The sequence below is a fragment of the Oryx dammah genome, unplaced genomic scaffold, assembly GCF_014754425.2.
Source record: "Oryx dammah isolate SB20612 unplaced genomic scaffold, SCBI_Odam_1.1 HiC_scaffold_29, whole genome shotgun sequence".
NCBI lineage: Eukaryota > Metazoa > Chordata > Mammalia > Artiodactyla > Bovidae > Oryx > Oryx dammah.
The window spans coordinates 52,099,363-52,243,541 of record NW_024070213.1 but is presented as its reverse complement, the minus strand read 5'-3'; the positions used below and the strand labels follow the sequence as shown (position 1 = coordinate 52,243,541).

At 40.9% G+C, this 144,179-nt stretch overlaps 1 protein-coding gene and 1 pseudogene across 8 annotated transcripts; both read right to left on the bottom strand.

The window, feature by feature from the left end:
- Positions 1-5,148: 5,148 nt before the first annotated feature.
- LOC120858660 lies at positions 5,149-6,763 on the bottom strand (annotated as a pseudogene).
- A 51,348-nt stretch (positions 6,764-58,111) lies between these two features.
- On the bottom strand, positions 58,112-135,470 carry IGF1 (insulin like growth factor 1). 8 transcript variants are annotated; one of them, XM_040234856.1, is made up of 4 exons: positions 135,154-135,466; positions 130,509-130,665; positions 77,640-77,821; positions 58,112-62,290 (listed from the first exon to the last, which is right to left on the bottom strand). In XM_040234856.1, the coding sequence occupies exons 1-4, from the start codon at positions 135,214-135,216 to the stop codon at positions 62,231-62,233; spliced, it is 462 nt and encodes a 153-aa protein (XP_040090790.1). In that variant the 5' UTR covers positions 135,217-135,466; the 3' UTR covers positions 58,112-62,230. The 8 variants fall into 8 exon arrangements, with proteins under 8 accessions (XP_040090790.1, XP_040090789.1, XP_040090791.1 ...); XM_040234855.1 differs by having other exon boundaries at positions 130,509-130,668; positions 135,154-135,464; XM_040234857.1 differs by lacking the exon at positions 135,154-135,466 and adding an exon at positions 133,328-133,393 and having other exon boundaries at positions 130,509-130,668.
- Between the last annotated feature and the right edge of the window lie 8,709 nt (positions 135,471-144,179).

Genomic DNA, 144,179 nt, shown 5'->3' with positions numbered 1-144,179 from the left:
GACATGCTACATTCTCTCCTCTCGTGGTTGACCCAACACACACAGCCGTGATGCAACAGTAAATGCCGCCACTTTCTACACGGAACTCACTCAGTAAAAGTAGCCTGTGGCCAAGTGAGTACCTTGTGACACACATGTGCAATGTTATAAGTGATCTCAGCTGTTACATAATCATTATTTATAAATCATAGGGCAAGAACAAGGGGCTGTGGGGTGAGAGAGCCTGACCATGCCATCTTGGCTAATTTGCTCTTTCCCTACACCTGAACACTGCAACAACGATCCAGCACAGCCATAAATATTAATGCATAAATAAAAATTTTTTAAAGGTAGAGAAGGACATGACAGAGGATGAGATGGTTGGATGGCATCACCGATTCAATGGACATGAGTTTGAGAAAGCTGTGGGAGATGATGAAAGATGGGGGAGCCTGGTGAGCTGCAGTCCATGGGGTCACAAAGAGTTGGACATGACTGAGTGGCTGAACACAACAAATTTTTTTTTTTTTTAAAGCAGTGACTTTTAAGCTTGAGCAGGTTTGAGAATCATCAGGGTTTGATGATTTGAGAATCATCTGGGTCTGTTAAGACTCAGACTTCTGGCCCCACCTCCAGAATTTCTGTGTCAGGAGGTCTGGGTTAGGATTCTGGAAGTTGCATTTCTAACTGGTTTCCAAAAAGTGCAGATGCTGTAGGTCCAGGACAAGCTGATCTAAAGTAAGCCCTGACACTTACTTTCTACCGAATTTTATTCTCCCATTCTCTTGAATAACCCCACAGAGTGATTCCATTTGTATGGTTTTGTTAGGGTGGCCTTGATCTGAGGTTAAAAAAAAAAAAACACAACAATTTGGTTTATTTTGTAGCCATGTGCTAGTGATTGACCAGATTTTTCACATTGGTGCTTTTCCTTTAGCCACTAGCCCATGGAGTTATAGGCTGCATCGCCTAGCATTAGTTCAGAATAAGAATAACTGTGTGGATCACAATAAACTGTGGAAAATTCTGAAAGAGATGGGAATACCAGACCACCTGACCTGCCTCTTGAGAAACCTATATGCAGGTCAGGAAGCAACAATTAGAATTGGACATGGAACAACAGACTAGTTCCAAATAGGAAAAGGAGTACGTCAAGGCTGTATATTGTCATCCTTCTTATTTAACTTCTATGCAGAGTACATCATGAGAAACGCTGGGCTGGAAGAAGCACAAGCTGGAATCAAGATTGCCAGGAGAAATATCAATAACCTCAGATATGCAGATGACACCACCCTTATGGCAGAAAGTGAAGAGCTCTTGATGAAAGTGAAAGAGGAGAGTGAAAAAGTTGGCTTAAAGCTCAACATTCAGAAAACGAAGATCATGGCGTCTTCATGGGAAATAGATGGGGAAACAGTGGAAATACTGTCAGACTTTATTTTGGGGGCTCCAAAATCACTGTAGATGGTGACTGCAGCCATGAAATTAAAAGACGCTTACTCCTTGGAAGAAAAGTTATGACCAACCTAGATAGCATATTCAAAAGCAGAGACATTACTTTGCCGTCTAGTCAAGGCTATGGTTTTTCCAGTGGTCATGTATGGATGTGAGAGTTGGACTGTGAAGAAAGCTGAGTGCCGAAGAATTGATGCTTTTGAACTGTGGTGCTGGAGAAGACTCTTGAGAGTCCCTTGGACTGCAAGGAGATCCAACCAGTCCATTCTGAAGGAGATCAGCCCTGGGATTTCTTTGGAAAGAATGATGCTAAAGCTGAAACTCCAGTACTTTGGGTACCTCATGAGAAGAGCTGACTCATTAGAAAAGACTCTGATGCTGGGAGGGATTGGGGGCAGGAGGAGAAGGGGATGACAGAGGATGAGATGTCTGGATGGCATCACTGACTCAATGGACGTGAGTCTGAGTGAACTCTGGGAGTTGATGATGGACAGGGAGTCCTGGTGTGCTGTGATTCATGGGGTCACAAAGAGTAGGACATGACTGAGTGACTGAACTGAATTGAACTGAACTGAATATGAATAAAAACAACACTTAGATAATTTGCTAACAGAGGGAAGTGTACATGTAAAGTATTTCACTCATGCCATTGGCCTTGTGTGAAAAACTCTGTGAAATGATGAATTTAACATTGTCCCTTGGATTCCTGCTTCTTCCCCTCACCTACTTTGACTAGGAAAATAATTGTAACTTTAGTCTGAATGGGGATTTATCAGCCAGGTCTTTCTGACTTTTAGATGGCTTCTGCAGCCTGGCCAAGCTATCTGGCTTTCTGATTACACAGTTTTTATGAAGAGGGAAAAAATATTTTCATAGGAATCCTTTTTAAATTATTTTCTCCTCTAAAAGAGGAGATCTAAAGATCTAAAAGCTGGCACTTCATTCAGGACTGTTTCCTACTCTTTTGTCATTCCCCATTCTTCCCTGATGCCACCTACCCCTTAGACAGTCAGAGATTTAAAAGTATGTTGGAAGATTTTGATGGTGTCTGCAGAGTTGAATTACATTCTTCTATGTAACATTCGGACACCAAGCAGAAAGATGGCACAGTCTGTCTAGCTCTTTGTAATTAGTTTCACGATATTGTTTTAATTGTGGCACAGCTTAATCACTGGCTGTGCACAGATTATGCCACATGGTTAAAATAATTATAGGAATTTGATAAGATAATGCTTTGAATTCATATAATGCTTCTTTTCCAAAAAGCTCTACACTTTAAAAGGAGAGGGACAGAGCAAAGAAGGACAGCCATTCAATTCTAGCTTTGGTTGTTTTTCGCACCTTGTCAGGGCTAGTTGGTAATTATGTATATATATCTGTATATATATACATAATTATTTCAGGTCATAGTCTACTTGTCTAAGGAAGTATTTTATCCAGTACTCAAAGATTCTGAAGATAGTATGAAATGATTCATACTTGATTTGCTGCTGCTGCTAAGTCACTTCAGTCGTGTCCGACTCTGTGTGACCCCATAGACGGCAGCCCACCAGGCTCCCCCGTCCCTGGGATTCTCCAGGCAAGAACACTGGAGTGGGCTGTCATTTCCTTCTCCAACGCACAAAAGTGAAAAGTGAAAGGGAAGTTGCTCAGTCATGTCCGACTCTCCTCAGACTTGATTTGCTAGCTAATACTTAATACAGACTATACAACTGGTAGCCTAGGCAAGCCTGTATGGATGCATTAGTTCTAAATCTAAACGTTTGCTTACAAAGCTGATGGCTACTGGCTCTGTGAGCAGTTCTTTACTTTCAGAAGAGTGCAGTCTGGTCATAAACCTTTCTTAGAACTACCATACAATTTGTATGGTTTATTGAACATTCATTAATTCATTCCAAGTAGTATGCCTACTATGTACTAGTCAATAAGTTCAGTCATTCAGTCATACCCAACTGTGTGTGACCCCATGGACTGGAGCATGCCTGGCTTCCTTGTCCGTCACCAACTCCCAGAGCTTGCTCAGACTCATGTCCATCGAGTCAGTGATGCCATCCAATCATCTCATCCTCTGTTATCCCCTTCTCCTCCCACCTTCAATCTTTCCCAACATCAGGGTCTTTTCCAATGAATCGGTTCTTTGTATCAGGTGGCCTAAGTATTGGAGTTTCAGCCTCAGCATCAGTCCTTCCAAAGAATATTCAAGGTTGATTTCCTTTAGGATTGACTGGTTTGATCTCCTTTCTGTCCAAGGGACTCTCAAGAGTCTTCTCCAAGACCACAGTTCAAAAGCATCAATTCTTCAGCACTTGACTTTCTTTATGGGCTCAGTCAGTAAAGAGTCTGCCTGCAATGCGAGAGACCTGGGTTCGATTCCTGGGTCAGGAAGATCTCCTGGAGAAAGAAATGGCAACCCACTCCAGTGTTCTTGCCTGGAGAATTCCAAGGACAGAGGACAGGGCTACAGTCAATGGGGTCACAAAGAGTCAGACACGACTAAGTGACTTTCACTTCACACTTTTCTTTATGGTTCAACTCTCACATCCATACATGACCACTGGAAAAAACATAGCTTTGACTAGACAGACCTTTATGGTTAAACTAATGTCTCTGCTTTTTAATATGCTGTCTAGGTTTTCCATAGCTTTTCTTCTAAGGATCAAGTGTCTTTTAATTTCATGACTGAAGTCACCATCTGCAGTGATTTTGGAGCCCAAGAAAATAAAGTCTGTCACTGTTTCCATTGTTTCCCTATGTATTTTCCATAAAGTGATGGGACCGGATGCCATGATCTTTGTTTTTTAAATGTTGAGTTTTAAGCCAGCTTTTTCACTCTCCTCTTTCACTTTCATCAAAAGGCTCCTTAGTTCTTCTTCACTTTCTGCCATAAAGGTGGTGTCGTCTGCATATCTGAGGTTATTGATATTTCTGCCTGCAATCTTGATTCCAGCATGTGCTTCATCCAGCCTGGCATTTCTCATGGTGTACTCTGCATATAAGTTAAATAAGCAGGGTGACAATATACAGCCTTGACGTACTCCTTTCCCAGTTTGGAATTAGTCTGTTGTTGCATATGCCATTCTAACTGTTGCTTCTTTCTTTTTTTGTCAGTATTTAAATAAATTTAATAGGACCAAGCCGATATTCCTCAACATTAAAGCAAATCTTGAGAACAAACTGAACATTTAAAGCTGTTAAAAACAGGTTCTACATCTTATTAAAAAAAAATCACCTCAAACCCCTTCAGTTAAGGCATTTGATGAATGTTAGTGAATGTTTGTTAACTTGAGCAGAATATAAAGGTTATTTGAAGTGTTCCCTTTAATGCAACCAATACAAAACTTTGTGAGATCATACCTCTATAATTTCATGTCTTTGAACAAGTGAAACTATGGTTACCAAATAGCTACTGTTGTCACAGTGTCTGATACAGGGTAACAATAAATAGCTGTTTATGCAGCACAAGACACCCATTTATTTAGTCACAGTAGTGGGACACGTACTGAGCGACTTCACTCTCACTTTTCACTTTCGTGTATTGGAGAAGGAAATGACAACCCACTCCAGTGTTCTTGCCTGGAGAATCCCAGGGATGGGGGAGCCTGGTGGGCTGCCGTCTATGGGGTCGCAGAGTCGGACACGACTGAAGTGACGCAGCAGCAGCAGCAGCAGCAGCAGCAGTGGATCTTACTCCTTATTTTATTCTAACTTCTGTCTTTACTGTTCAGATTCTCCAGGCTTATGGATGTTGTCAGTCTTCAAAGTCATTCTAACCATTTGTGTTACAAGAGAGATCTGCTGCTTTTTGCTGATCAAGGTTTCTACAACATGTTGATGTTTCATATTATTGGTTCCCTTGTGCAGACAGCCAGTCCCGGAGGGCAGGGTTCACCTTCTTCACATTTCTGGCCCGAATCTCAGTCATGGTCTGGATGGGGTTCATGCCTCTGTTCTCTGCGAGCTCCATAGGGATGACCACCAGTCCCTTGGCAAAGGCATGCATGGCCTACTGCTCCAGGGCCAGGCACTGGTCGACCTCCTGGCTGACCACCAGGGCGCAAGCGATCTCGGTAGCGCCCCTGCAATATACCGTGCGGTTGTCCCGGATGAGGTTGTGGATGACACACAGAGTGTCGTGACAGGAACGCTTGGCCTCCTTGATGATCATCTGATTTCCTCTGATGAAAATGATGATGGCTTTGTAGTTCTTACACTGCTTGATGACCAGCATCTTGTCTTTTGTGGTCCCAAATGAGATCTCTTTCACAAGACCTGCAAAGCCTAGCTTCTCAGCTATGAGCTCTGAAAACCTAGGTATGATGTGGCCACCTGTGGAGATGGCGATCAACTCAATTTCAGATCCTCCAACCTAGTGAACCACCAACAGGTTATTCTGGAGAAGTAAATGATTAGCTTCATCATCAAAGCCCCACTGGCAAATAGCTAGGTTAGCACCAGTTTCTGTAATGTGCTGGATCATCTCTTCAAACTTCTCCTTTACAGAAGTACTCCTTCAGTACTTCTGAAGGGCTTTAAAATCTTCCACAGCTGTCACATCCACCTTATACTTCATCTTTGGTTTCAGTGGCTCAAATAAACTTATGAGGATTGCAGCCTTAGCATCTTCCACTTGCTTGGGCATCTGCAGGTGACTGAAGTCCTTGTCCACGATCAAGCCCTTGATCAGCTTGGTGTCCTTCAGCCACTCACCCACCTTGCCTTCTACCTTGATGAGCTGGAAGTCAATGTCCCTGCGCTGCATGTCGGCCACGGTGAGGACAGCATTCACGGTGATCTAGGTCATTTGTCAGTGACAACTGTTAATTACTTTGGAGCCCAGCATGGTCTTTGCTGTCTGGATCAGGGGCTCAGTGTTCTTCATGTTGTCAAGGACACTGTTGCTGATCTTGTCCAGGTGCTCAGTAGTGATGCAGGTGACCTGCTCTTGGCCATTGGTGATCCTGATTGGGTGAATGTGGAGGTCCAGCAGCTGCTCAGCCTTTTCCAACAGGACAACCACTCCTGTGGTTCCATCTCCAATCTCATCATCCTGTGATTTGGACAGTTCAGCCATCAGCTTGATGATCTGATGGTCAACATCCGTCATGCTCAAGAGGGTGGCACTATCATTGGTCATAGTCACGTCGCCATACTTACTCACCATCATCTTATCAAGCCCATTTGGTCCAAGTGATGTTTTCATTGTATTTGCTACAGCCTTTGCTGCCATTATATGAGATTTGAGGGCCTCAAGTACAGTAAGATGAGACTTGCAGTCCTGATCCTTGATGATGAGGAAAGGACCGCCATATTTGTTGAAGTCAAGGGTCCCCACGGACCCCAAGATGCAGTAGCAAGAGTTACTCTCCCTCAACTGGCGGAGACCATGCCAGAACCCAGAGCCCACCTTCCTCTTCAGGGCTATCTGTTGCTTCTTGATCTGCATACAGGTTTCTCAGGAGGCAGATAAGGTGGTCTGGTATTCTCATCTCAAGAATTTTCCACAGTTTGTTGTGATCCACACAGTCAAAGGCTATGTGCCAAGTGCTGTTCTGAACTCTTACAGTAAACAAGTTAAGCAAAATTTATACTCTCATGTCCCTGACATTCTAGATGTAGGGGAATTGACAATAAACAAACAATAAAGTAATGATTTCAGATATGATTAGTCCTATGAATAAAATAAAACAGTTGGGGATCAGAGTGACTTGAGTAGGGGACTTTTAGATAGATTAGAATGTATCTTTTTCAGAAGATGACACTGAACAGGGTCCTGATGGTGAGAAGGAATCTGACATGTGAAGGTATGGGAAGGGAATTTTAGGCATAAGGAAGAGAAAGTGTAAGGGGCTGAGTCAATGATGAGCTTAGTGGTTCTAGGAGAAGCAGGTGGGGCAGAGGGGTTGGAGGAGAGTGAGTAAAGGGTAGACTTATTGGCGCTGAGATGACACAGAGGCTAGGTCAGAGGACTGTACCCCATGGCACGAAGATTTCAATTTTAAGGTGATGGTAGGTCATGGAGGGTTCACATGGGCTGGTTCACATTTTTGAAAGGTCATGCTAGTTGAGGAGATTAGACTAATAGGCAAAAACAGATAGGAAATACTAAGGAATGCAAGCCTTTTTTTTTTTTTTAAGACATGTTGAGTTTGACATAGGTATGATACATAGAAGTGTGGGGTCTAATTGGAGAAAGAAATGGCAACCCACTCCAGTATTCTTGCCTGGAGAATCCCATGGACAGAGGAGCCTGACAGGCTACAGTCCATGGGGTCACAAAGAGTCAGACACAACTGAAGCGACTTAGCACACACGTCGTTGAAAGTGTAAATCTTAGAGCTTAGGAGATAGATCAGAGTTGGAGATGTCTGTGTGGGAGTCCTTACTGTATACATATAATCATTATGCTGTGCTTAGTTGCTCAGTTGTGTCCAAGTCTTTGAGACCCATTGGACTATAACCCACTAGGCTCCTCTGTCCAAGGGATTTTTCAGGCAAGAATACTGAAGTGGTTGCCATTTCCTTTTCCAGAGGATCTTCCCAACCTAGGGATCGAATTTGCATCTCCTGCATTGCAGGTGGATTCTTTACTGATGAGCCACTGGGGAAGCCCTACCCAGAAAGAGATTTTTAAAATACTATCTTTTTTTCTGATGTGCATAATGAATAACAGAAGTTAACAGAGTGTGACTTGAATACAATTTTTATTTTCTCATTTGTTTGTTTAATAGCAACTAGATCAAAATTTAGGTCTTAAATAAGTCATCTTTCAAAGGAGCCATGTGGGAGGGCTAGCCAATTGGGCCAACAAAGCCACCATTGCTTAGAACTTTCTTGGAGTGATTGGGGCTCCCTTGTAGATTTGCTTTTGCCTCACAAGAAAGTCAGCCTAACTTTTTCATAGAATTATGTCTCATTTTTTATTGAAAAATAGAACCAACTTGGAAATTCATCTGCTGTTGTACTTATAACAAAGTTAAAAAAAAACCCCAAAAAACTGAATATTTCACCAGAGGGAGATGACTTGATTCCACTGATGATTTTAAAATGACTTTGTCATTTGCTTTGGCAATTCTCAGAATGGTGTCTAAATGTGTCTGGGTCAATAAGGAGATGATCGGAATAAGTACACAGTTTTCCAGGTGAAAACTTTGAAGGAAATACTATTTATTTGGATTTGAAGTTTTAGCTTTATTCATTCATTCACTTATTCATTCATGAAAAAATTTATTATCTGCCACATTCCAGGTGGTTTTTTAGGCAGTGAAAAGGCAGTTACAAACAATGAAAGGCATAAAACAATGCTAGCTTTTAGTACTTCATCTTTGAACTGAAGGATACCTTAACCATCAAAAATCCCATTTTTGCAAATGGCTCAATTAATCAATTTATTGAAACAAAAACATTCAAGTGAAAGAATAAAATTTAATGTTTCTTGCTTTTGCCTTCCTCATCTGTTTTCTTCTTCCTGTCTTATTTCCAGAAACCTGCCTCTCAACCTCTGATTTTTAAGTCTAAAGTGATCTGTTCCTTATGCTATAAATTTCCCCTCAGACACGGAGCATCCTTTTATTTTTCTTCTCCCATTTTGTTACTAGAAGGTGTTGATGAATCTTTGGGATAAGATTCTAATACATGAGTTAATTCATAAGAAGGTATAAATGATTTGATGCTAATTTATTACAGTCTGAATTTTTTTTAACAAAAGAACAAAACAGATTGAAGAAATGCATCTGTAATAATGGAAATTAAAGAATTTGCAAGTAATAAAGTAATATATTTCTTGGTTGAGAGCCTTCTCCATGTTTCTGATACCACAACTATATAGCTTATATTGCCAATCAGTATCTCTGGGAACAAGAAATTTTCAGTTTCCCCTGATGCTACTATCTTTTTTTTTTTTTCTTTTTGAGGGATATTCTGCAGCCCTCATGTGCCTTGTAATATAGTAGCAAGATATCATAATAGTTTTGCTAGAGTAAAGGGCCAAATTTTGCCTGGCCTTTGTTTAGCTGGAAGGTGCCTACCCCTGAGCTGGGGCTCTCCACCGCCATAGCGCCTTCAGCCTCCTGCAACATATTATTACAATCAGCTTTACTTGTTCCCAGGGCTTTCAGCATCTGTAGTGGCAGCTGGCACATCTCCCACTTCATCAGGAAGTGCATTCAAGGGTATCCGGCTAAAAAGTTCCCCCAGCAAGCACTTCTTCACATTGCAAAATGAAGAAGCAAGGTTTCAGTTGGAGGTATTCATATCTGGGGTCAAGTAAGGTAGAGGAAAGTTGGGGAGCTCTTCCATCACCAGAGTGTCTTCTTCATGGGTGAGAGCAGTAAAAAAAAAATCCACTCTTTTTCTTCTAGTAGACTGGCATTCCTTTGACCCTGGGTTTAATCAGAAAAAGGATGAGCAGAATTATGCGATTGGCACTGCCCTTGTTTGTTTTCCAAATTCTCAGAGAGAATTGCTCTCATACCACGGGTTTCCCTCAAGATCTACATTTCTGATTTCCATGGTTCAGTTTTATGCAGAGTTTTCTGTTTTGCCTGTGAACACCCATATTTCTCTTTCCAGCAGTTAATAGGAAAATTCCATTGTGCCGAGTATACTTTGCTCTTCTTTCCTGTGAAAATAACCTCTATTGTCCTCCACCTGCTTTTACCTCCAGCCATCTGCACTAATATGTAATTGCATGTCAAAGAGGGTGGTGATGATGACCAGCATATGTCAGAAACATTTGAAAACTGTTTTGGATAATTAGAAAGAGCTATGGTTTAGGAAATTGAGCTCAAGTGAAAATAATGTGGCCCAGAGATCTAACTCCTCTTCAACATTTTCTCCCTTTGAGAATAAGAACTTTGGGACAACATTGCTCAACATCATTCATTTTTATCTTTTAATTATTAGTATGCCCAGTGTCTAGTCTGGAGTAGGAAATGGCAACCCATTTCAGTATTCTTGCCTGTAAATCCCATGGACAGAGGAGCTTAGAGGGCTATAGTTCATGGGGTTGCAAAGAGTTGGACATGACTGAGTGACTGAGGATAGTATTGGTGTCTGGTAATCAGCATTAGAGCCAGAGCATTGAGCCTTCAGGAGTCTTTGGTGGATACTGAAATAGATGTATCTCCTGAAGAAAAATTAATTGAAGTCTGATATGTTTAAGGAAGCTAACAATCATTGAGTACTTGTTTTGTGCCAGGCAATATGTTTAGAATTTTTGCACATATTATCTCATGTCATAAATTATCAAATTTTCTGTTTATTCCAGTCATTCTTTGGTGTCTGTGAGAGATGGTTTCAGGACCCCCACTTTCCCCACTAAAATCTGCAGATGCTCAAGTCCCTTGTATAAAATGGCTAGTATTTGCATACAATCTACATATAATCCTCATACACTTTAAATCATCTCTAGATTACTTATAATATCTAATAAAATATAAATACAATATAAATAGTTATAAATTCAATTTAAACTGCTATGTAAATAGTTGCCTATGTGTGGCAAATTCAAGTTTTGCTCTTTGGAAATTTCTGGAATTTGGGGGGGATGTTTTTGATCTGCAGTTGATTTAATCCATGGATGTGGAACCTACAGATATGGAGGATGATTATAATTGGAATATAGATTTTATTTGGTTTTATTCAAATCTTATTTTTATTATTCTGGTATGAAATGTTACCTATGTAGTTTTGTGCTTGAGGGAAAATATAGTTAATGTTCTAGAAGAGCTGTGGTAGTTGTCTGTAATTTGGAATTAAACTTGTTCATGACATACACAAATAAATTCAAAGTACACCAACAAATTTAAATGACAGAATCAAGACTGGTGAACACAATAAGAGTGAAGTAAGTTCACAAGACAGTTTCATGAATTTGGCACTATGGTAGTCATTAGGACTATGCCTCAATATTTCCAGGCAGTGCTCTTGTGTCATATAAGAACAAGCAACCCTTATAGTTAGACTGCGTTAATCCACATCTTCAAAATTATATGTGGCCATGTAACTTGCTTCAGCCAAAGAAATGTGAGCAGAATTGATGAACATTGTGTGTGGGTGCTCAGCTGCTCAGTTGTGTCTATAACCCACCAGCTTCCCCTGTCCATGGGATTATCCAGGTAAGAATATTGGAGTTGGGTTGACATTTCCTCCTCCAGGGGATCTTCCCCACCCAGGAATTGAATCCATGTCTCCTGCATCCCCTGCTTTGCAGGCAGATTCTTTTACATGGAGCCATCATCTTCAGATAAAAGCTTATAAGGCCAGTCATGAGTCACCATCTTCCCATTCTCCAGCCATAATGACCAACACTATTTCAGATGGTGAGGGTCTGCCAGTCTGAGTCCTGTGTGAGGATCGTGTGATGCCAAATTCATTGTGTGTGTGTGTGTGTGTGTGTTAGACGCTCAGTCATGTCCAATTCTATGTGATCCCATGGACTGTAGCCTGCCAGGCTCCTGTGTCCCTGAAATTCTCCAGGCAAGAATACTGGAGTGGGCAGTCCTTCCCCTCTCCAGGGGATCTTCCTGATTCAGGGATCAAACCTGGGTCTCCCACATTTTGGGCAGATTCTTTTACCACCTGAGTCACTAGAGAAGCCCCACCAAATTCATTACTGACTTCATATAGCGTGAGTGAGAAATTAAATTTTGCTATAAGACATTGAGACTTGGGGATTGTTTGTTACAGTAGCACAACCTATTTGAACTAATGTAGGCACCATTCATCCAGAAAGTAGAGACCCCAAAAGTCCTTCCTAAATGTACCTTTTTTCATTATCTGTGTAGTTTAACCAGAGGTTTGAATTGACCAGACCCTTGGAATGATTAAATGGCATAGACATTAAGAGGTCTGTGCCATCAAGCTGCTTCTGTTCAAATACTGGCCCTGCTGCTTTCTTCCTGGAAAGATTTAAATGAGTTACTTAATCTCTTTGAGTGTCAATTTCCTTGTTTGGAAAATGTAACTAATAGTAATACCTACCTTATAGAATTATTGTGAGATGAAGTAAAATAATGTACAGAAAACACCTGGCTTTTCAGGTGGCTCAGTGGTAAAGAATCTGCCTGCCAGTGTACGAGATGCAGGGGACTTGGTTTTGAAGCCTGGGTCAGGAAGATCCCCTGGTGCAGGAAATGGCAACCCACTCCAGTACTTTTGCCTAGAAAATTCCATGGGCAGAAGAGCCTGGCAGGCTACAATTCATGGGGTCGTAAAGAGTCAGACACAACTGAGCACGCACACACACACACACACACATGCACACACACACACACACACATACACACACAAAACTTCACATGGGAATAATGCTTTGTCAGGTCTTGAGAGAAGGGGGATGTGGAGAGTTCCTAATTAACAGGCATAAACTTTCAGTCGACCAGATGAATGACCTGCTGTACAACACTGCACCTAATAATACATTGTACACAGAGACATTTACTAGGAGGGTAGATCTCATGTTAAGTATTCTTTCTCCAATAATAATTAAAGAATGAATGTTAGGTAGCATTCTATTATTATCGACAACGACTTTATGGAGCCTATCTTTTTCAGTCTAATTGTCTGGATAACTGATTGTGAAAGCCCCTTCCAGCTCTAAAACATGCTTATGGTCCCTGCCTTTCCTTAGAGTAGCTTTAGTTGTGGTTTGAGTTTTGTGGTGCCTAAGTGAACTGATGGTATCAGAGTTCCTCTGGCTTAGTGAGAACTCTACAAAAAAATCTACAAAAAATCAATTTATTGTGCTGCAGCTTTCTCTTCCTTCTTCTGCTCCATCTCTCTTAAAGTTGTCCCAGAATTCTGTTTGACTTTGTAGTTTTCTGCTTCTTTCTCATTCTGAAGTATATTTTTCTTTTTGGCTTTTGACACTGGACAACATAAATTTTTCTTTTAATCGATTTGCCCATGTATATAGTAAATAAGATCAGGACTATATCAGGGACGTTTCCCCAAGAGATCAGGCCAGTTTTTGATGGTGAGGAAAAACCTGTTATTCACTTACACACCTAAAATGTGTCAAAACATTTTATATACACACATTTGCAATAGTATTTCTGATTTACTATGTTTATTTCCCAGTGTTCTCTCTAGGAAAGAATAGATTATCCCCTGAAAAACTAGTCATCATTAGCTAAAACTGTTTTGTCAAATATAAAAGTACAGTCTTAACTATTGTATTAGTGTGGTTGGGATCAATGACTATTGCTTTGAAATGCAGATGGGTGGTGAAGCGGGAATGTGCAAGGAAAATGGCACTGTCTAGGTGAGGGAAAAGCCTAGACCAGAGTCACATGGAGTTGCAGGTAATGCCAACATTATTTGTAGAAAAGATAATGGTGGGAGGGTGGCTGAATTCCTGGGACAATAGCCTGAGAAGTCAGGGCCTGGAAAGAGTAGAGGCAGGAAAAGTGAGCCTGAGGATGGAGGAGGGGGAGAATCCGAGGCAGGAAGAGGGACGAGATCAGAGAGGATGCATAATAAAGGCAGGGCAGCAGACAAAGCCCTCAGGAGCAAATGCCAGAGAGAATCCCAGTTTGTTTAGTGAAGAGACAGGAAAAAGGACATCCTCTCAAAGGACCTAGGTTATGGGACTGGATGGGCGAGATAGATAACAGGAAAGAACCAGGCTGCTCTAGGGACCCAAAGAGCAAGGCCTGTCCCTGCTTCTCCCCGCCACCCCCCACCCACTGCTTCATCCCTGCCCAAACCCTTCGTGTGTGTGTGTGTGTGTGTGTGTGTGTTAGTTGTTCAGTCATGTCTGACTCTTTGCAACCCCTGGACTGTAGCCTGCCAGGCTCTTTTGTCCATGGGGTTCTCCAGGCAAGAATACTGGAGAAGGTAGCCATTTTCTTCTCCAGGGGATCTTCCTGACCCAGGGATTGAACCGGGGTCTCTTACATTATAGGCAGATTCATTATCATCTGAGTCACCAGGGAAGCCCAACCTTTCTCATAGGATAATATAATAGCTTGACTTGAGACAAATGGGACAGACTATCTGAAAGGAGATAGAACCAAGTCCTCATGGCATGTGCTACACAGTATCCATTTCATTTCATTTATTTATTTATTTATTTTGTGGTGGGGGAGGAAGGAGGAAAGGAGGGTGAAAAGGAAGGAGAGGGAGAAAGGAAAAAAAGAGAGGAAGCTCTATGGTGGGTCTTTTTAAAAAAAGTTTATTTGATTAGATAATATATGGCAGTGTCTGTAAACATTTATATATTATTAGAATTAAGAGTGCTGTTTAAACTTTTTATTTTGTGTTGAGGTATAACTGATTAACAATGTTGTGGTAGTTTCAGGCATACAGTGAAGGGACTCAGCCATACATATACATGTATCCTATCTCTCCCATGCTCCTCTCCCATCCAGGATGCCACATAACATTGAGCAGAGTTCCATGTGCTATACAATAGGTATTTGTTTGTGCTTACTCGCTCGGTTGTGTCTGACTCTTTGTGACCTCAGACTGGGACTGTAGCCCACCAGGCTCCTCTGTCCAAGGGGATTCTCCAGGCAAGAATACTGGAGTGGGTTGCCATGCCCTTCTCCAGGGAATCTTTGAAACCCAGAGATCAAACCCAGGTCTTCCGCATTACAGGCAGATTCTTTACTGACTGAGCCACCAGGAGAGGTTATCTATTTTAAATATAGCAGTGTGTACATATCTATCCCAAACTCCTTAACTAACCTTTTCTCCCATTCATCCCCCTTGGCAAAGCATTCTTTTATCAAATAAATGAATGTGTGGAGTGGGAAGTGGTGAACTTGAGCTGGGCTAACCAGCTGCATGACGTTCAACTTCAACTCTTAAAAGCTGAGATCCTTCTTTGGAGAAATGTCTATTTAGTTCTTTGGCCCATTTTTTGATTGGGTCGTTTATTTTTCTGGAATTGAGCTGCATAAGTTGCTTGTATATTTTTGAGATTAGTTGTTTGTCAGTTGCTTCATTTGCTATTATTTTCTCCCATTCTGAAGGCTGTCTTTTCACCTTGCTTATATTTTCCTTAGTTGTGCAGAAGCTTTTAATTTTAATTAGGTCCCATTTGTTTATTTTTGCTTTTATTTCCAGAATTCTGGGAGGTGGATCATAGAGGATCCTGCTGTGGTTTATGTCGGAGAGTGTTTTGCCTATGTTCTCCTCTAGGAGTTTTATATTTTCTGGTCTTACATTTAGATCTTTTATCCATTTTGAGTTTATCTTTGTGTGCGGTGTTAGAAAGTGATCTAGTTTCATTCTTTTACAAGTGGTTGACCAGTTTTCCCAGCACCACTTGTTCAAGAGATTGTCTTTACTCCATTGTATATTCTTGCCTCCTTTGTCAAAGATAAGGTGTCCATAGGTGTGTGGATTTATCTCTGGGCTTTCTATTTTTTTCCATTGATCTATATTTCTGTCTTTGTGCCAATACCATACTGTCTTGATGACTATGGCTTTGTAGTAGAGCCTGAAGTCAGGTAAGTTGATTCCTCCAGTTCCATTCTTCTTTCTCAAGATTGCTTTGGCTATTTGTGGTTTTTTGTATTTCCATACAAATCTTGAAATTATTTTTTCTAGTTCTGTGAAAAATATCGCTGGTAGCTTGATAGGGATTGCATTGAATTTGTAAATTGCTTTGGGTAGTATACTCATTTTCACTATATTGATTCTTCCGATCCTATGAACATGCAAAGAAGACATACGGATGGCTAACAAACACATGAAAAGATGCTCAACATCACTCATTATTAGAGAAATGCAAATCAAAACCAAAATGAGGTACCACTTCACACCAGTCAGAATGTCTGCGATCCAAAAATCTGCAAGCAATAAATGCTGGAGAGGGTGTGGAGAAAAGGGAACCCTCCTACACTGTTGGTGGGAATGCAAACTAGTACAGCCACTATGGAGAACAGTGTGGAGATTCCTTAAAAAATTGCAAATAGAACTGCCTTATGACCCAGCAATCCCACTGCTGGGCATACACACCAAGGAAACCAGAATTGAAAGAGACACATGTACTCCAATGTTCATCGCAGCACTGTTTATAATAGCCAGGACATGGAAGCAACCTAGATGTCCATCAGCAGATGAATGGATAAGAAAGCTGTGGTACATATACACAATGGAGTATTACTCAGCCGTTAAAAAGAATACATTTGAATTAGTTCTGACGAGATGGGTGAAACTGGAGCCGATTATACAGAGTGAAGTAAGCCAGAAAGAAAAACACCAATACAGTATACTAACACATATATATGGAATTTAGAAAGATGGCAATGATGACCCTGTATGCAAGACAGCAAAAAAGACACAGATGTGTATAGCGGACTTTTGGACTCAGAGGGAGAGGGAGAGGGTGAGATGATTTGGGAGAATGGCATTGAAACATGTATAATATTATTTAAGAATCGAATTGCCAGTCTATGTCTGATGCAGGATACGGCATGCTTGGGGCTGGTACACGGGGATGACCCAGAGAGATGTTGTGGGGAGGGTGTTGGGAGGGGGGTTCATGTTTGGGAATGCATGTACACCCGTGGTGGATTCATGTCAATGTATGGCAAAACCAATACAGAATTGTAAAGTAAAAAAAAAAAAAAAAAAAAAGCTGAGATCCTGAAATTCCCTCCCAGGTGGTAAAATGCCTTGTCTGGATTTGGTGCCCATCAGACACTGAGGGAGACAACACTGAAGCTGAGTCAGATGTGAGCGCAGCTGCAGAGAAGGGGCAGAAGAAGTATGGTATCCTGGCTGGAAAGTGAGTGCAAACGAGGGAGTTCCCTCTTTTTCTTTCCTGCCTCTCTTAGATCAGGTGAGTAATGTGGAACCCTGGTGAATCCATCACACTAAGTAAGTTGTGTTGTGTAATTCACTGAAACATTTAAATTGTTTAGTCTACATTAGGGGGTCACTGATAATCCAAAGCAGATACAGGAAGCATTTTGAAAACAACCAATGCTAGACAAGGTTCCAGGATCCTGTCAATTCAGTGTCATGAATGCCGACCTACTTTTCCCTTGCAATCTCTATGAATCCCAAGCAAATCACTCGTGAGTTAGTCTTAGGGAATTTGGTGCCCCCACTTTGGGTAACTAGACCCCGAGTGTCCCTTGCCTCACCTCACTCCTCCTGAGGGAGCTTCTCAAATGTCTTCTGGGAGGATGACCTTGGTTCTCCACTCATTAGTTTTATGTCTTTAGGAGTCTGCCTTGCTTACCTGAGCTTCAGTTTCCTCATCTATGAATTGGAGAACCACCACTACCACATGCTGCTGCTGCTGCTAAGTCACTTCAGTCGTGTCCGACTCTGTGTGACCCCATAGACGGCAGCCCACCAGGCTCCTCTATCCCTGAGATTCTCCAGGCAAGAACACTGGGGTGGGTTTCCAGTTCCTTCTCCAATGCATGCATGCATGCTAAGTCGCTTTAGTCGTATCTGACTGTGCGACCCTATGGACAGCAGCCCACCACACTCCTCTGTTCATGGGATTCTCTAGGCAAGAATACTAGAGTGGGTTGCCATTTCCTTCTCCACCACTACCACATAGGGGGTTGTATAAACCAATGACATGGTACATTGGAAAGGTTCCAAGGCTGGATGTGGGCTTTCACTGTAGCTCAGATGGTAAAGAATCTGCCTGCAATGCAGGAGACCTGGGTTCGATTCTTGGGTTGGGAAGATCCCTTGGAGAAGGGAAATGGCAACCTACTCCAGTATTCTTGCCTGGAAAATCCCATGGACAGAGGAGTCTGGTGGGCTACATCCATGGGGTCTCAAGAGTTGGACACAACTTAGTGACTAAACCACCATGAAGGCTGGATGTGGTGTACAGAAGTTCTCCAATAGATGCTTTCCCTTTTTTTCTCTCAAAATGCCAGGCATCTAGTACATCATCTTTGCCCAAGTAATCTTGAGGGATCTTGCCCCAGAAAAAAGCAAGCCAGATTTGTGTGAGAATCTTAAAGACTGCTTCAAGAAGATGAGTTTTCTCTTAGCCAAATGGGCTTGAGCAACAGACAATCCACTGTTACTTTCATCCCCGAGCTGTAGACCTGTTCTTGTAACACTGGCTGCCTGAAGGGTGGAGCCACTAACTCCTCCTTAAATCCATCAGAGAACAGGTTTGAGAACTGGTAAAAATGAGCACCAGTACATGTACATGTAGCTCAAGCAGTAAAGAATCTGCCTGCAGTGCAGGAGACCTGGGTTTGATCCCTGGGTTGGGAAGATCTCCTGGAGAAGGGAATGGCAACCCACTCCAGTATTCTTGTCTAGAGAATCACATGGACAGAGGAGCCTGGAGGGCTACAGTCCATAGGGTTACAAAGAGTTGGACTCGACTGAGTGACTAACAGTTTCACTTTTCATTTCATGCATACATGTTATGTGAGTTCTACTTTGCTGAAGGTCAACTTGCAGGGAACAGGTCTCAGCAAGCCTAAGGATGGTATCAGACAGGAGTATTTGCCTGGTATAGCTTCTCAGAAACTCACACATCCTAATGAAAGACACTTTTATCTACCTTCCTGACCCTCAACCACATCAACCCAAAACTCAGTATGGTTAACTTCATGGTTGCAGTAGCATTACACTGCTGTTTTAGCCATGGCTATAAAATAATCATTAGGAGTCACATGAGTGCATCTATAATAATACCTCACATTCCAGCCATAAAGCCTAGAAGAGACTGAACACGTCCTGCCTGGCTGTGACCTTCCCAGGCCTGCAGTGTTAGTACTGCCAGAGCCTGGAGCTCAGGGGTTTGCATGTGTGAACTCCTGTTCCTTCGGGTGGGATGCCTGAAGAGCTTATGCCATCTGCATTGCAGGCAACTACATTTCCCACATTCCCTTGACAACTGGCTTTCAAGTAGATTTGACCAATGGTGGAAGACTGGAGGGCAGGACAAACCAGAGTATTTCTCCTCGTTTTTGCTTCCAAAGAGGCTTTCAGCACTGGCTGCTGTGTTTGCTTGCTTGTTTATGCAGTTTCAAGCCCATTCTCTGGGTTCCCAGCTCCTGCAGAACAGCCTCTGCCACACTGCTAACTCTCACCCAATGGCTTCAGGTTCTGGCTCTAGTAATATATATCCTTCCAGTGTCCCTTCAGCCCTAGGGATGGTGGCAGCTTTCTGCTATTGCTAATATCTGAGTTGTTTCACCATCCTCCCTTTGGCTTTTTAGCTCTCTCATTACCTATGTTACCAGTTCCCTATGTTAAGTTGATTCTATTTAAAATGCCATGGGTAGAGTCTGTTTTCCTGATGAGTTTCTCATTGCTCTATCTCCTTCAGTCAGCACTATTTTACCTTCATGTTGAACCTAAGTCTCTCATGTAAGGTCTCTCCTCTAGCAGGCCATCCACTGGGAAACTGGGCAATGGTTTCTTCAGCTCTCATGTTTCCCCGAACATATCCTAGATTTCACTTACTTCTGTGGGCTTTTGAACTCATGAAGGGGACAGAGTATTTTTCATTATTTGGTGACCTATTTGATATAAACACCAGTCAAATTTCTTCAGATTGTCTTTGGCCTCCCACTCACTGGTTAAACTAATTTCTTTTAGAGTCCAAAAATGGCTGTAAGTTTACTATCTCTTCTCCCTCTTTCTTTGGTTTATGATGTAAACTCTATGTTATCCTCCTAGACTTTGCTGTTGGGAGACAAGCCTTTAATAAAACAAACACAAACATAAAACCAAGCTAATAAGCACTGAGGACTCTGTAGATCCATCCATTAAAGTGATTGGCAGCTGCATCCAGTTCCTAGGGGCTGTCAGCAGTGTCTTGTGATGGGAGTATGGGTCTGCTATGACTGCTCGTGGCATGATGTCTTTCCCAACCAGGCTCTGCAGCATAATTTGAACATGATTCCTGAATGGGTAGCTTCTAAACTTGGTTCTCCGACTTTCCTAGAGATTTTGTGAGCTACCCAATATAATTTTTTCCCTCTAAATCCTTAAAAATTTGTTTCTGATGCGTATAACTAAATAAAAGGTATAGACATTGGAACCATGCACAATGTTTTCTGATTCACAAAATCATGCATTTAGCTGTGTTCAGGTGCACTCTAATCTGATATGCTCTCAAAATAGGTCCACAAGGTCTGAGTTTCATGTAAATATTCACAAAAAGTCCTGGAGTACTTAGATGATCAATAAGATCTGCTCTTTGAATGCTAGTAGCTCTTTATCCTCAGCTGAGCTCAGTGGGCTCTGTAGTTAAGTGGCCATGGTGGCAGGAATTGATATAATAGCTCAATTATATGAACTTCTTCACCAAGGCTCTCCCAATATCACCAGCTTGCCAGCTCTAGTGACCAACCGTGACCTTCCCAACTGATAGCACTCCAAGGAGGCTAGTCATTCACCTGATGGTAGGTTCATAGCATTTGAGTCCTTCCTTTGTGGAGAGAGAAACAATATGTCCTTACTAAAAGAGAGAAGATATGGATTTACTTCTCTTCCCTTAATGCTTCTGCCAAAACCATAATCTGTAGGTATTCTGAATGCCTTTTTCACTGTCACAGTATCTTACTCAATGTTGCTTCTCAATAAGAACCTTACCTGTTAGGAGAGGAAGACAATGTGCTGATGCCCATTGAAATTCACGGTCTTATCTTAACCTCTGTTTTGGAAGCAGCTGGCTTTATAAAACAGTGGAAAGACTGAAGTAAGAATCAGTCATGGTGCCAACTGAAACTCAATGTCTTGAAGGATTGGAGTGCTACCTTAAAGCTGGTACTGATATCTACTTGTGTTTGATAGATGGTGCAGGCTCTTGCAGAAAAAGTGGATCCAGAGACCAAGGTGAGAAATGGGAATGTCACTTCTCACAGTTACATTTTATATCATACCTTTGACTTTGGGTGATGCTCATATATGGGCTTTAATACTTGGAGAAGAAATGCTTCCACCAGAGGAAACAACAGAGACTGCTAGCCTGCCACTCCAGGTTCTTTTCAACACCAGGTTGGGCTTTCTTGCTGGCTCAGACAGTAGAGGATCTCCCTGCAACACAGGAGGCCTGGGTTTGATCCTTGGGCCAGAAAGATCCCCTGGATGAAGAAAACAGCTATCCACTCCAGCATTCTTGCCTGGAGAATTCCACGGAAAGAGGAGTCTGGTGGGCTACAATCCATAGTGGACATGACTGAGTGACTAATGCTTTCACTTTTGGGGAAAATATAGGCTATAGTCCATCCTAGTTATCAAAGGTTCTGATACATAGCATAGTCAGAGGGGAATATGATAAAATTCAAAGGAACCTCCTAGGTCTGCTCTATCCAGGCATAAATTAAGGGGGGGGTATCTATAGAAATTCTTTATAACCAGGGACCTCTGAAAGCTCAGATCTCTCTGGAATAAAGTTTTGGGTCACTCCATGGTTGGAACACTGGCTATCTGAAGAGAAATTAAAGCAAACATAGAATAAGTAGTGGAGAGTGGAAATAATAAACCTTCACTGTGGCCTTCAAGTCATGGTTTGAAAATGGACATGAAAAAAGCGGGAAGTATCTACACTTGCAAGAACATAAAGGAAACCTCCAAAGCTTGTAATGTCTGGGATCCTTGATTTTATCTCATGTTTATAGTGTTCCCCAAACAGTAGTTTAATATCTCAGTGTTGGACGCATAGTAAGTATAGTTTTAAAAAACAAAAAGCAATTGATTGACAGATTTTTTGATTGATGCCTGAGGCTTTTACTGAAATTTAGGTGAGTCAGTATGTGTATATGGTTGAATATCTGTACCTCTATTTCAAACTTGCAGTAAAGCTACACTAGTTCTAATCTTTTCTTTGATTGATCCCATGACACTGCAGCGTGGATGAGTGTCTTACAGCTTCACGGAAAATCCACTTTTGATTATGCAACTTTAACTCCATTTCAAAGAAGGCAAAGAGCAGACCCCCTCTTCAGGCCTCTTCTAGCCCAATCTCTGTGGAAGAGGAGGTGCCACCAGAGACCGTTCAATAATGTAGGCAATCAATCAACCAGTTACATCTTTGTAATAACGCTCTAATAAAAACTCTGGACTCCAAGGCTGAGTTCCCCAAGTTGGCAATATTCTGTATTGTCACACTAACATACCAGGGGGAGGGGGTGTTCCTGTATCCTCAGGACAACAGAAGCTTTGCATTTGGAATCCTCCTAAACACTGCCCTTTGTGAATTTTCCTCTTGTTGCTTCTAACCCTTCCCTATAGTAAATCATAACCATATGTATAATAGCTTTCAGTGAGTTCTGTGAATCTTCCCAGTGAATGGTTAAATCTGGGGTGGTTTGAGGAATCCCCTAAACCAGCAGCTAGTGTGAGAAGTAAGGGCAGCTGGGGAGGCTGTGCCTTGATCCTGCAGTTTGGCTGACTCCAGTAATGACACCCCTCATTCCTCCTCTTTCAAGAGCTTGAAACATGATTGGAATCATAGCTTTATATTATCATAGTTTAGGAGAGACAGAGCTGACCTTTGCTTGTGTTCTGATTTATTTTTCTGCCTACTCTGCTGGCTTCATTTCTACAGCCTTTTTCAACTTTTAGTTTCTCTCTTCCTAATGTCCCTCACCATGTACTCAACCTTACCCAACTCCAGGACTTCAGGAAGAAAGGGCTACATGGAGGATTCATGTTGATGTGTAGCAAAACCAATACAATATTGTAAAGTAATAATAATAATAATAATAATAATTTTAAAAAAGAAAAAAAAAGAATATATAAATCACACACACAAAAAAGAAAGGTGGGATAGAGAGGAAGAGCCACTTCTCAGCTGGTGCAGCCCACATTAAGGTCCTCTAAAGGTCTTTGGCCTCCTGGAATCCAGCGATGACCCTTGGCCAGTGCTTTTCAAACTTCAAACTTCCCCTTGTCCACATTAGATATGGACTTTGTGCTACCACAGCAGGTCATTCTGTGTCTGGGGACACTGGCTTTCTTTTGCATTAAAAACTTTTTCTACCCATTTTCAGTACTTCCTAAAGTTGCTTAACCAGGTGTTTCATAAACCCAAGTGATCCTAAGGTTCTTGTTAAATGTTCAGGTTCTCTGTGTATCTCATGGAGATTTCAATTGTAGGTCTGAACTTTGACTCAGATTCTGTGTTCTTTGTCTAAGGATTTTCCAGGCAAGAATACTGGAGTGGGTTGTTATCCCCTTCTCCAGCAGATCTTCCCAACCCAGGGATCAAACCCAGGTCTCCTGCATTGCAGGCGGGTTCTTTACCAGCTGAGCTACTAGGGAAGCCCAATATAAATGATAAGTACCTAGTTATTCTTTATGATCACCAACCTTATCCATGAGGTTGGACTTCTGCTTCATATCTACTATTAACTTTCAAGGACCATCAAAAGCATTTTCCTGTCCCTACTAACATAGGGAAGCAAACCTGAGCCTGTCTGTATGCCCTCTGTGCTGGAGGAGTCCTGCCTTCATCCTGGCCCCAGGGCTGGCATTTCTCCTACCTGGCATTGTTATGGTCGGCTCTCCTCTCTGGCACTAGGATCCTTCCTGTGCCCTATCCCAGTGTCTGTAGTCTTGGCACACATAGATGGATGGATATCTAATATGATGACCAGCTCTACAAACAGCTTCATTTAACTCAATAAACATTTACTGACTTGAGTTATGTCCCAGGCACTGTGCTAGGTCCTGGCAAGATGAAAAAAGGAAAATACTCATAGTTTAAAGGGTGTGACAGACACATAAAGAAACAGCCATAATATCGTGTGATAAATGCTTCAGCAGAAGCATGTACCAAGTGCTATGGAAACTCAGACGGGGGAGTAATTAATTCCTCCTGGGAAGGGTCAGGAAAAGTCACAGGGAAGAGTTTACATTTGGAAGGTGACCGAAAGTTCTCTCAGAGGTCAGGGAGAGGGGAGGGCATTCCAGGCAGAGAGCGAAGCCAAATCAAAGCCAAGGAGAGTGAGACTGCTCGCTGTACTCAGGCAGCTTGGATGAAGTAGTTTCATGGACCAAGAGCAGTGTTTTTTCCAAGTGTGGTTCTCAGGCCATCTGCCGTGTAATTCCCCTACATGCCTATTAAAAATGCACATTCAAGGACCCCACCTCACAGTTAGTGATTTAGAGTCTTAGGGGTGGGGGCCTAAGCAAACTTTATTCTTAACAGCCCCACTAGATGATTTTATTTTTAAAATTTTGGTGCTTGCCAATCAAATAGGTGAAAAGATGCTATTGCACATAGTGTTTCTTTTTTTTTTTTTTTAAGATCCGCTGGATCTTCATTGTGTGTGTTTGGGGGGCCGGAGTGGGTTTTCTCTAGTTGCGATGTGCAGGCTCAGTAGTTGTGGTGTGCCACCTTAGTTGCCTGTGGGATCTCAGTCCCCTGACCAGGGATTGAACCCATGTTCCCTGCATTGGAAGGCAGATACTTAACCATTAGACCACTAGGGAAGTCTCCAAAAGATGATTCTTAAACCAGTAAAAGCAGTGATTCTTTACTTTGGTACACTATAATCACGGGGCAGGGAGGGGAAGCTTTAAAAACTCCTGATGCCTGAGTATCACCCTCAGAGAGTCTCATATAATGGGCCTGGGATGTGGCCTGGGCATCTGAATTTTTAAAGTTCTCTGGTGATTCTAATTGGAGAACTCCTGTACCCAGCTTGAGAACCACAGAACCACAGAACCAGAGCTTCAGACAGTCAAGCAGGCACATGAACAGCTACAAATTATGATGAAGATGCAAAAAGTTTATGAAGGGCTTCCCATGCCAGGCTGAGGAGTTTGGTTTTGATTTTGTAGGAGATGGAGAGAGAATGGGTGTGGTGGCGCCTACAAGCTCATACTTCTATTTAGCTCTTACGAAATGGTAGTTTTCGGAAACAGGACCCAATCTGCTTTGTACTTCCTTTGTGTTCGGGAAGAGATGTTCTCCAGGGAGCTTGTCTGCACAAGTGTCTCAGCTGACCCCTCAGGGAAACTGTTCTTTCCTGATATCTGGGCACTGAGTATTCCTGTTACTTTCTTCAGAGATGCATTAGACACCTATCCTGTGCCTATGGTTGAAAAATGCCCGTCTGTACCACTGGCAAATTCTGAGCCATAACAAATTCGAGGAGGCAAGACTACAGGCAGATTGGTAGTAAGGATTACACATCCACATAGTCTCGGTTAGGCTCAGAAGTTAGAGGTAAAACCTCAACCAAGTCCCTGAATTTCATGAATGGAAAGAAGTATGTTGTGTGGGTTATGGTGCCTTTAGTGTGTAGAGGAGAAGCTTGCAATGGATCGCAATGGCATAGAAGAGGGAGAGGTCCCAGGTGAAAGAAAAAGTCTAGGAGAACAGCCAGTCACCACCCCAGGCTGAGGTCCAGGGACCTTAGTGGACCAATTTGATCAAAATAGAATCAGATATTTTGTGAACAAAGGCATGAAGAAAAAGAAAAGGAGGTCAGAAGTCCAGTCAGGAACCACCTGAGGGTCCTACCTAGCAAGCAGTCATGCAAACACTCAGTGAAAGTCTCTCCCTCTTATAATCTCAATTTTCTTCTCTTTTCTCTTCTTCATCTCTTTCCGCTCTTCTTTAACCCTCTGCATCTTCAGTATTATCAACAGGACTCCTGGGGACAACCACCAAAATTTACAACACTCCAAAGTTTTTTTTTCACGAGCCTGTGAGTCACAGCCCTTGTTGAATCCCAGAGTGAGCCGAGAGAAATGTGGGCAGTTCTTTGGTCCAACCCTTTCAATTTGTAAATGAAGAAACAGAGGCTTGGAGAGGCGAAGTGACTGCCCAGAGAGACGAAGATCACATAGCTAGTCAGTGGTAGAATTATGACAGACTCATGTCCCTGGCTTACTCTCTGAACCTGTGTCTGCTTGACTAAGCTGTTGTCACAGTGGTGAATTCTTGTGCTCTGCATGCTTTGAGTGGTGAAGTTCACGTTCATCATGCTTAGTTCCTACAGCCACTTTGTAAGAAGTCTATAGTGATTAGTTCCTCATGTTTGCTGAATCAAATGAAGGAGAATAGAACTTTGCTTAAAGACACAATTTTTTCAGAAAGGAAGTAGAAAATAGGGAATTTCAGGTTCACATGCTGTTAAGGCATATGATCAGAATTTTCATATAGTAGATTCCAGAATTACAGCTTACCATTATCATGATTTAGAGTCCCAGAAACCCCACCCTGGGATGAGGAGAGACTTTGATAGTTCTGTGGTCAAGTGTGGGAAAGGACATTAAGTGGTTATGTCTTGCTCCCTTTTTTGAGTCTTCTGACTTTGCCTGCTGGTGCTCTCACACTAGGTTGTGGGAAATGAGCTCATTACTTCCCTCACCAAGCAATACAATGACACCTTTGGCTTTATAGAACCAGGGAGCCCAATGTGGTGTCTGACTCAGTACCTGGCACATAGCAGGCACTCAAGGGATATTTGTTGACCTGAGTTGAGATGAAGTCAGAGGAGCTACACTGAATTACTATCAGGGCAACCTTAGGCAAGTCATTTCCATTCTCTAAGCTCATTCTTTTCTCCTATAAAATAACAGACAAGAACCAGACAACCTCTGATGTTCCTTCCCGCTCAGAGATATGTTTTGGCATCCTTTTTTCAAAAAATCCCAGAAATTTGGACCTAGGAGTGACTTTGAAGGTCAATTAGCTCAACCCACAGTTGTTCAAGGCAGAGCCAGACTATTCAAAGAAGTAGAGATTTGGCAACTCTGTGGTTTGTGTAATAGTGAAAGTCAGCCAGGAAGAATAATTCAGATTAAAAATCATTTGAGGGCCAGAATTATTCTCTTTTGCTCAATATCCATCAAGTTAATGAGAAATAGTTAAGTCTCTGCTTTGGTTTTCTTCTTTATTTTTTATTACTGTATAACTTACAGCAAAAAGCACAGATCTTAAATGTACAGCTTAATGAATCTTTTACATAGGTATCCATCAATGCAACTACCTCCCTCATTAAGACATAGGACATTTCAACACCCAGAGAAACTTCCTCATGCCCCCTTTCAGTCATACCCTCTCCTTAGGAATAAAGATCTAGTTTCTACCACCATAGTTTGGTTTTGCCTAGTTTTGAACTTCATATGAACAGAATCACATAATATATAGCTTATTATATCTGACTCTTTCACTTAACATTTTATCTGAGATTTATCCATGTTGTTTCATATGCCAGTAGATGCTTTTTATTTTTAATTGCTGTATGTGAATTGTATGAGTGTATCACACTATATGGGCTTCCCTAGTAGCTCAGCTGGTAAAAAATCTGCCTGCAATGCAGGAGACCCCAGTTCAATTCCTGGTTCAGGAAGTTCCCCTGGATAAGGGATAATCTACCCACTTCAGTATTCTTGGGCTTCCCTGGTGGCTCAGATGGTAAAGAATCCACCAGCAATGTGGGAGACATGAGACGTGGGTTTGATCCCTGGGTTGGGAAGATCCCCTGGAGGAGGGCATGACAACCCACTCCAGTATTCTTGCCTGGAGACTCCCCGTGGACAGAGGAGCCTGGCAGTCTACAGTCCACGGGGTCGCAAAGAGTCAGACATGACTGAGCAACTAAGCACAGCATAGCACATCACACTGTGTAACTATGACAACTTGAGAATTCACCAGTGCAGAACATTAGCTATATCCTAAGAGAAAAAGTCGGGAGAAATATCAATAACCTCAGATATGCAGATGACACCACCCTTATGGCAGAAAGTGAAGAAGAACTAGAGAGCCTCGTGATGAAAGTGAAAGAGGAGAGTGAAAAATTTGACTTAAAGCTCAACATTCAGAAAACGAAGATCATGGCATCTGGTCCCATCATTTCATGGCAAATAGTTGGAGAAACAGTGGCAGACTATTATTTTGGGCTCCAAAGTGACTGCAGATGGTGACTGTAGCCATGAAATTAAAAGATGCTACTTCTTGGAAGGAAAGTTATGACCAACCTAGACAGCATATTAAAAACCAGAGACATTACTTTGCTAACAAATATCCATCTAGTCAAGGCTATGGTTTTTCCAGTAGTCATGTGTAGATGTGAGAGTTGGACTACGAAGAAAGCTGAGTGCTGAAGAATTGATGCTTTTGACCTGTGGTGTTGGAGAAGACTCTTGAGAGTCCCTTGGACTGCAAGGAGATCCAGCCAGTCCATCCTAAAGGAGATCAGTTCTGAATGTTCATTGGAAAGACTGATGTTGAAGCTGAAAACTCCAATACTTTGGCCACCTGATGCAAAGAACTGACTCATTTGAAAAGACCCTGATGCTGGGAAAGATCGAAGGCAGGAGGATGAGGTGATTGGATGGCATCACCGACTCAATGGACATGAGTTTGGGTAAACTCCAGGAGTTGGTGATGGATAGGGAGGCCTGGAGTGCTGCAGTCCATGAGGTCTCAAAGAGTTGGACACTGCTGAAAGACTGAACTGAACTGAACTGAGGAGAAAAAGTCAGAAGACTAGAGTTCTAATCGAGCCACCACTAAGTGGCTAAGTGAATTTTCTGGACCAGTTTTCCTCATTTGTGGATGAAGAAGTTGAACTAAAGCCATTTTTCCAACCTAAAGTTCAACAAATAATGTACTAATCACACACTCAATAAGCAATTGGAAGAGAGTAACAATCTTATATCTGTCAAGGAAGTCATAACAGCAATGTATAAGGATAGGGTGAGAGGTAGGAGGGAGGCAAGGGATATATGTATACCTATGGCTGATCTGTGTTGATGTATGACAGAAACCAATACAATATTGTAATTATCCTTCAATTAAAAATAAATAAATTAAAAGAACATATAAGGGCGTCCTATCAGTAAGCAAAAAAGATAAACAACTCAACTTAGAACAGGAAATATGCTCTGTGTGTGTGTGTGTGTGTGTTACTGTTGTTACAATGGAGGAGAAATTTGTTGAATGGGAAATCTTAAGGTGCTATGATGATGTAAAGATTGTTTAGACACTCAGAAATATTTGTTATCTATATGCTGCAGAGGCTGATTTGTAAAAAAAAAAAAAAATCCTTTTGTATTGTTTTCTGTAAGGGAGACACCGTGTTTAATGTTAAAGAATGCATGAAATGTACATAAAAGGCTTCATAAACTGTACAGCTTTCTGCAAATGAAAGGCATTATTGTTATTCCCAGATATAATATGATTGCAGCTGACATCAACTGCCATTCATCCCAGTTGCAGGTAATGACCAACATGAGTATTTTTCTTTGTTCTTTTGCCATGGCCATGGGAGAATGTCTGAACCCAACACACAAATAACAGCTGTGATTTTAATGGAGACTTCTGAGAGGATAAGCAAGGTGTACATGGAACGCATAGCAACAGATAGATTTTCACTTGGGCAGCCACATTATTATTTCCTCAGACTTTGAAAAGGGAAAGTTTTAACAGACCTCTTGGAAGCGACCCTTGTTTTCCCCCCACCTGTTCACAGTTACTGTCACAGAATGCGTCATCTCTCTCCCACGCACACAGTGGGAAACAACTTTGCCATTCAGAGCAAAGGCAGTGTTTTGCTGTGTCAGGGATCTGGGAGTCTACATATGGTTCATTGTCCATTTCTCGATTAGGCTCCCTCCCTGAGCAATGGAGTTTCCTACCCAGAGCGCCTACCTTGGATCCTTATCTTTTCAGCAGAAATAAGTCAGTGTGAGAGGCGATAGCAAACCAGAATTTTGCCAGAATGCTTGTGGTCTCTGCCTTGCCCTTTTGAAAAATATTTTGCAACTCTGGTTTTGCCTTAGCAGGGCGGGAAATCATCCCAACAACGTAATCAGCCCAGATTGGTCAACCAAAGGGAATGCGGTTATTTGTTCACATGTACTGCCTGTATCTTCTTGGACCAGGTGGTCCCTGAGCTCTGCCCCTCAACTGGGGTGTCTAACTATTGGTACTCTCTTCCCAGCATTATGCACAGATGTGTTTCAGACTTTATTTGCCCATGAACATTTCCCCTGTGATGGATTTAGCAGCTCTGAGGTAACATACACACACACACCCCTAATCTAAATACTGTAGTCATACACACTGCTATACTTAAAATGGGTAATCAACAAGGTCTTACTGTATAAAAAGGGAACTCTGCTCAATGTTATGTGGCAGCTTGGATGGGAGGGGAGTTTGAAGGAAAATGGATACATGCATAAGTATGGCTGAGTCCCTTTGCTGTCCACCTGAAACTATCACAACATTGTTAATTGGCTATACTTAATACAAAATAAAGTTAAAAGATACTATAGTTGTGCGGGTCTTTACTGGTGGATCAGATGGCAAAGGATCCGACTGCAAGGCAGGAGACCTGGGTTTGAACCATGGATCGGGAAGATCCCTTGGAGAAGGGAATGGCTACCCACTCCAGTATTCTTGCCTGGAGGATTCCATGGACAGAGGAGCTTGATGGGCTATGGCCCATGGGGTTGCAAAGAGTCGGACAAAGTTGTAGAGTGTAAAGGATCTCAGAGTCTAGAAAACCTTGGTTTGGATCCTGAACTTCTTATTATACCCGATAATAGGCCTCGGCTGCCTTATCTGTGAAATGGGAATTAAAAATACTTCCCTTGTTTCCAGGATTCTTGTAACATCAAAGGAGGCAATGCATGTACAGCCTCCCAGAGAGGTCTGGTCCATAGTAATTGTCTCATAAACAGTGATTGAGATGAGTTTTTCTGTAAATGTTGCTTCTGAGACTGTCACCCAGGACACAGAAGTGGCCAGCCCAAGTTTTGCAGTAAATTAATGGCAGGCGCAGGACAAAAGCTAAGGCTCTTTTCCACTCCAGAGCAAAGGGAGCCATGTCCAAGAATTGTTTCTGCAGGTTTGGGGAGGAGACAAAACCAAACCAAATGTATTGAAATGCACTTCAATGAGATGAGTTATTAAGCTTTGGTGATTTCTTAAACTTAGTGGCCTGTAGTTGACTGTCTTGAAAGAGAAGTTTTTGGTTTTGTTTTTGAAATACTAATCTCTCTTTAAGTTTCAGTATGTTTTCCCTAATACAGCCAGTAATCTATATTACTTTGAGGAGAGCTAGGATTGTTAGACCAGGAAAGCAAAAAAGGAAGAAACTGGTAGGTTTCTAGTAGGCTGCACAGCTTACAACAGAAGTGTGGATTTCAGTGCCAGAACTTTTGATTTTGAAGAACCAGGTTTTAAGAGAGGAAAGAGTCACTGAGAATCTGAGATAAAGGTTCTTAAGGAAGCAGGATATGGAATCTATGACATAAAATTTGGTGACATAGAGAATAGGGAAAGAACCAGGTTACTGGGCCCTGAGCCCCCTCTCTGAGCTGGCAGGTGGTGGTCTGGTTAGCTGATTAGGAAAGGGAGAAGCGATGTGGTGGGCTGAGGGTTGGGATGAGCCAGCTGTACCTGAGGGGACCAGGTAGAAGGGAGCTGGTGGGCAGACATGGGTGGGGTGTCCTCCAGACTGTGCATAGCCATTTAAGGGAGGGCCATGTTGGCTGTTTCTTTAAGTCTTTTCTGTTAAGGACCTTCTGTATAAATAGCTGTCTGCATGGCACTCATGTATTGTCATCAGAAGTGATACCTCACAATCTCCCAAGATTTTGCTAAACTCCATATGAGCTACCTATTTGGACATGACTCTTTTTAAAGACCAAGGATACTAATAAAAGGCTGTGAAGCACAGGCATAGTCCCTAGAAGATGGATGGAGATGTGGTGGGGGGAACTCCAAGCACTCATCCCCAACCATCTTTGTTAGATTTAATTTATGTCCATGGAATTCTCCAGGCAAGAATACTAGAGTGAGTAGCCATTGCCTTCTCTAGGGGATCTTCTCAACCTAGGGATCAAACCTGGATCTCCTGTATTGCACGTATATCCTTCACCATCTGAGCCACCAGGGAAGCCTCAGTTATTAGGATTGTGGTCTCTGGAGTCAGGCTGATTGCTTTATATCCTGGTTCAATTTCCTGATTAGTTGGGAAATTTTGAAGAAATTTATGCAACTCTTGGCTTCTTCATCTGCTGGAGGACATAGTCACAGTGTCTGCTACATAGATCTGCAGTGATCAAATGAATTAACACACATGGAAGGCTTGATTAGAACAATGCCTTATACATAATAGGTTTCAGTAATTGTCACTGACAGTTGTTCTTACTGTCCGTGTGTAGCCACACCAGGGCAAGTGTGTGTGTGTGTGTGTGTTAAAGAGCTGGCAAACTCTGACAGCATTTTATAATAATCAAGAGAGAAGTTACATTTTAACTCTCTTGACTTTATGGGGTTGTTCACTTGATTTTCTGTGCATTCATTGTATATGCTTCCAAGAAATATTGGGTTGGCCAAAAAGTTCATTTGGGTTTTTCTATACGGTGGTATGGAAAAACTCGAAGGCACTTTTTATCCAATCCAATATTTATTGAGCCCTTTCTATATTCCTGTCAGGCACTATGAAGGTGCTGAGGATAAAATGATGTATCCTTCACATATCCTTGTCCTCCTGTAATTTGTAACCCCAACTGTTCTCTTTCAGTAACCCTTTTCCCTTCATCTGATCTGGGGGCCAGGGCAAGTTTCTTGAGTGCATTCCTTAGTGCTGGCAATCTGGGGTCCTGCAACAGGCCATAAAATGCATGGTATATGGGTTTAATAATGTCAAGGGAAATTTTCAGTTAATCCCTTGGACTGTGGGTACACTCAGGATTCAAAGGCCAGACCAAAACGGCACGAAGAGAAACAGAGAACTGGTAATTATCTGGTGAATTTGGGTCATGTGGAAAGCCAAACCAAATTACTTAAGCCAAGGAAAAAATGATTTTTTTTCTCCTCGCATGAATTAGTCGTTTTGGTAAGATTTTGCTGGGGTCTCCCTTCCCCTTTTTGCTTTATTCCACCAGATATTTCCTAGAAACCAACTCACTGTGGGAAAAATACGAAGACAGGATTTAGAGGGAAATGACCACCATCCATTCATGGGAACCCTGGTTTTATTTCCAGTGCATTTGTAGATAGGAAGATTGAAGCAGGATTCTTGGTTGGACTAAGCTCTAAGTTGGCAGTGCTATCATAAACCCAGTCAACTGTTAGGTGCTCGAATTTTGAACTAAATCTGACAGATTCTCTCAATTTGTGAAACAAATGTTTTGAGTTAGATGCTCTCTTATGTCTCTTTTAGTTCCAAATTATCTTATATTATGAATTTGTGTTTTTAAGGCAAAAGTGAATGATGAGAACATGCTTTAATTTTTATGTTTCAAGTCATTTATTACCCTTTTAATAGAAAGTTTCAATGTAGTCCCCATCCAGGAAATGGTAATGGAAATTGCCTACTTCCAGGTGTAATCTATAAAATCTCATTAAGTAGTATAAAGAGAATTTGTCACTTTGTCACCTAACTGACCTTTTACAATGCTGAGACCCACAGTGATGTGACACCCTCCCCAACTCAGATGAAATGCCCACATATTTTACTGTGTTCTCACCAAGAAAAGCCTTCAGCCAAAATTTCAGCTAGTCCAAGTCAATTTTCAAGCAAAGTGCATAACCAGAAATTGGCACAAACATTTGTGTATCATCCTTTCCATATTCAAAAGCTGTCTGAGACTCATTTGATTAAGCATAAAAATAACTCTGTGAATGTCATTAGAAAGGCTGATGAACATTCCATGTCTGGTCCCTTGAATTTGTATTCTGGAGATGTATTATTAAGTCACCACTAAATAGTTTCTCTTGTAAGAACCTGATCATGCTCTCTAGAGTCTGAAGGAATTATTTTCATCTTGAGTTTAGAAGGTTTAATTTTTCTATTTCCACTCAACAGAAAGGAAACAGCTGGTAAATTAAGGAAGGCTGGTATAATTTATTTGGCTATGTGGCCTCCACTGGCTTCTTCAGTTAACAGAGCATCTTTATTCCAATGAGGGTCCCCTCGCTGCCAAATCTCCTCATTAAACTGAGTTGTGATTAGAAAAGAATAAATGACATTTTATTTCATATGTGATTCCTTCCAAGCTTCCATACTCCTCTTTAAGTTTTCCTCTTACACAACTTTTCCTTTGCCTGGCATTTCTTCTCCCTGGCAGCTCTTCAACACAGAATGTACAAAGTTCTTGTCCAGTCCTGTAGATGGCTACTCAAGGCAGCATCTCCTCAGCCCTTCCTTGGGTTCATTTGTTATCCATTCATTGATTTCTTCCATAAACATTAATTCTTACACACAATATGGCCTTGTGTTCTTTAGACGCAAGCAGTCATCTCTGAGGATCATGTATTGGTTCAGAAATGGAAATCTCATTTCACTTCCTCAGATTTATTTCTCTGTCATGTGGTAGTGGTGTTGGAGTGCGTCTTTCAAAAGTCAGGAAACACCAAAATATACCTTGCACGTGGTAGCGTATGTTCCACATGTGGGCTGATGTTGACTGAAAAAGTGCCACTTGAGGAACTTGTTAAAAATGGGGATTGTAGGATCCTAATTTTCAGAAGTTCTGAAGCAGTTTAGGTAGAGCTCTGAGAATTCTTATGTATAGCTGGCTTTGGTGCCTGTGTAGGGCTAAAGCAATAGAAGTGATTATGGAACAAGAGGACACATTGTGAAAGGATGGCCCTAGAAGGTAGAATGGGAGGGCTTGATGCTTACAGGTGGTGAAGGGAGTGAAAAAGAGAGAAGAGCCTTTATACATATTGTCCTCAGTTCATTTATAAAAACAAAAAGAATGCTTCTCATTTAAGGGATGGAGAAGCTTTCAGAACAGTTTTAATGAAACCGTACCAAGGAGTATTCCCCATGTAAATCTTTGATCTCAAAAGCAAAATACCAGTTAGAATGCATACTTTTTAAGAAGAATTTATTTTTAATTGAAGGATAGAATGCACACTTTCTGACTGACCGTAAGGGGTTTACTGGAGGTTAAAGAAAGTAAAATTTAATGCTGTATTTAACAAAGACTTTGACCTTTTCCTCTTGTATATGCAACTGATAGCCACAGACAAGTGGTCACACTGGTATCGCTATGTATTTGTAATCCTCACCCTCAAATAGACATTGTCTGCTAATGCATTTCTCTCCTGTATGACCTTCTACCCTCTGCAACAGATAGATATCCCCTAATTACCCACCACAATGAATATATTTTTTACCTTTTATTCCCACCTCAGACTTCCACCTCTCCTGCCTCTTCTCGCCATCTCACACTGCCCTCAATTTAAATGATGATCTTGAATCCTACTTCATGGAGAATGTAAACATCATCAGATAGACACACCTTTTTTTTCCTACAAATTTTTAAGCCTACCTGAAGCTCCACTTCTTTTTTTTCTTTTTCCCTGCATTGTTCCCCTGCATTGTTATCATCGAGGAAGCATCCTTTCTCGAGTCAAAGACCATTTTTAAATTTTAATCTGTTGGGGTCTGGAGCTCATCTTCATGTTTCCCCTTTTGTCTCTTTTTCATTTTTAACTTTTACCTTTTTTACTGGGTCATTTCCATATGGCTGCCTCACATTCATATGCTGCTGCTGCTGCTGCTGCTGCTAAGTCGCTTCAGTTGTGTCTGACTCTGTGCAACCCCATAGATGGAAGCCCACCAAACTCCCCCATCCCTGGGATTCTCCAGGCAAAAACACTTGAGTGGCCATTTCCTTCTCCAATGCATGAAAGTGAAAAGTGAAAGGGAAGTCGCTCAGTCATGTCCGACTCTTAGCGACCCCATGGACTACAGCCTACCGGGCTCCTCTATCCATGGGATTTTCCAGGCCAGGGTACTGGAGTGGGGTGCCATTGCCTTCTCCACAAATTCATATGATGAAATCTTAATGCCCCAAATGATGGTATTAGAAACTGGGGCCTTTGGGAAGGGCTTCGGTCATGAAGCCCTCATGGATGGCATTAGTGCTTTTATCAAAAAGACTCCACAAGGCTCCCTACTGTCTTATGCCATGTGAGGACACAACAAGAAATGTGCAGTCTGGAAGAGATCCCTCACTTGACCATGCTGGCACTCTTAACTCAGACTTCCAACTTCCAAGACTGTCAGAAACAAATTTCTGTTGTTTGAAAGCCACTCAGTCTATGGCATTTTTTTATAGCAGCTCAAATGAACTCAGATATCTGTCTGTCTGTCTGTCTGTCTATCTATCTATCTATCTATCTATCTATCAGGTTGGTGCAAAGGTAATTGCAATTTTGCATTGCTGAACTTCACTGTTCAATATTGGAATATATTCTTAAATAAATGTGGTTATATTATACATCAGTTTAATGCACATTTCTTGCTTTCTGTTTTTTGCTGATGACTTATTACTTGCTGTTTGTTCTATATGTAATTTAGACTATGGAAATGATGTTAGACAAAAAACAAATTTGAGTAATATTTTTATTCGAGTTCAAAATGGGTCATAAAGCGGTGGAGACAATTCACAACATACAACGCATTTGGCCCAGGAATTGCTGATGAATGTACAGTGCAGTGGTGGTTCAAGAAGTTTTGCGAAGGAAAGGAGAGCCCTGAAGATGAGGCGTGTAGTCATCAGCCATCAGAAAGTGACAATGACCAACTGAGAGCAGTCATCGAAGCTGATGCTCTTGCAACTACATGAGAAGTTGTTGAAGAACTCAACGTTGATCACTCTTTGGTCATTTGGCATTTGAAGCAAATTGGAAAGGTGAAAAGCTTGATAAATGGGTGCCTCATGAGCTGACCAAAAATCAAAGACATCGTCATTCTGAAGTGTCTTCTTTTATTCTATTCAACAACAATGAACCGTTTCTCTATCAGATTGTGATGTGCAATGAAAAGTGGATTGTATACGACAACCAGTGATGACCAGCTCAGTGACTGGACTCCAAAGCAAAACTTGCACCAAAGAAAGGTCATAATCACTAGTTGGTGGTGTCTGAGCTATGACAGCTTTCTGAATCCCAGCAAAATCATTATACCCGAGAAGTATGCTCAGAAAATTGATGAGATGCACTGAAAACTGCAACGCCTGCAGCCAGCATTGGTCAACAGAAAGGGCCCGATTATTTTCCATGACAATGCACAACTGCACATCGCACAACCAATGCTTCAAAAGCTGAACGAATTGAGCTACGAAGTTTGACTTCTTCTGCCATGGTCACTTGACCTCTCGCCAACTAACTACCACTTCTTCAAGCGTCTCAACAACTTTTTGTAGGGAAAACGCTTCCACAACCAACAGGATGCAGAAAGCGCTTTGCAAGAGTTCATTGAATCTTGAAACATGGATTTTTATGCTATCAGTTCAGTTCAGTTCAGTTCAGTCACACAGTCGTGTCCGACTCTTTGTGACCCCATGAATCGCAGCATGCCAGGCCTCCCTGTCCATCATCAACTCCCGGGGTTCACTCAGACTCACGTCCATCGAGTCAGTGATGCCATCCAGCCATCTCATCCTCTGTCATCCCCTTCTCCTCCTGCCCCCAATCCCTCCCAGCATCAGAGTCTTTTCCAATGAGTCAACTCTTCGCATGAGGTGGCCAAAGTACTGGAGTTTCAGCTTCAGCATCATTCCTTCCAAAGAAATCCCAGGGCTGATCTCCTTCAGAATGGACTGGTTGGATCTCCTTGCAGTCTGAAGGACTCTCAAGAGTCTTCTCCAACACCACAGGTCAAAAGCATCAATTCTTCAGTGCTCAGCTTTCTTCACAGTCCAACTCTCACATCCATACATGACTACTGGAAAAACCATAGCCTTGACTAGATGGACCTTAGTCGGCAAAGTAATGTCTCTGCTTTTGAATATGCTATCTAGGTTGGTCATAACTTTTCTTCCAAGGAGTAAGTGTCTTAATTTCATGGCTGCAATCACCATCTGCAGTGATTTTGGAGCCCCCCAAAATAAAGTCTGACACTGTTTCCACTCTTTCCCCATCTATTTCCCATGAAGTGATGGGACCGGATGCCATGATCTTCGTTTTCTGAATGTTGAGCTTTAAGCCAACTTTTTCACTCTCCTCTTTCACTTTCATCAAGAGGCTTTTTAGTTCCTCTTCACTTTCTGCCATAAGGGTGGTGTCATCTGCATATATCTGAGGTTATTGATATTTCTCCTGGCAATCTTGATTCCAGCATGTGTTTCTTCCAGTCAAGCATTTTTCATGATGTACTCTGCATAGAAGTTAAATAAGCAGGGTGACAATATACAGCCTTGACATACTCCTTTTCCTATTTGGAACCAGTCTGTTGTTCCATGTTCAGTTCTAACTGCTGCTTCCTGACCTGAATATAAGTTTCTCAAGAGGCAGGTCAGGTGGTCTGGTATTCCCATCTCTTTGAGAATTTTCCACAGTTTATTGTGATCCACACAGTCAAAGGCTTTGGCATAGTCAATAAAGCAGAAATAGATGTTTTTCTGGAACTCTCTTGCTTTTTCCATGATCCAGAGGATGTTGGCAATTTGATCTCTGGTTCCTCTGCCTTTTCTAAAACCAGCTTGAACATCAGGAAGGTCACGGTTCATGTATTGCTGAAGCCTGGCTTGGAGAATTTTGAGCATTACTTTACTAGCATGTGAGATGAGTGCAATTGTGTGGTAGTTTGAGCATTCTTTGGCATTGCCTTTCTTTGGGATTGGAATGAAAAGTGACCTTTTCCAGTCCTGTGGCCACTGCTCAGTTTTATGCTATAGGAATAAACAAATTTATTTCTCATTGGTAAAATATGTGTTGATTGTAATGGTTCCTATTTTGATTAATAAAGATGTGTTTGAGCCTAATAATGATTTAAAATTCATGGTATGAAATTGCAATTATGTTTGTACCAACTTTAACATCTAACATCTATCAATCATTTCCATGGAAAATGTATTTTTTGCTATTGTATACATGATATGTTATTATACATATCTTTCTAAATCTTGCTTTTTTATTTAGCATTGTGTCTTGAAAATCTGATCATATATTTCATAGAGATCTACCTTATTATTTTAACTGTTTCATAGTGTTCATTACCATGAATACATTCACTGTTATGTAATTGTTCCTTCTACTGTGGACATTGATATTTACAGATTTTCACCCTAACAGACAACACTTCAGTGAATATCCTTGTTCTTTCCTTCATGTACATATGGGTGAGAGGACTTCTCTAGGACAGAAGTAAAATCGATGGATCACAGGATATGGACATTTAAAATCTTAATTATTATTGCCCACTTGCCTTTCAATGAACCAGCTTATACCATCCATAAGCAGGATACACATGAGAATATCTGTTTTCCCATACTCTAGTCAATACTTGGTATTACCAAACTTAAGAATTTTGTCAGTATGAGTAAAAATTCTATTTCATTGCTTAATTTTTTATTTTCTGCTTACAAGTGAAATTGAGCTCTTTTTTTCCAAACACAGAAAAGACAGCCATTTGTATGTTTATTTCCATGAGTTCTATGTTCATACCTTTTGCCCATTTTTCTACTAGGTTATATGTATTTTTATACTGACTTACAGGAATTTTATATAGCTACTGGATACTTCTACTTTTTTACATTTCATATTTTATTTAATTATTTTTAAAATTAATTTTATTGGAGTGCTGTTGCTTTACAATGTTGTGTTAGTTTCTGTTGCGCAACAAAGTGAATCAGATATACATATAAGAATATATTCTTTTTCAAATTTCCTTCCCATTTATGTCACCACAGAGCACTGAGTAGAGTTCCCTGTGCTATCCCAGGGATGGGGGAGCCTGGTGGGCTTCCGTCTTTGGGGTCGCACAGAGTCGGACATGACTGAAGCGACTTAGCAGCAGCAGCAGCAGCAGCAGCAGCAGTCTCCTAATTTATCCCACCCCCTTTTTCCTCCCTTGGTAACCATAAGTTTGTTCTCTTCATCTGTGACTCTATTTCTCCCTTGTGAATATGTTCATCTGCACCATTTTTCTAGATTCCATACACATATGAGTGATATTATTCAATATTTGTTTTTCTCCTCTGACTTGCTTCATTCTGTATGACAATCTCTAAGTCCACCAACATCATTGCAAATGGCATTATTTCATTCTTTTTTATGGCTGAATAATATTCCACTGTATATATATATCACATCTTTTTATCCATTCCTCTGTTGATGGATATTTAGGTTGCTTCTATGTCCTGACTATTGTAAATAGTGCTGCATGATTGGAGTGCATGCATCCTTTTGAATTCTGGTTTTCTCCAGATATATGCCCAGGACTGGGATTACTGGGCCATATGATGGCTCTACTTTTAGTTTTTAAGGAATCTCCATACTGTTCTCCATAACGGTACCAATTTACATTCCCACAACAGTGTAGGAGGGTTCCCTTTTCTCCACACCTCTCCAGTGTTGATTATTGGATTTTTAGATGATGGCCATTCTGACTGGTGTGAGATGATACTTCTTCATAGTTTTGATTTGCATTTCTCTAATAATTAATGATATTGAGCACATTTTCATGTATTTGTCGGCTATCTATATGTCTTCTTTGGAGAAATGTCTATTTAGGTCTTCTGTCCATTTTTCAACTGGATTGTTTGTTTTTTTGATATTGAGCTGCACAAGCTGTTTTAAATTTTAAAACCTATATAAAGATATATGGGGCTTCCCTGGTGGCTAAGTGGTAGAGAATATACCTGCCAATGAAGGAGACATGGGTTTAATCCCTGGGTCGAGAAGATTCCCTGAAGAAGGAAATGGCAACCCACTCTAATATTTTTCCTCTGGAATCCCATGGACAGAAGAGCCTGGCCAGCTACAGTCCAGGTGTGTATATGTATGTTAGTTGCTCAGTCATGTCCAACTCTTTGAGACCCCATGGACTGTAGCCTGCCAGGCCCCTCTATCCATGGAATCTTCCAGCAAGAATACTGGAATTGGTTGTTATTTTCTTATTTAGGGAATCTTCCTGACCCAGGGATTGAACCCACGTATCCTGCATTGCAGGCAGATTTGTTACCATCTGAGCTACCAGAGAAGCCCAAGAGGCTGCACGAGTTGGACACAACTTAGTGACTAAACAACAACCACAACTAAACATGAGGATATATATATGCTGATAGTGAGAAAGCAAACTTGGGATATATCTGTATTGGAGAGGTAATGGGGTTTGCTGATGAATTTGATTGGAGCATGAGAGAAAGATATCAAAAAGGACTTAAGTTTTTTTACCTGAGCCCCTGCGTGAGTAGTGGTATCATTTTCTGATATGGAGAGAATAGCAAGTTTAGGGGAACAGGATTATGAAGACTTTCCCTATTCACTCTGATAATACAGCATAGAAATTAAGAGCAAGGCCTCTGGGGTCAGATAGGCCTGGGCTCACAACTGGTGTTGTGTTTTGAAGCATTTCCTTCATCTCTCTGGACCTTGGGATCCCTATCTGCAAAATGGGTGTATTAATAATATCTCCCACATAAGGTTGTTGGAATGATTACATGAGACTATACATGTACCGACTCGATGGACATGAGTTTGAGCAAGCTCCAGGTGCTGGTGATGAACAGGGAAGCCTGGTGTGCTGCAGTCCATGGGTTTGCATAGAGTCGGACTTGACTGAGTGACTGAACTGAACTGAATTCACTAATACATGTGAGGTACTTAAGCGTTCATGGCAAATAGGCAGTACTCCCTCTATAACACTTATCTATTCATTATTTTGAAAGGATCCCACAAGGATGCCCAATGTTCCTTCAGTTGCAACATTCTTTGATTCTGTTATCAGTGTGTTAGATTTGGAAAACTGATATAGTATCAACATACAGGTTAGATGGGAATGGGGAGATTTGTTATTGTTTACTTGCTAAGTGTGCCCCATTCTTTGTGACCCCAGGCTCACACCAGGCTCCTCTGTCCTCCAGTATCTCCTAGAGTTTGCTCAAATTTATGTCCATTGAGTCCATGATGCTATGTAACTATCTTATCATCTGCCATCCCCTTCTCCTTTTGCTTTCAATCTTTCCCAGCATCAGGCCTTTTCCAATGAGTCAGACATGGGGAGATATGGAAGTATACTACAGCCACAGCCCTGAGCACACGGCTGTCGCTGTGCACCGTTACTGACCCCCACCCCTGTTACCCGGCAACAGTTACCCAGTACCATTAGTAGTCCTGCTCGGCCATTGGTCCATGCCTGTCAGAAGACCCCTCCCAAAAGCAACCAACTTCAATGAGCAACCATTAGTGATCCTCTTCAGCCACTGATCACTGCCACAGTGGGCCCCTCCCACAAGCAACAAACTGTCCGTGAGCGACCGTTAGTGGTCCCATTTGTTGGTGGAATAGTGGTCCTCAAGCAGAGAGTGAGGTAAGAGGCAGATCCCAACTTTCTCCCCTGGGGCCCCCAGCCCACTGGGCCCTGGGCCAGCAGGTGAACTGGTGTTTCAGGGAGCAGACTGGGGACTGCATGTTCCAGCAGCAGGCAGCCCACTGGCCTTGGCCCAGGTCTTGAGGGAGGGGTGAACCTCTCTTCCATCCCTGTCTCTGTGACCTAAGGGCAGCAGTAGTCTGCCTGGGTCGCAGTCTGTGGGATCTGGCCGTCCCCCACTTCCCCTCCCCGTGGGGTGGCCTGTGGAGTCTGAGGGCCAGTTGGGTCCTGGGCACTGCTACAGTTGGGCAGGGTCTGGGGACCTGGCCCTGAGGAAGCTGCCAACTGAGATCTGCCTTCTCTTAGTTAGGACTGGGCCATTGTGGAGTGAAAGCTGTGCCTTGGAACCTTGCCCTTTCTTGTTACAACAGAATAACATTTGTTTGGTAGAGGTTTAACAGGAACATCGTTACCTGATCATGACCTGACCTCAAGGACAAAGCATCTGACAGGAAGAAGTTTACAACCCATGTGCCTCCCTCACCTTTCCTAGAAAAGGGCTTTGCTGAAAGCTTATGGGGAGTTCAGGGGTTTTTAAGGCATGAGCTACAAACCTCCTTGCAGGGCTTTGTTGTAAACCTTTCTCTGCCCCAAAGTCGGACGTTTTGGTATTGCTTGGCCTTGTTGTTCATTGGGCACACGGACTTGTGTTTCAGTAACATGAGCAGCATGCAAGCTAAATTGCTTCAGTTGTGTCTGACTCTTTATGACCCTATGGACTGTAGCCCACCAGGCTCCTCTGTCCATAGGGTTCTCCAGGAAAAATACTGGAGTGAGTTTCCATGCCCCACTCCAGAGGATCGAACCCACGTCTCCTGCGTCTCCTGCATTGCAGGCAGATTCTTTACTTCTGAGCCACAAGGGAAGCCCAACAGGAGCAGAAATCTTACTAAATTATTCTTCGAGAGACATCAACAACAGTGGTATGAGAACAGAAGGGAGGGAGGAAATAGAGACCGTGCTACAGAGGAAACATGACAAGATTTGGCAAATGATGAGCTGTGAAAAAGAGGATAAAGATACCTGACTTCCTAACTTGGAAAAAGTGGGACAGAATCATTAACAAAGATAGGAAGGCCAACATATCAGCTTCCCAGGTGGCACTAATGGTAAAGAATCCACCTGCCACTGCAGAAGATTCAAGAAATGAGGGTTCGATCTCTGGGTAGGCAAGATCCCATGGAGAAGGAAATGGCGACCCACTCCAGTATTCTTGCCTGGAAAATTCCATGAGCAGAGGAGCCTGGCAGGCTACAGTCCATGGGGCTCCAATACAAAACACATGTAATACACAGGAAAGCCAACAGACAGAGTAGCCTTGGGGAAAGGAAAAGACACCTTCAGTTTGAACTGAAGTACTAGCAATACTAGAAGTTAGGTATCAAGTAGAATCATGCCTAGCATACAGTAAGTGCTCAATATCTATTGAATGTTTCATAGATCTTCTGGGTAAGCACTGTCTGATAGAAATACAATGAGAGACACAAATGTAAGCCATGTGTCATTAAAAAATTTTCTAGCAGTCACATTTAAAAAAGTAAAGAGAAACAGATGAAACTAATTTTGATAATATATTTTACTTAAAGCCAAAATATTGTTGTGCCAACACTTAGTCAATATAAAAATGCCAAAAATACTAATATATTTTCATGCTCTTTGAAACCTAGTACATGTTTTATACCTACAGCATATCCCAATTTCAACCTGCTGTCTAGTGGCTGCTGTACTGGACAGTTCTAGGTGAGGTGACTGTCAGGCAGTGGATTATAATGACTGAATTCCAGAAAAGAGATCAGTCTAGCATCATCTTCATGGTGGAGAAAACCAGATGACAGGATGGACCTTGTTAAGGGAGAGAAGCTAGAGGAAAAGTGAACCCAAGGCAAAACAGGGTAATAATTTATTTTGTAAGAATTTGACTTCTCCATTGGATTGCTTGGCCCCAGAAAAGAGATGAGTTAGTAATACTGATTCAATCCATGTTTTCTTGAATTGCCCTCTTGTTTTCTCTACTATTTGAAAATATCTTGTTCATATATTTGTCTACTGTCCATATTCCTCTTATTATAATGTAAGTCTCTTTTGTCCATTATTATATTCCCAAGATAGTATTGTTCATACATTAAGGCTCAGTAAATACCTGTGGGTTAAAAGCCAAATCTCTGCCTTCAGAGATTTACAATATGATTGATAGACAAGTGTTCCATAGAAGAAGAAATAACATCATGATAGATTATTAGAGAATTAAAGTCCTAATGAATAGTACTGCTAATGTGGGGTCCAAGAGTTCAAAAGAGATAGATCTATAGGGTTTCAAGTAGCCTAGAAAGACAGAAATGAAATATGCACTGTGTCTTTAATGGTGGCTAGCCTTTGGATATTTAGAAAAGAGGGGCATATGCAAAGATGGAGATGAAGAGAAATAGTTTAGTTGTAATAGATTTTGGGAAAATGTAAGATATCAAGTTGGAACAGTAGCCACTGAAGTTTCTGAGAAGGTGTACAAAGCAGAATTTTACAAATGGTATATAAAATGGATCAGAGAAGCAAAAGCTGCTAGGCAGTTATCATAATATCCAGAAGGTGATGAGGTTTGGATTGTGGTGATGCTTCTGGGGATAGGCAGGAGAAGAGATATGAGAGATGTTTAAATAAAGGCCTTAATGAATTTTGTTTTGGACTAAATATGCATTGGATGATCAAATGTGTTGCTAAGGACAGCTCCAAGTTTCTGAACTTGGTTGACTGAGTGATGGTGCCATAAACTGAAAGTGCCAAATGGTAAATTCCTTTCAGGGGTGGGGGCTGAGGGAGGAAAACGGTTGAAGTCAAAATGATGGAAGATATCCAAGTGGAAATTTCCAGTAAGCCTTCAGATGACTAAGGGATTCAGAAAATGTAGGCACTTTCCAAAAAGTCTGTTCTTTTTGCCTATATACAAAGTGTTTACTTTATGTGTTTCCCTGTGGCTCTGTTGATTACATTCTTAAGTGTGGTTTGAAGCTCCTCTGGCTTCAAACTTGTATTTGTTTTGAGCATGGTTGGAGTAGAGTGCTAATGAGCACAAGGTCATAGGTTTGATCCCCAGAAGGGCCAGTTCGTTTCATGGAGAGGAAAATTGTGTTCCATGGTTCACAGACCTTACCCTTAATCCTGTCTGCCTGTCTGTAAACTACGTAGCATGGGTCCCCAGGGGGCCCAGTGAGAAAGTGTGAGTGGTTGTTTGCAAATCATTAAAACTACTGGAAGAATGGCTCCATGTGGGTTTATCTGGGATGCCTCTTCAAAAAGCTTAGTCTTCCTTCCTCCCTCAGCTCATGGGACAGAGGTCAGATTTTCAGAGGCAATAGCCTGACCAAATGCACATGGAACAGTCCTGGTGATGACCACCCACATCTGGTTCCCACATTCATTTACTTCCTAGGTAAAAAGCAGTGTACTGATCCAGGAATATGTGGTACTTCAGTGCAAGAGTTTACTTATGAGTTTTGGAGTTTTATCTGTTTGACTTTTAGAATTGGCTTATTAATACTAAACAAATAAACCCTGGAGGGCTTAAACATGCCCCAGAGCCTCTAAGCAAACCTTTCACTGATTTTCCTTATCTTATCCAGCTGCTTTTAGCTTGCTATGTACTCTTTCTGGGAAATACAACTCTACACTCAGAATTCTTGCAATGGTCATACAAGGATACAGCATAGAATGTGCTGTGTTTAAGAGTGATGGTCTCCACAGACAGCCGCTGGGCAAACCCACAGAAGGCATCTTCCACAGAAGTGTAGAGTTGCCAGCGTTTGCTGGGATAGCATCTGAGGTCTGTTTCTGTGGACACTGCATTTTCAAAAATCAATCCCAGAGATTCTCAAGTTGCTTTTCCAGTGACTGATACACCCCTTGGGTCCTGCAGGAGTAACCCCAAAGAGGATTTGGAATAATGTTACACACACAATGAAAGATAAAAAATAAATTCTTACAGCTTAAGAAGACTTGAAAATATATTCTCTTCTCTTTCAGGGATGTGTTTGCCTCATGAAGGATATTTCTATTATTTGATATTATGGAAAACTGAAAAAACAGAAGTAAGAGACCAGACCATCAAATATCATTTAATAGCAATTGCTAAGAATAATCATGATGACTTAGAATATGGATTGGAACAAATATGACTAAAAGTAAAAGGTGGAATAATTGAAGGTATGTGCTGAAAAAGCCAGTAAAACTGGTTGAGAAATTATTGAAAAATAGAAAGCCAATGGAGATTTTGCATGATGACAAATAACTGACTTATTGGCATTGTTTCTTTGAATTACTTCTATTAAATGTCTTGGTATTATTTAGGAAAGGCCTGAAGATATCATATAAATAGTTAAAAATCATTATATGGAAAATTTGTCACTGTGCTGACTGGGATGGGCTGGGCTAGGGAGAGGAAAGAGAAAGGATTAAAGTGACACGGCAAGAAAATGTTAGACTTGAACTTTTACATTTGCTTTTGTAGTATAAGGATTTTTTTTTTTTTTTTTGCTCAAATATTACTTTCCCCCTGAAATGCTAAGTCAGAGTAAAATTAGGGGAGGAGGTGGTCACTTGTTCAGAATAGTTGGGGCCATGAGTCACAGTGTACATGGAAAAGGGTATGACAAAGCCAGTGGAGAGAATTGTGCCTTGAATATCTTAGATCCTTAACAAGTACTGTCATTCCTAATAATAATAATAGAAGTAGTGACAACAAAAGTATCAACAAGAACTGAGGAGCTGACTAGTGCTGGGCTGTGCCAGTGTTTTCAGCCATAGAAAAACCAAAAAGATGAAATGGAAAAATTGAAATGATGTGATGAATTTACCATAAAGATTAATTTATTAAATTTAAGAGACTGCTCTTTAGTCTGAGATTATATTCATGTCATGTTTTCAAATGATTCCCTTTGAACCACAGGGACGGCAGCTGAGAGGAGCTACCCCACGTCTGAGGTCAGGGCCGACGGCCAAGAGGAGCCACCCCATGTCCAAGGAGCAGTGGCTGCACGAGCGCAGGAGGGCCTAGAGGAACCATCCCACGTTGAAGGTCAGGAAGGGTGGCAGTGAGGAGATACCCCTCATCCAAGGTAAGGAGCAGTGGCTGTGCTTTGCTGGAGCAGCCGTGAAGAGATACCCCACACCCAAGGTAAGAGAAACCCAAGTAAGATGGTAGGTGTTGCAAGAGGGCATCAGAGGGCAGACACACTGAAACCATACTCACAGAAAACTAGTCATTCTAATCACACTAGGACCACAGCCTTGTCTAACTCAGTGAAACCAAGCCATGCCCGCAGGGCAACCCAAGATGGGTGGGTCATGGTGGAGAGGTCTGACAGAATGTGGTCCACTGGAGAAGGGAATGGCAAACCACTTCAGTATTCTTGCCTTGAGAACCCCATGAACAGTATGAAAAGGCACAATGATAGGATACTGAAAGAGGAACTCCCCAGGTCAGTGAAAGTGAAAGTGAAGTCGCTCAGTCATGTCCAACTCTTTGCGACCCCGTGGACTGTAGCCTACAAGGATCCTCTGTCCATGAGATTCTCCAGGCAAGCATACTGGAGTGGGTTGCCATTTCCTTCTCCAGGGGATCTTCCTGACCCAGGGATCGAACCCAGGTCTCCTGCATTGGAGGCAGACGCTTTTAACCTCTGAGCCACCAGGGAAGCCCTAGGTGCCCAATATGCTAGTGGAGATCAGTAGAGAAATAAACTCCAGAAAGAATGAAGGGATGGAGCCAAAGCAAAAGCAATACCCAGCTGTGGATGTGACTGGTGATAGAAGCAAGGTCCGATGCTGTAAAGAGCAATATTGCATAGGAACCTGGAATGTCAGGTCCATGAATCAAGGCAAATTGGAAGTGGTCAAACAAGAGATAGCAAGAGTGGACGTCGACATTCTAGGAATCAGCGAACTAAAATGGACTGGAATGGGTGAATTTAACTCAGATGACCATTATATCTACTACTGCGGGCAGGAATCCCACAGAAGAAATGGAGTAGCTATCATGGTCAACAAAAGAGTCTGAAATGCAGTACTTGGATGCAATCTCAAAAATGACAGAATGATCTCTCTTTGTCTCCAAGGCAAACCATTCAATATCACAGTAATCCAAGTCTATGCCCCAACCAGTAATGCTGAAGAAGCTGAAGTTGAACAGTTCTATGAAGACCTACAAGACCTTTTAGAACTAACACCCAAAAAAGATGTCCTTTTCATTATAGGGGACTGGAATGCAAAAGTAGGAAGTCAAGAAACACCTGGAGTAACAGGCAAATTTGGCCTTGGAATGCGGAATGAAGCAGGGCAAAGACTAATAGAGTTTTGCCAAGAGAACGCACTGGTCATAGCAAACATCCTCTCAACAACACAAGAGAAGACTCTACACATGGACATCACCAGATGGTCAACACCGAAATCAGGTTGATTATATTTTTTGCAGCCAAAGATGGAGAAGCTCTATACAGTCAACAAAAACAAGATCAGGAGCTGACTGTGGTTCAGATCATGAACTCCTTATTACCAAATTCAGACTTAAATTGAAGAAAGTAGGGAAAACCACTAGACCATTCAGGTATGACCTAAATCAAATCCCTTATGATTATACAGTGGAAGTGAGAAATAGATTTAAGGGACTAGATCTGATAGAGTGCCTGATGAACTATGGACAGAATTTTGTGACATTGTACAGGAGACAGGGATCAAGAGCATCCCCATGGAAAAGAAATGCAAAAAAGCCAAATGGCTATCTGGGGAGGCCTTACAAATAGCTGTGAAAGGAAGAGAAGCAAAAAGCAAAGGAGAAAAGGAAAGATATAAGCATCGGAATGCAGAATTCCAAAGAATAGCAAGAAGAGATAAGAAAGCCTTCTTCAGCGATCAATGCAAAGAAATAGAGGAAAAGAACAGAATGGGAAAGACTAGAGATCTCTTCAAGAAAATTAGAGATACCAAGGGAACATTTCATGCAAAGATGGGCTCGATAAAGGACAGAAATGGAAGATATTAAGAAGATATTAAGAAGCAGAAGATATTAAGAAGACGAGGTGAGAATACACAGAATAACTGTACAAAAAAGATCTTCATGACCCAGATAATCACGATGGTGTGGTCACTCATCTAGAGCCAGACATCCTGGAATATGAAGTCAAGTGGGCCTTAGAAAGCATCACTATGAACAAAGCTAGTGGAGGTGATGGAATTCCAGTTGAGCTATTTCAAATACTGGAAGATGATGTTGTCAAAGTGCTGCACCCAATATGCCAGCAAATTTGGAAAACTCAGCAGTGGCCACAGGACTGGAAAAGGTCAGTTTTCATTCCAATCCCAAAGAAAGGCAATGCCAAAGAATGCTCAAACTACCGCACAATTGCACTCATCTCACATGCTATTAAAGTAATGCTCAAAATTCTCCAAGCCAGGCTTCAATAGTATTGAACCATGAACTTCCAGATGTTCAAGCTGGTTTTAGAAAAGGCAGAGGAACCAGAGATCAAATTGCCAACATCTGCTGGATCATCAAACAAGCAAGAGAGTTCCAAGAAAACATCTATTTCTGCTTTATTGACTATGCCAAAGCCTTTGACTGTGTGGATCACAATAAATTGTGGAAAATTCTGAAAGAGATGGGAATACCTGACCACTTGACCTGCCTCTTGAGAAACCTGTATGCAGGTCAGGAAGCAACAATTAAAAATGGACATGGAACAACAGACTGGTTCCAAATAGGAAAGGGTGTATGTCAAGGCTGTATATTGTCACCCTGCTTATTTAACTTATATGCAGAGTACATCATGAGAAATGCTGGGCTGGAGGAAAAACAAGCTGGAATCAAGACTGCTGGGAGAAATATCAATAACCTCAGATATGCAGATGACACCACCCTTATGGCAGAAAGTGAAGAACTAAAGAGCCTCTTGATGAAAGTGAAAGAGGAGAATGAAAAAGTTGGCTTAAAGCTCAACATTCAGAAAACTAAGATCATAGCATACAGTCCCATCACTTCATGGCAGACAGATGGGGAGACAGTGGAAACAGTGAGAGAGTTTATTTTTCTGGGCTACAAAATCACTGCAGATGGTGATTGCAGCCATGAAATTAAAAGATGCTTACTTCTTATAAGGGAAGTTATGACCAACCTAGACAGCATATTAAAAAGCAGAGACATTACTGTGTTCATGAAGGTCCGTCTAGTCAAGGCTATGGTTTTTCCAGTGGTCTTGTATGGATGTGAAAGTTGGACTATAAAGAAAGCTGTGCACCAAAGAATTGATGCTTTTGAACTGTGGTGTTGGAGAAGACTCTTGAGAGTCCCTTGGACTGCAAGGAGATCCAGCCAGTCCATCCTAAAGGAGATCAGTCCTTGGTATTCATTGGTAGGACTGATTTTGAAGCTGAAACTCCAATACTTTGGCCACCTGATGCGAAGAGCTGACTCATTGGAAAAGATCCTGATGCTGGGAAAGATTGAGGGCAGGAGGAGAAGTGGACGACAGAGGATGAGATGGCTGGATGGCATCACCAACTCAATGAACATGGGTTTGGGTGAATTCTGAGAGTTGGTGATGGACAGGAAGGCCTGGCATGCTACGGTTCATGGTGTTGCAAAGAGTCAGACATGACTGAGTGAATGAACTGAACTGAACTGATTAGTTAAGGTCCAGAGAGGGGAGCAGAAATGATTCTAAGTATTTTAATCAGAGGATATTTAATACAGGTGATGGGAGAAATAAGTAGTCAAATAAGAGATGGGAGTCAGTCCGGAGATCAACAACATCAGGAAGTCACTACCATCTCTAGAACTGGGGAGACACAGAGAGGAAGTCATGTTCCCATCTGAGAAAAGCCATGTGGATGGATCTAGGTCAACCTGGGGGACAGTGTGCTGTTCTAAGTGGGAGGCAGAGCCTGCAATTACTGCTGAAGATGCTATTTGAAGCAGAGAAAAAAAGGAGGAAACACCCTGACTTATTCCTTCTTCCTGATCTCTATTGCTGTTAGTGCCTCCTTGTCAGCCAAACCTACCTGGAAATCAGAGAAACAGGAGCTAGAGAATGTAGCTCTTTGTGAAACAGAGCAGATAAACAGAACGTTGGGAAATAGATATGAGAGTAAATAGATGAACATCCAGTACATTCTAGTATAAATATATAGTAAATTATTTCACTGTATCTTTTACTACTGCAGTGAAGACTAGAGACACCAGAAGAGAGTTTTCAATATTAACTAAGAGAATGGCTCAGATGGTAAAGAATCTGCCTGCAAGAGACCCAAGTTCAGTCTCTGGGTCGGGAAGATTCTCTGGAGAAGGAAATGGTTACCCACTTCAGTATTCTTGCCTGGAGAATTCCACGGACAGAGGAGCCTGGTGGGCTACCGTCCAAGGGGTCGCAAAGAGTCAGATCTGACTCAGCAACTACACTTTCACTTTCACTTCAGGAAAGGAATGGAGATGTTTCCATTTCCAAAAGATCTTTAAAGGAGAGAGAGACAGAAAAAAGCAAAGAATAGGGAGAGAATATTGGTCCTGGAGTAACCTTATCTGAATATTTTAGATTCTAGAAGAGTGGCTGAATTAGATCTGGGCCAAATAAGGTGTGAGAGTACAATGCTGAGTATGCTTTCTGCCTCTCTCACTGCTGTCTCCTTCCCTCTCTAGGGGGGCACTTTCTCCATCTCTGTTTGTCTATCACATCCTTTAGACACTTACACTTGAGTTCTGTGTTTGTAGGATGGAATGGAGGATTCAGCCACAGCACTTATGTAGAGAAGTTGCTGTGAATACAGACTACGAATCCCCCAAACTTCCATCTGGAGAGCCTCTCCCCAGTGTTCCCTCAAGTGGAGGAGTTTGGGGACTAGTGGGAACCGCTGACTTCAATAAATGCAGTGGAGTTAGAAAGTCACAGGACAGTTACTTGCTTTTAACTTGCCTGGTAGTGACCATTATAAAGAGAAACCTCCCTTCTAGGCCACATTTCCGACCTTGCTTGAAATCCAAGGTCAAATTTTACTTCTGATGTATTGCTGCTATTGTCTCAAATCTAATTTACATATGTTTCTGTTTTCACTGATTGCTTTATTCTTTTCCAAATCATCTCATCCCATCACAGGGTGAAGGAAAGAACATTTAGAAAACAGATGTTGTATTAACCATAACCATTATCCTTTATTGGATCCCAAAGAGGTTTATCTCTATCCATAAACAGGTGAGGGAGATACAAGCTTTCAGCTCAGCTCTACACTTTAAATGCCTCACTGGGAAGAGGGCAAAGGCTCTGCCATCCATCTGTCATCATGACTCAGGTAGGATCATAATTGTTGTATTCAGCCCTATCATACCCAAAGCTCCCCTTTTTATAGCAAACATTTTATGATATACTCTTTAATATCCCAAAGTGAAATTCATAGATAATACACACACAAGTTCAACAAAAATAAAAGTGATGCCTGAACTGTAATATAAAGTAGAATGAAAACAGTTTGTAGCAAAATAACTTGCATTGCAGAATAGAAATGCTAAAGCTCAACTCTATTAGAAAACATAGTGAAGTGGTCAGATATTCACCCCATGTGGAAAATTATGACCATGACACCTGTAAGAGGACTGATACAGGGAGAGAATGAAGAGATTCAAATAGCACAGTTAGCATTGCCATCAATGATGCTTTTTCTGGAACAGTGGACAATGCTTGATAAAGTTCTAAATGAAATAAGTTACCACCTTCCACTTAGCTTACCATGGTAGCATTCCTGGAAAATTCAATTTATGTTAAAATCATGCTTAGGTAATTATAAATAGGTTTATCATCTGCCTGAAGTGTCTGGAGCTCTAACCTCTGCCCAATAAATATCCATGATACCCCTTAATCATTGTGATTGACAACTCCAAATGTCCCTGCACATTTCCCAAATGCCTTTAGGGCTAGAACTATACCCACTGGGAATCCCTAGAGTGGGATAACTAAGGCCTTTTAGAAGGACAGGGATATAGAAACTAGGAACATGAACTCCGGGAGCCCATATTTTTGTCTGTGGAAGCCTTGCTTCAACCCTGTTTCTTGAGACCTCACTGACTGACAAAACATCACGAGAACGATAGGTGTATTGTTGCCAGAGCTCTTGGCAAGATTCTTCGTGATCCGTTTCTAGTTTTACTTTTTTAGAAACAGTTTATTTCTGAACTATATAAGGACTCAAGACATACCTTTCCTGGCTGAGACTGATTTACCCTTGGGTATTACATGCATGATGGGAAGGGCTATCACAAAATGACACTGGGATGTGGACTGTAGAGGAATGGCCGTAGGTAAGGTTAAAGGCCCAGTTAGATATATTGATTATTGAGCAGAAATGCTGATTTATCTTAAGTTCATATTCAAAAATAGTTTACCCCTCAAACGTCCAATTAGCTCTATTTCTGCCTTGTACAACCAAATATGAACAAGAATGTATCGGTGTATAGAATTGTCTTTGCATCTGGATTGGGGCATGAATGATGAAGTAGTGAAAGCACATGTTTTGATGTCTTCAAACCCAGCTTCCAGGCTGCTCTGCCTGTCTCTGACCTTCAGCAAGTTAAATAATGTCTTTGAACCTCCATTTCCTCATGTGTATAATAGGGCTCATAATAGTGCCAAACTCATAGGGTTTTTATAAAGACTAATGATAAAATATAGGTGAACTACTCAGTGTAGCTGGAGAAGGAAATGGCAATCCACTCCAGTACTATTGCCTGGAAAATCCCATGGACAGAGGAGCCTGATAAGTTACAGTCCATGGGGTTTCAAAGAGTCGGACACGACTGAGCAACTTCACTCACTCAGTGTAGTGACTGATCCATAGTTAGTGCTCAGCAAATATTAACCATTGTTGGGGTGGTGATCATTTATCACTCACACAGATCTTATAGGAAGGAAAAGATAATTTTTAAAAAGAGACTATAATTTGACCTTGATGATCTTGAAAGAAGACAATTCTTTGGGGACAGAATTGCTCTTTTGTTTAGGAAAGAAACAACTTTTGGGCATATGCAATGATAAAAGGTGAGCTGGCCTGCCCCAGTTCCCACTATGGGCAAAGCTGTGGTGAACTGTAGTAGAATTTTCTTGCAAATTCTTTCAAGGGGAGAAGATGAAGGGTTGGATAGGAAGTAATTTCTGGGAGAGTTTGCAGAAGAGAGGAAGGGAACTTACTAAGATGACAGTTATGTTTGACATCTTTCTGCCCTCTTACTTCACCATCCACAAAACTTCTAATGAAAAGGCTGTACCCAGATTAGCCACACGCATGTCACATGCTGTACACAATGCACTTAGAAGCTTATGGTCACAGGAGGCATGATGCTGAGCATAAGCAGAATGAGCAACTTTAGTCCTCACGTTGGTCCTAGGAAGAACTATGGAGACTCTGAGTGAGTGAGATTGGGTGTAATGGTGAGCCCCATGTGGGAAAATGATACGGGAAACTTTAGTAATATTATTAGTTCCTTAAAATCAAGTGCGAAACTTGTGAGCCTTTTTTACATTTAGGTAAATTTCCCAATAATTCACAGAGGGTTTAAGTAAAGGGAAGCAGAATGAGATGCTTTCAAACAACAAGAGGGAAATTATCAATACTAATTTCCACCTGGTACTTCCACAAATGCTACTGTGAGTTTGATATTCACAGTGTCTATTCAGTAAAGAATGAGATTTATTGAAACAAAAATTCAGTGTTGAGAGATCACATTCTTATAACATCTCTCCATATGGGAGTGTGTTAAGTGCTGCTTGTATATTATGTGCCCTGCGTGATAGAAAAGTTTTTCCTAAATGCTTTGTGTCATGAGTTATAACTCACTGTTGGATTACAGTGAGTGGGATGGCTTACTTAAAACTGCTTTATTGTTAATGCATCTATTGTACAATTTATACATCTCTTACATAGTTTGTACAAGTTCTTTGAAACATTTATTTTTAAATATAACCTGTAAATTTTGTAAGATATCTCCATTCTGGTGTATGATTAGTTTTATTTTCTGGGTAAGTTTTCATGTTTTAATTGCTGCAATGATCTTAATAAAAATGCTACATTACAATATAATTCTTAAGGAATGACACATTACACCAACATTGTCCAAAAGAACTAATTAATCAAACATGATTAATTTTAATGTAATTACTAAAGAAAGATATATCATTTTATTATGACGCTCTAGCCATACATTTTCAAAATATGCTTATTAAACAGTAAATGCCAGATAATGATTCAGTTAGTTACATTTTTAGAAGTTATTAGGATCGATATTCCTCTGCCATAAATGAATTGAATAATAATTTCAAATACAGAGTTATTTTAATAAAAAATATGTTTTGAACTAAGACAGATATAGTGAATGACGAATCATTATTTTCTGGTTTCAGAGTAGCAGGGAAGATTAATTCAGTGTCTCTAAGTTTACTTATCACACTTGGCCTATAAATGTGATGAAAACAAACGAAGCATAACACATGAAGTAATCTCAGGTTTCAACTTCATTAGCTCTTTCAGCAAAAAGAGATCTGACATAGTACTTGGGGCCTTTGTATAAACTGAATACAAGCTGCATGATGTTTGAAAGTTTTTGATATTTGAATAGACATTTTAATAATACACAGACACAGATAAGAGATGTGAGTAGGTGGCTTGAGGTTTCAGAGTCCCTCCTGCAGTGTGTTTAGCAGCAGGTACAAGATAAATATCCAAAAAATCAGATTAAGGGATTAACAGTAGTGATTTTGCTATGGGTAAGTGAGTGGGGCCAGCAGGTGGTTTGGAAGGGATTTTTGAGTTCTTCTTTCATTTTGCCTACTTTTACATCAGTGCATTTAGGCCTGGGCAATTAAAAAAAAAAGCATATCCTAAGGAGAGTGAAGGCCATTTGAAGGTGACAGGTGAGATTTAGCAGGGGTTAAATAGGAAAAACTATATCTTAATTTACATTTCAATTGGGCAGTGACATTCAAACTTTTGTGTTCTCTTTTTAAGTGGTTTTTTCTTGAAAGACCTTATCAATGACAGTTGAAGAATGGGGAGAGATGGGGACCATGTTTAAGATCAATGTGGCTTCATAAATTAAGAAAACAGGTGAAATGTATGTTTTAAAAGAGGTCCCTTTCATTTCAGGGTTTCAGTTTGGTCAGTCCTCTACAAAATTTTGAGACAGATACTAAATGAATAAGGACTAAGATGAAAAAAAAAAGAGTTTCAAAACTTCCTTGGGCCTCTGTCTCATCTATGAGAGGTTCTCTACAAAAAGTATTGCTCCAGATAGGATTTGATTATTTAAATTTGTATCTTTATCCTGTACCACACGCACTTAAAGCTCAGACAGTCATCTCATCTCCTTTTTTTTTAAATAGAAATCACACAAAAAAGATATCTATGTATCAATTTCTAATACCTAACAGAAAAGTCTTTTAAAATATTAACATAGCAATAAGCAAATATGTACTACAGGATTAAACACTAGCATCAAAAACAAACAAACAAACCCAAAACAAAGAACCAACAAAATTTTCTCTTGTTTTTTGCCCCTTTCAGATTTTGGACTTTACGAGCATTGCAGGAGAGGGGCATGAAGAATCACACTTATTTTATTTTAAAATTTTAAAATAAATGATGCCATCATGATGCATAAATCAGATTATTCTTTTGAAAACATCAATGGGAAAGCCCAGGTGATTTGAAGGGAAATGCTCTTTCTAATGAAGAGAGCCAAATAGGATCTGTCTCTAATAAATTAGTACAATCTTTTAAGATTAAAAATAGCAAACACGTTTTTAAATAGTCTGATTATAGCTTCAACAAGTCAAACATACATTTCTATCTAGCCTATAGCTTTAAAGAGTCAGTCTATGTGGGTTTAACTTATCATCCCTTATTCCAATATAAAAAAAGAAGAAAAAAAAACAAGTCATATTTGAACATTAAGATATTCATAAAGACTGTATAAAGTAAAAAACAAAAACAAAAAAATCTTCACAGATTGTTAGCCATCTCTTTCAACGATTTCTCATAAAATCTTCTCTGTCCTTATCAGTAGATAACCCCCATCTCAGAAGGAAATACTTTCCAACACTTCCCAATGAGATCAGTGATTGCTTTTATGAGAGCTGCTGCTCTTTGAGATGTTTAGGTGAAGGGAGAATATCTTCTATTGAACCAGCCGACGCCAAAGAACTACTCAAGGGGGATGTGGCAGAAGCTATTTTTAGCAGGTGAATCTATGCCTTTTTCTCTTTGTTTTTATTTTCTCTACTTGCTGAGTATGTTTTAGAGCAAAGCACACACACACACACACACACACACACACACACACAAAGCAATGAGTAACTCAATCATCTTTTCAATTCTGCCATTTGCCTATAAGGTCTTTTTTTTTTCTTTCCCTTTTATACTCCATGCTCCTGAATTAAAGTGTTCAGATCGGATAATATATTGCTAATTTTGTTGAGTTTGAGAGCCAACAAAACAATGGAGCCTTCTAACTTAAAAACAATTTTCATCTTCTGCCTTTGCACCCCCAAACTCACAATTTGGTGAACAGTACACTACTTGCAAGGGATAAAAAGTTGAAAGGTGGTGGTGACTAGACCTAATGCTATTTTCTTATGCCATCTAGCTATAGAATTGTTGTTTTCATACTTTAAAAAAATATGTCTATGCTTTCTTTTTTTTCTTTTTTTCTTTTTTTTAGTCAAGTACTTTCTTAAAGAAACATTAGCACCACATTGGCATAGCTGGCCAAACAATAAATGGGAAAGCAAAATGTGCTACATCTTCCATTTTAAAGCATTCTCCCAAGTGCATAAACTAGTAACAGAAACCCTGAAGCCACAGCGCATGAGATGGTTTCATCTACACAAACATTGACATTCCAAGGAGGGGAAGGATTCTCAAGGGATACCAGGCTTTTTTTTTTTTTTTTTTCTCAAAGATTTTTCAAGGAAGTGATTTCTTCTCAATATTCCACTGGACTCTTAGGATGAGTGTGTGTGTGTGTGTGTATAGGGTGAGTATTGAGAGAGTTTTTCCTTATCTCTAGAAGAGTGGATTCTGATGGAAAGATGCTTTCACTTTTTTAGTGGGTCTTCCTCATTTTAAAATGTTCTAATAATACAATTATACTATTTGAGGAACTGGGAATGGACATTTGACCTAGGTATTCAGTGTTGTCAATTAAACTGGAAATCAATCCATAAATTGAAAGCTCACTCTTACACATATTTATAGTTCTTTTGTAAATATCTTGATATTGCCTCATCTTAAAATTCTAAGGTAAAGCTTACGAATTGAGTTGTAAGATATTATATGCTTCCTTCTGTCAATACTAGGTCATTCTGCTGTACTATACAGTGATCAGCTGGCTTTTGGAGTTGACAGAAATTTGACTTCTAGTTTTAAATAATTTGCAAATAAGATAGCGGGTTAGCATAATTAACTAATTTTTAATTAGCTGATTTATGATACAGTTGAATAGGACTATGTGTTAGAAAAAAATAAGAAAAGTAATACGGCTTTCCATATTTAAGCTTTCCTCACTGGGATATTTTTGGTTATTAATAGAATTATTAGTGAATCAAACAAGTCATAGACACTCTTAGAATTAACATATTCACCTATGTCTGGAAACATTAAGTCTGTAGAAGGTTTCATGTAACATGTTATTGGTAGTCAGTAATTTTAAAAGGTATACACCAGGAATAAAAAATAAAAATCAGAAGTGCCATTTTGGGAAGATGGATCCATTATCTCAATCCACAGAACCCATATGTCTAGAAAACAGATGAAGAGCAAAACCACCTATGGTTTCTTTTACATTGTCCACAGTGATCAGAACATAGCTCAGCATGATGGAGGTGCTGAATTCAAATAACACTGTGGACTGAGGTTAAAATACCAGTTGGCTGAAAGGGACATCCATTAAAGAGGCCTCTTTTTGCATAAGTTTGGAGATACAAGAAATCTGTTGTTCTCTGGCCTCTGAACCTTGAGGTGAGCCAGTGGGATGGAAACTAAAGAGGCTATTTTTGTTTTGCATGTACACTCTCCAAGAATAAAAGGATATAATTTACATGAAATAATCAAGTCTAGTTGCTTTTTACCAAAAAATTCTAAGGCAGATAAAAAGATATGAATGATGAATGATTTGTTGTTTTAGTAAGAAAACCTTGATATATAGACAGGAAATATTTTTCTAGGTCAGCATGGACTCGTTCTGATCATTGGGTTTTCTTGATACCAGTTTTCAATTGAATGGATAAGATACATCCACAGAGGACTAGAAGCCACTCTTCTAAGCAGACATGAGTTATGAGCTAGAAAATTTCTATCTGTGAAAGAAACTTTTGTCTCTCAGTTTGCAACTCTAGTTAAGCATATTTTTGTCAAAAAATTTAAAAATATATGTTTATGGATATACTTCCAAGGATAAGAACAAAATACATTCAGGGAAGTAAATTTGTGACTTTTTATTAGTTATTATTTCAGCATTTGAAATCTTGGTCTTAAAGAGAGGAAATAACTGTGGCTTTCAAAATGAATATTCTCATTTATGATATTAAAATAAGTATTATTATAGTGGGTTTCCCAGGTGGCTCCGTGGTAAAGAATCTGCCTGCCAAGCAGAAGATGTGGGTTCGATCCCTGGGTTGGGAAGATCCCTTGGAGGAGGTAGTGGCAACCCACTCCAGTACTCTTGCCTGGGAAATCCCATGGACAGAGAAGCTTGGTGGGCTATGGTCCATTGGGTTGCAAAAGTGTAGGACTGATTGAGCGACTAAACAACAAGAAATTATTCGATTATTAGTAAATGCCTGGAAGAGTCAGTATGTGCTAACAAAAGGAGTAACCATCCTTTCACTTGTAGAAACCTTTTTTTCTCCTTCTTTCCTTTCTCTGTTTTCACTTTATATTTATAAATCCAAATACAGAATTCAAAATCAAATTGTAGATTCAAATGCTTCTAAGTTATTTTGAGAAGTGTTTTAAAAGAGATTGAACTGTTAGCTTTTAACAGATGATTGGATAGCCTCACTGACAAGAACTGGCATGTCGAGAGCATTCAGCTTATCAATTTTGTAGCTATACTGTGAATGGGTTGTTTATAGAATTCTTTGCATCCTAGCAACTCAAGGGCTCTGATCTTGATGCCCTCATAACAACTCAGGATAAAAATCTGGAGTTTTATCTTTTTAATCCTCATACCACCCCTGTGAGGTAGGTAGATTACATATTGCCCCCATTTTGCAGATGAGGAAACTGAGGCACAGAGAGGTGAAGTGACTTGCCCAAGGTCACACAGTGGTGAGTCCGTGGCAGAGTCGTCAGATGTTTGTTTCTTCAGCAAGAATAAGAAACCAGGATTATTAAATTCCTAGCCTTCTGCTTTTTCTACTCCTCTCTGGACTCGCCAATCAAATTTGTATCAGTGGACTTTGTGTCTTATTTTTCTTGGAAGGCATAACTGGGGAGCTTTTCTTTCCCAAAGGTTTGAGTTTTGAGTACCCTTCCCCTCTGTGTCACCTTTGGCTCCAGGCTTCCTCTTTTAGTTTTGCTTTCACCTTTTACCGTTTTGGCCAGACTCTTTCATATAACAAACTACAAAATAGCACCATTGTACTAAAAAACAGAGTTTTACATACTGTTTGATATATCCTGTATTATTGATATGCTAAATTTACATAGTGCTCTATATGGAAGAAATAAAAAGAGAGAAGTACTGATCAGGTCACACACTAACTCATCTCTTGAAGGAACCATTCAGAGTTTGAGACTTTCTATGCTTAAAACATACACCTAAAATGATTGGCCTCAAAGTTGTAACTACATGCATCTTTTAGCAAGATGTGGAAAAAATAAAGCTTTGTGTCTAAAATAAATGCATCCAACTTATATTTGGTACACATGCCACAGATGGAATCTTGTGGGTTAAAAACTGGTGTGCTACTTAACTGCTTGCTGCTGCTGTTTAGGAGGCCAAATTCAGCAAATATAAAGGTGATGGAGAAGGGAGCAGGATAGAGGAACAAGATTATCAGACACTGTAAAACAAACAGCCTGTGTTGCGTAGAAAGAAGTGCAAATAAAAAAATTAATAAACCACTTAGACAAGCCTGCTGAATGAATGTCACTAGCAGCCAAGATTCAGAGATAAATTTAGTGCAACTGGATCTATACAACACCCATGCATTTGTGGCTCTTGAGAGGCAGGGACTAAGATCTATATATATATATCTTCTCTATAGAACATTATTGATAAAGGATCAACAGCAATCTACCAACTCCAGGGTCATTTTTGCAAGGTGCAAAGCTTTGAACAATCACTCCTAAAGACAATGTTGGAATGTTTACTTATTTCATTGGGGGAAATGCCCATCTTTTGAAATGTTATCAAACTTATTTTTGGTAGGTCTTCTGGTGTTGAACAGGTAACTCGTGCAGAGCGAAGGATCCTGCCGGTGGCATGTCATTCTTCACTCTTTAGGAAGGTCTTCCTACATTCTGTAGTTCTTGTTTCCTGCACTCCCTCTACTTGTGTTCTTCAAATGTACTTCCTAAAATTAAGGGAGAAAAAGTGACATTAATTTGATGAATTTTTATGTATCCAGCCTATCTATTTCTAACACTGGATCTCAACCTTCATACGTTATGTCTCACCAGTCAGTTTAATAGACAACTTGTGCCAGGGTTTTCTGAGAAAGACATAAACAAGTGGATGGCCTTGGGTTTTTAATTTAGACAAACCTCACTAAAGCTACTTATATTTACCCTTGATGGCATGGAGACCACAAATTGCTTTGTAATCATATAAAAATATGTGTTTATTCATCTGCCACTATCACAGGTTCCTTGATAGGAAGGGGATCCTTTAAAATCCAGTCTTCTGGCTTGGAACATCTTTTTCTAATGAGAAAAACAATCACATTCTGGGATCATCCTCCATTGTTTTATTGCTTTTGGTTCTGTTTTAGTTTCTGGAAAAAGGAGATTAACTTTTCATTTTTTTCTTTTTCTCCTCTGGAGAGAGGCAGAGGTTTTGAAGTAGAAGATTGGGAAGTTTTGTAGCTGATTTGGAATCTACAAAATCACAGACATTCTGAGCTGTGCTCAAATCCTGGTTCTTCTATTTTCTAGCTATGTGAACTTGTGTACGTGACAATCTCCCGTATCTCAATTTCATCCATAAACTGGGATAATAATGGTTTCTACCTTTTAGGACTAAGGATTAAAAAATTAGAACATAAAATCACTTATAATAGGCCTGGAACACCATGAACACTACATAAGTATTACCGTTATTTGCTATTATTATTATTATTCAATCTTTATTGGAAAGGAAGTATTCTTGGATTAAACATTCTGGGTTCCTTGTTTTGGTGCTACCATTCACCTATCAACAACCAGTTCTGTTATCCAAGGAATACTGAGTTTTGCTTAGAATAGAAACCCTATGATAATAGGGACATGTCTCTGCTCACTGTTACAGCTCCATGTCTACAGCAGTGCCCAAAACATTTCAGGTGCTCAATAAATACTTATTGAATGAATATAATGTACCCTCTGATAATGTGCAGGATCAAGTCATTATACTTCTTCTGTAATTATTATTTTATCCTTGAACATACTTAAATACAACATTTATTTAGACAAATAAGCTGTAAAATAAAATCCAGAAGGAAATGACATTTACATGCATAAACATCAGGTGCTGCTTCTCTTGATTTTCCTTCTAGTCAGGAGGCCCTTAGAGAAGGATGTAATGGATAATTATTGGTACAGAATGAGGTTTAAGGATTCCTTTTTCCCAGGAACATTTTCCATCCAGACCAAAACCAAGGGTTCTCATCAGGAGCACTGGAATCTCCAAATCCTTCCTTCTGGCTAAGGAAATGATCACTCTCCCAATCATTGTAAGACATTTAAAGATCATTGTGAGGGACTTTGGAGATCACTCAGACCTGAGAACTGGAGAGGGTGAGAAACTGGGGCAGAGTCAACTACTAATCACTGGAAATGATACCTATTGACTCAGACCCATAGGGATTTGATCATTTTTCTTACACATATTTTCAGCTCTACCTGGAACATCAGAGTGATCAACAAGTCCTTTATAAAAGCAAGTTAGTACTTTGTACATTGATGGTGAAAATGTCTTATACCTCCTGAATAGAAGGGGGATGACATCATTGTGTAAAAATGTTTATTAAAATATCTAGCTCAGTGGCCACTGAAAAAAAATCTTTGTGGGAAGAAAATGGGCATTCATGTAGGAGAGCTTGAGATGCTCTCTGTTTACAATCCTGGCACTTTCCCCTCTAATATCATACAACTTTTACCAGGTCCACTTCACATGCACTTGTTGCTCTACAAAGCATCTGCTGTTAAGCTACCGGTAAAGTTTTTATTTCTAACCTTACACCTTATTCTGCTTCCTTAAAGGAGTTCTCTGGAAAATGGAAGAAAGACATATGCAGCTACAGAGTAGACATACTATTGTCCCAAACTCCTTGAAATATTTCTGTTCAGTTCTCAATAGACCCTGCTGATGGTATATGGCTCATCAAACCCCCATAATCACTATTATTAAGGACACTATTGCTCTATCAAACTAATAACCAAATTAATTAACAGGACTAAAAATACCCTAATTTGGGTTTTAACCTCTTTTTTGTTTACCAGGTATGACAGCTTAGAAAAAGGACTTTAAAGACTCTGAATAAAGCCCATTCTAAAGAAATACTCCAGAGTGAAACGGTTACAAGTAAAAAGAAAGCACGTGAGGTATTTAATCTCGAGGTATTTAATCTCCAGTCTTCTTCTCAAGCCAAATTAATCACAGGTTTCCAGATGAAAAAGTTCAGGTATCTTCTATACCTCTCTCTTCACATTCATGATCGCTGTAGCAAAAAGGAATGAGGTTAGTTTGGCCAACCATATAGATCTTATCCCTTTCCCCAGTTCAGAGATTCTTTCTTTTCTCTCAAAGCAGAAGTGTAAGGTGTGAAGTCTGAGTGGAGGGATCTTCTGGACTGTTTCTTCTGGGTCTGTCTCGGCGTCACAGCAAAGTCCTGGGCAGAAACTCACTTGATAAAGCTGACACCACTCCAAGTAGCATGGTTCCCATGCACGCAGGCGTATGATGGAGGCCATTCAGAACCAGCTGGGATGTCGTCTGGTTTGCATTTGGCTCTCTTCCCAGGCTCTCACATGTGACTTCTTTGTTGTAGACAATGACAGTGACAAAACAAAAGCACTCAGGGATTTAGTCTCAGTTGCATCTGTTGCTTTGCTCATTGTTTTAATTTAATGACGCGGGCCACCCTTGACAATGGGTGGCAAGTGGAGGCCTGCTAGAAGCAGCCGTCGGAGCTGGCACCCTCCTTCAGTGCACTTCTTGAAGGGGTTATGAAACTGTCCCACATTCAGCCAAGCAAAATCTTTTCACTTTAACAGTCTGTCCAAGACAAACAAACCAGCTAAAACTGTGTCTAGTATGCAACTAGACAGATTTTTGAAAGAAAAACAGTAGTGAGTAAATACTGTTTCCTATTGACACCAGAGAAGGTAAGATTATTTACAAAAAAAAAAAAAAGTTGGTCCTCAAGCTCACTGGGGTTGGCTGAGGAAACATACCCTCTGAAGGAAGGGTTAACTGACTCATGAGGGAATAGGTTTGATAGGGGTTAATTTGTGATATACATTATTATACAGTGTATGCCATACACAGATATATAGGAAGCTAGAAAATGCCATGAAGGGATCATTCACAACCCCCCATTTTCTCTTGGTGATCCTAGCTCTTAGTTTTCCAATGGAAAACTGTCCACAAACTTTTTAAGTTCCCTGAGAGCTAACGACAATGGCAAGAATAGTTATCTTGATTAAAATTTGCACACATTTTACAGTTCACACAGTAATCTCCGTGAATCCTCCCAACAACTTCAGGAGATGACGTTGTTTGCATTGATATCATTCACAGTCTAAAGCTCCTGAAGACTTAGTGACTTGCTTGAGGTCACATAGGAACAGACTGATAGACCTTGAATTAATAGACCTAGAACTAAAACCACCTATTATTTTCATAAAAGAGTAACAGCTCTACCAGTTGAACATGTGTATGTGCTGGTCACTGTCTTATAAGTGCTGATTGTAGACATTTTCTTATTTAATTCTCATAGTTCTCTCAGAGATGGGTACTAGTGTCTTACCCATTTTACCTTCATGAAATATGAATAAAAAACAATGTGCCTGATTTCTTACAGTGAAGATGTGACCATGTTTGGGATTTGTATCAGTCGCTTCTGATCCCGGAGCTCACCAGATAGATACTCGACCACGGTGCCTCCCAAAGAGGTAGACCAGTATCTGGTGTTGCAAAACCCAAGTCTCTTTCCAGTAACAGTAATTGATAATGTCATGAGGTGCCCATGATCCCAGATGGTGGCAGATGCTGGTTTAGAGGGTAAGGCAAGACTCTAAACTAGGGAAGTGGGTACCCTCCCTTATCCCAGTATGAGCTGAGCCCCATTTGTATGCTATTAATGGAGGTCTAGTAGCACAATATTCATTTAGCAAAAGCTAACCCTGGGAATATGATAAGCCCTTATTTTCCCCCCCGCCTATCTTTGTGAGACATTGCCTGAGAGGCAGAATATAAAAGGATGATAATAGCCCCTTTAAATTTTAGGGAGGAAGCAGTGATGTTTTCAATAGACTATGTTTCCATCTCCACCCACTACAAACAAGTTAAGTATTGTATGACATAAACTCTAAGAAAAGCCTGGAACCCTATAAAAAATGCTGGGAAAATACTGCCCATCATGGAATGTTAATAGTCTATTGTACTGCCTAAAGTTCTAACTCAGCATTGACTTTCTCCTAAAAAGGGCAAAATAGAAAAAAAAAAAAAAAAAGGGGGCAATGGATGATTGAAGAGATGGCCCAGATGTCAACTTGTTGAAAGGGATGTGCCCTGGCTATTTTGCTGGCTTAGCCTGGAGAAATGTGAAATATTGGATGATGATTTAAATGTCTCAATATCAACTTTGATATCTCATTATTTTGGGGGATTACAAGTCCAAATTTCAGGAGAGCGAGGTCAGTCTTTCATCTCTGGGAACCAAGTAGAGTGAGTGTCATGGGATCAACTCAGTGCTCTGGGATGTGACTTCTAAAACCGAAGGACAAGAGATGTATGCTCCTGGTAGAGTAACTGCCTCTTCAGCAAAGAGATAGGTGTAACAGTCTGGGCACAGTGTTGGTCTGCCCAGCCCCCTTTCTATTTATGTTTTTCTGAAAATGACCTCATTCTATCTTTTATGTGGTTAGAGTGGGAAAAGACATTTTTTCCAACATGAGCATCTCCTCTGACCATGCATGGTAGATGGGCCCCACAGCCCCCTCCCATAGCTCAAGAGTGTAGTGGGGACATCAGGGCAGACCCAATTTCGGGGAAACCCAAGACTTCTTTATTGGCCATCTTTGGCTCAAGGACTCCTCAGCGGCTTTGCTGACTTTTCTTTAGACGGTACAGCCATCTAGGATGCTTCTCTCCAGTCATCTCTCCTCCTCGCTTTCACTGAGGTCAGACTTTCACTTGCATTCTGCTGGCTTGCTCAGGCTTCCCTGATTCTCTCCTATTGTTTTTCACATGGGTATTTCCCCTCATCAAACCCTTGCTCCTTTAACCCAGCATCATATATATTTCTCAGAGAACCTGGATTTGTATACCTAGCTTGGATCCCAGCTTCCAACACAGAATTGTGTGACCTTTGACAATTGTTACGTTGTCTTCTCCTTCTCAGTCTCCTGTTCTGTAAAATGAAGGAGGGGAGTAAGAACACCCACCTCATAATGTTGTTATGATTACATGTGATTACCCTTACACATCTACCTACCGTAGTTGTGTGCAAGAGAGCCAGCTGTTTCAAGGGCCCTTGGTTTAGCTCTCGTTTGTGAACTTGATGGCAACAGCTGTCTGTTCTGGCTTCTGTGCTGTCAGAATCCACTCTGGGTCTGCTTTTGTTAGAGCACTGATGTGTTGTGGAATAAATTAGCTAAGTGTTTGCTTTCCCACTAAAAAGTAAACTCCTTGAGGGCAGGTAGCATCGCCCCTTCACCTCTATGTCCTCCTTGGATGTGTGAGCAAAGTGGCGAACCAGGAAATGCTTGTTAAATTGATTTGCATTTCCTGCAGGAGTGGTGGAATAGAGTTCAGGTTAACAGCAAGCCTTACAGGGCTTCCTACTTCTTGCTGAGCACAGAGCCCCTGTCCTGTCTTGGAACTTACAGCTGGCAGATTGCAGTACAGTAAATATCAATGAAGAGATGGAGACGAGAGAGCACAGTGCATAGTTCACACGTGAGTGAGTGAGTGAAGTCGCTCAGTCGTGTCCGACTCTTTGTGACCCCATGGACTGTAGTCTACCACGCTCCTCCCTCCATGGGGTTTTCCAGGCAGTAGTACTGGAGTGGATTGCCAGTTCCTTCTCCAGGGGATCTTCTCGACCCAGGGGTCGAACTCGGGTCTCCAGCATTGTAGACAGATGCTTTACCGTCTGAGCCACCAGGGAAGTTCACATGCTGGAGTCCATCTTGAGTTTGGATTCTGGTCTGACCACTTGTTGGGACAAGACCTTGGCAAGACATTTAGCCCCCTTAGTCCAGGTTTTCTAATCGTACAGTGGAGGAGGGGGCATAATTATAACATTTACCCTTCAGGCTAATGGTGAAGATTAAGGAGGTGATTTGTGACAGCCTTTACTTCAGGGCATGTGCCTAATAAATAACAGCTATTATTATTGCCTTTTTAGAAATAGTTCCTGTTGGGAAAGCACACCCCATACTTGAATACTGCCCTTTCTCTGATTGGGGGGTAATAGTTACTTACTGGGTGCCCTTGACTGATGCACTAGCAGATACATAACGCTTGTTTCTAGTGACAGGTATATCCCTAGGAACCCCCCAGTTTAGGGAATGTGTTTATCCTATAATTATTCACAGATTATCCTGTCTTGGCAATTCCTTACTTTTCAAAGGATACCACCTGACTCTGTTTGAAGTATTTTTGTCTGTGATGTAACAAATCACTACCAAAATGGTTTAAAAGCCTGAAAAAAGAAAAAGGAAAGGGAAAAAAAAGCTGAAGGGTATTTGCCCTTGCTGGCAAGAGTTATTTATGTTGCCTTTAATAGTCTTGAAGGATGTTGTAAAATACTCCAGGGCTGCTTAGGCTGTTGATTTTATGGGCAGCCTGTTTTGTTAGCTGTTTGTGTTACATTTTTAAATTAAAACAAACAAACAAACAACAACAACTACACTTTAAGCACACTATCTTTCCCAGAGGGAGTTGATTTTGGAATTCCTGAAAGGTTCAACCATTGTGGTATTTAAAAAAGTGAAACACCAGATTCTAGCAGTTTCACTGACATGTGCTAAAGATTCAGCATATTTTTACCTAAAAACTGGATTTGATTATTTTTTTCTCTTTAGCCTCCAAAATAGCACTGTTTCATCTGACATAAAACATACGTTGGAGTCCTTAAACTCATGTATGCAGTAATTTATATTCTAATATTCTGGAGAGATGTGAGGCTCAAGGTTGTTACCTTTTGGTATCATTTCAATGCAATAGTGATGAGTTCAGAGATTAGTCGGAAAGGGTGTTACCCTCTTTCACTCATGCTTTGTGTGTGTGACAAATCTGGGCAGAACATTCAAATACTGTGTTCTGAATTTTCTTCCTCTGAATTGAGAGAAATTTTGCAAGTTTGGAAGGCTTTTCTGAACTTTTAGGATGAACAAAATATCACTACAAGTTAAAGTGATTTGCATCTGTTGGAGGTTGACATGAGTCTTCAGCATATAAAAGTAAACATGTATGGTGCCAGCCAGTGCTTTTCCAAGACAGAAAATGGTGCAAGAACAATTCATGTGTTTATACAGTTTAAAAAAAATCAGAATTGTGCCCAAAGTAGTTTTACTTCCATCCTAGTGTTCTTTGAAGAAGGAAACAAGTATCATTATTGACAGAGACAAACCAGAGCATCCAATAGTGGCCTTGGTCAATCAATACTGACAAAATAATCCTATGTATTTATTGATTCCTTTTATATTTTTCATTTTTCTCTAGTCCTCCAATGCCTCATGAATGATTCAAGTTTGCCACACTCAGACTGTGACATAAATATTACATATTCTCAAGTCTACAATAGGATTCCTTATCTAACCCTCAACCTTCCATGGTCTTACTCCTAATCATTTAGAATTTTTGTCTTGCCATAATTGTCATCTACAGCTGTGAAAATACCACATCATATTTTCATGGATGGCAGAGCTGGCTGGTCTTTGATTACATGACCTCTTGGAGCTGGCCAGACAGAAAGCTCCATGTGAATGTTTATGTATTTTACAGAAATTCTGGCATGTGAATCCTACTGTGTACGCGCGCGCACACATACACACACACACACACACACACACACACACACACACAAGTAAAGAGAAAATAATCTTCTTTCTCCCAAAACTATTTGCTGTAGTTAACTACAGATTGTAAGTTACCACCAAGGATATTTGGAATTAAAGTTGGATGGACCTTTAGCATTCTTATTTCTATCAATCCTCCACTTTTTCAAGACTTAGTTTTCTGACCAAATGGATCTTAAAACTATAATCTCATCAGTGAATAAAATAGATGGGAATGTTTGGAAATGTTTTCTAGCTCTTATTACTGATGGAGCAGTAGCCCACTGAGCTATGACTGAGTTCCTAGTGTGGTGAGAAGTTTCTTTGCTGCTCTCTATTAGTACCAGCCATGAGCTCATATACCCATTGTCCCACATCTCTCATAACTTCCTTGCTGTTCTCAATTTCCATTTCTCTCTACTTGAGTTTAAATGTAAGTCTATATTTCTAAACGATCTCTTTTTGTTGCAAGACAAAAACAGGGTAGCCCTAAGGGTATTACAATGTTAGTCGCTCAGTTGTGTCTGACTCTTTGTGACCTCATGGACTGTAGCCCACCAGCTGTTCTGTCCATGGGATTCTCCAGGCAAGAATACTGGAGTGGGTTGTCATGCCCTCCTCCAGGGGATCTTCCTGACCCAGATATCGAACCCAGGTTTCCCGTATTGCAGGCAGATTCTTTACCATCTGAGCCCCTAGGGAAGCCCCCCTTAAGGGGGTTAAAGCAGTCCCATTAAAGAAGGAGTCCTAAATAGATGAGTATCAGGGAATGGTACTCAGATTTCAGTTAGAGCTCTGAGGATGGAAAAACTGATTTTGACCTTGCAGATCTGGAAATTTAATGGCCACTGAAAAACTTTTCCTAACCTTGCCTGGTCCTTCTTTAAAAATGGACTTATCTTGCCTAGGCCAATACATATTGTCACAGATTTTCAAAGGATTCAGAAGCTGGGCTTTTAATCACTGGAGAATTCTATAGTAGATATTTAAAAACTCGTAAAGGCACTCTGCTTCTTTTAAAACAATTTATCTTTATTTTTAATAATTATTTTCTATTGGAGTATAGTTGCTTTATAATGTTGTGTTAGTTTCTACTGTACAGCCAATTGAATCAGCTATATGTATGCACATATCCCCTCTCTTTTAGATTTCCGTCCCATTTAGGTCACCACAGATCACTGTGAATGATTTATGTTTTCATTGTCAGCAAAGGCTTCCACTTTACCTCTAGACTATCAGTTTTGTCCTGGATTAAAAGTCAGCTCTCTGTTGTCTAATAAACATTGCTCAAAGCCCTATTCCCTTCATACAGGCAAGCAAAGAGAACAGACTTCATCTTCCTCCATGGTGTCTAAGTGGACTTGAGAAATGGCAAGCCTTGTTGGGAAAACATTGTTTCCTGTCGGTGAGTGGTGGGAGGGAGAGGGTCAGGAGTTGGAGGGGAGAGGGAGGAGGGGCTCTCCTGGAGCTGCTTTCTCTGCCCCCTTTTCCACCCTTACATCCTAACAGCACGCACATGAGAAGCTGTATGAGGTTTTGTTTGTTTTCAAGAGATGTTTGAAAGAAGATCAAATGCTTGTGAGAGGCACTGAATCGGCAGCCCTAGAAACCGAAATGTCCCGGAAGCTGTGTGAGCCCGGAAATATCCCACATTTTTATTTATTTTGGCAATTTTACTTTAAACTAGTAAGGGCTGGAGTTCATGCTACAATTAAATTTTCCTCAGGCACTGTGAAATGAAAACACATATTACATTTGATTTTAACTGGTTGAGAAAAATGGTGGTTTTCTGAAAGTTCTTTTCTACAACCTCAAAATAAAAGTTAACAGTTCCTCATACAGGACAGTCGAGCTTCCACTGAAGTTGGAATAATTCATAGAACTGGGGTTCTCTGGGTTGGAAGGGGTCTTAGGTCACTGAATTCTCTTTCTCTTATGTGCTTGAAAGACACTACCACATTACTGGAAAGTGTTGGTAAGCTTAAGCTTGAAGTTTTTGGTGACAGGGGACTCACTTCCACTTGATGAGACCTGTTTCTTTTTCAGATGGCTCTAATTTTAAAAACTAAGAAAAATAATATCAACTAAACTTTAATAGTGCTTACTATGTGCCAGGTACCATTTTAAACACTATAATTTATATTTGTACATACACACACAATCTCAATAAAGCCTCACAACTCTTATGAGGTCGATTCAATTATTACTCCCATTTGGCAGATGAGGAATCTGAGGTACAGGTAAATTACATTATTTTCCCAAGAACATAGAGCTATTAAGTGAGATAGCCAGGGTCTGAAACCAGGCAGTCTGAGTCTAGATTCTGTACTCTTAACCACTATGTTTTATTGCCTCTCTTATCTTTATCATTCTCCTTCATGCCTTGTACAGAGGTTTACATATCGTGGGTACTCAGTAAAAATATTTTTCAACAATTTAAGGATCATGAATCCTTACATATTCCCGATAGTTTTACACACAATCATCAATTTGCCCTAAAAGAAACAGTTGAGACAGAGGGCTTTTAAATTATAATGAATACTCTGCCTACTTCAAGAAAGCATTGAGGGGATAAATAGGGAACGTAACATTCACTAAAAAGTACTCAGGTGGTTTCCACCTTTAGCAATAAATCCTTGAATGAATTCAATGTTGGCTTGAGTATAGGAAATTCCAAACACGCAAAACTTGTGCAAGCACAGCTCCTCTGCCTTCCCTCTTTTACTCTGCTCTTGCATCACCGTCTTAGGCAAGGACAAGAGGAATTATTTCATCTCAGCAGTGCTTCCCTGGTGGCTCAGACAGTAAAGAATCCACCTGCAATGCAAGAACCCTAGGTTTCTTCCCTGGGTTGGGAAGATCCCTTGGAGAAGGGAATGGCCACCCACTTCAGTATTCTTGCCTGGAGAATTCCATGGACAGAGGAGCCTGGTGGGCAACAGTCCACGGGTTTGCTAAGAGTCAGACATGACTGCTCATCTAACACATACACAGTGCTACTTAACTTTTATGGTCTATTTCCCTACCACTCTTCCCCTCCCTATCTCACTCATTTGACCATCCATCCTTTCATTCATCATTATATGCCCTGTATCACTAGTGCTTCTTCTAATAGTAGAAGAGATGAAAGACAGCAATAGATTCTTTCTGTTTACTTAGTTTATATTATTTAGAAATCACATGTAGGCATTCAAGATGACTGCTTTAGAGTTAATATAACCCATTGCAAGAAGAAAGAAAGAAAGTGAAGTCGCTCAGTTGTGTCCAACTCTTTGCAGCCCCACGGACTGTAGCCCATCAGACTCCCCCATCCATGGAATTTTCCAGGCAAGAGTACTGGAGTGGGTTGCCATTTCCTTGTCCAGGGGATCTTCCTGACCCAGGGATCAAACCCAGTCTCCCGCAATGCAGGCAGATGTTTTACTGTCTGAGCCACCAGGGAAGCAGGGTTTTAACTAATAGTCTAATGGTGAAGCATTCTTTAGCTGGAAAGTTCTATGCTTTCTTTTCCTTTTAAAGTCTTTGCCTTTTTTCTTGAATGAAGTTCATTATTGGGTATAACTGTCATTTATCCCTATGTTATAATGGCATTGATCCAATCATCAATGAAAAAGGGAAAGGATAATCCTCTAAGAAATCCCACAGGACACTGACTGTTACTTTTCTGCCAAACTGTGGTCCCTTGAAAAGCCATCTCAGTTTGCAGGTTACTCTCAGGTGGTAGAAACAGTAGGTGTTGGCTTATGCTTGAGGCTTATGCCTGAGGCTGGTTCCAAACCATAGATGTATTAACAGGAGAACTGGGAGTCTCCTGAAGAAGGTGGCTGGCCAGATGGGCTCAGGCTCCAGCCTGGCTTTTATCTTTTCTGATAAGCCAGGACCCACTTTGCAACCACAACAGCAATGTTTTGGCTCCCATACGATACTGTGACAAGCTCGTGATCATATTTTTTCCTCCTGGCTTGAGACTTGGGCATATCTATATATCATATATCCTGGGTTTTCAGTGAACCATGGAAAAAGGATGACCCTGAAGTAGAAAGCATGGCTGGGGCATGAAGGACAAGTAGAAAGGATGTTCCTTTATACCATGACATCTTCAAAGTGGGCTATCTGGATGAAATGCTTCACTCTTTGGCTTATCATCTTCTTACCCTGTGTCATCATTTGCTTAGCTGAGCACTTCTCTCTTGCATCCTCCCTTAGCTCTTATAATTCACAATTTGAATGATCTTGAGACTTTTTGCTTTATTATCTATGAAGATACTAACCCTACTGCTTAAATCAAGGAAATTGAAGGAAGAAAAACTTTAAGACTCAAATTCTGTGATTCTACCTGGCGTTTCTTTACCCTCAAGAAAATTGAGTGCTTTTGTTCTCATTCACTCCCATCTTTTCCTTTTGGAATTCTTTCTTAGTCCATGTTGATTTTGTGCTGTTCTCTGCTGGCCAGAAAGAGGGTGTGGTTTAGAAACCAAGCCATTGTCAGCCATTTCAGCCATCCTTCAGCCATTTCTAGATCTCAGTATCCTTATATTTAAAATGAAGGGACTGAAGCAAATGATTTGAGTCCTTTTGCAGCCCTAACATAACATGGCCCTGGTATTTCACGGAACATAAACTCATAGGATTTCAAGTCTAAATACCTAGGGGGAGGGGGGAGGGGGAAGGGGTGCATGTGTGAGAGAGATAAGTTTATAGGTGATGGAATCATAGGGCAGTAGTCAGACATCAGGAGTCTTTGGTTTGGGGCTGACTTGTGTCCCCCCACCCCGCCCCAAATTCACAAGTTGAAGTCCTAACGCCTAGTACCTCAGAATGTTACTGTATTTGGAGATGGGGTCTTTACACAGATAACTTAAGTGAAAATAAGATCATGATGATCATATTTTAATCCAGTATAACTAGTGTCCTTAAAAGAAGAGGAAATCTGGGCACAGAGATTTGTACAGAGGGAAGATGATGTGAAAACACAGGGAAAAGAAGGCCAATTCCAAGTGGAGGAAAGAGACCTGAAACAGATCCTTTGCTCACAGCTCCCAGAAGGAACTGATCCTGCCAATACTCCGACTTTGGACTTCCCGCCTCCGGGAATGTGTGAAAATGAATTTCTGTTGTGTAAGCCACCTAGTCTGTGGTGTGGTACTTTATTCTGGCAGCCCTAGCACATTAATACATCTTTTATATCTGATTCCAAAGTGCACACACAAAAAGTTCAGTGACCTCCTTTCATAGGTAAGCTCTCAGGCTCACGGGCCTTTAGGCAAATACTGGGTGCCCTTTGGCCCGAGCTTGACTAAGAAATGCAGCCTCCAATCACCCTGTAGGGAAGGAAATCTGGGAATGTCTATGACACAATTCAGTCTTGCTGAAAATTTGGGGCTAATATTTAACTCTGGACATTTGTTGACATGGAAATTCTTGTAAAATTCACACAAAAAATTAAAATGCATATAAACACCTTGATTTTTATTTTAATTCTTATTTTTCCGTGGGGAACGGAATATTGCTTTATTTCCCTCTTTTGTAATTTTTGTTCATGTTTTCATTCTTGCCACTGTCTTTGGATTTTCTCAGGCATTATATGTTACTTTTCCATTTCTCCATGTTTATCAGCCACTTCCTACAACAGGTTTCTTCTCCTCCTTCTGTCCCATGCGTTCTCTAGCTCCAGCTGGCCTACTTTTCTTCATTTCCTTTATAGCATCTCCCACTTTTCTCTCTGGCTGTCTGCTTCTCTCTCATCCTCCTCACCTCTGTCTTAGTCTTTCTTTCCTCCGTGTTCCTTTCTTGCCTGTGTTCAGTTTCTAGCTCCAGTCTCTCTCCTCTGCTCTTTCATCTTCCCTTTCGTCTGCTGACTTGCTTCCGTCCCCTCCTTCTGTTCCCCTCCTGGGTGTTTCTTTGGCCCACCTTTCCTTCTCCTCTGAGACTTCATTTTCTTGTTGGTAGATGGGAGCTGATACTGTAAACATCACAAAAATAATTGCATTGAGAACAGGTGGTACCCTTGGTGTCCCAGAAGACCAGAGCCCTTGAATGCCTTGGCTCCATAGATGCAGAAGACAGCACTGGTGCTGGAGAGGTGTCTGGACCTCAGTCACTATCAAACCTGCCATTCCAGAACTTAGGGACTCATCTCCGACACTACCCACCCCTTCCCAAAGTAGAAATTGAAAGGCTTGGGGTCACCTGGAAAGAGAAAGATTTAACCTGCCTCTGCTCACCTTGAGTACACTTCCCAGTCACATTCACCTAAAAGGTATGTGGGCCTTGCTCCATGACACATCGACTGGCTCCTGTGTTCTCTCTGAATCAGACTGTGCCCAGTCTCTTTCCATCACTCAGGGTGGCTCCCTGGGGTCACATCTCTGCTAAGGCCCCTGTTCCAGCCTCAGCTGCAGATGAGGACCAGGAAGCAGCCAAGGTGTCATTATGAGCTTCTTGATCTCTTATCATGTGCCCTCTGCACAATGCTAGTTTTGGCTCCAAAGATTAAAACCACTTGTTGGTTTTTTTTCAAGAGAGTGCACAGGGAAATCTGAGAGCATTTAACTTTCCTTATTCATTCTTCCTCATTTTCTTCACCTTCTCTTTAGTTCTCATTCTTTCTACTTAGTGACGAAAATGTAATCACTTACATACATTTGTTCACCCATTTATTCACTCACTCAACAAAGGTTTACCAAGTGATCATGTGCATCAGATCAGATGATTTACATATTTTTGATGGCATAGACAGTACCTCTAAGGCTTGTTTAAAGTCTCGCTCTTAGTAGAGACACCTGCAGGTTTTGATCATTAGAATTTTCTTGCTGTTCTTAGAGCCAAACTGAAATTTCTATTTTATTCTTTGTGTTTGCCACTAAATGTGAATTTCTGTTAGTTCCAATTTTAGAGTGTTATTTTTCTTTGCATGTTTACAGAATATCAGGACTTGAAAGGTCACATGCTTTGTTCATACAGTTATGACAGAACTTAACACTTGTCTGACAGTTACTTTGTCCAGTGTGGAAAGCATTGCAGGCACATTAATGACCTGATGAGGTAAACGGTACTGCTATCCCATCTTTACCGATAGTTTCATCAGCAAAGGCTTGGAAGGCTGCATTACTTGGCCACAGGCTCTCAGCTGGTGATTGGCGAAGCTAGGATGCCAGTTTTGTCTGATGCCAAAGCCCAGGTTTAGTCATTCTTCTCCACCATCTTCTGGTGATCAGATGGGCCACAGCAGTGGAAGGGAAAATTTATAATGTGGAATGACAGAAAAGATGAACCTCTCAGGGGAGAATGGAGCTCTTTTGACCCTATGAGCCAGAAGTCTATGATGGGATGAATTACTATTCGGATGCTGCTGCTGCTAAGTTGCTACAGGCTTAGCCGCGTAACTCAGATCTCGCGAAGATGGCTGACCCTCACCGCCACCCCTGGTGGGCTTACCTTCTGAGCCTTGGGCATGTCGGTGTGGCGCTGGGCACGGACTGAGCGGGCCGACTTGGCGGGCTTGAGAGGCGCACAGTACATCTCCAGCCTCCTCAGATCACAGCTCCGGAAGCAGCACTCATCCACGATTCCTGTCTGGGGCGCCCTCCGACTGCTCGAGCCATACCCCGTGGGCTTGTCTGTTCAGATCAGAGAGAGGCCTAGTTTTAGAGTGGGATAATACGCTGTGTTCACTGCTACACCCAGCCCCTGAAAACTCCTCTCCCCACACCATGTCAACCCACACCTTCATAAGTTCGTCTTCTTTTGAAGCTCCTCCAACAACTCTTGACCCTCCCAAATTTTTCCAGAATCCAGTATGTCTCCAGCAGTCAGTGCCACTCTCATTGGCAATAGCTCATTCATCATTCATTTATTTGTATTAATTGTCCTCAAATTCTTAGCCACCTGTAGTCGAGGATCTTGTCTATGCCCAATCCTCACCTCTCCTTATATATTGGCTTAATTGAGAGGCTGCTAGGAAAATTAATTAAAAGATCATGTTTTCCATTTTCTTAATCTTTTTAGCAAGTCTGCATGGTTTTTGTGCATAGGATGGCTCCAGTGTTTGTTCTTTGTCTTATCTGCTTCCATTATAACATCAGACTGAAAATCAAAGAGGTTTTAAATCTGGGAAGGTCTCATCACTTAACTGATGTGGAAACCTAGACTCAGAGTTGGGAATGACATAAACAAATGACAAGTCATTTAAGTTTCCTGGGCCTCAGTTTACCCATTTGTAAAGGAGAGTTAATATGTTCTTTCTAATGATCGCTTAAGGATTACATGCCATACTGCCTTAAAAGTACTAAGTGCATGACTTGACACCTACTGGATCCTAAATATATGTTAGCTTGCTTTGAGCATCACTTGCTAGGATCATATAGGGTCTATGAAGAGACAGCATTGCTACTGACCACATCTAGAAGCTTTGGAACTTGAACTGATAACAATACCAGTGTGATAGAACTTCTATCACCTTAGAGGGATCAGAACCATTAGCTCTGTTTTCTTATAGAGTAATCACTAGACTAAGAATGAACTAAATGTCCATCTTTCATTTGATTCTGATTGCCCAGAGGGAACACCATGAATCAAATTTCTTTTGATATTTGCAAATCAATTAGGCCTCTTTACTTGGCAAGTAGGTTTTAGTTTGATTCTATTTTGTTTTGTTTTGACGGACACACTTTCCCTGGCTCTAGAATTAAAAAGAGGGCAAAAGAAGTTATATGAAACTAAATTAAAAAGGTACTTGAATTCTTTGTAAACTTTTTGTCATAGTAGGACTTTTGTTACACCAAATCTTACTTATACATCAGTATACAAAATAGACAAAAGTGAAACTGCCATGGCTTATGCAAGAAAGCCATGGAGCTTGACTTTCTCTGCCTCCCTTTCCTCCCTTGGGAGGTGGAGGGCCTCAGTCTTCTTCACTGATGTCCAGGCTTCATGGAAGAAAATTTGTGAACCATTGACCCAGAAGGATCCAATTAGTCAATGTGATGTATGTTCAATCTCAATTTCTGACACAGAAGACAGCATTATATTTTAAACAGAAATTCTTACATTCATGTAATAATGATGCTGTACTTCAGGATGGAGTTTTGAGAGTCAGAATCCCTATATATATTTTGAACTCCCTAGTTGAAGGAGATCAGAGCCATGGTCATGGCCTGCTACCAAACTAGTTTGGCCGCCTTGCAGCCCGAGGGGCCAGCCATTCACTGAATCTTCTAAGAATCCAAATGTGTTCCTGATGCTTGGCACTGGAACGTGAGGATGCCTCCTCCCTTTAAGGCAGGTTTATTGTCATTCTTAGGGCAACTGGGGATAGAACTCAGCGAGGGTTCAATTGTGGTCTCTCTGGGTGGGGTGTGCTGCTTTTGCTCAGGGCAAACCCTGTGGGCCCTCATGGTTGAGGGATTTGGAAGGGACGGGGCAGCTGTGCCCAGCTGGAACTTCAATGGTGCTTTCACTTGCCATCGGAGGATTGCCCAGTGCAGAAGACTCTCTGCCTCTGCTCGCCAGCCGGGGCAAAGCTGGGTTCATATGGTCCCTTGAGCAATGTAAACAATGCTTTTTTGCTGTTGTTGTTTTTTGTTTGTTTGTTTATATAATATTTTCCTGGAACTATAAATTAAAGACACAAATGGGCTTACATGGCTCTTTGTGACCCACAAAGGACTTCTACATACTTTTAGCTCAGTGGCCATTTCAAGAGGCTGAAGGGGTCAGCCAGTGGAGAGTAGCTGATACACTTTGGTTTTCTCTTGGGGTGGGAGAGAGGGCAAGGTGACTCAGCCTACTTTGAGGTAACTGTCCTCATCATCCACCACAGGTAACAATTGCTTTTTGCTGAAACAATACATTTCTTAATGGGATATAACTGAGATTCACTTGTTGAATTTGGAATGATAATTTGAGGTTTAGAGGTAAAGTGGCAGGAGTGGTTTCAGAAACCTTCAAACTTGGCTAACTTAGAAACGACTAATTTCAAAATTCATCCTTATGGATTGAAGATGGGGAAGGATAACCTCTGTGATCCGAGGACCTACTTAGCACCTCTGTTTTAAGCATCCCTTCTGTTTTCCTCCTGACACTCCATAGGTTCTGGAGTTCTTTGTGTGCCACTGGAGGAAGACTCTAACCTTCATCTGAGAATAACATTAAACATTGTGTATATTGCATATTCCCTTCTTTGTGACTGTTGACAGGCATGAAACTCACCACAGGTCTATTTCCTCTTGTGAGATAGAAGGTAATCATCAGCACAGCAAAAAATAATAGCACACACCAGCCTTCTGGTTTGTCACCTCTTAGATGAGCTCAGAGTTCGACATGGCTCAGTCTATGAAATAGCTGTGCTTTTTAGTCCATAGATCAGTGAATTTAGGAACAGAGAAATGTAGGACTCTTCTGTAATGCTCTAAAAAGAAAGTTTACCTTATGTCTATATCTGTTTTTTAATATTTTGTTGAAATATTACAGACTTGGATTTTGACATAAATGTAACTACCAGTTATCTCTAGCCACCACAATCCTAGAAAGATGCTTTGTCTACTCATAATGTCTACCATGGACTAATTGTACTTCATTGAAAATATATGAATATAACAAGTGTTTACCTTGCCTTTTAAAGTTTAATTGGTCCTTTGAAGTATCTTATAGACTTGATTTCTGGTTCTACATCAAGATATTTAATAACAACAACAGAAAAATTTCTCACCAGCTGAGAGGCCAGAGTTAGAGGGTCAAAGTTTTTCTCTTTACCTTCAGATGCCTCATATTTCTTATTTTTCCAGAACCAAAATAAAGATATTTGTTGCTATGGGCTAGAACTGGGAGCCTGATGCAATGTGGTTTACCAGGAAAGCAGTAAAATAATTTGCAACAGTATCAATTTTGAGAAAAACAGAGATTTCTAATGATCTCAAATTGCACCTATTGTCATTATGGGCAATTTTTAAATGAGATGGAATGAACAGTTTTAAAGGTATCCTTACCTTTAAAAACTCTTCATTAAGCACTTGTTATCAATAATTGTGCTCCAGTGGGCAGAATTGTGGAGAAGGCAATGGCAGCCCACTCCAGTACTCTTGCCTGGAAACTCCCATGGACGGAGGAGCCTGGTAGGCTGCAGTCCATGGGGTCGCTGAGAGTTGGACACAACTCAGTGACTTCACTTTCACTTTCCACTTTCATGCATTGGAAAAGGAAATGGCAACCCACTCCAGTGTTCTTGCCTGGAGAATCCCAGGGACAGGGGAGCCTGGTTAGGCTGCCGTCTATGGGGTCACACAGAATCAGATACGACTGAAGCGACTTAGCAGCAGCAGCAGCAGGGCAGAATTGTTAGGTGAACAATGTTGAATTGATATAAGGAAAAAATGTTTAACAATTTGAACTCAAAAGTGTTAAAAAATGGGACTGACTTCTTTTAAAGTTAATGAATGTCCCATTGCTGGAATCAGTTATGTAAAGGGTGTATGAACACCTGTTAGAGATCCTAGGAGCATATTCCTGTATTGAACAGCGTCTGACTGCTATGGTCCTTTCTATCCAAACATTCGGCAATATGTAAAGAAATGGAGAAAACTCATCAAGGCCAACTAAATGTTCAGTATGATTGGAAGCCACTTACATTGTCTTCAAGAAAGAGGTCCAAATATTTTCTAAGTTAGAAGGTTAAAATTTGTTTTCTATTTGTCACTTGAGTTCCTGAAGATGCTCAAACTATTTTTCTGTACTCAATACTATAACAAAAGACAGGTGACTGGGATAATGAATATTTTCTACAACTATGTATACTCCCAGAGTTCTGTTATGCCAACATTATGAAAGGTCCATATACTTCCTCAACTGTTAGAGTGAACAAGTATGTATAGAATTTCACAGAATTTTCCTTGATGATGAAGTATTGACTTTGGAAATCTATATATTTATGTATTTATTTTTCAGTAGATTTGCTTCAGAGCACGCAGACCAAAGGCTGCCTAGCAGACAAGTTGGCTACCACCTAACTAGGCCTGAATCCTCCATAAGCTGACACAAAGTACCATCATAGCATTCTACTCTATCTTGAAAGTTGGCCAACAGACAGAATTCCAATGATTAAACAGCTGGCTCCTATAATTATAGCACTTCCTTTTAAATAATGCATGGTCAGTGGAGTAATTCAATAATCTTCAGGGCAAACTTGCTAGTTATAAGGGTTTGGGGCAGAATTGCGGCATCATCAAAACCATCCCAATTAGCTGAGTGTCACATTTTGTCATGGATGCAAGATGCTTCCTTCCATCTCTGAAGGAGAAGGGGTAATACTGAGATTAAACTGGGGTCATCACTTCTAGAACAAAGAACTCTGGTCATTCATCATTGGTTAAAAAAAAAAAAAAAACAGTACTGCCTTTATTGATGCTACATAAACTGGTGTTTCTTATAGCTTTCTGAGAATGTAGTTGGGACATCGTACTCAACTTTAATTTCTTTTAAAACTTCCCCTCTTGGTTATTGAGAAAGCTTTCCTTTAATTATTTTAACTATGTCATTAGAAAGAAGAGACATTGATTTGAAAAATCAGTATTTAAATAATGAAAAAAGCAAACATTTTCCGAATAGGGAAATATTCAATTCTGAAGACATACATTTGTTTGGGTTCCAAGGACTAAAACTGTTCTCTAGAAACTGCTAAAAGAAGAGAGTTGAAAAGTTGATTGTATTTTGAAAACAGGAAAAAAGTAAGACAGTTCACACACAGAGTGAAGCAAATCAGAAAATCAAATGTTGTATATTAATGCATATAGGTAGAATCTGAAAAAAATTGACATAGATGATCTTAGTTACAAGGCAGAAATAGAGACACAGACATAAAGGACAAACCTATGTATACCAAGGGAGAAAGTGGGGGTGGGATGAATTAGGAAATTGGAATTAAGATATATACATGATCGATACTATGTATAAAACAGATAACTAATGAGAACCTACTATATAGCACAGAGAACTCTACTCAGTGCTCTGTAATGACCTAAATGGAAAGAAAATCAAAAAAAGAGTGGATTTATGTATAACATATAGCTGATTCACTTTGCTGTACAGCAGAAACTAACACAACATTGTATAGTAACTATACTCCAAAAATTTTTTTAAAGAAAGAAGTAAGATGGCTCAAGTTGTAATTTCAGGGCTATTTCTAGAAAATTAACCTTTATGTGTCTGGTAGAAAACACACATGGATTATTAACTAATATAAAACAAATTTGCATTTAACTTTGATCACACAATCAAACACCACAGTTAATACGTGTAGAAGTCAGACAGTTAGGTTTCCTACGCCAACTATCTATCCAAAACCTCTAGATGTTTTTAAAACTTAGAAAATTCTAAATTTACACAATTTAGGATAACACAGAATGATTAGTTTCTTAGGCAACAATGCTCCATGGAACCACCTTATCTAATAAAAATTCATCCAGTTGACATAATTCTGTGTGGGGTGCTAGTAGGAAAGTTGGGTAAAATGTGAGTAATCTTAAATTTATCTCCAAGTTAGCATTTTAACTGCTATTTGCATGTGTGGAAACGTGAGATTCACTTCTCAGTCTTTCCTGTTTTATGGCTTTATGTGGGAAAACAACTCCTTTCATGAATTCCTAACATAAGGAAAATTGTGATAGGGCCATTACCTAGATCCCAACTGAAATACATTGAATGGTCAGTATTTCCTGAGTTCATAGGATTTGCATTTAAATTAAAGCCTTTTGATGAGTCAATATTTGCCTTTTAAAATTCCACAGAAATTACACTTGAATTGAAACAAATATTGAGATATATGTGGCCATGTACTTAATAAAGGTATGGAAAGATGCCTTCACTGCTGTTAAGATTATACACATCATAATGCATTTAGAATAGCAAGAGTCTATACACACACATACTCAAACATATATTGGGGAATTAAGTACCTGTCAGTATCAAGACTATTGTCAAAATATTTTAAAATTAGGATTGTTTTTGAAGAAAATTTTCAAAACATATACCTATTGCCTGCCTCATATGTTGCTTGTGGACTCTGCACATTTCTGCCTTTTCTGTAGGTCTTTCCAAGTAGGTCTGGCCTTTGGCATTTATAAAAGTGAACACTGAGAAAATGTCCTCTTTTCTATGAACAGCATGTCATAAACTTTTCTTGAAAGCCTATCAAATTTCATCATTGATTTCACTTTGGCCTGTGTTAATTTTTAATTGCCAGTTTGCTGGTCCCACTACTTCTCAATTGGACGAGGTCATCTTTTCTAGGAACTGTGACCCTATTCGACCTGCCACCACCCCCACAACTCAGCAACTCATTCCCAGCTACTAAATCCCCATAACCCCAAAGACCAAAGTCTTCCTATTACCCAATCAAGTCAATGTTTGTGTATCTCTGGGCAGGAAAGGAATGAAGCAGAGCTTGGTGAGGCTGCTCCTTTTTCCAAATCTGCTTTTCTTTTGGAAGCCACAACTCAAGGGCAGGTGTGAAACTAGTGCTGTTCAGTCTGCCTGTGTCCCACAGGCCAGGGAGCTAAAGCGTAAGGCCTACAGGCAAGAAAACTAGAGATTCAAAGAAGAAACATTACTGTTTTAGGGCTCTTTGGAGAAATGGGCCGACAGAGTGGGAAGCAACGTGATGTATTACTTTAGCCTGAGACAATGCCCTGGAGGGCGAGCGTCTTGCCAGGTCAGCAGAATTTACTAGTTTAGGTTTGATTCCAGGGCTTGGAGGAGACAGATGTAGCCAGCAAAATTATACTTTGGCAAGAGAAATGCTATGCTGGACAGAAATGTTGTCCTAGGGGAATGGTTTGGTTTATCAATGTCTAAGGTAGAAGATAATCAAATGCCAGGAGGTCATTTATAAGTTTGAATTATTTCAGTTGGGCCTGCTATATAAATTAGCTACCATTTTCCAGTTACATAGTTTTCATTATTTAGGACATACTGCAGGATTTGAGTATGATCTGCCCGTGACATCTGTCATACCAACGAAGGAGGCAACATGTGGCTAAAAGCACAGGTTTTGGAGTCAGACAAATCTGGAATCTGCCACTTATTCATCATTCACCTTGGGCAAGGCACCAAATATTCTAAGACTTAGATCCTCTTGTGTAAAAAAGACTGTTGTGAAGGTTAAATGAGAATGTATGTAATCTACAATGTCTAGGTAGACCGTTGTGAAGGCTAAATGAGAATGTATGTAAAATGTTTTGTACAATGTCTGGTATGCAATAAACTCCATTAGTTCCTTTTTTTTTTTTTTTAATGAGGAACTGAGCCAGAGCAATTGTTTTTTTAATTTGGGTTTATTTATTTATGGCCACACGACACAGCATGTGAAATCAGGGATTGAACTTGCATGCCTTGCCCTGGAAATGCAGAATCTTAACCACTGGACCACCAGGGAATTCTCATAAATGTTAGCTGTTATAATTACTGTTGTTATGGAGTTGAGTTAGTCAACAGGGCTAGCTGGGAAGGTACACACCTCCTTTCTTCCTCTTAAAAATGTGTCTTTCCAAAGTTTTGTTAAGAGATGGCTTTTCTAGATAAAACAGGACTATTCTCTATTAAAGTGAATAGTTTTAATCTGGAATAGGCACTTTACAAGAACAAATCCTACAACTGAGTCAAACAAGTTATGTGGGCTTATCTTGAACTCTTGTTACCTTTGATGTCTCCCAAGTAATCCACTCACTAAAATAATTGGTTTTTCAGCATTAGTAACTATTTACTTATTTCAAAACAATGCTGCAAGGCATGGGATAGGTGTAGACAAAATACATGGTCAGAAGTAGTTCCCCAAGCACTTTCTTATTTTTTTTTTTACCTTTACAAATTTACTTATTTGGCTGGGCTGGGTCTTAGTTGTGGCATGTGGGATCTAATTCCCTGACCAGAGATTGAATCCAGGCTCCCCTGCACTGGGGAGTCTTAGCTATTGGACCACCAGGGAAGTACCCCCAATCACTGTACACCAGTGTATGTACTCCTCACTTTTTTCTTTCTCTTCTTCCTCTGTATCTTCTCCTCTTCTGCTGTTGACAATCACTGACATTCTTTTTCTCACTGGTGCACTTTAGGGCCAAAGCTCATATTATGCAGGGTAAGAATTAGAGTTTAGTTCCCTTTCTGAAATGACTGAAATCTAAGGCTCCCTTTTCTGCCAACCATGCTTTGGAAATAAGCAGCCACCAAGTATACAATGTCACCAGTCCCACTTAATCACTACTCCACCTTGGACCCATGCCTGAATGAGATGAAAACAGACAAAACAAGAGAAAGAATAAGAAGGGATGTTGAGGAATCACATGTATGGACCTGAGTTATCTCACTTTTTTGAGAAAGACTATGACGGAAATTGTAAGATGAATCCGGCTCCAATGTAGAGATTGTAGCCATGCCACCACCAGCATTATCTCCTATACTTACACTGTTATTGTCAGTTTACTCTTTCAGGTGTGGGAAGAGAGGCCTCGTAGGCAAAACATAAGGCATTCATGAATAGAGGGCAACGCCCCTCTTTCTGGTGCCACAGGAAGATGAATCAGCCAAAGGGGTATTAAAACACGTTCTCTTTATTTTCAGTTTCACTCTAAAGTCTATCATCTCTCTTTTCTTTTCAATTTGGCACCTGCCCTGTGTTCTCAGGGGCCCTACTCCCCATCCGTCTCCTCGCTCAGGCCTCTGTGTTTTGCGCAGGGTCCATCTGGAGATTTTCCCAGGGGTGGGTGTGACACGGTCAGCATGGCAGGTGAAGGGGTGGCGGCTGCCAGGGCAGTCTGGCGTGTCTGAGGGAGAGGGTTGGGAGGTGGAGGCCCTGTAGGGAGAGGCATCCGGGCCTGCATCAGGGAGTGAGCTGTTGGAAAACAGCCTCCACGGCAGCAGAGACAGCCCTTGGCATCACTGCAGAGAAGCAACAGCCAGAGTCAGCGACAGGTTGAACACAGGAGAGAAGCAGGGAGGGAGAGAGGGAGGGAGAGATGGTTAGAGCATTACAGGATATAAATAACTGCAGTGTGTGCACTTCAGTGCCAGTTGGGTTGTATGTGATGTCCCTTTCATGCTGGTGTGTCAACAGCGTCGTTCCTGAATTGAAAAGTCCTGGGGAGTGTTTCTATAGCACCTAGCACTGAGCCATATGCAGAGAGGAAATAAGAAAGCAGGCAATATGGTATACTGAAAACAACATTGGCTTCCAGCCGCAGATTTTTTGTGCAAACTCACAAGTCACACAGATTCTCTGAGATTCAGTTTTCTCATGTAGACAAAGTACTGGGTAACACCAAGCACTCCTCCTAACAACGTGACTCTAAGGATTATTTAGATGGCCCTGGGGCCCACTTTTTAATCAACAATGCATATATGGCACATAAGTGTTTTCCCCTGAAAGTGAAAGTCACTCAGTCATGTCCAACTCTTTATGACCCCATGGACTATACAGTCCCTGGAATTCTCCAGGCCAGAATACTGGAGTGGTAGCCTTTCCCTTCTCCAGGGGATCTTCCCAACCCAGGGATCAAACCCAGGTCTCCCACATTGCAGGAGGATTCTTTACCAGCTGAGCCACAAGGGAAGCCCAAGAAGACTGGAGTGGGTAGCCTATCCCTTTTCCAGTGGATCTTCCCAACCAGGGAATTGAACCAGGGTCACCTGTATTGCAGACAGATTCTTTACCAACTGAGCTGTGAGGGAAACCTGCTTTTCCTTAATGATAGAGAAGAATCTACTGAAGAAAAGTCTAATGAAAGAACTAGGACTTTCCTCTTTGTCAGGTTTAATTTTAGACAAAAACAAGATTGATATTTCAGATTAACTTAAGAAAAGTAGGGATCAGCATTGAGTATGATGGAGGAAAACAGAGGAAATGTTCAATATAGAGGTGGGCTTCAGTAAGGAAAGGGGACAAGACCATGTAGGGAGACTGCAGAAGCCAGATCAAAGGCATGATACAGGTGTGAGTTAGGAGGCTAGGAAAGGTAAGAGAGTCATCTGCTGGAGCTGTTGAAACAGAAACAATTTCCATCTCAAAAACTGAGATCCTAAAGGTTTTGAGGCATGAGGAAGTGGCCTTGCTTGTGTGGGCACTTGGAAATCAGAATGAGTATGAGAAAAGTCTTTCTAGAAATCACCGGACATGGTCTTTTAACATTTCACAAAGCTGTATCTTCTAAAGGTAAGTGATAAGTCCTAGAAGGGTTGTTAATATTGTTGACCAGAGCACTGAACTTCCTAGTATTCAGTATGGGTAACACTTTATTTCACTGGCTTCCTGAGTGTCTGTCTATGGTATATGAATCCTCTGTGTGATATTCAGTTCCTTCCTGGGGGGACAGGTGCAGAGGCCCCAGAAAATTCCATCTACAATTGCATGTTATTTTATCTGATAACATGAATGGGCATCCAGATAGGTCATCATCTCTGTCATTGGTATCCAACATCTGTCCAGAGGACAAAATCAAAAGAGGACCATTATAAACATGGTTTTACAAATGCTGCACTTTTTTTTGATAAAATAAACTAATGCTGAGTTTGTTAAAATTTTGAAACCTGTACAGGGAGTTCTCAAGCAAGTGATAGCATTAATATGATTCATCAGAATATCAAGCAAGTATGCAGACTGAGGCTGAATGTTTCCTTTGGAAAGTGATTATATTATCTAGGGGCTTCCCTAGTAGCTCAGCTGGTAAAGAATCTGCCTGCAAGGCCGGAGACCTGGGTTTGATTCCTGGGTCAGGAAGATCCGCTAGAGAAGGGATGGACTACCCACTCCAGTATTTTTGGGCTTCCTTGATGACTCAGCTGGTAATGAACCCGTGTGCAGTGCGGGAGACTTGAGTTAGATCCCTCAGTTGGGAAGATCTCCTGGAGAAGGGAAAGGCTACCCACTGCAGTATTCTGTCCTGGAGAACTCCATGGGTTCACAAAGAGTTGGACATGACTGAGTGATTTTCACTTCCACTTTCTTTCTTTCTATATTATCTCAGAAACTTTCAGCTAAAATCTGGACTTATCCTATCAGTCTGTATTTCTTTTTTTTTCTATAGAATTTTGCTATTATAATTTTCTTCCCTCCTTCTTAATGTTTACTTGCTTAAACATGACTAAGATGTCAACAGTTTTCGTCAAATTATTGTATTTTAGAAGTTCATATATCTTTGGATATGATAGCTGTCCTTGACGTTGACTTCAAGGTCAACTAAGAAGTATCTTAGTCATCTGACAATCAAAGAACTCAGTTTTAGCCACCCTACTCCTCCAAACCTCCTTCCCTACCCCCAAATATTATTTTTCTGAATTAAACAAGTTAAGTATGAATAAAGAGAGAGATGCGGCTAGGTTGCAGGTCATCTCCAAGCTAAATCCTGTTTTCTTCTTTACTTCTTCTGGGATCAATATCATGTCTGTTATCTCCAAACCTCATTCAATGCTTTTAGCAAATATTATTATCAATCAGGAAAAATCTCTGCTTCTCTTATTTATTTTACTAACAGAAAACATTTTCAGCTTGTAATTTTGGCTGGAGAAACCAAACTTTTTCATTTTTATTTTTTCTAACATACTCAAACACACTTGTGAATGACCACATTACTCTACTCTGGGACCCCACTCAGAGGCAATGGCCTCTTGGCCTTTGAGCCAGTCACTCACTTCTGTGAATTTTCTTTCTGAGAACTGGAGACAATTGCCCCAGAAGTCATTTCCCAATTTATCACAAAACCTGTCCATGGCTGCAGAATTAGTTGGCCTCATTAGAAGCAAGCAACGTGAGGCCTGATGTGTCCTACAGCTGCAGAGGCTCCTTTGTGCAGGGACACTGGGCCAGGATAACTGCTTGTGGGATATTTTATTTCCCTCAACACTTGCCTTCTGTCTGCTCGCTTTGGCTCAGGTCTGGATTTGGGAAGCCTGCATGAAGGCACTGCTGATGCTAATATTTGGCATGATTGTTGTTGTTTAGTTGCTAAGTCATATCAGACTTTTTTGCAACCCCATGGACTGTAGTCTGCCAAGCTCCTCTGGCCATGGGATCTCCCAGGAAAGAATACTAGAGTGGGGGTGCCATTTGCTTCTCTAGGCAATCTTCTCAACCCAAGGATCAAACCTGTGTCTCCTGCATTGGCGGGCAGATTCTTTACCACTGAATTGCCATGATTAGCTCTGACCTAACTCTATTGAAAAGTCAGGGCCCAAGTTCAGGAGCAAAATGCATATCTGTCAAACAGAGCAGCCTCTATTCTCTCTTTCCAGACTTCAAGCAAGTACCTGCTTCCTTATAATCCTATAACTAGCCTCTCACATATCTGAGAAAGGAGAATATAAAATCCAGTGACCTCTTAATGGGTATGGTCTCCATAATCACCACAATGTCAATTAAATACCTATTTGTATAACATTATTTCTATAATATTTGTATAACTGCATGCATAAACCTTTACGATGATGAGAAGAAATGATTGTCAAGTTCTTGCAGCACCTTCTGTGTAATAGGGATGGGAGGAGAAGTGAAGCATTTTGACTCTGAGTAGCAGGAATTCTGATAAGAAAATGTAGAGAGAGTTACAAACATTCTCATTGTTGAGATATCAGTTCAAGTCTTTGATAATGATTTTCACAAGAAAGAGTGGCAGGAAAAAGAGGGCTGTTGCTTTAGAAATATTTTAATCTACTTCTAAAGACTTGCTAAATTTATTAATTTTTCTTCTCAAGCAAGTTCTTGTCTTCCTCTTCATCCTCCTTTGCTCTTGGCTCAGGATGATACTCTGAGAAAGGTGTTTGTGAAGTCCTAGTCTTCCTGTATCTTCTCAATGAACCAGTGCTCCCGCGGCCCACCGAGATCTGCCCTCTACAGGCATTTCCCGCGGTCAGACTATGAACCATCATAAATTCCTTGCATTCTTCAGAACATCTGTGCCTTCTTTTGCCACATCTTTTTTCCTGGTACTCAACAGGCCACAAATCACGCTGGACTTCTTCTTCCAGGCTGTTGATGTCTTAACACTCTCCTTTCAAACCAAATTCCTCTCTTGTCCTTGGCTGTGGCTCTTGGCTTTCCAGCCTTCTCATCTCCCCCATCTGGGTTAGTCATCTGTGGCATCACCACCTGTGGTTCTTTCTCCTAGCCTTCTATCTGGCCTGAAATGATGCATTTCTTCAAGTGTCAGAGTTACTAGGCAGACCATACTACCTGGTTTGATGCTTAGTTAAGCTTCCTTATTGCCAAATTCAGACTGAAATTTAAGTGGAGAAAACCTCTAGACCATCCAGGTATGACCTAAATCAAATCCCTTATGATTATACAGTGGAAGTGTGAAATAGATTTAAGGGACTAGATCTGATAGATAGAGTGCCTGATGAACTATGGATGGAGATTCGTGACATTGTTCAGGAGACAGGAATCAAGACCATCCCTGTGGAAAAGAAATGCAAAAAGGCAAAATGGCTGTCTGGGGAGGCCTTACAAATAGCTGTGAAAAGAAGAGAAGTGAAAAGCAAAGGAGAAAAGGAAAGATATAAGCATCTGAATGCAGAGTTTCAAAGAATAGCAAGGAGAGATAAGAAAGCCTTCCTCAGCAATCAATGCAAAGAAATAGAGGAAAAGAACAGAATGGGAAAGACTAGAGATCTCTTCAAGAAAATTAGAGATACCAAGGGAACATTTCATGCAAAGATAGGCTCGATAAAGGACAGAAATGGTTTGGACCTAACAAAAGCAGAAGATATTAAGAAGAGGTGGCAAGAATACACAGAAAAAAAAATCTTCACGACCAAGATAATCATGATGTGATCACTCACCTAGAGCCAGACATCCTGGAATGTGAAGTCAAGTGGGCCTTAGAAAGCATCACTATGAACAAAGCTAGTGGAGGTGATGGCATTCCAGCGGAGCTATTTCAAATCCTGAAAGATGATACTGTGAAAGTGCTGCACTCAATATGCCAGCAAATTTGGAAAACTCAGCAGTGGTCACAGGACTGGAAAAGGTCAGTTTTCATTCCAATCCCAAAGAAAGGTAATGACAAAGAATGCTCAAACTACCACACAATTGCACTCATCTCACACGCTACTAAAGTAATGCTCAAAATTCTCCAAGCCAAGCTTCAGCAATACGAGAACCGTGAACTTCCAGATGTTCAAGCTGGTTTTAGAAAAGGCAGAGGAACCAGAGATCAAATTGCCAACATCCGCTGGATCATGGAAAAAGCAAGAGAGTTCCAGAAAAACATCTATTTTTGCTTTATTGACTATGCCAAAGCCTTTGACTGTGTGGATCACAATAAACTGTGGGAAATTCTGAAAGAGATGCGAACACCAGAGCATCTGACCTCCCTCTTGAGAAATCTGTATGCAGGTCAGGAAGCAACAGTTAGAACTGAACATGGAACAACAGACTGGTTCCAAATAGGAAAAGGAGTACGTCAAGGCTGTATATTGTCACCCTGCTTATTTAAATTCTATGCGGAGTACATCATGAGAAATGCTAGACTGGAAGAAACACAAGCTGGAATCAAGATTGCCAGGAGAAATATCAATAACCTCAGATAGGCAGATGACATCACCCTTATGGCAGAAAGTGAAGAAGAACTAAAAAGCCTCTTGATGAAAGTGAAAGTGGAGAGTGAAAAAGTTGGCTTAAAGCTCAACATTCAGAAAATGAAGATCATGGCATCTGGTCCCATCACTTCATGGGAAATAGATGGGGAAAGAGTGGAAACAGTGTCAGACTTTATTTTGGGGGGCTCCAAAATCACTGCAGATGGTGACTGCAGCCATGAAATTAAAAGACGCTACTCCTTGGAAGAAAAGTTATGACCAATCTAGATAGCATGTTGAAAACCAGAGACATTACTTTGACAACAAAGGTCCATCTAGTCAAGGCTATGGTTTTTCCAGTGGTCATGTATGGATGTGAGAGTTGGACTATGAAGAAAGCTGAGCGCAGAAGAATTGATGCTTTTGACCTGTGGTGTTGGAGAAGACTCTTGAGAGTCCCTTGGACTGCAAGGAGATCCAACCAGTCCATCCTAAAGGAGATCAGTCCTGGGTGTTCTTTGGAAGGAATGATGCTACAGCTGAAACTCCAATACTTTGGCCACCTCATGAGAAGAGTTGACTCATTGGAAAAGACTCTGATGCTGGGAGGGATTTGGGGCAGGAGGAGAAGGGGACGACAGAGGATGAGATGGCTGCATGGCATCACTGACTCAATGGACATGAGTTTGGGTGAACTCCGGGAGTTGGTGATGGACAGGGAGGCCTGGCGTGCTGCGATTCATGGGGACAGAAAGAGTTGGACACGACTGAGCAACTGAACTGAACTGAAGCTTCCTTTCCTTGACTTAAAAACAGTGGTGTAGACAACATCTTCATGTGCAAGAATACTTGGGAACACTAAAACCCAGAGGCTATTGATTAGCTAGTGAGAAAGTAGGAGCTATATTAAGACCTAAAGGTATAATAAAATGAGGTTTGAACCTTTTCCATTAAATGCAAGTTTCTCTGGAGATTGAAAGGGGCATTTCATTCTTCTGTCCATTTTACGTTTCAACCTATTTCTTTCACATTTAGAACAGATGGATGCCTTTGCAATAATATATTACCAACAGTTTCCCTTTGTTGAATACTTTCTATTAAAATTGTGTAGTAAATATTACTTTTCTTGTCTTATTTCATTTACAGCATCTACATGGAGTAGGCATTATTACTATATCTATTTTACAGAGGACGAAACTGAGATTTAGCAAGGATAAGTAACTTGACCCAAATTATATAGCTAGGAGATTACCAAGCCAGTTCACCTCAACTGGGGATGCCTTGAAAGTGGGAGAATTCTCAGATGAGGAAAAACTCTGAAGCTGATACCATTACTGGGATCCTAAAAGGCACATAATGCTAAAATTCATGATTGATATGGGGAAGGTTATCTAAATTAGCCCACCAACTCCAGGGTTAGAGCTCATGCGGCAGACAGAGGTTTAGCCTAGGTATTCCAGAGAGTGCCAGAAGGAATGTCATGCATGGCTTTTGCCCTCGAGAAAAAAGCCTGAGCAGCCCTGCGGTTTAAGGCATGGCTTGGTGTTCACATCTCACCCAGTACACTGCGATTCTTTCCACTTTCAAAAGGGGCAGTCAGCTCTGTCATGCAGCCAGACCATCTTATTTCCAACCCCCTTGAATTGCACAAAGTCATAATAACTTTAGCAGAAATTGAAAAGAGAAAAGTTAACCAGACTCTTGCTATCCTAACAAATCAAATATCATAATTAAAAAAATTTTTTTAATTCTCACCCAGATGCATGCATCAGTTTGACACAGGTACAGTCACAGCCTAAATTTAAGGTAGTATTTTTTTGTTTTTTTTCACTTAACATTATATTGTAGGCATTTTTCATACTCTTATATAATCTTTATAATTATAATTTTAAAGCCGAAGAATATTTTCTTGAGTAGATTTGCCACCATTTATTTTTTAAACCATTTTCCTGTTGCTAGACATTTAGGCTATGTCCAGCTTTCTCACTATTTTAAGTAATGCAACAATAAGTGTCTCTGTGCACATAACTTTCTACTTCTAGATCATTTGTAAGAATAAATTCCCAAATAATATTATCAGACCATCCTAATTTGATGAAAGCCCACAGTTTCTTATAAGGACTAAAACAGAGAATTATATCCAGATTTTCCCCCAGGATTAGAAAAAAGACCATCAAGGTGGAGCATAAACAGGAATCTTACCTGCATCCCATGAATTAGAATAAAAGAACCAATTTCTGTTTTCAATTACTAATGCAGTAATTGAACTGCAGTTTCCTAGTGCGTCCAGAAGTTTGTCAAGTAGAAGAAATACCGGGAAAAATGAAATTGATGAGAAGAGACCTTGGTTCTCAGTTTTCAAAGTCATCAAGTGCCTAAGAGTTTCCTTCTCTGGGGTGGGGGGAGGGGATCCCCAGGAGCACCGCCGCTAACAGCATCATACCTCCATAGGGAGCGGAGGAGTTTGTGGTCCAAATAACAAAGGCTCTGCTCTCATGATCCTTCTGAACTCAGGTCCTCTCTGGAATACCTTGTCCTGCCCAGCCTGGAGTCTCTCAACCTGACAGCCCATCTAATTCTAGATTTGACCACATCTGTCCTCCTTTTACTACATTATTCTTCTCTTCCTTATAATCATTCCATCACAAATGTTCATTGAATACCTACTATATTCTAGACACTGCTCTCAGTCCTGAGAATAAAACACGAACAAAACAGATGAAAATGGGATCACAGGTGGCCATGCCCTCCATGACCCTAGTTCCTGTGACAACCTGAAAGGAAGCTATAGTGCAGAGATGCTGGCCTCAACAGTTCAAAGATCACTGCCCAGAGTGGCTGGAGTCTGAGTCTGGCAAGGGAGTTTCCTTCCAGCCCCTGAGAGAACTCTTGTCTGAGGGTTTCATTCCTGCTAACCTCTTTGAAAGTGCAAAACGATTGTCTTGTGCGTCACAAACTAGCACTTAATCTATACATTAGTCTTTATTTTCTGTTTTATTTCAAATGGTAAACATTCTCCATCCACATAACTGCCTCCTAATCCCCATTGAAAAGACTAGCTTCAGGTTCATATGCCTGTGGGGACTCTTGAAGCCGCCAGGGCCCAAGGTGACTCAGACGTATGCGGTGGGTGGTTACACAGTGATATGTATCAGTGCGTCTCAGGTTGTGCATCTATCAGTATCATCCAGAATTCTGGTTAAAACAACACTGTTGGGGTCCACCCTCAGTTTGTGTGTCAGGAAGTGTGAGCTAGTGCCTGAAAACCTGCATTTCTAAGTCTTCAGATGATGCCCTTGTGTTTCTGGTCTCGGTGGGATACAAGCATCTCACATAAGGATGTCATATAGGACTAAGTGGTGGAGCGCTGCTTAGGAGGAAAGGGCCAATGAGGACTGACATCCAGAGAAGGACCCCTTACCCTTTCAAGACTCCATAAAGACTTCCTACCTCTTTTGATAATTGGCTAATAAAGGTAACCATATGTTAGTCTGGTAGCAGATCTAGTTTTACTGCAAGAAGGGAAAAAAAAAATCATAACCCTCCAAAGTAAGAAACTACACTGAAACAAAAACCACATGTTGACCTTTTTCCCTTCCCTGCCTTTTTTATTTGCACGGTCTGTGTCATTCTGACTGTAGTTAGCACCTGAAGACAACAAGCCAGGTTGCAGGGAGGGAAATTAGAGCCTTAACAAATTCCCTGGCCATGTGGAAAGCCGGAAACACAGGGACATCCTCTGATATGGAAAGCTGCCTTTTCTAAGGACCAGGTTCAATTTATTTTTACACTTCCAAATTGTCAGGTGGGTATTCAAGCCAGTCTGCTCAATTGTAAAACTTATTTCTAGATGACAGCTTTCCCAAGGATCCACATCTATCGTTTCTATGTCCTCACCCTTTAACCTCCCAGGCTAATGTAGAGAAGCCGAACAGGGGGTTGGATTTTTGGCATACTCTCAGGACCACATCATCAAAACCTCTTTTCAGGGGTCATTCAGAACTCATGGCAAAGGAGTGTGCAAGGGAAATACAGAACCAGGTGGTTATATCTACCAGAGGGCATCCAATTTTGCAAAAAAGGAAAAAAAAATCATAATTTGTTATTTGTCAGTTAGGCTACACATACGCATCAGCATTTCTTGAGCAAGTGTCAGGATCAATCCTGCTGAGGAAACAGGGTTAATTAATCCAACTGCTTCCATGCAGAAGTGGCAGGAAGAGGACAAACGCTGCTCTATTTCTTTGCCGAGCTCTTCTCATGAGAGGTCTGTGAGGCTCCCATAGCTTTAAATCAAATGGTGCCCTGCAGGCAGGAAATCCATATCGGGAGCAGGGGGAGGAAAGCAGGGGCCACTGCTGGCTTGGCAATTATAACCTTCCTCCAGGTCCCTGTTTCCATTTCCCTTTAAAGAAGAAGTTGGGTTTTTAATGATTCCCTTTCTAGTCACTTCCTTCCCGTTGCCTTGCGAGGTCATTTCAGTGCACGCCTTCTTCACAGATCTATTTCTGGAAAACATCAGAGGGAAAATGACCTCATTCACTAATAGGGAAGCCAATTGGGTATCCCCAGGGTTGGCTGGTACTTCTGTGTTGAGGGGTCTCCCCACCCTCCCTGGCTGTTACTTATCAGCATCCTTTGCGAACTGAGCATTCCATCAAGGCTGAAGGAGCTTGGGAAGAGGTACAACACTTGGTCTAGCCCCAGGAAACTCAGAAGTTAATAAGAAACATGAACCAACAGGTTATCATGAGAGCAAAAACTTAGTAGAACTTAGCACCAAACAGGTCCTTAGAAATCTTTTAGTCCAGAGATGAGTTCTGGTAAGAGGCCTGTGAATCCTCTGCATGGTGTGTAATTATGTGTGTTTGTGGATTTTCCTGGAAAGTGGAAATTCAGACACTCATGATCTGAGGAAAGTAGGGAAATACAGGCCCAGGCTTGCAGAGAAGCCAGTCGTGTTCCTATTTTGCTTTTCACAAACATCCAGCTGGCCTGCACAGCATATACTAAGTGCTGTAGTCAATGTCCAAAGACATCATAGGATCTAAGACCCCCCTTCAGCCCAGTGTTCACCAAAGAGCCATGCAAAAAGCTTAGGAAACAGCTATATGTGTTATCCCATTTTAGAGAGTCCGAAAGTTCACCAGCCTGTTCAAGCTTGTGAGAGATTCGATAGTGAAGAAACCTATCTGATAGTACTGAAGTCCACTCTCTCTATATTTAATGGACCATTGGACTTCTATTTTCCAGAAATGTCTATCAAATTCCTACGGAACTAAGGCAACTGTATCCCAAAATTCCTTCCATTTATCACTGCTTTTGATTAAAGCAAAGGAAAGAGTCCTTTGGAAATGTCAATAATTTACTAAGGAATAATGCATTATCACAGAGAAGGCAATGGCACACTACTCCAGTACTCTGGCCTGGAGAATCCCAGGGACAGGGGAGCCTGGTGGGCTGCCATCTATGGGGTCACACAGAGTCAGACACGACTGAAGTGACTTAGCAGCAGCAGCAGCAGCAGCAATGCATTATCAGGCTTCCTTTGTGGCTCAGCTGGTAAAGAATCCGCCTGTAATACAGGAGACCTGGGTTCGATCCCTGAGTTGAGAAGATCCCCTGGAGAAGGGAAAGGCTATCCACTCCAGTGTTCTGGCTTAGAGAATTCCATGGATTATACCCATGGGGTCGCAGAGAGTCGGACGTGACTGAACGACTTTCACTTCACTTCAATACATTATCAGCCGTCAACATCCCAGCAAAAGTGAAGTCTAGAGCTAGGAGAATAGACTATAAAGAGGGTTGGTTTGCTAAGGGGGATTGGTTCAGAATAGCAGACCCCTGTTAAATTGTAAGATCTTCAGAGCCATCCCCACCCCTTGGGAAGCTTTCTCCTTGGGGAATCTACCACATTGAAGACAGCTACCATCTGGACATCTATCATTCCACTGTTTCTTTCAGAACATTTATCAAGATTTGATTGGGTTCTGTTTATTTATTGCCTGACTTGTATTTGTCACCTTCCTCCCCACCCCCCACTGGAATGCAAGATCCATAAGATTCTGTTCACTGCTATAGCCTCAACACCCACTGCAGGCCTGCAAAGAGTATGAGCTTAATGAATACATTTTGGTGGTATACACTGTATGGACATGCTACTGAATGAATAGAGAAATTGTGATTTGTTCACTGCTGTATCCTCAGTGCCTTTCATTAAGGCTCAAAAAGATATTGAGTCAAATGGATGGAGAGAAGTGGTGTGTATTACTTATCATGCTCAAACCATGCTTGTGGGTATTGGGAGAAGTGAGTGATATTCAGATTCATATGTAAGTGAAGTTGCTCAGTCTTGTCCAACTCTTTGCGACCCCATGGACTGTAGCCCACCAGGCTCCTCCATCCATGGAATTTTCCAGGCAACAGTACTGGAGTGGCTTGCCATTTCCTTCTCCATCAGATTCATATAGGATTGATATCAATTGAGATTCCTTTCTCAGTGACTGAAATACTTAGAATGTTTTTCAGATTGCACGAAGGCAGGGAAAGATTCTCAAGCATTAGGAGATAGGATTACAATTTAAAGTAACGTTTAATCGTTTAGAAGGGGGTGGTCGTTAAAAACAGGAAGATGTTTAAAGTGAACAAAAATAGGCTCCAATTGGCAGAGACAAGTACTACAGCAAGATACCTGTGGACTCTGAGTGAGAAAGTTCAGCAACAAAACTGTAATATAATGTGGACGTATGTCGAGAATTATGAAATGAAAGCCTGGAGAGTAATCTTCCCACAAAACTTGGCATTGCTCAGGTTTTAATTAGAGTGGGAACTCAGATTTCATTCTCCTATTTTAAGACTCATTTGGAGAATCTGGAAAGGATCCAGATAGGAGTAAAAAAAAATGATTAACTAGGTGGAAAATAGAATGAAAATTCAGCCCAAAAAAGGAAAGACTAAGAGGTGGCTTAATCTTCACCACCAGGTATAATAAGGGTTATTACATGGGGTTTTCCTTCTCATCTCCACTGAGGACTAGACAAGGGTAAACAGACTTGTGCTGCTTTGAAAGTGTTTCTACTTTAGCATCAGGAAGAATTTCTTGATTGTAAGGGGGAAACATGCTGACCCAGTGTGCTGTGGGAAGCTGCCCTGGAGATCTTTAAATGTAGGATGACAACCATCTGCCTTGGAAGGCTTAGATAGAAGCAGGGGACTGGACCTAAGGACCTCTTGGCTTTCCTTCCATCTTTGATTCTGTGTTCAGAATCCCAGCCACTAAGCACCCCATTCTACACTAATCCTCCATTCCCGTCATAAGACAGACCCCACACTGTCAAAATCTGAAAGGCTTCCCCCGGGGAGGAGCTCAATTGTTCTCTTCTGAATAGGAAGGAAACTGATAGTGTTGCTTCAGCTGCTTCCCTTCTCCAGCCCCCACAGAGAGAGGCCTGTCCTGATGGGCCTCCCCAAATACTGGGATGGGTCTGCTCTCCATCTTGTGTGGGACTGGAAGATGTGCCTCCAGTTGGAGACAGTTGATACCTCCAAGAATCAAGGAACATCGGAGCCGCAAGACATTTCAGAGCTAATCCAGTCCAATCACCTGCTGCTCAAGTGAGGAGACTTCAAAAGCTGCAATGACTGTCTTCAGGTCATGCAGTCAGTTCTCTCTGCTTGGGACTAAAATATACACCTATTTTTCCTTATTCTGCAGTGGCTCCTCTCTAATTGTTTGTATGTTAGTTGGAAGGAATATTTTAAATGCAGATAGAATGTCTAAAACCATATCTGCAGTAGTTTAACTGTAGGTGAAAAGATAGGAAAGGAAGAGCAGAAACTCCTCTGGCAGGTTATGGATACCTGGGAGTATCATTTAACTGGAATGAGTATATACAGGTCACCCTTACTCTCTAGTAGGTCACCGTCTCCTGTTAGTGAGGTCAGTGGACCAGGAATATTTTAAGGCTTATTCCACTGCAATATGTTATGATTCTGTGATTTAAAATTTTTGTTACAAAATAATAGTGAATAGAAACTCTGTTGCTGGGCTAAAGGAATGAGTTTGGGGGGAAGATTAAGGGGAAGATTATTTGTGATGTAATCAGATAGCTGCTCAGTTTATTCAAGACTCCAAAATGGCAGTTTTCTTTCTTTTTATTTAAAAAATAACTTAAAATTTTTACATTGGGGTGGGCGATGGTCAAGCTTCAGCTGTCACCTGTGCAAAGAAATTTCCAAACCTGTTCCTCTGGACTGTTCTCTCTGAGCTTTGGACCACCACCACTCATGAGCCTGAGGATTATCTTCTGAATGCCCCATTATTATTCAGTATCTCTAGAACCAAAGTGAAAGTCCTTGCCATTAACAAAAGTCAACCCAAGTCAAATATTCCTCTGGATTTGCCCATGTCTGCACCATCATCCTCTTGCTTATCCAGACCCGAAATCCTACAATCATTTTTGACTACTTTCTCACCCTTTTTCCTTTTGTCCAGAAAGGCAACATTTTGTATCAAGTCTTCCTCTATCATAGCTGACAGATTTCCCAATTTCTGCCCATTCCCACTATTCCTGGAAAATTCCAGGCACTCATGACTGTTCTGTCTCCAGCTTTTTTCTGCCCTTGTTTATCTTTCAGCTGAGCTAGAGCAAATGAGGCAGGTGACAGAGGATTGCAGTTTCAGAAGTCAAGAGTGATAACTGGGAGTGGAAAATAGTTGGAAAACAGACTATGGCTTGAACTAACTTGGGAGAAGCTTGGCACCACAAATCCTCAGAGGTTGGGCAGTATATGGATTTCCCATGGAATGTGGAAAGGAGGTCACAAGACATTTTGTATAGATATTAGATAAAACTCTAACCCAAGCAGACTAGAAAACTTGGGGACATCTGGTTTATCATTTAATTCTTGAAACAATTCTATAAGATAATAATTCTGTAATAATTCTATTCTTCCCATCTTACCAGTGAAAATAGTGAGCATTAGAAAAGTTTATTGATGTCTCAAGACCGTTTACCTACTAAGTGGCCAAGCCAGAATTCAAACTCAGGTCTGTCCAAGCACTAAATCATTCTACCACAGTAATCCTGCCTAGAGCATCTTAGAGCATGCTCAAAGAGGCACTGAATGAAACACTAGAAAATAAAGCCTAGTATACCTGTTAATGCATTTACTTGATACAGCAGCATGGATAGAACCAAAAGAGATATATTTTTATTTACTCTTTTCTGGAATGACTTCTAACATTATTTTGCTTGGCCTAATAAAGTTATGTGAAAACAAATGATCTTTGCATTAGGAAAATATACTCCCTCCATCCATCATTTTAGGCTCCTTTTTAAGTTCTGCTGATCCTAATTGTTATCTCTTAAGGTGCTGAGAAGCTTGTTAATTGCTTTTGTCTTGTTCAACACCATCTAACAAAGGCAGAAAGCAAAGGACAACTGAGGATAAAGTCATTCTCTTGGGTAGCCATTCATTTGCTCTAACACAACTGGTTAATAGATAGGGCATGAAATTGCTCAAGAAACATGGCCACTGGGAATTTTGTTAATATTTTCTATACCCAACTTTGAAAGTGAAAAGTGAAAGTGAAATTGCTCAGTTGTGTCCGACTCTTTGCGACCCCATGGACACCAGGCTCCTCCGTCCATCGGATTTTCTAGGCAAGAGTACTGCAGTGGGTTGCCATTTCCTTCTCCAGGGAATTTCCTGACCCAGGGATCGAACCCAGGTCTCCCACATTGTAGACAGATGCTTTATACCCAAGTTTAAATAGTTTAAACTCTGGAGCGAAGCCAGCTTCATATGCAAGCAGAATGATAAAAATAAAAATAAATGTTAGCTGAGCATCTACTGTGTGCCAGGTGCTAGTCTAAGCACCACTGGTCACTTTGTATCATCTTATAAGAACAAAGAGAGTGTCCCTATACCTGTGCTTGATAGCATGGAAAATAGCCCAGAGATCACAGAGCTCATCAAGGAATGCTGCCAGGACTGGCATCTGGATCTGGCTGATACTAGATCAACCTTTGATTCTGTATGCGTACGTGAGCACCTAGTGGTATGACTTGTATTTTGGGGCGGTCCTTCTGGCAGGGATTCCTACTCATTGCTCAATACCCATTTTCCCTCTTTCCATAATAACAGAAATCTGAATTTTCAGTTAACTGTGTTTCTCAGGCTCCCTTGCAGCTATGTGTGGCCATTTGCTGACATTCTAGACAATGGCACATAAGTGAAAGCATTATGTGACAGCTTCTAGAATCCTTCCTTAAAAGACAACCAATTTTTTTTTTTTTTACTTTTTGAAAATCTTGCTAACTGGAATGCTGTTCCTAGATGCTCCAGGAGCTAGTGTGGGCCATACAGATGGGGCCAAAATGTAAGGATGATGACATAGAAAGCTATTAATAGAAGGAGCCTAGATCTCTTAGGACTTTGTGGAACAGAGCTGATGTTCAACAGCCCTGATCTATGTATCTTGGGATGTCTGCATGAGAGAGAAATAAACTTCAATGTTGTTGAAGCCAGTATAATCCTAGAACTCTGTTACTTGCAGACTATCTTAATGATAACCACTTCTTGAATGAACAAAATTCGCTGGTCACTGAATGACTCCTGCTGCCTCGAATGTCCCTATTATAGCTTTGTTCATCTGGATTAGGGTATACTTATACTGGGCTTCTTGGAGAAGGCAATGGCAATCCACTCCAGTACTCTTGCCTGGAAAATCCCATGGACGGAGGAGCCTGGTAGGCTGCAGTCCATGGGGTCGTGAAGAGTCAGACACAACTGAGCGACTCCACTTTCATGCATTGGAGAAGGAAATGGCAACCCACTCCAGTGTTCTTGCCTGGAGAATCCCAGGGGCGGGGGTGCCTGGTGGGCTGCCGTCTATGGGGTCACACAGAGTCGGACACGACTGAAGCGACTTAGCAGCAGCAGCAGCAGCAGCAGACTGAAACAGGAGAGTTATGGTCATACAAATAAAACGTTCTCCCAACACTGCCTCAGTTTCACAGGGAAAAAAGAGAGAAACCTCTGTAAGCAGTTATTCATGGATGTATTTGCTCAGAAATTCATGCAGCAAATGTATTTACTGACTACTATTTGGTAGGCATACTTTTGATGGATTAAATATTAGAGAATATTAAGGAAATTCAAATCTATGGTGACAAAATAATTTCTAATCTAAATAGTCTTCTGCAAAGTTAAAATCCAGTTTAAATACAAATCACTTTAAAAAGCAAACAAAACTGTTAATAACCTACCATGTTTAAGGCACCGTCCTAAGTGTTGTGGAGTATGTGACAATGGCTGGGTAAGGCAAAGCTCTGGCCTTCACAGAGTTTCTGATTCTGCAGGGGGATGAGATAGCCCATCATATAAAGCAGAATGAGTATAAGTGACATAGCAGGTACAGATACAATGAAGGTCAGAGAAGAAACACTGCCGAATCTCCACTCACGAGAGAGACGACTATCTCATGGATTCCTTTAGTACTCCATTGCTCTGGTTTTCTGCTTGCAGAATAGAGGAGACAGTGGAGTTGTTCTACCACTGATGTCCGCACTATTGTGGGATTTCAGCAGAGGCTTTCTGTCAGGACATTGATGATGGGACTGCTTTCTCAGAAGAGAGATTTTATGAGTTGAAAGGTCTTTTCCAACCCTATAATTCCATGGTTCTTCTATCTCCATTCCTAACAGAAACTCTTACCATCTGGACTACCTAGAGTTTCTTGGTTTTGTCATATTATATGTACTTTGCAGAAGTAAAACATGAACATGGGTAGTACAGAGACCTCCAAGAGATGCTACCTCATGAATTCTCTTTTTCATCTCTTCCAGTAGAAGAGATAGAGGTGCCCAAAAGAAAATGTTCAACAGCATTGAATGGGGGTTGTGAGATGAAGACTTAAGCATTTTGGTAAAGGGATGGATTCTTTAGAAATAAGAAAATCCATCCAGAGTATATCTGGATGTTATACCTGCGTTACAGGTGTGTGTGAGTTTTACACAGTAGATTCTTTAAAGAGGAGGCATTTTTTTCCAGGGCTTTTACATTATTCTCCTATCACAGTTTCTTTCCCTCACCAAATTTCATGCTTTTCTTGCCCGTTTCACTCATTTGTTGCTCAAAGCTGAAAAATCTCCTTATTTTTACACAATTCTCATAGAAATTGCTCCATTACAAACAGTAAAGGAGTAGCACAAAAAGCTAAGGGAAACATTTTGGTTGTGACAGGAACCTTATTTGCCTTTTGGCCCCGCTTTCTGGCTTTCTTTGTGAAGTCCCTCTTGCTCTGATGGCCCCAGCAGCTTTTCACCATAAGCGGAAACACAGCCACCAGGCAATGCTCCACTTGGAGACAAATGGACTCCTGATAGCTCTAGGACTAAATTAGATCTGATAAAATACTGTCTTTTTTTTTCTTTTTGACTCCTCAATCTATTTTCACCCCTCATTTGAAGGTCAAGGGAATGTACCGTCTAATTTGGAGACTATAATTATTACCATATGTTGGCAAATACAGATAAAGGACACATTTTCTTTCTCTTAAACTCATTTTGGTGCCCTTAAATTCTATTGATATTTTAAATTTCATTTTCTCAGTATCTACGTGCTGCTTGTCAATATTATGTTATTCTATCTGTGGATCTAGTTTTGATTCATTATTTCCAATTTGAGTAAGGCTATAATAATAAATTGGGTAGATTTTCAGAAGAAGGGTCTTGGGTCATTTCTCCTAATCTCCTATTTATTGCAGGCTTTGGGATCTAGGGATACAAAATTGCTGAGGGTTAGCCTTAAAAGAAGCTTCCTATCATCTTGTTGTACAAAGTTAGTCTACTAGTGCTAGAGGAGAACAAAGAAAAAGATTTTCGAAAATGAGAAATGTTACTGGCAAGAAAATAAGCTAATGTCAAAATATACATCCTAATGCCATATCAAGTCAGTTTCATATCTGGAATTTGATCAGTGGTTCCTCACACATAGTCTAGCTTCTATATTCTGAGAACCCTTTCAGGGAGACCAGTTGGCTCCTAGATAGGGGATTGGGTTCATGAAAGAAGTTTGATCAAAAACAGCTCCTTACAAACTTGAGCTTCAAGGGTCAGAGAGACCATTGCTTTTTCTTCTACATGATCAGTTGTATATTTCTCAAGCAAATAACTGGAATACTGCCTTTTTGAAAAAACCATTTTCTATTTTGTTTGTTTGTAGAGTTGGTAATAAATTTCTAGGAAGTTAGTGCTTCCAGAAGTTTGAGAGCAAGATGCCAAGTTATAGTCCCATGGAGATTTTATGGTGACCTTTCCTTAATACCTTCCCAGGACAAGAGACTGCAGTGTACCTGGGATTTCTCAATACATGTAGGAAAACAGAGAGGACCAATGCGTCTGACTCCAGATGGAAACCAACGTGTCACACAATTCAAGTTGCCTTTCTTGGTTGGCTGGGTTAAGAGGAAAGATTAAGAGCTCAAACTGAACCTAACAGTGAGACTTTCTTGAGAGAAGAAATTTAAAACCTGGAACTATATCAGTGGCAATGCATGCTGTTAAGAGAAATAAGAAGAAAATAAGAAGAAAAGGGGGAAAGAAATGGGAGCTTGAGTAGAAAGACAGTCTTACAGTTGGTAAGGAAAGAAAACTTGGTACTGTAGAGTCTCCTCCAGACAAATCCAGGGCACAAGGATCTCACCAAGCCTCATTCTCCCTTAGCACTAGCATCCTGTATCTTTCTGACAAAACTCCAAGCACCTAAGGCAGAAGCCCTGTCAGTCTGGTTCAACACTATATTCCTAGAACCTGCTACAGAGTCTGGTGTATAATAGTTGCTCAGGAAATATCTCTGCACTGAGCACATTTTATTTTAGCACTCAACTCTGCAGAAATATAATGTCCAATATGCATAATGCTCTTGCCAATTAGAAAATTGGAGCTCATTCTATGTGCTTGTTTGTTTGACATCCTTCCAGAAGGCAGAGTGCTGTGCTTGTTGTTGTTCAGTCACTCAGTCGTGTCCAACTCTTTCTGATCCCATGGACTGCAGCATGCCAGGCTTCCCTGTCTTTCAGTATCTGTTGTCATTGACTATCTGAGTTTCAAGGTAATTAAGGACACACATTAAAAGTATAATTTTAAAAGACGATAAGACCTTCTTTTCCTATGGCTATGGGAGAACAACATCTTGCAGGCCAGAAAAGAGTTAGGTGAAGGAGGAAGAGCATAGGCTGGAATCTGCCAGAGCAGTTTGGCCCTCAGGTATATCTAAGCAGCAAAGCAATTTAAGGACATGGGCCCTAAAAAAGAAAACAGCACCTGCCTTGCTGAACAGTCTAGTCTGGAAATTGCTAGGTTAGCAACACGTTGCACCCTGTGAAAACTTGTGACTCAATGTGAAAAAAAAGAGGTTTTAATTAAATTGGATGTTTTTGAGTCTCCTGTAGGGAGCTGGGACTGGGGGGTTGAGAAGCTGAGAACTTTATTAGGATAGAGGGAGCCTTCTCAGAAACCCTGGAACCCCACGGCCCTTGGTGAGAGACTTCATCCATGGGTGGCTGCATTTTTGTCTTTAGAAGCTCTGTTACCATTAGCCTTCTTGTGCAGCCAAGCAGGACTGAACCTGGAATTGTGTTCTTGGTCTGGGGCCTGAGATAGTCCACAGTGTGCTTTTCCAAATGGGTTTTTAATGAGTTGTAGGTTTTCAGGAGTGAGAGAGTTCCCTGTGAGGCCTAAGATTTCTTAGGATTTTTTAAAAAATTGTTTTGAATTTGGAAAGATGATCTTAAGGAGGTGTGGTGGGATTAGGGGACATTTGGGGCCTCAGCCAGTGGACTCTGATACTCAGTTCAATTCAGGCAATGTGAACTGAGTACTTGATACACGCAAAGCACTGTCTCAGGTTCTGAGGATTCTAAGGGGAATAAGATGTCAAATCTGGCTTGAAGAAGTTCACAAATGAGCACATCCTGAATTCTAATGTAGAAAAGATTGGAAAAAATAATTGTAGGTAAAAGAGAGAAGCCAGGAATAGGGAAAGATAAATTCTTGCTGACAAAGTTAGAAGAGGTCTCACTAAGGAAGGAATATATGAACTTGGCCTTAGAGGTGAGCCAGTATCTCCACAGCTAGGGAAGAAGGAATGAGGGGGGCAAAGCAAAGAATACAGGCACGCTGTAGGCAGGCAGCTGAAAAGGCAGCCATGGACCATGGGTGCTGGAATTAGCTGCCTGAAAAAAACTTCAGTTTTGTCTTACTCAAACGCTATGTGGGAACTTCCCTGGTGGTCCAGTGGTTAAGACTTCACCTTCTTAAAAAAAAAAAAAAAAAAAAAGACTTCACCTTCTAATTCAGGGGCTGGGGGTTTGATCCCTGGTAAGGGATTAGGATCTCACATACCTTGCAGCCAAAAAAAACAAACCCCCAAAAAACAAAAAATAAAATAGAAGCAATATTTTAACAAATTCAATAAAGACTGAAAATGGTCCATATAAAAAAAATCTTTAAAAAAAAAGCTATGTGCCTTTAAATACATTATATATTTCTGGGTGCCTCAGTGGCCTCACTTGTAAAGTGAGGAGAATGAGAGAATTCACTTCACAGGTTTCTGTGAGGATGAAAAGAGTTAGTACATATCAGTGCTTAGAATAGGATGGTGCACACAGTAAGAGCTCAGAAAGTGCTATTATTATTCTTTAATACAAATGTTGCTCTAAGCTATCTTTTGGGGCTTATCCTGAGTGACTGTCCCTTAGCATGTGACCCTTGCACATGGGTCCCCTTGTGTTTGCTCCCGCAAGAATCCTCTACATTCTGTTTATATGCTTTTCCACTGACTTGGTTTCTCTACCCAGTGTTTCCCCATCTGTCAAAACCCTATCTATTCAAGGTCTATGTGAAATACCAGATATGACTTCCAGACAAAAGGGAGTAAACTCATTACACTTTACAGGCACTGTGGCCAATTTTTTGGAAGCTCCCTTTCTGAAACTTGCCATTAACCAAGGCTATTACTGACCCTCTAGAGTGACTCCTGAGGTCTGGGGAATGTCAAGGTTTTCCCTCCTGTCTCCCTAGAGGGGAGTGCATGTACCCGGGGAAGGGCCAGTTTGTTCTTCTGCTAGTCTAGATTTCCCTGAAAGGTGACAGCCGCACAGAAGGAGCAAGGTAAAGCTGGCCACCTGCACGTGCCAGTGTTTCACTTAACCCAATCTGAAGACCACTGCCACCTTTGTAAATGAGCCAATACTTAGAGCTCTTCATGAAGCTCCTGAGCACATTCTAGGCCAGCCTATTTTAGAATGGGAAAGAGTCTTGTCCTCTCAGTTTTGAAATTTGTTCCATAGTTGAAGCTGAGAAATCACCCAACTGGTTAAAACATTTCCCATCAAGGGGTCAACCGAGTCAGAGGTCAACATTAGCCATTGAGTCGGGCTGTTGGACAGAACCCCAAATATTTGGTGGGGAATGCCAGGATATGTGGGAAGAAGCCTTTCCTATTTTCTGTTTACCTAGCAATCTGGGAACAAATTGATGTTCAGTCTCACGTTTCCACATCCCACTGTGTCAGAGAGTCCAGCACAATGCAGTGCTCAACAGAGAGGTTCAGGACTGAGAGCTTCTTTTCTATTCCTTTCTCTCCAGCCTGGAGAATCCTGCCTGAAGGGGTGGGGGAAGGGAACTAGAGGAAGGGAGAACATGGCTCCAGCCACCCACCGTGCGATTCCTGGGTTTTGATGAAAGAAGAAATGATTGGCTCTGACACTCTTGAGTTGCAAGATCCAAATGTATTTTGACTTTTTAGAAGAACCGAGGACTCAGGTTTCACAGGAATGATCCCACTCAGAACTTCTGACTTACAACCTAAAGCCCCTTGGCTTCTCCGTGGTGAACGCACAGCAAGTGCCGTGAGCAAAGTGACATTGTGATGCCTGGGAGTTGCACAACTACATGATGTCAGCCTTCTGATGGGATCTGGGCTGTTGAGCAATGCCACTTGGAAGAGAGTGGTCACACACAGAAACCTGTCCAACGGTTCTAAGAATTTTATATCTTTAAAAATATTCAATAGATGTCTTTATGTGTTGGAAGCCAGGCTTTCAAAATCCCTGATTAGTGTTTTTCCAGAAATCTCCCCCTGAATCTTGGGTCAGGCAAAGAATTTCCAGTTGACAAGCTAAGTTCTCTTTAAAATATGCCACAGTGAAACCAGAATTGGGCATTTGAAGTAGAGGAGGAATCTCCCAGACTGGTCCCTGCTTATTACATCTGCCCTTTCCTCCCAGTTATCTCTACCTATAGCCTCTTTCTTTCTTTTTACCAGGTATAACTGCTTTACAATGTTGTGCTAGTTTTCACTGTACAGCAAAGTGAATCAGCCAGGCTTATTCATAAATCCCCTCTTTCTTGGATTTCTTTCCCATTTAAGTCACCACACCAGCATTGAGTAGAGTTCCCTACAGCCTCTTTCTGAATGCTGAGTCTGGAGTAGCTGGCATCAAGACCTTGCATGAGGCAAGGTGGGTGGACTCAGGTGAGACTTTTTCCATTGCCTCACCCTAGCAGGCGGGAGACATGCAGTCTATTGCATTCCACTGTGCCTGGTACAGCACGGAGGTACCCTGCTGCTCCATCCACAAACCCTCGTCCCAGGATGAACCTGGCAGACAGCTTGGATGGGAAGCTGCCATTTCTCTCCCTGGCCCTGGAAAGAGATGAGTCATAGACATAAGTAGAGGACAAGGAGCTGGCTAAGTAGGCCTGCAGAGCTGGGATCCCTCTGCATCTTCTTCCCTCCAGAATGAGCGAAAATGACTGCATATGTGACCATGTGCTCAGTAACTGCAACCTGTGGTTTGGGACCCTTCATAGACTGATTTTTTACTTTATCCCTTTAGTCCTTATGCTCACTGCTAATATGTTAATAGCTGAGGACCCACATGTACACAGGAACTCGGGAAAGAGTCTCCTTTGTGAGAAGGAGAACTTTGGTAACAGAGCCTGGTGACCTTCTTGAGAGGTGTCTGAGGGAGGTTTTGCCCTTTTTGAATTCCTAACTTTGATAGTCAATTTTTCCATTTTTTAAAAAAGATATGTGTGTGTGTGTGTGTGTGTTCTAATCGGGATGGTAAGGAGAGATCCTGAGGAGCTGATAAAGTATGCACAAATGTACTTCAAAGACTAACAACTAAATTCTAAACTCAAATGAGAAGAGAGTCTTCATTTAGGGAAAATCAGAGAAAATACCACAGGGAGGAAAAGGTATCAAATCTAACTGTTAGCGTGTCATAATATTTTGTCAGGAGTTTTTCCCTCATTTCTGTTCAACTACCGACTTTCAGCTAGCATTAATCTTCTAATCAAAAGGGAGCAAATCTATTTATAATTGACATAAATGATAGTCCTATTTATAGTTCTCTTTGGCGTTCTATGTTTCTCTGTGGGAGATTTTCTCTGAAACAAAAGCCTACTTTCTGAAGCAACTGTGTTCCAGGGACAGCCTTGATCATTTCTGTTGCCCGAGAGATATATTTAATTAACCTCTTATCCTTACTCACGGGATGGTGGATTATGAGAAGCACTGACCAATAATATAGCTATTCCTGCTTCTGCCCTTGTAATTCTAGTCCATAGAAAGCACACATGCCCCAAAAAGGAATGGCTGCAGAGGAAGCTCTCGAGGAGGATGCAGGAATTCAATGCCATCCTGGCTAACCCACTTGCAACCTCAGTATGTACTTCAGTCTAGATCAGGTAGGTATTTCGCTCATCTGTGTCCACCTTTTGTGACCCTATGGATTGTAGCCTGCCAGGCTTCTCAGTCCATGGAATTTTCCAAACAAGAATACTGGAGTGGATTGCCATTCCTTCTCCAGGGGATCTTCCTGACCCAGGGATTGAACCTAGGTCTTCCACATTGCAGGCCACCAGGAAAGCCATTCAAACAACACTTCCTTCAAATTACCTCTGGAAGCTTATAGCTGGCCTTGATTCCCTGAGCATTTTGTGATGACTCCATGGGTATTATCTAAACTGATACTCACAAAAAACCCTTTTGGGAGGCAGGGAAGGGCTGACTGTACCCATTTTACAAGCAAGAGAGCTGCCCAAAGGTACCCAGGTTATAATCAACAAAGCCAAGTCTCTTCAGGGTCTCTTCACCTCGAATTCAGAGCTTCTAATACCTAATATCTCTTTGGTAACAGAAGATATATTCAAGTATACCTAGGCATTCATAGTTGGATTTCTGTTTAATTCAGACAATCTCTGCTTTGAGGAGTTCTTGCGCTGAAAGAAAAGGAACCAGTGATGCCCATGTTTTTTGGGTCAGATCCTCTCTGGACTAGGGGATACGGAGGATCAGGTGGGAGGGGGAAACTCATAACTCCAGGTAGAATTTGCATTGAACTTGTAATGGAACTGTCATTGGGTTGTCACTGGACATCAGTTGGAAAGACTGGTTCAGCAACTCCACAAAAGGAAGGGTTCTTTCATGAGCTTTCCATCAACTCAAAGTCAAAGCACTTTGTTTGCCCTTATTTCTGGCCTCTCTCTGGCAATATAACTCATTCATGCCTCTGCCTAGTCAAGAACCCAGGCAGATAGAAGGTACATAAAAGTGAAAAATTCCACCTTACTTTTAAATATCAGTGGAAAACCTCATAAGATGGTAGATAGGGAGAGGAAAATGAAAATCCTTGGTCTTCATTTGTAGACATGATTTGAAATCGGCCATGTTCTGGAGGAATAGGAAGAAAAATGCCATGTTTGTATTTATTATTTATTTTATTGCTGTCAGATTAGTTTGATGATGACTCCTACACATGGGTAAGTGCTACATTCTTAAGCAGGTTGAAGACAATCTTAAAGCTGGTTTGATGTCATACTTTGAGAATTTCATAAGTGCCCATTAATATTAGTTGTTTCTACTGGCTTTTTTGTTTCAGTTTTCTTGATTTCTAGCACTATCCTGGGTACACAGTTGTCCATAACACACTGCTGAATTAAATTACACTTAAGAAGAGTGGCTTTCTTATTTTTTAGTTCACAGTTTACAACTGATCATTTTGATCAAAATGGTTGGATCCATTTCTGAAGTCACGGAGTTTTGACTTCATAATCTTGTAACTTGATGACAGCCCTCTGCCAAGGCAGGAAGGCCTGAGAGAACCTTTCTAGGCATTCGGTAACTTTAGAAATAGACATTTCGGTGTGTAGTATGCAGAGCTCTTTCTATTTCGTTGTTTGTTTTTTTTCTTCGGGGGCATTTGTGCTCTACCCGGCACTGGTTCAATCCACTCTTTCAGCCAGGCCCCCAGGAACGGAGGGACTCCTGTAATTCTGACACAAAATGAGCATACAAAAGGTTTGGTGAAGTTCCTTGTGAGACATGTGACAGTGATTTGATCTGACGATCATAGCAGCTTCCAACGAAAAGGATCATGTTCTGCTTACCTACATTCCCTCAGTAGTTCCCTTTAGATACAGGGTTTCTCATTCCCTACTTGAAAATGCCTAAAAGTCCACAGGAGTCTTCCAACTCAGCCATGTCTGCCTGTCAACTGAGTTACTGCCTTCTTATGGGTATACACAACTACTATGGGCTTGACAGGCCAAAGGAACATGGATCACTTAATTAATTCCATGCAAACACAGCCTGTGCCGTCTGTGTACAAGGGGGTAGGTGGGACTCAATGGCCTTCACCTTTGAGGTGCTTTTAGTTAACTAGATGGCATCAAGCATGAATACTCAATAAACACACACACACAATATAGGATAGATTATTGTTGTTAGAGGAATATTATTGCTATTCAGAGGAAAAGGAGTTAACATCTGGTAGAAAATTTTACAGAGGAGGTGACATTTAAGAGAGGAACAGAAGGAAAACTCAGGAAAATAAAACGTGTGGTAGTAACTCGTCTAGGTCAGATGTTGGAATATGTAGGGGGCATGTGTAAACTCAGACGCCTATCAGAGCCATGCAAGTCATATAAAGGAGTCAAGTGGACCAGAATCAGGCAATAGAGAATGGTGAGGATTTTGGTAAAGCAGAAAATATGGGTCAATGTAGAGGAAAGAGTCATCTAGTAAATATTGACAGACAATTCAGTTTCATGAAAACACTGTATTTGTCAAACAAAATATTTTTGAAGACTAGATATTACTTACGACTGCCAGTTTGTGAACACTGCTGTAGGGAAACACTAGTTAGACATTAGAAACAAAACATTACAAACAAAAAATACATTTGGGAAGTTAGATAGAGGCCTTGTATAAAATGCATTACCATCAAGCTGGGGAGTTTGGATTCAATTTACTTAGCCATGAATGGTCACTGGAAATTGTTTAGAAGAGGGATAAAGTGATTAGGACTGTGCTTTAGGAAGATTAATCTCATGGGTGGGATGGCTGGTGTCAAGCACTATTGGACACAGAGCCATCACTGAGGAAGGTGTTGCAATAGTCTCAGTGAGTGATGAGGGGACCTCAACAGTGGTGGGAATGGAAGGAGGCACACATGTGCAATCTTCCAGCGAATTGGTAACAGCTGTTCTGGATCTTGGTGCAAAACAAACTACAATGCTACAACTCGCTTTGTCTGAAGAGTTGGGTTTGATGGTCTCCACTGTCCTAAACACTCTGAGTGATTGTGCAACTTGTCCATCGCTCTGGCTGGGAACCTGGCCTTTCCTGCTTTACAAGGTCACTGACCAAAAACTCTACTTGCTCTTGAAGAAATATCTCTTTGATGATCTCTAACTTATTGAGTGTCCAGTTTTTCAGATTTAGGTTTTTATCTTTACCAAGGGAATTTTCTTATCTTTTCAATGCTACCTGAACTGTACTCTTGCTATGTTTGAGGAGAGCTGCAGAATTTGTTAAAAATAAGATGTGTATCTTATTCATATGCATTGGCAATGGCTATCCTAGTGCCTGGGTGACAGTATGCCAGCAAGAATTGAGTGTTGAATTGAATAAAAATAAGGATATATGATTGGTATCCAAGGAAATCTTGCATATCTGGAACAAGAGTGTCAGGGATCAATGTATGCTGAGGCCATATGGGTATATAGATGAATAAATCAAGCCTGTAAGGCAGTGGTCCCCAACCTTTTTGGCACCAGGGACTGGTTTCCTGGAAGATCATTTCTCCATGAACCAGGGGGTGGGGATGGTTTCGAGATGATTCAAGCGTATCACCTTTATTGTGCACTTTATTTCTATTATTATCACATTGGCTCCACCCTGTATCATCAGGCATTAGATCCCAGAAGTTGGGGATCCCTGCCCTAAGGTACTGTGATCAGCTGGAGGAGCACATACGCCACTTAGAAGGCTCTAGCCTATAGCTGCCACACAGGAGCACCAGCCAGCAAAGTTAGATCACCCTGTTTTTCAAGGGAAGCTGTTAATCTTCGTCTCTATTTAAAATCTCTTGATTTTTAAAATTTCAAAATTTGAAAAACTTATCAAGTAGATCAAAGAGAACGTGTTTGTTGACTAGGTTCAGGTGGGGTGGGAGTAAGGTCTGGGACCATTTGGTGATACCTGTTCTAGAGTATTAACTCTATGAGGGTAGAGGCAGTGCTTACTCATTCCTTTCATCATTTCAATGAGTCAGGTGGACTGGAATAAAATAGGGGAGAATTATTCCTGTCTGAGTCAACCTTGGGGTTGTCTGATTGATATAATTTTTTAAATTGCTTACTACAACTTTATTTAAGATCCTTTTACAATGCTGATTTCCTGTGCAATTTAATCTGGGGTTGCCATGATATTAAGTATCTCATAATAAGTTCAATGAAATTCTGAAGGGACCCAGTTATGATGCCATAATAATGAGAGATTAGAATGAGAAAATGCATAAAAGTCCAAGTCCAGAAAGAATCCATTGTGATGCCAATTTGATAGTATAATGAATATGAGAGAAAAACTATTACAGTGCATGTCTTTGCAGAACCACATTGAGGGATGTGATTATAAATGGATGCCAGTACATATTTTTTACTTGATATATAATGAGTCCTTACTTGCTATTATGAAACCTCTTTGAAGGCATGGCTATATTCTCCCCTGGGTATTGCTTAGGACAGAGCACATGACTAGCCAATGATGCTATAATGAAATTGATTAGTTAGTGCTATAATTTTACATCCATACATTTTACTAAAGTACTGAACAACAGCAATGAAAGAAGAATGCTAATAAGGCAATATACATGATCCACATCCAGTTAGATCCCTTAAAGATTTTTACAGATTTCCACGAAATTACAATAAATGTCAGTTCTGGAAGGGTCTTAGAAATTATCTTATCAACATTCTTTCAATGGGTAGAGTGCCGAGAGTCAGCGATATTGTTGTGTTAAAATGCTGTGGGTTTAAGTCTAAACAAATTCAATATATATGTGTGAGCTAAGTTCAATACTGCCTTATCCTAGAGTTGAATACAGTGAAGATGTGGCAGGTACTTAAATTTTAAGAAAAATGTTTGTGAAAAAACATGAACATTCTATCCATGGCTTATTCCCCTCCCCTACCCCTGGAAAATTGTGAAAAGAAATCCCAATAATCCCATTTCAGAAGCAGACTGTCTTGGTTCATCCTAATACCATTGTTCCAGTGGAAACAGGTTTGAAGACCCATGGGACTAATCACCAAATTTATCAAGCTATTTCCTGGAAGAGGTCTGAGTAAATCCAAGATTCCTTGACTCCTCAGTGCAAATCCTCCCTTTCTTTTAGTGTCATTCAAGGAAGAGAAGTTACAAATGGGCTTTCTCCAACTTCTACCTACCCAGCTGAGGCATCATGTCTTTCTGAGGAAGCCATGTCTTTCAAATAACCAGACCTTCACTAACGGGCTCATCCTGGGGAAACAGCCCAGCTCCAGAATGGGTCTAGTGAAGGCTATCAATTGGGGAACCTTTGAAAAGCAGATTTAAAGTTTATTCCTCACCTCTCAGTAAGTGACAGAAATCCACTTTTTTCTTAGTTTAAAACTATTTCTCTTACATCCCAATGGGAATCTTAATGGAACTAATCAACTTGAAGCTAGAAGAAATAATACTAGAACCTGGCTGAGGATGACAAAGGCAGCAATATGATATGAGTAAAACACACATTTCTCCCCTCAATGCAATTAGAAATATTTTTTTAAAGGACTCTTGCTTGGCTGTTCTTAAAAATGTAACTATTGAAAAAGAAACTGGCAAGATCTTAAGGCCTGGATCTCAGTTCCTGGCCCCAGTGATGGGTTTGGAAACTGCAGCCACAGCAATTAGGAGTTCCAATTTCCAGTTCACAGAAGGTCAGGCCATGGGGTTATGCGTGGAGCAGTTCTATATTTCCTCTGAGGAAAGGCTCCACCAACTTCAGAGGATTAGGACTTGATACTGTCGAATCAGCATATACATTGTTAACCATCACAAGCAAGTTTGGCCCCGACACCATTTTTCAACTCCTTAGTGAAAGTCTAGATCTGAATATTTTGTGTTTTCTCTCTTAGACGAGACAGAGAGATATCAGTCAGCAGCTATTTGCTATTTCCTGTGATTCGGTAGACCAGGGCTCCTCAAACCCTCATGTGCGTAAAATCTCCTGGGTATCTGCAAAAATGCAGGTTTTCTTTTAATTAGTTGAGAATAGGGCCCCTGGTTCTGAATTTCTAACTAGCTCTCAGTTGGCTTTGAGTAGCAAGATTCTAAATCCATCTACACTAACCTGTAGTTTTACTATGTGACACTGCAACATTTGTTGATTAAACCCAATTTTCCTATCATTAATAAGAGATTATTTCTTGTCACAAAACACTTTCCCTGGCCTTCAGTGAAGTCTGGCTTCTTCTAAGAGATAGACTATTTTGTTCCTTATTTTAGCTATTTTTGCAGGGCAGCATTGAAATCATTTTTATTGATTGAAACCAATTACCCATGGAATGACTTTAAGACACTAAGTAATCAGTGCCTACTTCAGAACCAGCCAGAAATAAGCCAGAAGGACTTATTTTGATGGTCGTTGAGAATAATGTTACTGAATCCTTGTCTGATCTCTCTGGTAAGGGAGATCTCCATAATTGCATGCAAAGTACTGGTAATCTACAGAAATGCCAGCCAGATTTGCGGCACTAATACTTTTACAAGTCTTATGATTCATATGTTTCAGGGCCCTCAGGATGTCTTTCTTAAAGTAACCCTGAAATAATGCCTGCAGTGGGAGTAGGTCATTGATCTTCTCAAAATATATCTCTAAATATCTGTTCTATAGTGAGAGGCAAGACTCAGAGAAGGACACTTTGGAGAGCCAAAAACATCTCTCTACCAAATGGAGAGAGTGGAATTATTAGGTGAATGAAATTAGCTGGCAGTGGCATCTATGCCTAAAACATAACCATCCCTTTAATAGAGAACATTTGCTGTGCTTGACAAACTCAGAGTGAAATGGTTGGATCCATAGGAAGGAACATGCTGAAAATGGTTTCAATATGATCCTGCTTTTTCACTCAATAGCCATTGATTGAGGGTGTCCAGCCAAAAACAATGAGAAAATGAGCCAACAATAGTCTTACCCTTTGACCATATTAGATATAGTTGCAGCTGAAATTTGTTACATGTTTCAGGAATAACAAAGCATCCATATGGAACAAATATTTGGCAGTATGGCAGCTGATGAAACCAGGAAAAATTAGACAAATTATCAATTGCTCACTCCCAAATTACCCAAAAAAAGAAATTAGATCCATTTCAGTAGCTTTGCTTTCAAATTTCTTCATTCCATGAGTCACCACTACCTTCTGCCAAACTAAATATGTCTATGAACGGCTGGAAACTTTAATGGAAAGAAACATAAAACTCAAAATACGTAGGAAAATTTAAGCTTCTTCATGGAAGGCCTTCATGGAAGACTAGCAAGTCAGGAATGTTTAGAGACAAAAATAATGCATCAGGAATACCTTTTGTTTTGGGTAGCTTCTGAGCTAACAAGCAATACAAAATGCATCAACCAATCAACTTGCTAAAAGGGAGAGAATGATTTTCCATTTTAGAGGCCATTTTCCAGTCACATGGCCTCTAAACGGAAAATGGCCTCTAAAACGGAAATTCATTCTTTCCCTTTTTGTTTGTTTTAAGCCTGCAAACCATCAAACTACTAGAGTCTAGGAAGATCCATAGTCCTACAGTCAGGTTGATCAGATTTGAGATAAAAAGACTTGATAATATTATCCAAATGGGTGACAGAAATTGGGGGAAAGTTCTTGTGAGTGGTTAAGGGCTCAACTTTTCAAAGACTATTCCGATGCATGACACCAGAAGAATATGACATAGCTGTTCCCTTTGAGTTTATGAACTGTGGTTACTAGTGCTACCTTCATAAGGGTTTATCAAGGTTAAGTTTAAAACATCCAGCTATGCAAAGAGCCCTGAACAGAAGGGTGAGGTGGCTGAATTACAGTCCTGGCTTTCCCATCAGCATGCTTTGTGGCCTCATGCACATCAGGTTTTTTCTGGATTTTTGCTTCCCTCATCTGGGAAGTAAGAACACTGAACCAGATTGCTCTATATGGCTCTTCCTACCTCTTCAGTTCTTCAGTTATACTTTGGTAAGGAGAAAGCACTTGTGTTCGTCCCCTAAAGGCTGGTGCTCTTGTTGTTATACCTACCATAGGACTTATTTGCCAGGAATAGACCATTTATTACATATCTTCCCTTGCCTGTCACTTGTCCTTTTAGTATGCTTGCCTCAGTTGAAGTAAGAAAGAGGAATTGAATGGAGTTCTGTTCTCAAAACCATTCTCATAGGTGAAATCTATTTGTGAGGAATCCTATGATAGCTCTTAAAAATTCCCTATTGACTAGAATTAGCTTACTGTTGATCTAGAAGTTTTCACTGGGGCCACAGTTAAGGAGTCCCAAGGGATGACACCTCAGGTAGATTTTTTTCCTTCTATACCTTCAATCTCAGATCCACAATGGCAGCAGTATCAAATGCAAAGTCATGGGGTATTCCCTGGGGACTGTTAGAAGGAGATAGCTTTTGGAATGTCTTTTTAAACATCAAGTCAAGGAGTGTTATTAAGTGCCCTGCATGCTGCAGAGAACAGAAAAAACTTTTAAAACTTAGTCTCTGGTGTTCTTTTTTTTTTTTTTTGGAAGAACTCAAAGGATAATTCATGGTGGCAGTAACCAGTATTTGACTGTGGATTTCTACATCAAATGTTGTATCTCTAGGAGTGGCTGTATGTAAAGCCTGTGGGCTAGAAGTTCACATGTCCATATGGTGATCAGACTCAGAAATTTTATTTCACCAAAGCCATGCTCAAACAAAAAATTCAAATCTTCTAAGTCAGACTATGATAAGGAAGTAGTTGAGGTGGACAAAGATACTGCGAGTACAAAGACACTTTTTTGATATCTGAGTATATTCCCTCTGCTGAGCATTGCTTCTTTGAGGGTAAGCAAAAATCACCAGTAGCTGACTTGGGAGAATGGAAATCTTTTTGCTTATGTGTGGTACCTCAGTGACTACCTAACCGCTATCTGGAAACTAACTTTTTGAGCAAGCTCAGTGTGGTAAAGTGATAGGTCCCATTTTTTTTTGTTTGTTTTGTTTTTTTTAATACTTTCTCCAATAAGGATATAAACAGTAATACTGAGTAAGCATTCTGAAGATCCATTAATAGACTTTTGGGTGGTCTAAATTCAAAGCGATAGATGAATAGAAGATACAAGCATGCTTTTATTTTTAATTAATTAGGTTGAGAAGATACACCACCAAATTAACTTTTCTACACTGTAATTATTGCAGAACCATTGAACTAATGGTTCAAAGTCACTAAAGGCTAAAGTCAAATCACTATTCAATTCAATCCACTGATAGTGACATATTTGGATTCTCTTTCAGTTTCTGAAGCCTCTCTATAGTTGAGCCTTAAAAGAACTCTGTGGTATAGTATTTTTAATTCTTATTTTAAAAGTGAGGAATATAAGACCCAAGGGAATTAAGTCGCTTCTTCAAAAGCATACAGCTGTTAAGTAAGGGGGCTGGGTGAGCCCCAAATGTGGAACCTCTGGTTTCCAAAGTAATACTTTATTGATCTCTTTCTGCTTTCTGGTGGGCCTGTTTATAGATAATAAAATGACTATAATGATACTCAAATAGGAAAGACACAAGCAGGGAAAAGGAACCAGGCCTTTTCACTCTGAATTGAAAGCCTATGACCAAGAAGGGAACAGCCACAAATACTGAAGTCAAAGAAAAACCACTTTTTTAATTCATTTATTCCAAGTTGTCATACTCAAATTTCTAAGCACACAATGTTGCTTATTTCTGCCTTCCCATACTTCTGTTACTAAAATAAATGAGTTCCATAGCTATCAGATGAAAAGGAGGGCTTGCAAACACCTTTTTTTTTTTTTTGGTAGCCTATAGGAAGAGAGCTTTATTTTCAGAGAGAAGCTTTCAAAACTACAGTAATTCTTCTCATTGTTTTACTCTGGGTAATGAACCATAGACCCCATTAGCCAGTGACTGATAATTAGTTTGTGTATCTCTTGCACTCATGGCTTTCCCATCTCTCTGGCTGCTTTTCTTTTGGAGCCAGCTCTAGTCCAATAGTCCTCAACAAGGTGTAATTTTGCACCATCCCCCTCCCCAGGAGATTTTGGCAACACCTAGACGGATTTTTGATTGTCACAACTTGGAGGATGGGACTTCTGGCATCTAGAAGGTAGAAGTCAATCAAGTATGGCGCTAAACATTTTACAATGCACAGGACAGTCCCTCTCCACCAGCAAAAAATTATCTGGCCTAAAATGTCAATACTGCTGAGGTTGAGAAATCCTGTTGCCCATGGCACTGTTGGGGGAGGTGAGTAGGGAGTGGGAGAATAAAGTAGAATTTTAAGACATGCCACTTGGTCTTACAAAAGGGCTGGGGCTGGAGGCAGGAAGAAAGGAGGAATGAGGAGGCTGAAATGTATATAGTGTCCCCAAGTCAGCTGAATCCAGAATTCCCACCCTTCGTGCTCCTTTCCCCAGTTTCACAGATTATCAGGAGTTGGTTGCATGTAGGTTGGCTCAGCACAGACTTTCTTCATCACTAGCCTCTGATGAAAGACCCATTTCATCAGGGTAAATGGCACAGAGGTAGGACCATCTTCTCAGAAACATTCACAGAATTGACTCTATGACTAACCCATTCTGAAAGCTTAAAAAACCCTTCCAACAGCCTTTCTAGTACCTCAGATAGACCACAGGTGAAAGAAGAAAAATCTGAAGAGATTCATAGAGTATTTGCTTGGAAACATGCAAAAAAAAATCAGGTGTAAATTTCTTTTGGCTTAGGGCTGTCAGAGAAATCTCCAGAAAAGAAGCTGATCCAATGACTCGTCAGGCTGTTTCAGATTTTCCAGGAGCACAGCTTTGCTAAGTCATTCCAAAGCAGTCCTACCCAAGTTGACACTGGAGAGAATGACCAAAGAGTCAGAATATACTCTAAATCATGACCTGAAATGGATTGGAATGCCCCAGGCACACTGAAAGGCCAAGTCATGGTATAGGTAAAAGGCAGGGAATACCTTTGGTTTGTACAAATTTCTACAGCAAGGGAGTAACAGTCTCTCACTCTCTGAACTCTCTAACTTCAATCTCAGGAAATTTATTGGAATGAGAGCATCACCAAGATCTATGTCCATTTGGGTGAGACTGATTGAAGGCATCTCCTGGTCACTGAAATTCATCAGGCAACTTAGACATAAGCATGGTCCATCACAGATAAAGGTAGAACACAGCATGAAATCAGGAAACAGAATCAAGAGTATCTCCTCCTTCTTACTTCTGTACTAATTAGCAGAGGCATGACCTTGGACATGTCCCTTCTTTCTGAGTTTAACTTCTCATGTTTGACTAGATTATTTTTCAAGGACTTCCAAGCTTACAGCAATCTTCAATTTTACTTTCTGTGAACAATTAGGTAGTTTTATTACAGAGATATATACTTAATCAAGAATCAGGTTCTTGGGTATCTTCCCAGGGATTTCAGCATGCCCATTCTCTCTCTCTCTCTTTTTTTTTTTTGGCATGGAAACCCTTATCCCTGCACAATGCCTGAGCATTTAATGCAAAAAAGGTTTTCATTTAAAAGACTGTGTGGTCTCTGCTGATTGCACAACCTCTCTTTGTGTCCATGCTGCTGCTGATCAAATATTGCAAAGCCATTAATTACCTTTGGACAAATGCAGAGGGCCATGTGCAAAAGTTCTGGCCAATTGCGTAAAGTAATATACCAGATGTAAAGTAAGGGAAGGATTTTTTGTGGTATTTAAGGTTCAGTGAAAAAGTAAGAGGGGCAGCTATGCCAAGAATGAAAAGCCAGAGCTTGCCAAGTGCTTCTTTAAGGGGCTTTAGCCAATGTGAGACTAAACAATGCATTAAATAAGCATACAACTTACTGCACTTAAAGAATCACACGTCAAATAACAGCTCTTTGCTATGTTTTAAACATGATCTCACATATAGATAAAGACAAGTGAAATGTTCTGTTGTCATCTCCTTAGTCTAACAGCTAATAAGGCCTGGGGACTTGAACTTTCCAGGCAACCAAAAGTAATTCTTTGTGATGTAAGAGCTTGTTGATGTTCCACGGAGAGGTGTAGGATGGAGCTCTGCCAGGGCAGCAGCTCGGTACAGGAATGATTTTTTGCCACCATGGTTGTCAAAGACTCTGGCTGCATAAAAGGGCAAAGGTTTCGTAGCCCATTATGAAGAACAATGAGCAATCTCCTTGGGAGAAATTTCCTGCCTGTTTGCAGAGTGTCTGATTCTTTGGTGTAGGCTCTGAAATCAGAAGAAAGTCAACTAGAGGCTTGAAGTTGGCTCTTTACAGAGGCCTTGAGAAATACTGGCATGGTCCATGATGTCTGGACTAAGTATACAGAGACCCAGCTGTTTGGAAAACACCAACACTCTTCTGGATCCAAAATGGAGCTATGAGCCTACCAGCCATGAACATCTGAGACCTTCCAATACTGATGGTCTTCAAGCAACTGGCTGGGAGGCACCTGCACTGGTGCGAGCCTCCCATCCAAACCTTCTGCAGCTCCTTTCATGGCCAAGTTGGGGAAGACACTTCCTACCTGGCTTACTCTCAGGCTTCTGTTGCCTTATGACCACTTTTCCTTTACCACCTCTCTTATAAAACTCAGAGAGAGAGAGATGCCTGGTCCAACAAACAGTTCTTCTTCAGTAGGTCTTTGAGGAAAAACAGCAGAACTCATAGCCACTAGGAAAGAAGCACTGGAGGTTTGGTGGCCAAGAAAGAAGAAAAGTTGAAGTTGGCCAAAGGAAAGAGTCCACCAGATCATAAGGCATATCCCTGTGCTCAACGGGGAGCTGCGGTGTGCCATCTGAGTGGAGTCCAGTCTGTGAAGGTAAGGGACTCAAATGGCAGCAGCCTCTAATCAAAGAAGCTTTTCTTGTGCAGCCTAAAGAAATTCTATAAGTATTTCCTAAGTTTTTCTAGAAGGTAAACTGTAGGGTCATTCCATGGATGTCTCCCTTGAGTCTCCTTTCAAAGAAGTTCAGAATCAACTGTGCCCCCAGAATCAACTGTTCCTGCTCTCCCAGAAGAGGCCAAGGCTTTTTGGAAGCATATCTCTACACTGCAACACTTTAGACCTTTAAGCAATGTGAATGGGCAGATGGACATGCTTCTTGGACACAAGAGACCTTGACTTTGGTTCTGGTTCCATCCAGTAAGATAAATCACAAACTCTCTGTGTCTCACATTTCTCATTTGTCCAGTGAAACAATGATTTTTACCTTCTAAGACTGGGGTAAAGACAAAGTGAGAGAGCTCCTACAATTGGATTTTGAAAAAACGAAAATGCTAGTCAAGCATAAGACATACTTTGTGCTACTGATACTACTGCAAGTGTTACTATTAGCAACAGGTTTTATCAGCTGCCCCTACAGAGAGAAATAGGTTTCTCTGGTGGCTCAGATGGTAAAGAATCTGCCTGCAATGCAGGAGACCCGCGTTTGATCCCTGGGTTGGGAAGATCCCCTGGAGGAGGAAATGACAATGCATCCCAGTATTCTTGTCTGGAGAATCCCATGGACAGAGGAGTCTGGCAGGCTACAGTCTATAGGATTTCACAGAGTTGGACATGACTGAAGCAGCTTAGCACACATCAAGGGAAATGAGTGTGTAAATGAATTGGGCTGCCCAGACATTTGCAGTAGACTCTGTGACTGATCCCAGAAGAGAATAAATAAGTATAATTGCTAATGTGTTTATGATGCTTACCATGTGCCAGGCAGTATTCTAATTTAATATGTTCAAATAGATTAACCAGTTCTGTGAGGTAGTCCCTGTTTTGGAGATGAGGAAATTGAAGAACAAAGAGGTTAAGTGACTTGCTCGATGCCACCCACCAAGTAAGTTACAGAGCTAGAATTCACATCCTGGATTCTTGGCAGTACAGACCACACTTGGCCTTGACTCCCTCCCTCTCTTGCTTCTTGTTCATCAGGGAGATGGTCTTGAGATGCTTGACCATATCAGAAAAATGCAAATTTTTGCATTTGCAATATTGCAATATTTTCTAAACATGCACAGAAATCATCACTTTCTTAGAAGTCCCTTGGTTGCCCAGATTAGTCCTCTTGGGCATATTTAAGGAGTAGTAGCCACTAGTGAAGGTCAATATGAAAACTTACTATTTCTCTTTAAGAATATTTGTGGCCTGTTAGCTTAGTGGTGCTAATGAGACCAGGGCCAAGGTCAAATCCCACATGTTCCAATTAGCTTCAAAGAGAAAGTCACAGCCAGTGACTGTACCTCTAACTTTGACCAGCTGTCACACAAATGCATAGCTGGAGGTCTAAGGGGTGCCAAGCCAAGGAATTCAAATGGTGTAGCTCAAATCCAGCCCCACTCAAAGCAATGCTAGTGGTGGATGAGTGTGTCTTTGGGTGTTCCCAGCGCTGTACTCTCTTCTTTAATTGGATAGGCAGTCTTAAAAGCCTGGGAAAAGGCTTTTAGTCAAGGTTTAGAAGACTATAGATTCAATCTGCCCCTCTAATTTATAAAGAGCAGTTAAAAATTGACCTACTTAACTGTCCTTTACTTTCAGGAGACTGAAAAAAATGTAAAGATGAGAACTGTCAGTTAGTCCTTCCTAGCAAAGAAAAATGGCAATCTGTTTTCATGAGGTGTGTGCCTCTTTGGCCAGATGACTTGCATGTATTTGGTCATGTCTGAGCTTCTATTCCATCCCTGAGGGGTTGGAACTCAGCTTAAAACAAAATAAAACAAAGGCATTGGCTTCTCTTGCTTTAAGTAGGTGGGGTCCCCTATCTGGAGATGAACAGAAACTATGTGAAGAAGATCAAGGAGTCTAAAATGTTCTTTGGTCACTATTTAAATCCAAGATTCTCCTTTCTTGAATAGTACCAAATCCTTGTTAATTACAACCTAGACTATGAGTCTGTTAAAAGTTAGAAGAGGTCATTTACTTGAACAAAATCCCCTTGTTTTATAGACAAGGACATTTTGGCCCAGGAAGTTTAAATGCCTGCCAAACTCATACAGCTAATGAATGACAGGTCTGGGAGCAGTTTTCTGAGCACTATATTTCAAATGAAAGAAGCTTGACTTAATAATAATAACCTCAATCTAGGAAGGTTGTTGCAATCAATAACAATGAAATTCATTGCAAAGTTTTACTTAAACTCTTTATAAAACAGTATGTTTTAACACATGAAGAATGCCATTCATTTATTCAGACCTGTTCTTAATAAGTATGCATTGGAAGTATATTTTACAAAAGCTATAAATCTGGACTAACCAAAAGGGTATCCAACTTTCCTTTCTAATTGATTTACTTCTCCTTTTTCCCAGACCGCGGAGATAAAGCATATACAGTTTATTTAAGGGACTGTTTATAGACTCTTAAAACTAAAAAGGACCCCAGAAACTCGCTTTCTTTTGGTTGCTCTTAATTGAAACCATTCAAGGTGGTTGGTTGTCTGTCAATTTTTAAAGTATCTCCAAGGAGAGAAATTCCACAAGCCTCTAAAGCATATGTTAAAATGGTTAATCACCATGACTGTCAAAAATAGTATCTATGGCAAGCTGAACTTCCCCTATTTTTCTTGAAGCTCTTTTCCTCTTGCTCTGTTCCATGCACAGCAATGTTGTGACAAACTGCTCTCTATGAGCCTCCTCCATCAATCTGGAAAGATAATAGCTAGCTCTTTCCCAATGTGCCAACTCCATTAGGCCACCATTTTTTTCCCAAGGCTATGAAAGTATAAGACTGGTTGACATGCTCTCTTACTATGATACATAGGGAAGAATCAGAACTTAGCTCTTCTTTGCAACTTTCATTGCATGTAATGTCTGGTGAAGCTGTATTAATTATAGAGGAACTTTTGCACTTATGCTGGGAAGATGTTTACAAAACAGATAATCGAGAAAGGTGGCATGCTCTGTGCTCTAGTGGAACTTAGGCTTGTAGAGAAATAGGAACTCATTTAGAACATTGGGTTGATCAATACAAAATAAGTGTTATCCACCCCCCCCGCCCCGCCAAAAGTTATTCAGGACAGTTCTGTCTCTTAATAGGATTAAAAATTCCCCTTGTTAAATATTCTGGCCCAGTAAAAAAGATAGTTATGGAGGTAACATTTTTTTAGATGTTTGCATTTCAAACTAAGATCAGAAACCCCCTTCCACAGTTAGAAAAAATCCATACATTCAAAATGGATTTGAAGCAGCTTAAAATGAAGCACGCAGCCACAATAAAACTTTGAAAGGGGTAAAAACAATAATAAGAGTCAATTGACAGGGGATAAAGGTAGGGAAGACTGCTTTCCTCTAAAAAATATTTCAAAGGCTGTAAATGCTTAGAGCTGACTTCTTCACACACAGTAAATCTCAAGGGACAAAAAGGAAACTCAATAAAATTTGTTGACAACAGTTAATGCCTTTAAGAATAACTGGCTCAGACACGAAACAGACCATCAATGCAGCTTAGGGAGGATCTAAATACCGCCTCGAAGTCATTGTTGGCATACATTGTATTCAGTTGAAAAGAGAGAAAGTTTTATCGAATAGCTGGGTAAATATGAGGCAGGAAGAATTGTCCAAAGTACCTGGCAAACCTAATTCTTGATGATTCTAAAGACTAAGATCCCAAACAACTCATGCCATTACATTCAATGGGATTCAGTTCAATTCAGTCCTGCCAGTTCAACAGTCAAATTTGAGCTGCAGCTATGTCAGCCAGGCATTGAGCTAGATACTGGGATTCAATGGTAAACAATCTGGCCTTTGGTATCAAGGAGCCCACTGAGAGGGTAGATCTTGGTCAGCTGATTTTAAAAATGGGAAAAGGAGTTAGGAAAATCATAAAGGATTGCATTTTTCTTCCATGATTATTTTCCTCTATGATACTTGATAATACTTTTTTTTTTAACCTCCTAACTAGATTGTGAGTTCCCTGAAGGCAAAGTTAATCTCTCATTCATTTCTAGGTATCTCACTCATGCCTGTACAATGTCTAACACATAGCAGAGGTTCCATCAACGTTTTGAATTAAACAATTTAAAGGGGTTAACTTCTCTTGGGCAAAAAGGCTAGTCCAGTTGACTAGAAAATTAACAAGAATAGTTTTGTGCATGAAAGTTTAGGTCAGACAAATAATTTACATTGTCACAGAGTGCTGTAAACCAGAACTTCTGAAACCTAGACTCTCAATAATAAAACACAATTTATAAAACCACTTTCTATCCAAAGTTATATTCTATACATTAAGAGTTGCCATGTAGAACCTTCCCCATTCAAATTATTAAGATAGAATTAAAACACATTTGTAAAATTTGGTCATTTGAGTAATAGAATGCCTTCCAGTGAGTTGAAATCAGTTTCCATCATAGTTGTCCAATACCCTTAATTCTTTGTGTGAACATATATAAGTATCAAAGGGTAACTTGGGATCAGATTATTTTTTTTCTTTCTCATTTTTTGTCATTTAATTTTAAGCATCACAGTCATAGAAAGATCCAGTTTCCATGCACTGTGCATGGAAATCTTGGAGCATGTCACATCAAATGTGGCAATTCAACCCGGCACATAACCCAAGACACTTGGGGGGGCTCGGTCATCACCTAGTGAACTGGATAAAAGGAAATGGCACAAATGGATTATCAAAGCAAAAAAAAAAAGGTCCTCTTGGGCATAATAACTGAGACCCACTTATTCATTTTTTAAAATGTGGATCAGTAGTAGCAAAGTAAACAGTACTGACAAGCCATCACTGGGTGATGTCGATGTGACACATTTGCCTTCTGCCAGATATTCTGAAGGTAAAACGGGTCTGCTATTCGAAAAGCACTCACCAAATGAACTCATTCGTCTGCACAGAAACAGAGAATGGGATAGAATTGCTTTATTGCCAGAAAAATAAATGAACTCACTCAAAGCGTTGGCTGGAAACAGAGAGTGGGAATTTGCCCATTCAAAGAGTAGAAAGCACTTCTCATTCTCTGTCACTAGTTGTTGAAAAGCTATTTGTCACCGAATCTACGATGAGTACAGACCATCAACATGCCTATCAACCTCTTCCTTCCCTTTCTCCCTTCCCATCCCAGACTGCTACACTCACAGACCCCTCCTTCCAGTCTCTCTCTCACACACACACCTTCCTGGGAAGAAGAGAGAAACTGGAAGTGTGTGAGTCATCACAGGAGCTATTCAAAGCCTAGTGGGTAACTGAGGTAAGCTGTCTACACTTAAGCCACATGAACCTCTAAGAATGATTCACGGTCCTGAAGACCTGAGTGTCAGTTTCCTGAAACTCCCTAAACTTGCAAAGAATTAAACAGAATGAGCATCTGGCTTTCCATCACTCAGTGTCCTGTAACACACATGAGCCAGATGCCTCTGAAGTGTGTTCTCTAAGTGATCCATTCCCTCAGGCAGCAGGGACTCCCATTTGTGTTTATTATTTATCCGCAAGCATGGACTTGGCTGTCTACTTTTTATTGACTGTTGACTTTTTAATCACCTGAGACCTACTTATGGGATAAGTGACCTTGCACTTGTCAGAAACCCTTTTCCAGATGGAGACATCACTGGAAAGCCCCAGAGAAGGGTGACATCAAAGGAAGGCAACAACAAAGACTCAAGGTCAGCGTGAACCCAGGGCAAATGAACTCAGCATTTCAGTTTGCATTGAGCGAGAGCCTGTGTCTTTGCAAATGTGCCTTTCAGCGACTCTCACCTTCTGTCTGTTTGGGTGATTTCATATCACATGGAGACATCTGGGATGTGCCCCTTTGCCAACTCCACCTTCCTAGTTTCCTCCAAGTGACCTGGCACTTAAAACATCCCTACACGTTCAAATATGTTGCCACATGCACCCACAGTTCTGGAAAACCAAAACCCCAATCCCCCAGGGCCATTTTGTCCTGTCTTTTCCCCGGAAGGAATGGAATAGTGAGGGCAGAGCAGAACAGTTGCGGGAAAGCCTAGTGGGAAGTAGTTAAAAGACAAACTGCTAAGGAGGAAAACTCCATCCAAAATCTGCAAAACGTGCCACGGCCCCGCTGAAACACTAGGCTCGCATTAAGGTGAGGAATCTTGGAGGCTGAGGACGGCTGCCAGCCACAGGCAGTCATTCAGTTCTTCGCACACTCCCCGCAGTTGTAAATCCACAGAGCAGCAAGAGGGAGGCTACTTACTGAAATAAAAGCCCCTGTCTCCGCACACGAACTGGAGAGCATCCACCAACTCAGCCCCGCAGAGGGTCTCGGGTCCCGCCATGGCAGAGCTGGTGAAGGTGAGCAAGCACAGGGCCAGATAGAAGAGATGCGAGGAGGATGTGGCGGGCATCTTCACCTGCTGAAAGAGCAGAAGGAGGGTCATCTTCCTCCTGGGTCCTTGCCAGGGGAGTGGGGGCAAGGCAAGGGTGCCTTTATCCCAGCTTTGCATTTCTGTTATTAATCAAAACTATCCCCTCAGGAGTGCAACAAGGTGTGTGAGTGACCTCTGAGCAGGTCTTGGCATCATGCTATCTGACTTTAATCCTCTTGCTACTGTGAAACCTTGGGGAAGTCCTTCTTGAACCCTTTCTTTATGGGTTCCTATTACAATTCAATGAGATAAATGTCCTGAAACATTTAATGTGTGAAGGTGAAAGATGCTCTTATTGCACACCACTCAGAGGTCCTGGTAAACCTTTGGAATCATCAAAGGTTAATTTGTGCTCAGTCCAGACTTGGGACCAGATATGTTTTATTAATTTAAATTCTCTCAAATTGGCCATCCACAGATGGCATGTGCATTCATTACTGACCAGAATATTAAATTAACCAGAACGTCATTCCCCAGCTACTGATTAAAGAGAATTTACTGCAGCTGGAAAAGAACTTGTGAAAATACTATATATCATTATAGCTTTTTTTTCTACTTAAGAGAGGCAGAGACAGAGAGAAACAGAGGGAGAGAAAGAGAGACCGAGAGATTTCTTACCTGCAGAACATCAGCAGTTAACAACTATAAGTAAAAGTTAAAAACCAGGAACAGGAAACATCTGAGAATTTCAGAATGAAACTGGTTTATGGTAAGTAAACCCGACTCCTTTTGCATTCTAAAGCCCCTTGTGTCAAGCTCAATGTCAGATCAACACATGTGTAGACAGTGCCTTCCATGAACAGGGAACTGGGCTCAAAACCTGCAAAAGTCTTTTTTTTTTTTTTTAAGTCTCAGGAATTCTGACTTCATCTGTTGGAGGGACTTAAGTGTCACTGTATCCTTTTTATAGCAGAGACCCCTGGTTGGCTTGACTTAGCCAGTGACAGACAGCCAACTGTCAGCCCTGCCAGAGGCAGGATTCCTGTGGCTCAAGTCTCCATCCTTGCTCTCAACAGTGAAACAATGCAAAGGTAATCATTAAGTTTTTCCACATTGCTACTTGTGGCACAAAGATGTGGTTTCTTCTAGGAAGCCTCCCAAGGTGAGTAGCTTTATCCCTCTCAGATGCATTTACTTTCAGCAGCATCAGCAGAGTTAGTGACAGGATGTTAAACCAGGGACCCTATCAAAAGGTCATAGAGTTAAACTGGAAACTATCATTATGAAAAGAGGCTTTTCTGAACATCCCAGTGGTGGCAGGTCCATTCAACTCCATCACTTTCAAAGAAACAGGATCAGTCATTTATTTTCCGACCACCTTCCTTGCCCTCCCTGGACTCTTAATGGCTCTCTACATCAGTGGCAAAGTTTGCTCCATCACTGTAATTAAGATTTCCATTTTTGTGGCCAGACTTTCAGTTCAGTAATTGGGGAAAAAAACCCTAAACCCCTGATTCTCATTAACACAACGTAAATATTTAGTTAATGCTTGTGAAACAGTTGAAGATGAAAAGCGTCCTCTATTTGCAAATCATCATAAATAATAGACATAAAATAGAAGAGGAGGTGAAAGCTTGATGGAGAATTTCTTCCATTTTCTCCATAGGACCTGTTCATGGAAACCCTCCACCCCCACATAGCCAAAGCCACAGGGACTGCTAGAAACAAGCTGTCATCCAATCCTCATCTTTCTTAGTTATAAAATAATTGGTGGGAGTTTTCCCTTTCAGTATTTCCAGTGGAAATCTCAACAAGCCTAAGCCAACTGGACTTCCTTGCCCTTTTCAAAAGAGAACACTCATAGCTGATCTTACAGAACATACCCCACACTCTGGTAACCAGCCAGTTCTAGAACGTAGGTTATTTCGCCAGTCCTGTTTCTCCATTGCTCCCTTCTCTGTTGAGTTAATGATGAAGATTAAGGCAAAGCACCTGCAACTGCAGATGCCTCCAGGTTCTTCAGTTGTTGTGAAATCCAGGGAAAAAGGAACTCAACTCAAAGCCTTATGGAATTGAGAACTTCATTAGATGTCAACATTATACTTTTAATAGCTATTTCTTTTGTATAACACATTTAAACTCAGCAATACCTATCAGTCTCTAGCATTTAAGAATTTAAGATTTATTTTTTACAGATTTCCCCCTATCTTTCTTCCTTTTATCCCCTTTTTGCTGAGTTATGTTCTCAGATAAATATCAGCACTTATAGTTCTAGGACAAGATAGAACCTCTAGTGCATTTTCTTTTAGTTCAGGAAACAGTCCATCACACCCACAGAGAACCAGAGAATTTATCACATTATGTTCCCCCAAAAGAAAACAATAACGAACTTGCTTAGGAGTTAAAAGTTTGAAATGAGTGGCCCCATATGTTCATCATTTCCTTGGTCTTTTATTTTTCCAAACACAAAAGAAATGAAGAGAGAGAAAGGAGAGATCTGAAAGAAAGAAATGAAAGAAGAACTAGAAAGAGAAGAGAAAAAAAAAATTCCAGAGCACTCTTTCTCAAAAATCATTCACAAATCCAAAATTTTAAAAACCTTTCTTTTTATCTTAAATAAATGGAATATCAATTGGTTCCAGATGTCTGGGTTATAATAAAAATGCCCAGCAAAATTTGAGGGCAACAGTCATAAGAAAATACTCACTGTAGGTGTAACCATTTTTGTTTGTTCCAGATCTTTTACAGCAGGTCAGGGTGGGTATTATGAGACTGATGTGAATAGAAAACTGAGGACTTAAAAACATGTGCTGCTTTGTGGGTGGGGTTTGTGAAAGCATCTAGTTACATTTGGACACCCAGGCAGGTATGCTATGAGCCTGGGTAAACTGCCTTTTGTCCATTCAGACAATAAACAAATTGCCCGGCTGGGATCTAAGTCAATCTTTTCCTCCCAATCAAGCCACTGATTTCCATTGTGTGCCTATTGTAGCTGTCCTGGACAGGGACCAAAGCTCCAGTCCTCCCCTGTGCCCTCTTTCCTCTGACTCAAACACTTGGAAATATCTTGAGACTCACAGTAGAATCAGCTTGTGAGCTCTGCCTGGCAGACACCTTTACTCATTGAATTACATTTGAAAGAACCACGTAGCTCCCTGAAACCACTTCCTGCTCCAAGTACAGGAAAAAGCAACAACTTATGGCTAGCTAGCTCTACTTCTGAAAAGTTCAGGATACACAGCATGGAAAGTTCATTTGGAGTTTTCCAAACTTGTAATTAATGCAGAGATAACATTACATAGCCCCTTTTAGGATCCTCGAAGTGGGGAGACTAAATCCCCAGCTGTCTGACCACAGAGCATATGTGTATACTGACTTCATTTCTTTTAAAAGCAAGGTAGCCAGTGTGCATCTTGGCATCTCAAGGGCGTCAGGATCAGGTGCCCGACAAGGATGTATTCTTAACTCCTAAGCCACTGACTTGATTAAGGAAAGTCCTAGTGGTGGAGTGCTTGAAAGCGGCAAACGAGCGCTGGACTAAGCGGTAGGGACGTATCATGAATTGAACCCACAGGCAATTGCATCGGGGAGCCAGTGACAGCAGCTTAAAAATGCTTGCAAATTGGAAAAATACAAGTCTTGAAAGATATAATTTTGCTGAGAATGGAAACTTGAACTGGGGCCAGTTATTGGAAAGGCGAAGTCAGTGCATTGACAACGCTAGCCAAATTTACCTAAAGAGACTTTACAATCCCAAATACAAAATCCGCGTTTTACAACACAAAACCCCAAGTCCAAACTTCGCCCCTGAGAGTCCTCTTCAAAAGAAAAAACTTGGAATAGCAGTTGCTAGAAAGTTTCCGCTTTCCATATACAGTGTGCATTTGTTTAAATTATCCGAATATGCAAGGTCAGCAGGAGTTCTTAAGGAGTTCTTTTTCAGAAGAGCAAATGAAACTTCACTCTAACTTTGTCTCTCTGGGCATAAGTGCAGAGAGTTCCGGGACCTTAGCTCCAAAGATCATATTTAAAAGCTTTAATATCATTTAAAACGTAACTCTTTGTATGTGGCATGCCTTGTAATCAAAAGTCCTGGCAAGTTACACACACACACACACACACACACACACACCCCACACACAGTCCTACATACACATGAACACGGTCTTAAAAATAAAACATCTGCACCTGCAAAATAAATCCAAAAGTTCATATCCATGCCCTATAGCCCTTAACCATAGACAGGATTTAAAGGAATCTTCTATAATGACACCACTCAAGCCCTGAAGAAGTGGAGGATTTAGCATAAGTACCTTGCAATAGTTTTTACTCATACAGATATCTGTGCAAAGGCATTTATCTCCCGGAGCTATTTTTTCAGATCCCACAGAATTGCATATTCAGCAATTTATAAATAACTCCCAGTGCCGAAACAATGAAAATTCTAAAGTGAAGAACATTTCTAAGCAGAAGCAAGCAGTACACAATTTAAAGAAAATTCCCCAATGACTTCAAAGAGTAAGAAATATTTACCTTCAAGAAATCACAAAAGCAGCACTTAAATAATTGGGTTGGAAGACTGCTGATTTTTCCCATTGCTTCTGAAGTGCAAAGTCTGGAAATGAATTGGTTAGCAGGAATAATGAGGCAAAAAGAAATCCAGGGAGATGGGAGATGTTGAGAGCAATGTCACATTTCAATTTTGAGGACTTTATTCCATTGCGCAGGCTCTATCTGCTCTGAATTTAGCAGTGACAGTGAGATTTAGCAAACAGAAGAGGGATTTAGAGAAAATCCTCACATTTATCTACAAAACACAGACACTGTAGACAGGAAACAGCTGGGGGAACGCTTGCCTTCTCTCTCTCTCCCTCTTCTGGCAAAGTTATCGAGTAAGGACTTTTTTGGGCATGGTGACAAATAACATCATACCTTTGCATTTTAAAACTAGAGCACAGAAGCATTTTTTTCCCTTAAAAGAATGTGTGTTAGTGACAAGAGGAGCAGACATTAAAATCCTGATGCTGTCCTCTGATTAACTTTCTACCGGGCATGAAGACACACACATCTGCTAATACACCTTACCCGTATGAAAGGAATATTCGTGGAGGATGGGCGAGCAATTTTATATTCCAGAGCCAACACAAAATTTAAAAAACAAGAAATGAAAAAAAGACCATCTCAAGCATACTCTATGATTTTAACCCTCAAATGACTGGGGTAAACTAGACTGGAAGACGGCGCTGGGATGACCCCTCGTCCTGGTTGCCAAGTGAGGGGAATGATCTCATTTCCTAGAACCTGGAAAGGGGCAGGCAGCTTTGTAATTGGCTCCCCTCAGGACACTGTCTCATGCTTTTAGACCACGACAGGGCAAAGATTTTGCTGAGCTGTAAAGCCAACTGAAAAAATAAAATCGAATCTTTTTCTTCCTTCCTCTACTCTGCTGCTTGGCCCCTACCCCGACCCCCACCCCACACCAGGGGCAGGGCGTCTGAGGGGCAAATGATTTTCCCATTGTTCATATTTTTCTGCATAACTTGAACCTGTGTGTGTGTGTGTACTTGTGTGTGTGTGTGCACGTGAGTGCATTTTCTTTCCCCCATTTTTGTGTATTCTAAATAACACCAGCTGGCTAGCAATACCCTCTCAAGGGTTATGATGTCATTCAAATCTCTCAGCTGGATGAGTGGCCAGCAACATGGTCCAAGCCAGCTGTTTTGCTATTTATAATGTATACTTGCCTTTGCCATGGAGGATCAAGTTGTGATCTTTTGTCGATAGAGTCTGTACCAATTTCTCATCAGTTTTGTGAAGGAGGAGATAAGCAAGTGGATTATGAAAAAAGATTGCAAAAGCCCAGGTTAGACATCCCACTTTCCCTGGGGTCTATTGGGGCATGATTTTCTGGAATGGTGGGAGTAGCCTGGACCTTGTATTTCTCCCTCTTGATTCTCAGGGGACACAGTGATCCTGACGCTTCGACTAAAAACAAAGGTTTGCTTGAAACTCTTGTCTGGGTCTTTGTGGCCATGGCCAGGAAGCTGTTGCAGAGGTGGGTGCCCTCAAAGGAAAACCTGATTGGTTTTGAAAGGGGGTTGAGTTTGCTCAAGCCTTCTCTGTGATTAAACTTGGGGCAGTGTTTACCTTCGAGAAAGACAAGTTAGACACGAGGAGTGATGCCATTCCACCAGTGCCCTATAGTCAGCATTCAGTGAGTGCGCTCCTACTGTGTGCCCAGTTACACACACACCACAGGGCCTTTCAACTAAGTGGCAGAGGCAGAGAGGAAGACAGCACTGTCACGTGGTGGGATGCGCTTTTAAAAATATGAAAAGTGCACACTTTCTCTGGAAAGACAGGGAAGTGAAACTACTGAGAGTCCAGGATGGAGGAGGAGGGGTGCGTCATGAGGGGCTTTGAAATGCAAAGTTGGGAAGTTTCAGGGGATGTGTTTTGACCTGAAGAGATATGCATCATCAAGAGGTAGGCGGGGTGCGGGGGCATCTTCAGGTGTGGGGGCAAGTCGTGTACGTTGAGAAGAATCCAAGACCTCCTTTAATGAGCCCCGCTTCATGCATTTAACTTAGGAATTGTTCACTAAAAATCTGGGGTTTGGGTTTGTTTTTTTTTTTTTAAATTTCCTTCAGCTTCAGCATATCACACCTTTTGTGAAAAAAAGCCCAGCCTCCTCTCATGGACTCTGAAGATACAGATTGTCTCATGGGTTGAAAGAGCTTCGATTTCCATGCCTGCAGAGTACTGGCGATGAGTGCCTCGCTCCAACGCTGGGCATCTTCACCGGTAGAAGGCCACGGCGTCCCCATTTTAGTTTTCAATTGTTTGAATCGTTCCAAGGTGTCCTGGGAGCCCACTGCCCTCTCCAAGGCTTCCCCCTGGTCTGATGTGCTATCCTGGAACGCCGTGCGCACGGATCACCTTATCCCCAGCCATTTTGTGGGAAAGGCTGCTTCGGGAGACAGAACCCACGCCGTTGCATCTGACACAGGTCTCCTGCGCTACCGACACACTGACTCACAGTCTCTTGGTTTTATAACCCCAATTACCCTTAAAGGATAATTGGGTTTTAATTTATGTCCTAGTTTTTATGTCACAATCAAAAGAAAACTGAAATTTCAGTGAGTCGTAATTATCATCAGCTGTACTGTGGAAACATTCCGATGTGAGCTCTCAGTTTCCAATAGGGAAAGCAATTTCCTGAAGTGATTATTGTACACTTCAGTGCGGAGAATGGTCTAGATTTCTGGGTAGGGTGAGCCAGCAACAGAGCAATCATTCCTAAGGAAATGACCATTTTCTTGGTTAATTCCAGGAGTCAACCTGAAAGCAAAAGGGCAATAAATGTGCCATGTGATGACTCTTTAACGACTGAGTCTGCACCTGTTTAGGAGAAAAAGAGATGAAGGCACCTATTACCAGAGGGTCCGAATTGGTAGTAAATCTAATCCTCAGGAAGAGTTCAGGTCAAGAGGCCCTACTGGAGAGAAACATACAGGGTTGTTCTAAAATTACTGAATGATTATGTTGTCTCCTGCCTGGAACAACCTGACAGTTAGATATGGGAATGGTGTGCCACCAAAATAGCAAGGATGTGCTCATATCATGAGAACATCCACTCCTGCAAAGAGGGAGATTCACAGCTTCACCTTTTGCATGTGCAAGGCCTGTGGGATATAAATAACTCTCCCCTAAAGCCTTCTTCTTGAGTAGTGTATTTGCATAAAGCTGCAATCTCAGAAGACTTCTGACACCTTTCTTTTAAAAAAAAAAAAATGTTGTTCATCTCCTTAAAGCACAGGCTGACTGAGATTCACAGAAATGGGAGGTGCTGGACTCTCCACACTTTTTGCTTGAGCCACGTTTCCAGTCTTCCCCATGTCAACTGCAGAGCTCCCCATTCAAAAAGTAATCTCCTATGCACGTGCGATGGGGAAGACTTACAGCTTTTTTCATGGATGTCTGTGCTGACTCCTGAGAAAAGCTCAGGATGGGTATCTGGAGGTAAGAGGACTTTGGAACCAAATAAAGGGTGAGGTGTAATGTTCTGGGGCCATCCAGTAGGCAGAGAACTTGGGGTCAAATACTGGGCCTATCTTTTGGCTCATGGTTTGTGTGGCAGGTTGGTCTGGGAGTGTATGGTCCAGTTTCTGAGATCAAGATCTTGTCAATTCACAATGTAAAACTCCGAGGAAAAGGCTGGGCCTCAAAAATACAACATGCTGCTGAACAGGGGACTAATGTCAGCACCAGAACTGCTCAGAGGCAGATCTGTGAGCCCACAGAAAAATCTTCAGCTCAAAGGAACTGCTTTAAATCCTTAGAGGCACTTTTCCTCCACAGCTAGGGAAAACAGTAATAGGGAGAAGAAATCCTCCCACTAGAGAAATCAATGCTTTCTTTTCAACATCAAACTTGGATCTTATTTCTTCTAAAATGTCAAAAGGGCAAATGCTGAGAACAGTCAGAAGCAAAACTTCTGTGGTTTGGGGAGCAAAAGAATTCTCCGTAATGGCAGACGAGGAGTCACTGCATGGGGCGAGGATGGCTTGGTGGAGGGAGAGAACCAAGGGCTCACCACAACTGCCCCAAGTTGAAAAGAAAGTAAGGAAAGGAGACAACAGTTCCAAATTTCTGGGGCAAGTACCCAAAGAGCGCTTTCTTTTGGAATCGAAAAATGTGCGCGCCCTCTAGTGGCCTGTGGGGAAACTGCCACCGCAATTTTAACCGTTGATGCGTGGAGTTTGGTAGGCGTGGGGCGTTATGAAAAGTTCTGGGTTCAAATATACTTTAAACTGCACTAATCTTTTGAAACAAATAAGCTAGGTATTTAATTCACTCTAGCTTTTTTTTTTTTTAAGATAAGGGTGCTAAGAGGAGAAGAAAAGATGATAAACTTTATGAGAGCACAGATGCCATCTCCTTGACTCTGCTCCCAGTGCTTGCTCTTGGGTTCCAAATAAGATTTGTTGGTTGAATCCAAGTCTGGAAAACAATGATAATGAAGGTAAACTATTTCACATAAAAAGGCAATAAACTCTCTGGGAGCGAAATAACCAATTTCTCCATTTTATAAATAAGAAAAATGAGGGGTGAGGGAGTGATAAATAGAAAAGTGACTTGTAATGTAACAAATTTAGATTGCACGCTGAGCTCAAATCCAGCCCCTTAGTCTGTCCTCCGCTGTTTCTTCCACAGCAGTGTTCAAAATGTGGGTTTAACACGGATGGTCAAAGACACGGCATTAAAGAATCACGTAAGAGTGGAAGTGGTTCCATTTTTAGTTCTCTTTCTAGCCTGAATTTGCTGAGGGAAAAGTGGTGCATATCTGTCTTCAGTGCCTGACAGTTGCTAATCACTTTTTTTTTTGACAAAACAACAACAAACAGACAAAACAAAAACAGAAAAAAATGAACCTTACGTCACAAGTCTTTGCATGCAGTGGCTTTATCCAGAATTTGATACTGCTGTTTTGTTTTATGTTATTCCTTTTTAATAATGCTTTCTATTTAGGACTGGTGATGCTGGTTTTGAAGTAGGTATTTTAAAGCTTAGTTTTTAAATATATGTTTCTAAGTCTTAAAAAATAAAGTTAATAAAACATATTTTTAAAGTAAGTAAATTATGTTACAAATGGCAGACCATTACAGCAAAAAATGGTATACTTGGTGTCTGAATTCCGATGTTTGGGCATCATTGTTGTGTAACATGCTATGTATTAGGGAAAAAAAAAAAGCAACATAGCCACAGTGAAGAAAGCAGGGAACAAAGACCCCGTATATAAAACATGCCACCCTATGAATGTGTTAATTATGTTTCCTGAGGTATGAATTCATGCCCGAGGTAATAAGAACAGTAAAGCCTCTTTCAGGTAGGGGAAACACGTTCTATGGAAATGAGATTCTCAGTGTTGTTGTAAATATTTATTTATCTATTTGACTGCACTGGGTCTTGGTTGCAGCATGAGAACTCTTAGTTGCAGTATGTGGGCCTAGCTCCCTGACCAGGAATTGAACCTGGGCCCCCTGCATTGGGAATGCAAAATCTTAGTCACTAGACCATGAGGGAAACCCTCCTAGTGTTGTGATGTGGGAGCTAAGGCTGAGGGCATGCTCTCAGACTCCTGCATTGTGGAGGCCTTTTTGGTCTCTCCTTTCCCCATCAGTAGCCTTCACAGACCCGCAAGAATAGAAAACAGTCTAATTCCCTCATGATTCCCTTGTAAACAAAGATCTGCATGTAACTGAATCTGTGATTAATTCTGGGAATGGCACAGTGCCTCAAAGTAAATAGGCACCAGCAGACCTGGGTTACATTATAACCCAGATCAATCTGAGTAGTGCTGGGTAAAGGGGAACGAAGGTGGAGATTGGTCACCCAATAGTCTTGCCAGAGATTCCATTTTGAATGATTTAACTGTGGTGTTTATCTTTGATAAGCAGATTTTAATGGAAAAAATGAAATGATTACACTTGATAAAGATTCTCCACACTAAAGGTTGAGGCAAAAAGATCTTACTTCTGGTGAACCCTGAACTTCCTGGAAAAGCTGGTTCATTCGAGCATCTCACTCTTTCTTTGGGTCAGTTAAGGCAGTTTTATCATCCCCTTTGAGAGCAGGCCACACAGCCTCCAGCCTCGATTCTTTACTTGAAGGTGGCTGCTGAGAAATGTTTCAGATTGCTTCCTGTGAGTGTTCCTGAGTAAACAGAAGTATGAGTAATCAATTGAGGAGCAGACACAGAATCCAGGGGAACCCTTGGAAATGACCCATTTGGGGAGCATATATCCTTGGAGACTGTACCTTATCCTCTGCCCAACACAGACCCTTGAGGGTTCAGTGCCATAGAAACGTACACTTTGATCCTTTTTATAACACCTTGGTAAAGCCCTCAGCTTCTTCCAGAGCTCAGAATAAATCTTTAAACCCAGTTACATTAGTCAGAGTTCTCCAGAAAAACAGAATAAATAGGATCTATCTACATATCTATCTATCTGTCTCCTCTCTCCTTTTTAAATATAATTTTTATTGATGCTAATGGTAAAGAACCCGTCTGCCCATGCAGGAGACATAAGAGATGCAGGTTTGATCCCTGGGTTGGGAAGATCCCCTGGAGAAGGGTATGGCAACCCACTCCAGTATTCTTACCTGGAGAATCCCATGGACAAAAGGAGCCTGGCACGGGATACAGTCCATAGGGTCACAAAGAGACACGACTGAAGCAACTTGGCAAGGCACAACACATAGTTGATTTACAAAGTTGTGTTAGTTCCAGGTATACAGCAAAGTGACTCAGTTATACATATATCCATTATTTTTCAGATTATTTTCCCATTTAGGTTATTATGGAATACTGACTAGAGTTTCCTGTGCTATAGAGTAGATCCTTGTTGATTATCTGTTTTATGTATAATAGTGTGTATTTATTAACCCTTCTCTTGATCAATATATTTTAAGGAATTGGCTCATGTGATTGAGGAGGTTTAGCAAGTCCAAACTCTTCAGGATAGGCCAGAAGACTTGAGATTCAGGAAAGAGTTCCAGTTTGAGTCCTAAGGTGGTCTGCTGGCAGGATTCCCTCTTCTTTCGGGGTAATTGGTCTTTTTCTATTAATAAAATGACTGACCAGATGAGGCCCACCTTCTTTATGGAAGATAATTTGCTTTACTCAAAGTCTACTGATTTAAATGTCATTCTTATCTAAAAACACCTTCACAGAAACATCTAGAATGTTTGATCACACATCTGGGTACTGTGGCCTAGCCAAATAGACCCATATAGTTAACCATCACATAAGTGGTTCTCAAAATGTACACTCACTGGTCCTCCCTCACAAAAACTGAGCAATAAGGATAGTTGCAGAAAAGAAAATTCAATCAATTCCATCTCCCAATCCTCAGTTTTCCTCCCATACATTAAACTTCAGATCTTGAGCTTACTGTTCCTTGGTGGTTGCCAAAAAGAAGTCACAGTAACCTTGCCTTGACTCTATCATTAATATTTTACGAGGATTTTGTTCATTGGTGACAAGTTTTGTTTTTTCCTCCTGCAAGGGAACAAGTGTGTACGTGATGCTCGTGCACATCCACACTCATGCCACTCAAACACATGTATGCAGTCACACATGCGGACATCTGCACTTAACTTCTCCAGAGAAGAAGGGTGTTCATTCCCTTACCTGAAAAATTGCAGTTTTGATCAACAGAAAGAAGTTTCAGGCATAAGGTGCTGTTTGAGGTAGGGTGATGGCCTGCTTTTTGGCAAATGGAAGGAGAGGTTTCTTTCCCACCTGCTTTTGTCCTGAGAGACACTCAATGCCTGGTCTAATGGGGGTCCCATGATCCTTTGAGTAGCAGGATGACAAGTGATTTTAACTTTTTATTTCATACTTTTCTGCATTTCTAGTTATTATTTCTATTTAACAGGTATTGCTTTTATAGTCAACAGTTGTTAAAAACATCATTGAATAGTGCTATCTGTCCTTAGTATTAACTGAAAATGTAGCTTATACATGTATGTTTATGTGGATGTATGTTTAGTGACTTAGTTTACCTCTTTATTCTTCAAAGCTTAAACCGCTATGCTTAACGGCTCTGACTTGGCTTGTTGTGGCATCCACACACACTCGCTCATCAAACCTCACCCTCATTTCCCCCACCTTCCTTTGTCATATCTTTGTCTTTGAAGTTCAGCTCTTCTTCTCAATTTGCCCAGCATTGTTCTAGATCGGATTGATGAATCCTTGGATTATTGCATGGGCTTCTAACCAGCCTTCCCTCATTGAAAGAAAGAAAGTGAAAGTGATAGTCGCTCAGTCGTGTCCTACTCTTTGCAACCCCATGGACAGGCTCCTCTGTCTGTGGGATTCTCCAGGCAAGAATACTGGAGTGGGTTGCCATTCCCCTCTCCAGGGGATCTTCCCAACCCAGGAATTGAATCCTGGTCTCCTGCATTGTAGGCAGATTCTTTACCATCTGAGCCACCGACAAAATCTAGCCAATTCAGTTAGCTAGAATCATCTTCTTCAAACACCTCATTCATGTTACACCTCCCGAGAGTCCCTTGGTCACATCTAAGTCCCCTCCTGCCATTCAAAACTCAGCCATTCTTACTCAGCAGTCTTCTCTTTTGCTAATACCCATCATGGCTTCTTCACAACCCTGTGGTTGATCACCTGTTCATCCCTTGCCCCAGCCTAGTGTTTGGCCTTTAACTGGTTCTTACTAAATATTTGTTAATTAATAATGATAAATGGAAACAGTGACAGATTGTATTTTCTCAGACTCCAAAATTACTGCAGACATTGACTGCAGCTATGAAATTAACAGACACTTGCTACTTGGAAGAAAAGCTATGACAAACCTAGACAGCATATTAAAAAGAAAAGACATCACTTTGCTGACAAAGATCTATCTAGCTAAAGCTATGATTTTTTCCAGTAGTCATGTATGGATATGAGAGTTGGACCATAAAGAAGGCTGAGTGCTGAAGAATTGATGCTTTCGAATTGTGGTCCTAGAGAAGACTTGAGAGTCCCTTGG

Bases quoted from the DNA above. Each gene is read 5' to 3' on its own strand.
- IGF1 (XM_040234850.1), bottom strand. From the start codon at position 135,216: ATGGGAAAAATCAGCAGTCTTCCAACCCAATTATTTAAGTGCTGCTTT. The intron at 130,669-135,153 runs GTAAATATTTCT...CTGCTCTTTCAG, and splicing joins GCTTTTGTGATTTCTTGAAG to CAGGTGAAGATGCCCGCCAC. The intron at 76,165-77,639 runs GTAAGCCCACCA...TGATGTTTACAG, and splicing joins ACATGCCCAAGGCTCAGAAG to TATCAGCTCCCATCTACCAA.